This window comes from Tenrec ecaudatus, chromosome 4 (assembly GCF_050624435.1).
Source record: "Tenrec ecaudatus isolate mTenEca1 chromosome 4, mTenEca1.hap1, whole genome shotgun sequence".
Lineage (NCBI taxonomy): Eukaryota > Metazoa > Chordata > Mammalia > Afrosoricida > Tenrecidae > Tenrec > Tenrec ecaudatus.
In genome coordinates, this window is record NC_134533.1 from 52,449,033 (window position 1) to 52,576,964 (window position 127,932).

Consider the following 127,932-nt stretch of genomic DNA (forward strand, 5'->3'; position numbering starts at 1 on the left):
ACTGGTACCTAATATCAGACATACTTCATCCAACAAAGACTGAGGGATACCATTTGTCCTCGTTTCTTGAAGAATATTAATGGAGACCCATGTCGTTCATTCATAGTTGCACTGCACTGCCTTTTCTTTAAAAAAAAAAAAAACTGTGAGTTGAGTGGAGGTTTTGCTGTTCATTAGAAATAACTAACAGCAAATCAAGTCATCTACTCACATAGAAACGTCCCCTGGCTTGCATGTGGAATGGTAAGGTCTGCCTTTCTGGGCATACGAGGTCGTTCAGTGAAGGGGTTTTCCTCATGTTCAGCTTTTACGTCAGTGCTCACATCTCACAAAATTTTGTTCCCCTAACACATCAGTCTTTTAAGCCCTCCCACCACCATGCAGACCCTTCTATTGAAACCAGTTTCCTTTCTATTCAGCAAACTCCTATTCAACCATAAAGGCTTATCCATAGCAATGTCTCCAGTGACTTCTGCTCTAGTTCCAGAAAACCGTCTTTCTTTCTCAACCACTAAATACAACATTCACTATTTTGCTTGTATCTGCCTTTCCCAGAGAATACACTCATCTACTGCACCCTTCTTTCTGCTCCACTGTGGTGGTGATGACAAGGTCCTGGAGAGCGTTTTGTGGAACTGGAATGTGACATGCAAATGGAGCGAGCATACCATCCGCCTCTGCTATGATGGGGGAAGCAGGAAGACTGGCAGCAGGCATGGAGGTTGACTCTGTACTTTTACTACAAGGCCAGCGCAGGGTTGGGAAGTGTTGTCGCCATTATGAATGATATTGAATTGCTAGTAACGACTTTGAAAATGGACAAGGAATCCACCCCAGTAAACATCACCCATAATGAGAAACCACAAGATGTCAAGCGTTAGAAAGAGTATCTAGAAAAGTTTTACTTTTTTGTGTAGTTTTTAATATAAGACATCTAGTCTTAGATAAAAGTTAGGCTGATATTAAGAACAAAATATGGCACAGAAAATATAACATCTTTTTTGCTGTTGGTTTTCGCATTTAAGCTTTTCAGTCACTATGCACTGATTATCGATTCGCCAAAGATAGCTAGCAGTCAGAGACTGGAGGAAACGGGATACGAGAACCATCTTTTATTTCTTCTAAAGGTGAAAATAAGTAAGCTTTCTTATATTTCTCACTCATAAGATTTTTAAACTCTTAAAAAATGCATTTTCCTCTTTTCAAAGCGCGTGCCATCTTAAAAAACAAAACAAGACAACAAACCTTTTAGCGATGTACATTTGCACTCACAGAAAAGCATGCAGTGCAATTGCCTTCGGACAAAATTCTGCATAAAAAAAATCTCACTCAATTTTCAGCAAGTATGTTCCCTCTGTATCCGGTAGGGACCCCAAACCACAAGCATTCAGTGCAATGTTGATTGTTTATTTCCGTAGGAAACACAGGACCAATGATGTCTTCTGACTACGACCGTTTCCAGAGGGCCGAGCACCAGTCTCCCTCTGCTTTCAAGTAGCCTCGCTCATTTGTAAGGGAAGTGACTAATAGAATTCAGTACACTGAAGATGGAGGAGAAATTCTGAATAGATGTACCCTGTGCCATAAACTTAGAAAAACACTTACACAGAAAAACAAAAACAAAACAAAAAAACCTCAGATTTTATCAATGCACCCTTTAAGAAACATTTTTGTTGTTTTTAAATGTCTGAAAGCAGCTTAATGTGAATCAAAAGCAGTTCCTGAGTAACTGCAGTAAACAGTGTCTTTTTAAATATATATATTTATATATATTTGCAACTTAGCTCATTTTGGTTCTGCCTTAATTTACCTCCCCCACTTTTAGTTCAATCACAGTCCCTTTCTTCCTCTCCCTCCACAATGTGCAAGGTACAATAGGCATCGGCTCGAAAGTCCACACAGTGCAGGTGTGTCTTGTCACGTCTGTGAGATGATCAGCACGTCTGTCAGGTCAGGTGTCCGGAGTTACTGCAGACCACAGTGGGCTCCATCTCACCCAACCGCGGAGCCGCAAGCACTCACGTCTTCTTCATCGTGCGCCGGGACTGCCACGCGTGGAGCTTGTTGTAGGCTGTCTGGAGCATCTCTTCTATGTGACTGACCAACTGAAAACACAGCGAGAGTGAAGCAGTAACTGGGTGGAAGGCTGGAGAAGCCAGTACTTCTGCCCCAAATCTGGCACAGTTGTCTCTAAACTCGTTTGTTTCCTCAGTCAAGCAGGCAATGTGCAAGCAGTCTGCAAGGGCCCCACGGGCCCCATCTTTACAGGAAGGGAGAGGTGGCTGGTGTTTAAGAGGCTGAAAACCTGCCTGCTCAGTCTGGGTTGTGAAGTCCGTCTATTGCCTCCCCCGTCAGCTACAGGACGGGAGGAAAGTCCTAACTGTGCTTTGGCCAGTCTGGCCTCTAGTCAGTCTTAGGCAATGAACTGGATTGGTGATTTCTAGACTTATAGGAGTCTGTTAATTATGGCTGGGATGGGACATCAACCTTTTTTTCTTTGCATCAACATTATTTTATAGATTATTTGGAAAATGCTTCACTCCCTTGAAGCGTTGCACGCAGCAGATCTGGGATGAGACCCAGGAATCTCCAATTTGCAGAAGTTTGATTCTGCTGCATAGCCAACTTTAAGAAGTTAACAACTTTTCTCTTCTCTAGGACTTCTTCCAGCTCCACTATTTCAGGACTTCAAAGTAATGTAGTAAATTACAGAAAATTGAAACTTCCAATGTTACACATAAATACCAGGCTACATCTTAAGTCTGAACTATAAGTTATGGCGGGAAAAAAAAGACCTCTAAGTTATGAACATTCAAGAAGTTTGCCTTAATTATGGAAGTCAACAGAGTCAAACTTAATCCGAGTGGATTTAAGAGAGTGTTTCTATGGTGACAAAGGAGGTATATTCTACAAGTCAATTATGGGAGGGCAGAAAAGGAGACCAGCAAAAATTCTAAATATAGTCTTTGAGGATATCAATGACTCGGGTCTAATCCAAGGCACAGCATTATAAAAGCAAACTTCCTGATTTACATGTTTTTATTATCTCAAGGTTATGTTAATTTAACCCTCTCTAGAAATGATTAAATTTGTTTTGCAGAGGTTCTGTCCTACCACTTTATAGAGACTAGATCTGATCCTCCTGTAAGGCTATTCATGGGCTCAGAATCCTTTTCACCACAGTGCTCCAGGCACTAAGAACCAACCGAGAGGGTCTGTGAGCTAAAGCCGACCTGCCATTCTTGCTCTGGTGCACGTCACTACAGGCCACTGTTCTGATGATACTAAGCACACCTTGGAAAACTCATGCCACCCACCCAGTTTTGAGTGCTAGCAACCTCACAGAACAGAGCACAACTGTCATGTGAGTTCCGCAGGCTGCCCGTCATTAAAGGAGCAGAAAGCCTCTTCTTTCTCCCACAGAGGTGGTTTTCAACTGCAAACCTTGTAACTAGCAGCTCCATCTCTAACCCACTTTGCCATCAGCACTTTTTTTTCTTGATAAACAACATTAATTTACATTTTGAGAAAACCCACTTAGAACTCTTAGGAATAAGTACTTAAAAATAAAATTCTTTAAAAAAAAATAAAATTCTTACTGAAGAAAAAAGTCAGCTTTTAACTGTGAAACTCCCATGTTTTCAATCCTAGAAATTAAAAACTTGATGAGACGATACTATCCATGTTTCTACTCATCATCTGTGATATGATTTGCCAATTACCCTGTCTAGTCCCGCCAGCTTTGATTCAGAAGCAACGTGCAGAGCAATGCCTGCTACATACGAGCTTGTCCTCTGACTCTGCTGTTAACCGGTCAGAGTAGCTGAAGCCAGATAATTATATTCCAGAGAGTGTGCTGCTTACTGTAACGAGCAGCATTCCCGCCCTTTCCTTATACTGCTTAGGTTTGTGGGCACTACTCAGTTGCTCAGAATGAAGAATGTACTATTTCGGAAAACACAACTGCAGATCTAGAAAAAAAAGTGTGGAGACCATCAAAACAAATGTCTGCTTAGTTATTAGCTATGCAAGCTTGGAGGGAGGGCTATGCAATTGGACAGAAGTACTTAGGGAATAAGTATCTGTGGGCACTGGTACGGTTTTATTTCTTATCCTGATCAGTGCCATTAAAAATTACTTCAAACATATATACCAATTTCATACACATTTCTGAATGTATGACACATCTCACAATTAAAAAATAACCTGAGCAAGAGAAACAAGAAGAAAACAAAACACAGACTGCCTACACATTTACACAAAAGCAAAGATAATTTCATCTTTTAAGGATCCAGAGAAAGAAAATTAGGTCAAAATCAAGAGAATGACTTACATTTGTGCTTAAATACTGTCGCCGAATTTTTTCTTGGAATGGGCAGAGCTTTGTAACCTGGAATCGTTCCAAATTACTTTTCATTTTCACTACCTGAAAAAGATGAGTAATATGGTTTATAGAGAAATTGCAAACTCTTTTTATTACATTCTCTGTTAGAAGGTTACTTTCTTTTTGAAAACAAAACAAAAAATGCTAACATGTTCATTGCTTTTACCAGGTGAAGTAAACATCTAGAGCAGCGGCTCTCAACCTTCCTAACGCTGCTACCCTTTAGTACAGTTTTTCATGTGGTGATGACCCCCAACCATAACATTATTTTTTGTTTTTTATTAATAAATCTTTTTATTGGGGCTCATAAAGCTCTTATCACAATACATACATACAAAAATTATTTTTGTTGCTACTTCATAACTGTAATTTTGCCATTGTTATGAATCGGGCGACCCCTGTGAAAGGGTCGTTTGACCCCCAAAGTGATCGCTACCCAGGATGAGAACTGCTGACCTAGTAGAATCAAAGCTTTCCCCCTTTTTCTTAAAACAAAACAACAACAACAACAACAAAAACAAACCCCCAGACACAAAGCAATACTACAGGGTTGCTGTAGAAAAAAAATAAAAAACTTGTCAAAGAAAATAAAAATACCTCTCAAAAAAAAAAAAAAAAAAAAAAGAAAAATAGATCCCCTACCAAAATAGCTAGTGTGTATCCTACCCCTTAAGAATTCACACTGTTAACACGAAAGCTCATAAACCATATTCTCATTCTCTTGTGTATGTCAGAAAAAATGTATACAATAGAAAATTATTGTTATCTTAAAATTTCACTTAATAAATATTATCTATATTCCAATGCATGTATATAGCAAACACGTCTCAACCAATCTGCTTCTGATAAGAACTTGGGTAATTTCTCAACTTTCTTTTATCCAAGACATCTCAATGGCTAAATATTTACAGACATTCATATTCAATATTTCTTTAGGGGAAATACAGAAATGCTGCATTTCTAGGCCAAAGCACCTGAAGGAAAGATGGTGCCAGTAATGTAAGCAAAAGTTCTTAGCGACTCAGGAAACACCATCCATCAATGCTTCTCATTCATTTGCCCATTAGGGAAAAATGCTTTCTCGTCACACCTTTCAATAGTTTATTTGACTAGTAGGATCCTGAACATTACCTTTGACTTACATTCTTTAAGGAACTGCCTGTTAAGCTGTTTAGTGTGTACTATTATTATTTGCCATTCCAAAAGTATCATACCCTATCCCCTTGCTAACAGGTTTTTTTGGACATATGATCCATGTACCATACAGTTTTTGATGGTTTAAATATGTTAGAGTTGTGTAGTCATCACCACAGCTAATTTTGGATCATTTTCTTCATTCTCTGCTCATTAGTTTACACATTTAACTGATTATTAGTTCCCCATTACCTCCCAATCTCCCCTGCAATAATCGCAAAGAACTATTAATCAAAATACTGGCTCTATGGATTTCCCTAGTCTGGATTTCATATAAAGAAAACCATACAAAAACCCCAATAAGGACCAACAAAACTAAACCACATAACTGTATCTGCAGCAGCCCACTTCCTAATGCATGCGGTCTCGTCAGTGGTCTGAAGGAGCTCACCAGAGGCTATATCCGAGCAGGACTTTGCAAACGGACTTTGGGCTTTCACTGTCATCCATAGCTTTCTGCAAAGTGGGTGCTCAGAAATTAAGCTGATTGTTTTAAGGGGTATTTATCTTTCATTGGCTAGAAGGGTTAAACAGCTAGTGCTATATTTATGGTCAGTCCTATTTTTAAATTTCACAAGCCTTTTAAAAACTGATGCATACAAGTCACTATCAGACGCATGCTACTGTGTTTTGGGTGCTCCATTGCTCCCTGGAGAATGAGAGGTAGATTCAAGTCTCAAGCCATGGGACCCTATTGTGGGATGGGTCTGGACTATGGCTTTCCTCAGACATAAAATGGAAAATAATCAATGACTGCTCAAGGATGCTGCTAAGTTTAAAGGAAATGCAAAGTACATGCTTCAATTAAAAAAAAAAAAATCAAGCTTCAAAGGAGACCTAACCAATTTACAAAAAATAACCACAGCGGCACCAGGTAAAGGTGGCTGCTGATTCCAAAGCTCTGGAGCTACCCCCAAGGGGCAACACCATCGAGACGGCAGTGGGGAACCCTGAGCCTGCCCTCTCAGGGTCACAGTGAGTGGTACTGCCTGGATGGCCCGCAGACCCATCCCCCCACACCCCCCACAGGCAGCCTGCCCGGAACGGAGGCCGACCTTTTCCTCTAGGAATGGGGTGTTAACAGGAAAACAGGACCAGAAGTGCCGCAGAAGTTCTCCAACAGCCACGTACAGATGCTTCAATTCAGACTGGATGTCATTTGGCACCATCTCTGTAATGCAAGAGGCCCACAAGACGAAAGCTAGTCTCACAGGAGCATGCTTTCTGAAAAATGACTGCTCAAAGAGGCTAAGTCTAGAACCACTACCCTTGACATATGACAAACTTTGATGTAAGTCACTGATTCTGTGGCTGAGATCACAGAATTTGAAGTCCGTTGGGATTTTCCTGGGGGGTTATGGTATTTAATTTTACTTTCTATTGCTGTGATAACTAATGCTAATAACACCCCACCCCCACTTCCCCTCAAACAATTTTATTAGGACCTAATCCAGACACCAGACCATTCTATAGTCTGGTCATACGCTTGGGACTGTCTGCGGAACTTTCAGGTTCCTTGATCTGTTCTACCAGGTGTGGGAGAACAGAGCCGCAATACGATATTGCTAGGATCAACTAGAACTATCAAGGAGACACAGTTCGTCATCATAAAACGTTTCTGAAAACTGCTTTTATCTTGATATATTTCAGTGTCCAGATAGGTAAAAACAAATCTCTCCCTCTATAGAGCCCAGAAATACTCCAAAGGGGAGAACAATACCACCCCCAATACCCCACCTGCCCGCCAACCACCTCAAAATAAATACCCCTCTGAACTTGCTCCTAGAGCTGCCAGCACAAGTGGCTGCACGTACGGTTTATGGCTTGCTGTGTCCCTCCCTGCATAAGGGCTCCTCCAGGCGACAGGGCTGTGATGGTACTACTAGCAGCACTGCTTGAGAGAACCTGAAAGACATCAAAACATAGAAACGGTTCTCTCTGTTTCACTTTTGGCATCTTATTCAACATTTTAAAACACACAATTCTCGTTGCACATCATTTATAGCAACCAGAGTGAACTGCTTTGCATTAGGCTACAATCTGTCTAGAAATAAAGTAACCACAAGTCTTCCAGCACCTGTCAAATCCACATACACTGCTAGTGTTGCTTCTGACTCAGTGACTGTGGACCGAGTAGAACTACCCTACCGGGTCGCCAAAGCTGTGTTTTCCACAGAAGTAGACCATTACATCTTTATCCCATGGAGCCCCTGGTGTGCTCAGATTCTTAAAGCTCACGGTAAAGGGAGTTAACATACTTTAACATGTACCTTTGATCGCAGTTAGGAAACTGGGGGGGGAGGAAGGAAAAAGAAAAACCCAAATTGCATAAACATGTTGGAAACAATACTGAATATCAACATTTCGGGACATAACCAAATGACTAATTTAATGGAGAACTACTAAGTGCCAGGAACTTTAGCTACTCGAGAAAATCATTTGTAGAACAGTTGGAGCACAAAGCTCACACATCTAAGATGTTCCAATGAGTGTTTTGTGAGCACACATCCTGTGTGTGAGGGAGCTGGACCAAGGAAAATAAGTTAGCACCAGGGAGATGGCACACACCATCACAAATCAAGATCATGTGGCAGCTCACTGTTTTGTATCCCTGTTCCCCTTCCACTGGTGGCTGAGCTTATCCCGGAGCCACCTCACTGCTACCAGGCACCAGTAACAAGACAGATAACTTACTGAAAATAACTTTTTTTCCCCCTGTGAGTAAAGAAAGGTAAAGTACTTAAAATCGACCCTAATTAGAGTTAAAATGTTCTATTTTGGCGTAAGGGTAAGAAGGAAAGAAGTGGTGAAATAACTCCGTTAATTGTGTAAGCCCATGTGCGCGCGCGCACGCACACACATACACACACACGCTGTGTCTGCTAAGGAGGCACTCATGGTTCTGCAGATTAAAGCTCTTGGCTGCTTGAACCCACAAGCTGCTGTGTGGACAGAAGAGGCGGCTATCTGGTTCCATTGGCTTTACAGTCCTGAGAGAGTGTCATGAGTCAAACGGACTTGAGGGCAGTGGGTTTGGTTTTAAAACCGACAGTGTTATTTATTTAGCACCAATATGTGTTTAAGTCCAATTAAACGATCAGTTGTATAATTTAATCTGGTTTTGCTTATAAACTGAAGAAGGAACTATGGAAATTCTGGTCTCCAAAGAGTACCTGTTACCTACCTGAGTTAGTTTGGGTGTGTAAGCTTCCATTTCTTGTCTAATACTTTGGAAAGAATTAATAATGTCCTGACTTGTTGCATACTGTAGTGACTGGATTGGAGTTGGACCATGATAATACCTGAAGGTCAACACAGAAGAAAGAAATGACCAATCACATAAAATAAAGGTATAGAACATCTGCCTTCAAACACAGCGATCACTAACAAGTTTCCTAAAACAAAACACTATAACAAGAATTAAATAATTTTATGAAGTAATAACATAATGATCTAAATTTTATCGTCTTGACTTTCATCATTTAGGATCCTTGCTTGAGGTGCACAATGACAAAGCGATTAAAACACAAAACACTCAACTTTCAGAATATATTCTGCACAGAGTTGTTAACATATACATGATGGGGTACCCCAATGAAAAACCCGGACTTTCCAAAGCTATCTATTTATATATTTTAAAAAATAAAACTACCATTATCACCTTCAAAGTACTCTATGTTACACTTAATACATTTGTCAAATCTGCGATTCCATTCTTGCCTAGTGGGAAAAATGTGTACTATGTAAGCTTTGGCCAGCAGAGCTTTATGCTGTTGTTGTTTTTTTAGGGGGGGTACCCCCTTGTATTCTGCTCCATATTAATCTAAACTTACCTATCTGACTTCTTGAGGTTTAGTGCAATTGTTTTTATGGAATTATTTTTTCCCAAGTCTTCATATTCAATGGCCTCTTGCAACTTCGCCTAAAATTAACAAAACACCTTTTGTCAGTGACTGTACCTGACACAAATAATTAACATGACAGGGGAAAAAAACCACACATAAAGCTACAGAAGGGTATAAAACAAAGTCTTCTCACCTGAGCCCAACTGTCTCGAGATGAAAACAGAATAAAACCAATTAATAGACTCATGTACTTATGAAGAGTACCTGTTTTCCCACACTTCCACCACACTAATTATTACTGACCTTCTGGTAATTGAAGCTTTAATCTTACTGCTTGCTTTACCTCCAATTAACAATCTAGTCACACTGTCAGCAATTTTCTATTGGATGTACCTGTTTTAGGGGTGGCTGGGAAGGGTTGGGTTATAGAAATTCTGTAATTATTAAGGAACTTATTTCTTTATTATGTTACAAATTATTTTTTCTTCCGGACAGTTTTAAAATTTTAAATATAAAAAGTTATGCCCTTTTTAAAAAAAATTTTAACTTATTTTTTGCTAAAAGTTTGGATCCACCTGAAATTATTTTGGAATAAGGATAAGGTAAGTAAGCTGAGTTTCTTTTCCTTGCACGATGAACCAGTCATTCTAACATCATTTGTGGAATAGTGTCATTCCCACTAATTCCGAAATGCTATGTTTATCAACAATTCTTCTCGGTGTCTGTCTGGTTTTACTAATTTGTCTTCTCCTGTGTTAGTAAATAAATTGCTTAGATATATATAGCTTTTTAATAAAAACAATAATTTTAGCAGACACTTCAAGACAATCTATACAAATAAGCTACGTATTTAGTACAAAACCACCATAACCCCCTCAATGTCCTCTCCATTACACTTAATAAACTTGTCAAATCTGCTATTCCATCTTGGAGACATGTTTTAAACTCATCTGTTTGGATGGCTGACAGCACCTCCCTCACTTTTTACTTCATCTCTTCTACTTCCTCAAATCACTGTGCTTTCATGTCCCTCTTCATTCGGGAAAACATAGACGCAATGAGCAAGGTCAGGTGTATGGGTTAAGAGAAGCATGCTGTTTATTGCCAAAACCTGGTGCACAGAGATAGCTATGTGAGCAGGTGCATTGTTGTGGTGGCAAAACCAGTCCCCTATACGCCACAAATCAGGCCATTTTTGCCACACAGTTATGCAGTCTTTTCAGAACCTCTAATTAGAAAGCATGATTAACAGTCTGACCTAGTGGAACGAACTCTAAATGCTCTACAACGCACTACGAGTTGACATTTTCATCAGTTTGGGAAGCTGACAGACATCCAGAATGCGGTTTGTCATCAACTGGCATTTCACCTTTTTTGGTATGAAAAAAACAAACAAACCACTCATACACTTGACTTTTCCCCATACCACTGTCCGTGTAAGCCCTGTTCAACGTCACAACAGTTTCTGCGGCATTTTTCTCTGGCAGGAAACAAAATTTCACAGCCACTTGTTGTTCCCTTAAGGTGGCCATCACAAAAAAGGAGGCTTGAGTGAAACTGCTTTTATAAAAAATTCAGGGTGACCAGAGAGAACATTTCCCTTCCCAGGCGATGCCACTGGGCACACTAACTCAGGAAGTTACTTGATGCTTGCCTAGCGGGAAAAATGCGTACCATAACAACACCACTCCACTCAGTGCAATTCAGTGATTCTGGTACCCCTGATCTATCTTTCACACGACTATGAAATTCTTTGGGTCAATTTTCATTTGTACCCATCAAAGCCAAGATAAAAACATGTAAGTTACTAAATGCACCTCAAAAAGATCAATGTGAAAACTTACTATTTTGAATTGCCCAAAGTTTATGTCCAAATAGTTCCTGTGTAGTATAGGAACAAATCTAGATCTTCAGCCCGGCAGTCAAAGGCTAACACACCAATCAACCCTACGCTACCTAGATTGAGTCATACATATACTCTTTCAACTCAATACATGCCACCCAACTCCAAAGCATGCCACGTCTTCACCGCCTTTCCCACGCATCACTCTCACTTCTAGCCTGACCACTCAGCTGCCGTAATCATCCAAATCCAAAACCTCGACTTCTGTCAAGACTAGCCAGGTTATGCCACACTAAGTCACAAGTTCCGTAAGCACATGGACCTTTTCACTAAGACTTCTGAACAGTGTTCTTTGTAATCCTTTGTAATTAATTATTGATTTGAAAGATTATTTAAGGCTAGCATCTTATTATGAAAATTCAGAGAAAAGATTGAAAAATTTTTCATAACCAAAAGTCGAGTACTTTAATACAATATTACTGAAAAAGCATCACTTGTGAGATTGCTTCATTTTTAATAACATTTAAAAAATACTAATGACATTAAACTACTGAAATGTATTAAGCAAAATTTTTTATTTAAGCAGAAAATTTAAAAGTTCTGATAATCTCTTTACCAAAATATAATCGTTTAGCATGTTATTTTGAAAGCCCGTTAAAATTTCTAATACTTCCCTCCCCTCCATCTACCATGATCCCAATTCTACCTTGCAAACCTGGCTAGACCAGAGAATGAACAGCAGTACAGTTGGGATCTGGAAACAGAGAGAATCTAGGACAGATGAACCCCTCAAGTGGCGATACCGGGAGGGAATGGGGGTACAAAGGGGGAACCGATTTCGGGTATCTACATATAACCTCCTCTCTGGGGGATGGGCAACAGAAAAGTTGGTGAAGGGAGATGCCAGGCAGTGTAAGATAAGATAAAATAATAATTTATAAATTATTAAGGGTTCATGAAGGAAGGGGGGGGAACGGGGAGGGAGGGGGAGGAAAAAAAGGAAAATGAGCTGATTCTAGGAACCCACGCAGAAGGCAAATTTTGAGAATGATGAGGGCAGCGAATGTATAAGGGTGCTTTACTCAATTGATGTATGTATGGATTGTGATAAGAGTTGTATGAGCCCCAATAAAATGATTTAAAAAAATTCTAATACTTAAAAAAATGTAGAATTACATTATATAACATTTTGTGTACTTTTACTTAATTTAACATTAATCCTGCAGGTCATTAGGGGCATCAAATTTCACAAAAATAGATGTAGCTTGAATCATACACATGCACCTTGGATATTATTTCTAATACTGCAAGAAGATTTATATTTATATCTCTGTACATCTTTAAATGTCCACAAGTAGAAAGCTGCGAGATAAAAAGGCATATACATTTAATATTTTGATATATAATACTAGAAAGTATTAAATACTAAGCAGCATTTTAGCTATTTTAATAGCTATTACTTTTAGCTATATTTTTAAGCATAATGGCTTTCTAAGCACATTTTACTATAATCTGATTTTGAAATAGGATAAAGGTCAAAACTTGAAGAAATGCCCAAGTAGATACCTCTCTCTGTCCATACTCCCCCCCCCATTCTATATGAATTCCTCAAAATTTAATGTGAAGATATTTCTAGCTCTGAAGTAATAGGTGTTAACATTAGGGACAAGATTACTTAAAAATCATACACATAACTAAGGTTTTCTTTTTGTTATACTGTCATTTTTAAATAATTCTCTCCAAAAAACAAAATCATTCTGTCAATTTTAGTGTTTGTACACATGATGGGAAAAACAACAAACAAAACCCAACTCCTATAAAATGGCTGACAGCCTCCGTCTCTGGAAAGCTGGGTGAGAGTTCCACTAAGGAGTCCTCTTCATTTATTTAAAAAAATCATTTTATTGGGGGCTCGTACAACTCTTATCACAATCCATCCAGTGTCAAGCACATTTGTTGCCCTCATCATTCTCAAATCATTCGCCTTCTACTTGAGCCCTTGCTATCAGCTCCTCATTTCTTTCGAGGAGTCCTCTTTAGAAGGCTCCAGTTTAATCTGAATACTGAGTAGCTAGGTCAGAAGAATGAAGTTACATGCAACAATGATGAGTTAGCATAAAGTACTGGTGCTTATATAAGGCAGTGGAGAAATATGTGTCCTAACTGGTCCAGACTTTTGCCCTTAACTTACCCTTTTGACTGCTGGCTGAAAACAGTCTGCATCTTGTGAATTCCCATCCACGCCGCTGGGCTCACCGTTTTGTTCATTTTGTGCTTCTCTTAAAACAAAGAGGGATGGGAGAGGGGGAATAAATGTTAAAAAGCCACAAGCAGAACAAAATTCCATTTGGATATCTGGAGAAGTCCAGCTATTGTGCCTTTATATGTGTACTTAACTGTTTCCGGAGACCTGCCGCTAAGACCATGGCACTGTGATGGTTAAATCGCTTGATAATGGCAGCATTACTATTCTCCTTAATGGATTTAGAATTGGAAGTAGATGGTACAGAAGAAATGCCATAGCCCTATGAGAAACAATGTAGTAGATTAGAAATCAAAGTAATATTGTGATTTGTCTATTGCAAAAGATGCTTAGCATTCCCAGATCCTGAATTAGATGCAAAGAATTGCCAGGATGAAAAGACTAATGCCAGATACACTCGAGTATAAGCTGACCCAAGGACCAGTTGAGGCACCTAATTCTACCACAAAACTGCATTAAAAATGTGCCCAAAACCTCCGCTTATATATGAGTATATACAGTAATTTTCATAAGCACTGCTAAATACTTGTAGGCAACAATTAAAAAATAACTAATATTCTGCATATGAGAATTATAAAGCATTACTAGTCCTCTTAGCATCACAAGGAAAAATAATCTTAAACTCTGCATGTTTTCCCAAGAAATTATTGATCTTATGAAGAGATAGGTCACAGTGAAGAAAGACCAAAACCCAACTTGACCTTACACTCTGCAAAGCTAGAACTTAAATTTTGGTTTTTATCATTTTTTCTAAAGTAGGAGGCCTGCTACTTTTAACCTATGGTGACCTTCTATGTTACAGAGTGGAACTACCAAGGTGCCCTGGTTGTAATAGTAACAGAAATAGACCACCAGGCATTGGGTTCAAGCCATTTGGCCATGTAGAGACCTTAATATAAATCTAGCAAGTTAATTAACCCGCTTAAGTGCTGTACAACAGACAATGAGGATGAACTGAAATTTTACAAAATTGGTAACACCCTAGCCCTAACAGTGCACAGCTGTTGCAAATTTAGGCTCAGCTCGGCCCTCCTAGACAGAATAGCTCCCACAGGGTTTCTGAGGCTGTGCTTTTTACAGACCACACAGTCTCATATTTCTTGCAAGGGGCAGCCTCATGGGTTTGAACTGCTGACCTTACTGTTAGTCTTCACTGCTTACCCAAAAATCCCACCTGGGCCCTACGATCTGCCATGTGCTAGAGATATGTCTGCCTCACAGAGCTTACATTGTTTTGAGGGATTACTGAAATTATCGATCAAAACAAGTTCTACAAAGAACTTATGGAACTGAGAGGCCATTGGGGTCTGGTTTATGCTAAGAGAAGATGGCCCCAACTTGAGGTAGCAGTAGGCAAGGGCCCAGTGAAGCAGAGCGTTGTATAAGTTTGGGTTATATTCTAACTTCGATTAGAAGCCACCAAAAAAAAAAAAAAAAACCCAACTAAAAAAGAAAGAAGCCACCAAAGAGTATTACTAAAAACATTAAAATCCAATTTGTAACTTACTGCTAGAGAATGAGCAATAAAAAAACGAAAGGAGGAGGAAGGTTGGTTAGGAGGCTGACACACACAGCCAAACCAAGGATAGTGGAAACAGGAAGGTGAAAGGCTTGTCTGTAAACCTTCAGAAACGCAGACAGATCAAAGATGGATTGTAGAAAATTGGTTGATAAACTGGATGTTGGAGGAGAAAACTGGGGAGAATCATAGACTTCTGTGTTTTTGACTTAACCAGCCAAATCCATGGTAGTGCTTTTACTGTGATAGCTAAGACCTGGGGAAAAGCAGGTTTATGACCATAGGAATTAAAAGTTCCATTCTGGACATGGTAAGGTGTGAGGTCTGAATAAACATTTAAGTGGAAATACCAAGCATACAGCTAGAGATAGGATTTTGGGACTGCCAAGAGCTGCTGATTAATTTTTTTCTGGAAAGGGGTGGTAGGTTAAATAAGTTTGGAAACGCAGGTGACAAATACTTTCATGTTTCTTACCTCATCTAACGGCTTATCTTCCAAAGCTGTTAAATCCAGGAGCGGGTTTTTCACTCCTAATGAAACCATTGTTTTTAATCCTAGAACATCAACAAAATAAAATGTTGATCCAAGCCTTAACTTTCCCAGAAAGAAAACCAACCAACCACTGGCTCAAATGATGAGAGACCACAGTGCAAGTGTGTGTCAGAGAGAAAAAAATTACCTTTTTCATCTATTTTGGCACATTCTGCGAACAAGTCTTTTGACCCTGAATTCAGTCGATCCCGGTGAAAATAATGGGACTGGAAGAAACGTGTCCAGAATTCCTTTTCTGTCATGTTGTGGGGGACATTTTCTGCATATTTCATTTTTACTAGAGGAATAAAAAACACCACCAAACAAACAAAAAAATCAGTCATTTATGGAGTTTGCATTTTTCAAAAACTCAAATTAGCCAATGAAAATATAGACTAGTGGCAAAACTGCATTATGAATCCTCTCATTTCCTAATCAAACGATAAATATGAACTACCATTTGAGAGATTAGGTAATAAATCTTGAAAAATCATAAACTGCACCAGGAGAGTTAGTGTTTAGCCACCACACCAAGTACATAAGGTGTCAAGAAGTATGTCTGGTGTCAGAGAGACCTGAGTTGGCTTGCTTGCTCATTTACACCTGTGTCCTGTTCTTGGTCACTGCTGTTAGGTACTGGACTGTAGATGCACGTAGTTCTTCAGAGGTTTGTTGACTGGGCACAGGTTCAAAGCAGTTTCTTGAGCTCCAAATTCTAGCTCAGTCACTGTCTGTGTAAAATGATTCTCTCTACATCTTGATTTTACTCATCTATAGAACGGGGGTAGTAATAACACCTACCTCACAGAATTATTATGAAGATAAAATGAATAAATAAGACAAAGGTCTTTCTGCAGCGTCTGGCAAGTATATTGTATTATGCTGTCGTGTGTCAAGCCAGTTCTTAGTCATAATCCTAAAGGGCACAGTAGAAACGCCCACAGGGTGCTGAAGCTCTCCTCTTTCTAGCAGCATATCAACATGCCTTTTCTCCTGTGGAATCACTGGGTTGATTCAAACTGCCCATCTCTGGGTTAGCAGTCAAGTGGTTACCTTCTGAGCCACCAGGGCTCATTAGTCACTGTACAATTATGGTATTATCAGGGCAATATGGAAATAGCAACAATACAGTGATCACTGTTGCGGCAAACACCAGGCACCAGCTGTGTGAGGAAGTCCGGCTTTTGCAGGGTGGTAATGAAGTGAGGCTTGAGCTGCGACTTTAGGGATAGAGGTTTCCTAATGACTAAAATGTGGACACGTGACGAGGGACAGCATAGAGTGGAGGAATGCTTTGCAGAGTTGGAAGGAGACTGAAGTAGGGTTGGCCACGTTGCATAAAGCCCTAGGGCTGGGATCAAGAAATTTATCCCTTTAGGGTGGTTTTGGCACAGGAAACAATTTATGGGTTAGATAGTTCACACTCTGGAGGAAGTCTGAAGGATGATAAACATTAGTGCCACCCACTGATTCAAGTTTTATGAATGCCTCTGGACACATTCTCTCGGGTATGCTGAGGGCTTAAGTTTAGGAATCATTCATGGAAAGGCTGGCAATCACATCAGTGAATTGATAAGACATCCTTTATATAGTTTCAACCATTTATCACGTAAAGGTACTTTACAAAGAGTCTTGCACTTAACCAGGAACAAACATAAAGCCTTTCCTTTTTCCCATCGATATATTACAGAACTAATCAAAAACATCTGAATTACACAGAAGAAATGATTCTTCTTACCTGCCGGATAGGTCCTAAATATGGACTCAATGATATCGGTGGTTAAATTGTATCTCAGACCATTACAGCCATCTGTTTGAGGCCGGACATCAGCCTACAATAAAGACCACACATTACTCAGGATGCTGGGGGAAGACATCTAGATTCCCCAATCTTCCTGAGCAACCTGCAGGGACTGTGTCTCCATCACCGTTACTCTGACACAGCCTTAGGGACCTGTCCAATCAGTTTCTCAGAATCCAATAGTCAAATGGGTCTCAGTGTAGTCCAACATAAAGACAGTGGAGTTTTAACCTTAGCTTGGGTAGTTAACAAAACTACCACCAACCCTGGTTACTGAGGAATTACATTGACATTATCTGGTTTTAGAAAGTTACCAAACACAAAATTAGCATTCAAATTTAGTTGAGTGAGTAACATGCTACTCTGGATACAAGGGAAAAATCCTATGTTCTAAGAATAAATTCAATCCCAAAGTAAGGGGTTGGTTCCCAAGTTTTCATTATAGACATTTTCTAAAACTTGCATTTTCTATAGTGTAATGGTCAGAAAACACACACACACACACACACACACACACACACACACACACACACACACACACACACAGGAAAATATACTGCACACACCTAAAATATACTTTAGAAAATAATGGATACAGGATTTTCCACTGAGTTAAGGAAATGTTGAAACTTTACAGAATGGGTCTTGCTAACATCTACATATGTATAGCAGAGTTTTCCACACAATCTGTCCCTCCTCAGAAATCCAGAAGTTCCATACCAGAAACGCTGCGGAAATGCCAACGTCCTGCTTCTGATTCGATGGGGAAGAACTGCCTGCTGTATTCACATGTAAGCGACTGGCCCAGAAATCCTCCGCACTGATCACTTGGCTCACAACAAGGTCTTTATAAAGCTGAAACAAAACAGGGTCTTCTTGCAGCATTCTGGTGAGAGAATATAATGAACATATTCAACCTCTGGAATAAAACACTACTCAAGTTGTAGTTGAAAAAGATTCTAATGATATGAAACCACTCACTGAACACAGTTTTGTTTTATGATGGAACAGCAAAAGCCAGCTTAGTTAGTTTTTATCCCCCTTAGTGCATTCTTTAGTAATCAAAGACCTTTTATTGGGGGGGGGGTGAAACCAAAAAAGTGAAAGTAAATGGAGAAGTCTAAAGAATCAAAGGTTAATAAACTCGTCGAGGGTAAAAACATTTAGTTTTACTCCTATCTGCAGCTCAGTGACACAAAGGTCGCCGTGCCTCTATTGTACCGTTTAGTGTACTCTTTTACACCTAAGGTGAATGAAAATTAGAGGCAGTGTGCCTGACATGTCCCGCAACCAACTTTTGATGGTTATGTGCACTTGGAATTACAAGCACCAATGGCTGGAACAGTATTAATGGAATAATTCATCTCATCAGACATTCTCATTATTTTACATGGTGTCTCACTTTTTCACAGTATCTTATTATCAAATACCTGTTCCTTCAAAGGCAACAAATGGTTTCTTCTAATGGCTTACTATCTTCTAGCAGTTTAATAGCTTCTCAGTGACAGACAACAGGGAAAAGGGCTAAAAGGACATCAGCATTGCTAGTCACAGGTTCCAATCTCAGTCCTGATTCAAATGAAATGTTAGTGCTAAGGCAGTTAGGTCCTGAGTTTGTGTATTCTCATACATGTAATGTAAAATAACAATACCCCCATCTCCCCTTACATACTAAAATAAACTGTATCTGAAACACCTTGAGAAGCTGTTATAAAATTGAAGACAGAAACAAACGCTTCCCCTCTTGGAGCCAAATATTTTACATACATTTCTAATTTTCAAAACACTGATGAGGTTGCCATCAAGGTAGCTGTGTGGTAGGTTGCTACCTACGAGGAAGCCGAGGCTCAAAGTGATGACACAATTTTCCCATAGCTGCACCACTAATGAGATGCTAAAGTGAAGACCCAAACAGAGGTAATGATGCTCCAGTCAGCATTTTCCTACATTACACTACTACAGTAGCACAGGGGTGTGACCTAGTAACAGTTTATTACTACTACATGGCCTTGCCTTCTTTTCACTGCTATTGAGTTGTTGATTCATAGCGACCCTAAGACCCTCTAGGACAGGCTAGAACCGCCCCTGTGAGCCTCTAAACCAGTGGCTCTCAACCTGTGGGTTATGACCCCTTTGGGAGTCAAACGATTCTTCCACAGGGGTCGTCAGATTCCTAACAGTAGCAAAATCAGTTATGAAGTAGCTAACAAAAGTAATTTTATGGTTGGGGGGGGGTCACCACAACAGAAGGAACTGTATTAAAGAGTCGCGGCATTAGGAAGGCTGAGAACCACTGTTCTAGACTGTAACTTCTTCATGGGAGTAGAAAGCCTCATATTTCTCTGATGATCGGATGGTGTTTTAAAACTGCTGACCTTGCATATCATAACCCAACACACAACCAACATCCCACCAGGGCTCCTATTATATAAGAGGCCTATTATCTCTGTAAAAGACATTTGAAGAAAAAAAAAGACATTTCAGGCCCTCTGTTACCTGTTTTTCTCTTCGAGTTCTTTATTTGCTTTCCTCTTGAATTTGGGAAGCAACTGCTGGAGAAGGTCTTTGACAGCATCTCGTTCTTTCACTGCTGTGCTTTCATTGGAAAAATGGAAGTTTGTTGTGTCCCCTGCATGCAGGACCAGCTGAAGCTGAATTTTAGCTTTTCCTTCTGGACTGATTTTCTGGCCTAAAAAGCAGCACATGAATTAGATCAGGGCACACCACAGAAATTGTAATGGAATAGGTTGCCTATCCTCTCAGTAAGATGTGTTTTCCTCTGGGCTTCAGCTGACTTGTTCCAATCTTGATGTAGTTGTAGAAATAAATGGGTCAGAATCCTATATAATTAGAGCAAGGTTAAACAAAGTCACTGCAAACACCCTGCTGCTATCTCCAGGCACTAATGGGTTTTTGCTTCCATTCAGTGGGGGTAGATCTTTTTAAGGCTTTTTATAACACAACTAGGAGCCTTGAACGCATCGTGGACAGAATGCTTCCAATATCACCATGACTAAAAGTGAGTTTTCATTAATTACAAAAGGGAACTATAATGTTGGTGACTCCTTTAACTAAATGATCAAACAGCCTCATTTAAAGTGGTATAACCTGACATATGCTTTTTGAGGTGATGAAGTAAGAGGTAAGTAACCACTGATGATGTAGTCTTGTCTAGGTTTAACTGGAATATAATCAAGTGTTTGAATCTTTGTAAGAAATATATATGTAGAGGAACAATTAAGCAAAATTAAGCAAAACCTTGAGGAGACAACCAGGCATACTCGGAATGTGTGATATTCTAAAAACGTATAGTTTTTTGTTATAAAAACGTATAGTTTTAAGGAAATAAAATATATAACCGCATATATTCATCGAGATTGGATGATGATTTCAAAACAAAACACTTTACAGCTATTAAAGACATTACAGGAATGTCCAGAGTAATGTAACAATGGCCTGGATACTATTAAAATTTCAATGATATAATTTCATAGGCAACAAAAGGCATACAGAAACATATATAGAGAAAGCACACACAATACAGCAATTATGGCAAAATGTTAAGAGCTGAAATATCTTAAATAACTTAAGTAAGCTAGCATGCCCCACTGTTTCAGTCTTCCAAATCAGACTACCACACCTTTCTCTGTACTTTTTCTTAGTTACTGGTTGTATCTTTGCTCTATCTTTTTAAAAATTATTATTTATTTTTATTAAAACTTTTTTTTTCTTTCTTTGCTCTATCTTACATCTCATCCCTGAGGGGGCTCCTTCTGAAACTTTCTAACTAGTTAACTTCAGCAATGGTAAGAAACAATGCCAATTTCTATTTTAGTCAACATTCAGTGACTTCCTTCAGAAAACAGGCTTTCTTTTACACATCAAAACTGAAGTTAGACAGATTTGGATATACTGTTCCCTACCCACTGAGATTTTCTGAGAGATAAGAACATTCGGTGTAATTGCATTACAAAGTTATAAGGCTATCTTCTGATCTAAGAGAAAGGCCATAAAAAAAGGGGGCGAGCAAGGCAAATACAGGCAGTTCCTAATTTATGAGATGACAGTCTTGCAAATGTCTGTTCTTACAACTCTTATCAAGAACCTGTAATACATTTTTCCACGGACAGGTTTTAAGGTGGTACTGTTGGGAAGGGTACAGCTAGAATGCTCCTGACCAGTGAGCACTGTGTTTCACATGTTCTGCACACGTTACCAGAAGGGACCAGTCCCCAGAGAAGGACAGCATCCTTGGTGGAGTCAGGGAAAAGGAGAAGGCTGATTAAATGGACACAATGGCTGCAACAAGGGGCTCAAACGCAGCACCAGTTGTGAGCATGGCACAGGCACATGCAGGCTTTCATTCGCTGAGCTGGAACTGACTGGAAGGGACAATGTCAGCATGAAAGACCAATTAGTTTAGGCAGTAGAGAACTGTGATTTTTTTCCCATTCTCTTTCTTTTTCTCATGTCTATCCATATAGGATAGGTAGAATAACCAAACACAAGACAAAAATGGGGCCATCAGCTCTGGGGTGACACGGGAGAGGAGGTGGCAGAGAAAGGGAGGAGGGAGCCAACAAACTCAGGGACAAGGGAACAATAAGAGATCTAAAATCGATAGCGAGGAGGCCGTAGAGTGCCTAATGAGGTTGGATCAAGTGCAGTGTAGTAAGAGAAAGTACTGAGAGTCTAAAGAAGGTTGAACATGATAATAGGACAGGAGAAAAGTAAAAAGAAATAGAGGAAAGAAGTAGGAGGCAAAAGACATTTATAGAGGCATAAATTTAGGAAAGCATATATGTAAATATATTAACATAAAACGACAGGGATAAAAAAACCCCAAACAAAAAAAAAATCCAATAGAAATATAGGTCTATGTACATATATTTAAATGTTAAGCAGTATGGTAGCAGATGGGCACTGGGCCTATTTCAGGACTTCCTCAATGCAAGAATACTTGTTTTAATGGCCTGGCATTCTGTGATGCTCACCTTCCAAAATGATCGCTGAAGACAAAATGGGTGTATAAGCAAATGTGGTGAAGAAAGCTGATGGTGCCTGGCTAGTAAAAGATAGAGAGTCTGGGGTCTTAAAGGCTTGAAGCTAAACAGGCATCCATTTAGCAAGGAAGCAATAAAGCTCAAATGGAAGAAACACACCCACCTGTGTGATCACAAGGTGTTGACAGGATAAGGTATCAGGCATCAGAAGAACCCAAACAAATATATCAATACAAATGATGGGGGTACGAGTGGAGACTCAAGAATGAGATAACCAGAGTGCAGCACAGCACCGGTGGAACAGACAATATTCCGCTAGCTCTTTAATGCTTCCTCCCCCATACTATTATGACCCAGTTCTACTTTTAAAATCCGGCTAGACCGGAGCACGTACACTGGTTCAGATATGAGCTCTTGACACATAGAATCCAGGGCAGATAAACCCCTCAGGAACAGCAGTGGGAGTGGTGATACCATGAGGGGAGGGTGGAGGGGGGGGAGGAGAAATGGGGAACTGACTAGACGACAACGACATACAACCACACACATACCCAACTCCCAGGAACAACAGTAACATGGGAAGGAGACAGTAGGAGGTGTAAGATATGAAAATAATTTATAATTCAACAGTGGTCTATTAGGATGGGAGGAGAGAAAAAAAGAGGAGCTGATACCAAGGGCTTAAACAGAAAGAAAATATTTTGAAATTGATGGCAGTATATGTATAAATGTGCTTGACATAATTGATGTATAAATTGTTATGAGCTGTAAGAGCCCCCAATAAAATGATTTATCAGACAAACAAACAAAAAAAAACTATGGTGAATTTTAAGCTGTATTTCTTTGTAGCTAACCTGATTTGAGAATGGACAATGGATATCTATATTGGTCATTTCCAGCACATCCCCGGGCCTAGGGCAGCTGCTCATACATATGAGACATTTGTAAATTGAACTAAACACTTGGTAAGTTGAGGTTGATCTGCTTTTGGAGGTGTCATGTTGTTTGAAACCTGAACAGTATTTCATTTAGGAGAAAAAGTTTCTTTGTAGGAATAAGAAATGAATCCATAGTTGGTTGGTTAAGATAACCCAATTTGTAAAGGGCTTAATTGACTGGTCTATCCTCAGCGTCCTCTATCCAAGGGGGAGTGGGATGAAAGGCAAAAATTCCTTTAAGAGGAATTTCATAGTAAAGGTTCTAAATCTTAGTACTCACCAGGTATTTCTAAACCTAATTATTATTGGGCTCTGGCAGTTTCATAATATACTGTCAACTTGAGTGAAGGGGTGGAGTCTAGCCTGTCATTCAGGTCATAGTCAATGAGGTCTCTGTGTGGGTGTGGACTTCTGTGGATTCTGGGAAATCCTGTCTTCATCCCTGGAGGCAGGACACACAGACTCTCTCTGCTGGACAGTCCTGTTGCCAAGCTGCATGGAGCTGTGCTGATTGCCGCCAGAGGCCTGGAGCTGGAGGAGCCAAACGGAGACCAATGGCAGTGCTGAGATGCTTCCACTGCCACTGGATCCACAAGACTTTCCACCACTGGCCTGTGATCGTCCTGCATTCTACAGCATTGCATGTTTTCCAAGAGTCTGTAGAAGAATTTATGGACTAGTAGCAGATATATGGGCTGATATCTGACTTAGGGGTTAATATCAAACTTACAGACTTGATCTGGACTGGGCCGGGATGTTTTCTTAATATGCGACTGCTCATTTATATACAGCTCTTTCTTATACATGAGCATCTCCGGATTTGTTTCTCTAGTCAACCCAGACTAACACATGGGTCATAAAGTATCATGTCCTCAGGTAATCAGTTCAAAGTTCACCTTGCAAATTTGAAAAGAGGATTTTGATCCTAACCTCACATTAGAAAAAAATTAGAACTAAATTATATATGTTACATTTACATTCAGTATATTTCAATAAAGGATAGTCATATAACCAGAGATTAATCAGAAGTTAAATGGTACATTAAAAAAAATAGGGCAATTGGTATTTGTTGACATTTTAAAGGCATGAACCATTTGAACCAGTGTGCTGAAGGGATGCATCCCATCTACACAAGTTCAGAAAGGTATTAAGTATACAGATCTAAGCTGCATCACTCTTTGCGGCAACAAAATCTGGAAATTTCCTAAATGTTCTTCAACAGTTGACTATTTAAATATAAGATTGCACATCCATTCTGTGGAGTGTTACGCAATTCATAAAATAAGGCATGTGTAATCTTTATGCAATATATATATATATGAAACTGTAAAGCTGTTATTATTTGAAAAGTAAAAAGAACAGCGTACATGCTGTGCTTCCATTTTGTAATTATTTGTTTGGTTTGATTTTTGTTGGCATAATTTAAAGAAACCACTTACACAATCAATAGCAAATATGATATACATTAGATATTCATATATAGCTGACTTACATTTGATATCCGCATACATATGGCTGATTGTAAACCTATCTTTGCCTTCAGGTGCCCACGCAATTCTTTCTGCCATGAGGTATAGTGCTCCATCTTGCTTCTTTTGGCGCACTTTCTTTACAATCAGTAAAACTTCTTCAGATGAAGTTGCCATGACAGCTAGAAGGTAACAACAGTCGGGAGGAAAATGAGGGAAAAAACCCACTTCCTTTAAATCTGCTGTCAATTAAGCTATTCAAGTTCATATAGAGAGATGTAAAGGTTGGAAGGTATTAGAGAGTATCATCAATACTATGGAAAGAAGTCACTCTTGGGAATAGTTAGATTTTTCTGAATAGCCCTTCAAAATTTAAAATCCAAACAGTAGGCAATTACGGGGGGGGGGGGGAGAGGGAGGGACAGTCTCTTTGCTCAAAGTTGAAGGCAAAACTTATATGGTATTATTCCTTTAAAACCAAACTTCACTTTACTTCCATCATATGTGTAAATTTATTTAATACTTACACTTACTGATGAAGCGCAAAGATAACAGTCTTTAGTATGAGTTACACCTCAATATAAAGAAAATAACAATTCTCACAAGTGGATTAATATAAGGGAAAAAAACATTGAAGTTGCCAAGTATTTCACTTTATGTGGATCCCGCAATGAACACCCATGGGAGCAGCAAGCAGTAATCTGCAGCTCTACTGCAAAAATCTCTTTAAAGTGTTAAAAAGCAAAGAAGTCACCTGGGCGACTCAAGTACTTTTAATTTCCTTACACGCATATGAAACCTGGATGAGTAAGGAAGACCAAAGACAATGACAACAAGGCCTTCCATGAAGAAAACAAAATCTCTCAGAAATGCACAGTAGGACACACCTTTGTCTCATGTACTTTGGGCAAGTGAGGGGTCAATCCTTGGGAGACACTTGACAGAGTAGGCCCGTTAGCAAAAAAGAGTAAGGCCTGCAACGAGCCAGACCAGCACAATGGCTTTAACAGAGGAGAGATTTTGAGGAGGATACAGTACTGGCAGCATGTCACTCTCAGATATAAGGTTGCTGTGTCAAAACCAATTAGATGACACCCAACAATGGGTCATCAGACTGCAGATGATTTGAATGCTTTCTTAATTGTCTTACATTTATTTTACATTGAGAAAAGTAGTTATGAAAAAGGTCTTTCAAAGGGTTTATTCCCTATAAAGCTAAATGTTTTTAAGGTAACAAGGTAGTCTGGTTTAGGGGCATTATGGGTAAAACTTAAAATGGTATTTCCTATTTTCACTTTTTGCCTTAAATTTTTATACTATGTATGGTATGTATCATTTATTTTTAAAAGTTTAATTTATAAAATTTTAAGTAACCATTAAATACATTATGATTAAAATTTATTATAATAAATATTTTTAAAAAGCCAACAGGAAAGCTAGACTTACATGTATTTTGGGAAACATGAATTACAATGTAGGCAAGATAGGAGGTGTGATTTGTTGAGGATTAAAGTGATGATGTACGTCATAGTTGGAAGAGCAGCAGTAAGTCCAGCTGAGAGAGCAGGTTTCCCACCAACCTTTTAAAGAGTTGGTGCATGTGTGGGGGGGTGGTAGGAGCAGGGGGAGGGTGTTTTTCATTCTTTCTGAATTTGGAAGGCAAGGAAGAAACGAAGAAGACAGCAGAAGCTGGAGGACAAGTTAAGACTGTAGAGCTAATTATTAAAATCATCTACTTTAAATCCATTTTGGGGAAAAAACCCAATTTCCTTGCCATATGTAACATGTAAAACCATTCATATTAATATCCATTTTAACAAACATTAATCAAACAAATCATTGGAAGTTACAATATCAGTCATTATTATTTGTTTCACAGTTCATTTGCTTGGTAAATCCTTCCACTCAATTCCCAGGGCAGATTGTTTTGGGGGCAAGTGTTCAGTAGAAGCGGTGAGGCTGTCCCTTCCTGGGAGACATCCAGTTTTTTGAAGTAGCCTCCTTGAGTACCAAACACTTTCTAATAGAACTCTTATGAAACACAGAATTTTTCAATAATGAAAAGATGGGTATATGCACATTTAAATAAACCAGCTAGGTGAAAACCTACCTTTATCTAAAGGATTTTCTACTTTATGAATTAGTCTGCCAAGAGACTTCTTTAAATGGCAAGATCCTCCAGTAATAGCATTAAATATCTACCGTTAACCAATTCATCTGCAAACAGAGAATACCCTTTCCCTTTCCCATCAATTGACATTTATTCATTTTCTTCTGTTTACTATAAGCTCCAAATGTACTCGGTAACTTATCGTAACTATAATTCATTTATGCAATTCTCTTTAGTGTGTGTCTCCCCAGAAAGTCTAGTTTTCTGTGTTATGAATGGACAATGCTTCTCACTGCCATCAAGTCCATTCTGACTCATAGTAACCCTATAGCACAGGGTACATCAGGTCCCTGTGGGTTTCCGAGACGGAAACTCTTTCTGGGAGTAGAAAGCATCATCTTTCTCCTAGCAAGGGCAGGTGTTCAAACTGCTAACATTGCCGTTAGCAGCTCCCTGCACCCATCGGGCTCCATTCTAGGAGAACTCTTACTCTTCCTTAAAGTTATGTCACTTCCCCCCTCATTTTGAAACAAATGAGCCAACCTCTACTATCAACAAACTCTTCCTCACAATTATCTTCTGGACAGGAAGCTTTTAAATCACTGAAAATTCTTTGAGCTATTTCTAGGACTAAAATAAGGCAGTAAATAAAACTGTTCACACCAACTCTAGCTACCTACAAATTCAACAAACTTGGGAATAGAACTCATTTGTATGCTACAGACTGCCTATACAAAACCTTAAGCTTTGTGAGGCAGGGCGTGGGCTGCTCACTAATAAAGCACTCAGCTGTGTCTGGCCCATAGGAAGGGTCCAAAAACATATCCGTTAATTTAAGATCATTGCTGTTATTCGGGGTAAGACAAGGTCAAGACACATGAAAGAGCTTTGCTCCTATCTCCTCTGCAAAATTCCAGAAAGCACGATAGATCTGAATTCATCTAGCAGTATACTGTTTTTCACACATACCAATAATTGGCTCCTGCCTTTATAGGGAAACTTAGTAAGAAATTGAAACTGTTGAGCAGAAATCTGTGTTACTGCCATCTCTGCATTTCTATTATCTACATTCCTTTCTCAAATGTGTAGATATAAATGGGAAATGAGGCAAATGTACCATAAAATTCTTAAAACCATATACAGAGAGGTATATTACTGGAATAAGAGTTATTTCCTCTGGCAAAACACACAGAAAGGAAATTCTCAATTCTGCTAGTCACTGGCAATCCCAAAATGTTTTAACCTTTGTTAGTAAGTACAGTACTAGCAGGAGTAAGAGCTGAGAAATATGTAAAGAATGATCACAATGTACTGTTTAAAGGCCAGTTACACAAACAACTCAGGGTGATGTGGCAATCATGTACCTTTTCTCTTTACAGCAGTGAAGGCAAGGCAGGAGGAAAATGCAAGGTAAAGGAGGTATGCGCCTATAACCACTAATAAACACTTCGTGTTAACAGTATGTTATAATAGCAAGAGATGAGCAGTCAGCTGGTAACCAAAGTGGAGAACGGAGGGCCTATCAGACTGGGACCTGCACTACTGCACTGAGGGCACACTGAATTTTGACTTGGGGAAGGCTCTGAAAGCAGGAAGTGAGAGCAGGAAGTGTAGAAAGACATTCCCTATCTCCACATAAAAGCAACAGAGTCCAAAAAATGCTAGGAAAACTCAGGATACACAAGACAACATCTTGATGGTAGGAAAAAACAATGGGACAGAGAAATTAGCTTTAGGGTGGAACCACATACCAGATAGAAGACACAGACCGTAAGGGTTGCACTAATCATTCTAATATTTCTAAAGAGCGTGCTCCCTACCTGCTTACATGAAAAATAAACAAAAACCCATTTCTATTGTTAATTGTACCTCATATCATCTAGGAGAGACTTAAATTTCAGCTGCTGCACTGCTAAGGGTCAGCTGAGTGAAGGAAACAAACCAAGTTTCTTAATGGTTCCATTCTACCGTTTGTCCTTTAAGGAAGGGCTGTGGCAGTCGGCTTCTGTAAAGATGATGGCTGGAAAGTCTAATGGGCTAGTTCTACTCTGTCTTACAGGGTTAGTGAGTCAGAACTGACTGGATGGTAACTAGTTTTTTGGTTTTGTTTTAAATAAGCACACACCTCTAGCCAGAATCGAGTCTACTGTTAGCTATAAGCCTGTTACGAAAGGTTACTGTCCAGTCTATTGGTAACTCTCCTTTTAATGGCTCTTTGGCTTTTCAAAATCCATCTTAAGGGCTGGCAACTTTGGCTTAATTATCAAAATGCAGACCAGTTTTCGAACTGTATTCCAACAAGATGAATTTAGGCTAGAAGGTGGCTGAGTAGGACAGTCATGCTACTGTCCCCACTCTCCAACGCAAACGCACTTCCACCCACACAGACAACTTAACCCACTGGGATTCCAGATAAGGCTTCTTGGGAGAAATGGTTCCACTTCTTTAAAATGTTTGAAACTCAAAAGCCTGGGTAATGAGAATATTGGCTTGTGTGGAATCAATGCTAACTGTGAGGCCTACTTCGAATCACACAGCTTCTGCATGTTTGAAAATTAGGTCTCCTACTGGACAAAAGAGATGTATTTATATTCCTCATTTTACAATGGGTATTTAAGAGAGTATCAATTCGACCTCTGAGAACACCGAGGGAATATACATCAATTATGCTTCCATGTGGAGATTTTTCATTGGCAACCCAACTGGGAAGGGGCCAGATTGGGGGACGGCTGGGAGACTGGCGCACGTCTTAAGAGTGCTAAGCTTTAAAAAGCCGTAGGATTGACAGCAAACGGTGTGTAGGCAGGAAGGTGTTTCTCTCCTACAGAAACCAAGAGATCCAATAGCACATGTCCTAACGGGAAGGGCTTCTCTGGCCAGGAGAGGCCTTCACTCCTTTTATTCCGAGGAGTCAAGTTTGTTTGATCCGGCTTCGGCTGAGCGAGCCTTCGAATCCCTTGCACCTAACAGATGAACACGATTCACATAGGCAAGGCAATTCGGGGTCTTTTTGCCGTTTGGGGATAAGAAAGGGCAGGCGGGACACAGTCTTGGGAGTTGGGGCGATAGCGACAGCGGCGCGGGGAACTGTTGGGGTCCGCGCAGCGCAGCGGAGCCCCTGGGCCTGTCAGATTCTCCGCCGCCCGCCCACCCTCATCCCGCGGTATAAACTTACCAGGTGGGAGCCTCGGCTCTGGGTAGAGCTAGTAATTGGGCTGAGTCGAGTCGCGTTCCACTGCGCTTAGAGCCGCCGCCCGCAAGAGGCTGAAGCCCAGCAGCCGTCGCCGCCACCCGCGCCTCTGTTACTAGGGGGTCTCGCCTCCATCGCTGGCGGCGAGAACTCCCAGGGCACGTGACCGGAAGTGCGAAGGCGGGCTTGTGGGACACGTGACGCGAGAGCGCGGCCGCCATGACACCTTCCGCTAACCTCCTCCCGATCCCGCCGCTTCCCGCCTACTTCGTTTCCCCTCACTGGCCTCGAGTGGCGAGGGGTCTCGGGGTCCTGGCTGAGCCACCCCTTTGGCCCAGCGCTCCTCCAGCCGCGGTCGGCGCTGCATTTTCGGCCGTCCGCGGATCGCCGCCCGCAGGCCGCAGAGAGCGTCATTGCGACGGCGGTCTGTGGGGGAGGGACCACGCGCAACGAGGGGCGTGGCCGTCACGTGACGAGGAAGTGCCGTTAACAGCGTTGTCCCCGCGTCCCCGGCGCTCGTGGATGACGTAAGACAGGGCGGGGCGGGTGGCTGGCGCGATGGAAGCCCAGGTGTGGGGTGAGTGTCTCGGCGCCGACCTTGAATGGAGTGTCCGATGGGATAAGTCTAGAGGCGGTGGGGTGGACCTGGGGTCTCTAGACTGCTGGTCTGTGAGCCTGACCAGGGCCCTTTCCTCGTGAGGAAAACAGTAGTGAAGTTATTGTTGCTGAAGAGGTACTATTAGTTCTGCTAGACCAGGGATTACTCGGGGGCGCGAACTCCTATAATAAGCATTCAGTGAAGCTGGAAGGAATGCCTCAGTGAAATGAGGCGAAGTTTTTGTCGGAGAGCAGAGTTGTCATGACTTTTCGAATGGAAAGATGCCCGGTAATAGAAAAAGGGAGAAATGTTTTGGAAATACTGGTAGCAACATATGTAACAAATGTGCTTGATACAATTGATGTATGGATTGTTATAAGAGCTCTAAGAGCCCCCAAATGAAACAATTTATTAAAAATTTAAAAACTGAATGCAATGCCATTCCTCTTGAGTCTCACAAAGAAAAAGGGAAGAAAAGAAAAGGGGAATCACTGCACCTTATTTCTTCTACATTTGCGTCCTCCCTACCCTTTCCTTTCTAAGGACCTGTGTGGGAAAGAGCGCAGTGCTTTACTTTTGATCTACGAGTGGCAAACACTGTGGGTAATCTGTACGATGCAATGAGAAAAAAAGGTTTTCTTGGCCATACCACTTAAATTACCATTGAATTAGGCAGGGCAGTGGAAAAATCATTAGATCTCGATTCAGGAGACATAAATGTGAATCGAATTTAGACTCCGGACTTGGGCAAACCAACCTCTCAAAAACTGGTTTCTTTCACTTTGGTAAGCAATGGTGGTGTAGTGAATTACTCATTTGGGCTGCAAATTATATGGTTAACTGTTCAAGCCCACTAGCCTGCCCTTAGACAAACGAGACTTTCTACGCCTGTAAAGAGTTACAGCCTATAGGGTTGCTGCGAGCCGGAATCAAATCGATGGCAGTGAGTTTAGTTTTCTAGTTGCTCAGTTGTTTTGCTTTGCTGGACCTGTTACTTCACATAAGTGACATTTAAACACAACTTTGAAGATAGTTTTCTCAGGTGAATGGTTTAAGAAACAGCCTGTATGAAACATCAGACGCACAGGAAGTTCATAGATTGAAAGGGGAACAATGACAACCCAGTGTAGCTGGAGAGTAAAAAGGGGGTGTGATGGAAAGAGGAAGTAGAGATGAGATCATGAGTGGCATTTAGATTATCTTGGAGGAAGGGGAATTATTGGACTGAATATTATAGTCCTTAAGTAGTTGGATGAGCATAGAAATACCAACATATTTGAACTAGACACTGAATGTCTATATTCACCCTAAAGTGGCATTAGCCGAGTTTTCTAAGAGGACATGCTACACTGTGAGTTCATATAGAACAAAGATCTAAAGCCCAAAGAAGTTTTTCACACAAAATCAAAATATATGTAAAATGAATGTACCTAGATAACAGGGTAAAGGAAAAATACCAGGTATAATTGAGCCAAATTAAAAATTGCTATTAATCAAATGTGACAATGGAGAAGCAAAATGCTGATAATTAAAATTAGGCAATATGTACATGTAATCTTGTGATTGTTTTACCAAGGTGTGTTTTTCCTAAGTTTTAAGTTCTCACAAGAATGATGTATTCTGATATAATCAACCAATCAAAAACTTTTGTTCAAAGTTGCTGATAGTATTTTATGTAACCAGACTCAAGCCCACTGCTGTAGTGTTGCTTCAACTGTTGTTGAATGACAGCAACATTTTAGTTGGATGTGATATTCATGATAGACACAGAAATCACTGCCATTGAGTCGATGCTCACGCACAGAGACGCTGGAGAATGAGGTAGAACTGCCCCCCTGAGTTTCTGAGACTTTATAACTGCATACTGGAGTGGAAAACTCCTCTTTCTCCTGGGGAGCCGCTGACGGTTTCAACCTCCTAACCATGCAGTTTGCTGCTGAGATTCCCAATATTAGTGGTGCTGTTTGATAATTTATGCAGTCTTCTGGGCCATCTTTATTTGGAATGGGTACAAAAATGGATCTTTTCCAGTCGATTAGCCAGGTCTTCCAGATTTCTTGCCATAGATGAGTGAGTGCTTCATCAGCCTGTTGAAACATTCCATTTGGTATTTTGTCAATTCCTGGAGCCTTGTTTATAACTGATGCTTTCAATGCAGTTTGGACTTCTTCCTTCAGTGTCAGTGATTCTTGATCATTTGCTAACCTCTTGAATGGTGTATGTCAGCCAGTTCTTTTTGGTACCGTTACTGTGTGTTCCTTATGCTTCCTGCACCGTTAACACACCAACGTGTAACTCACTTCGCCCCCAGGACACTTTACTATAAGTACACGGTACTCTTTCCTTCTCAGGACTTCTGAGACCTTTACAGAAGATGGCATTATCATGAAAGACTCCCAAAGACAGAAAAAACTCTACAAGTCAAAGAAATGTAGCAGAGTGCCGAGGGGGTTAGCCAAGTTCCCCTCAAATTTTAACCATTTCCAACCACCTATGCACACTATTAGAGGAATAGAATATGATAGAATTATGTAGGTCTTGCAAATATGGTTTTAATTTCCTGGGAGTTTATAGGTCAGGGAATGGTCATTCTATGTAATGCCAACAGACTGTTGCATATACTGTTACCTAAATATGTTGACTTTCCAGCTAGATGTTAGGCACCCCCAGAGAAGGGATTGTCTGTCCCCTCTCACATTTCCTCATGTGTAGAACCTAGTCACTAAATATAAGCTGAATTAATGGTGAACTTTAAATTTTATTTCTACAGGTTTCCTTCAGGTGGGAAATACTGTCTGTCAGGAGACATAGTTTCAACTCCTTGGCCCCATGGCTCTTGTGCCGGTGATCCCAGATGCCCACAGCCATGTGCTTGCTGAGTTTGAGTGTCTGGATCCCTTACTGTCCGCCCTGAGGCTTGACTCCAGTCGTCTGAAGGTGAGCTTCGTGGTCCTTATTTTCATGTTTATATTTCAGGGTGCTGTTACACGGATGTCCTTCCTGTAGCTCCTATGTTTCACGGAAACATGGGTGTTTCCGCCTACCCTAGTAATAACCTTGCACTGAGGTAGCTTGCGCAGAGCTCTTTCCTGGTTGAGGTTTTGAACTGTCATTTGAATCCTTCCTAACCATGGTCATCCTTTCATTTTTCTCCCTCCCTCATCTTGCTGCAGGAGCCCCTGGGGTGCAGTGGGTAAGCACTTGGCCACAGAAAGGTCTGTGGCTGCAGCCCCCCCCGGTGGCTCTGTGGGAGCAAGCTGTAGCAGTCTGCTTCCAGGGAGGTTACAGCCTGGAAGCTTGTGGCCAGTTCTAGTCTGTCCTTTCGGGTGGCCATGAGTTGGATGGAACTGACTTGATGGCAACAGGTTTTTTTTTTTTTAATTTCTTAAATCTTGTTGTCTTCTCTCAGAAAGTAATGTTTGGTTAAAAGTAAAATAAAATAATTAACATGAGTATGCCGTATTGCATTTCAACCAACAGAAGCCATTGAAATGATATTAATTCCGCAACACAGATTTCGATGTAGTCTTCATTTCAGGGACTAGAGCCCAAGTGAGTTGGCTCTCTGGGGAGAAGTGTGTTGCTTCTCTCAAATCCTGGGTTCTCTGTATTAAGCCTAGGAGGGATGTGGCAAGGGACAACATGCCAGAACGACATTCCTAGGTAATTTCTTTCACAGACTTTGGCTACCACCCCAAAGCACCTTTCTAGCATCTGACTAGGAAGTATTAGGCAAAATGATAGGGCAACAAGTATGAGGTCATATCAGAAATGATTTCAGCTGCATGGCAGAGACTCCCTTACTACTAGTGACTTAAGTAGTAAAGGCATTTGTAACCTCATTGGAGGGCAATGTTCTGGGTGTAGTGCAGTGGCCCAATGGTAGCCCTGACAACCCAGACTGATTCTCCTCTACCATCCTCCAGGTGTTGGCTTTCAGTCACAGCTGCATGATAACTGATATTCCAATTAGCATCACAAGCAAGAAAGAAGGGGTTGAGGGAAAAAATTCCCCCTTCAAATCCTGCCCTTTTTTTCTGGGTAGGTGAAACTTCCCAAGAAGTCCCTGGCAGGCTGCCTCTTACTAGCTGGTGTTGAGTCACATGGTTACCCCCACTTGCAAGAGAAACTGGGCAAGTGAACAGATTGGCTTTCCAGTCCCTGTAGTGGAAAGCAGCACGGTTGGAGAAGGCTGGGCTGTCTGCTAGCCAGCGAGTACTTCCTGCCACGTGGTATTGGGCACAGCATGGCTGCTGCGCTCTGGTGGGCAAGTCAAGGATTCAGAGGCGGTGGGGAGACTGCAGTGCAGTGGCCCAAGTCTGTGCCCTCTGGGCAGTCTCACATGCCCTAGGAGCCGAGGCTATTTGAGCTGATTACGCAGACAAGAGCTGATTTAAGTCAGTAAAGAATGAAGAAGTTAAAAAAAAAAGAAGTAGTAAATTATTAGCTTGGTTACTTTATCCTCGGAGGCGTACTTGGTCTTGCACAGTTGAAGTCAGCATTGGAATGACCTAGTCAAATTACACAAAATATAGTCTAATAATTAACCCTTGTCAGGAGACAAAAGACTGATCTACACAAAATGGCCCATTCAGCCATTTTGAAGTTCAATTAAAACATTTAAAGGCACAAATGTTCTCCTATAGTTTTCACTGTGTTAGAAATTGAGAGTGAGTGACATTATGTGGTGGTCATTTGGGTGATGGTTGGGGCCAGGGGGAGAAAGCTGGAGCACAAATCTTGCGCATTCTTTTCAGTGGATCGTGCATTCGGTTGTGATTATCCCCTCCTTGTGTTCACATCTTCAGTGCACAAGCCTCGCTGTCTCTCGGAAGTGGCTGGCACTGGGCAGCTCCGGAGGAGTCCTCAATCTCATCCAGAGGGACGGCTGGAAGCACAGGCTTTTCCTTTCCCACAGGGTAAGGTTAAGGGTGCCCTGCCCTAGATTCTCACGAAGATGGCTTCTCCATTATGCTCATTATGAATATGAACAAAATGCAAACACTTAAAGTTTAGAAATCACAACCCCCTCAAAGAAGGCACACACACATTTTTGAGAAGCTGCCTAACGTTTTTCCTTTTTGTGCTCTAGGAAGGTGCAATTTCTCAGGTTGCCTGTTGTTTACATGACGATGATTATGTTGCTGCCGCTACCAGGTGAGGCACTGATCTTTTCCAAATGTATTTTAAATTGTGTGTGTGTGTGTGTGTGAGAGAGAGAGAGAGAGAGCTAGCGAGCAAGCAACCATCCTACTTAGTCTGTGGCTGTGCCAGTGGGGTTTAGCTCTGCAAGTCCTGTGTCCCTGGAAACCCTGTGGTCCAGCTGTTTTCATCCTGTGGGTTGCAATCCCTTTGGGGGTTGAACGACCCTTTCATAGGGGCCACCCGATTCATAACAGTAGCAAAATGACAGTGACGAAGTAGCAACGAAAATAATGTTGTGGTTGGGGGGGTCACCACAACCTGAGGAACTGTATGAAAGGGTCGTGGCATTAGGAAGGTTGAGAACCACTGCTTTAGTCTGTGGCAATTCAAGACAATTGGCTACCTAGTGTTTGTGGAGAGTGCTTATTTGTGATCACAGCATTCCAAAGCTTTAAAAGAGAAAGAGAACAGAGACAGTTTAGCACAGTTAAGTTCTCCTATTCTGTCTGTGACTAAAACAAGGAAATTAATACTTTAGTGTTTTACTTCCTCCTTTTGAAGAACAACACATGTTTGCATATATATATGTTTGATATCCTTGATAAGCCAAACCTGTGGACATTGAGTTGATTCCGACTCATGGCGCCTTACATGTGATCGAGTGGGACTGCTCCATATGGTCTTCTTGCCTGGAAGAAGATTGCATGGTCGTTCTTCCATGCACCGTGTGGGGGTTCAGACTTTCAGCCTGTAACCTAGGAGTCGTGTGCTAACAGTGTGCCACCACCCAAGAATATTCTTGATTCAATTAAACTGATGTGATTAACTTTGACCTATTTCACCCTTACCAAAAGTTGGTGTCTGTGACCTATTCTTCCAGTCAAGGTTTCGTAGTAGTTTGGGAATTAAATCAAGAGCGTCGTGGGAAACCGGAACGCATTTATGTGTCTTCAGAACACAAAGGTCGAAGGGTTACAGCTCTCTGCTGGGACACAGCTGTTCTCAGAGTCTTTGTAGGCGATCACGTGGGGAAAGTGTCTGTCATCAAACTCAACACTTCTAAACAAGCAAAGGTGAGAACTATTCCTGTTCCTTACGTGTGTGAGTCAGACCCAACAGTGCTTTCTGAGAGAATTTCGATTCAGGGAGGTGATTGTGTTGACTCTTTCTCAGGGGACTTATTCAGAACCCAAACTACTCATTTTGTGGAGGTTTGTTAATATATAGCACATATGATCACTTGTTTTAGCTTAATGCTATTCTCTTATGCCTTCTGTGAGCATTAACTTTAAAATGTTGCTTATTGTCTGTTGTAGTCCTCGCTAACCCTCATGTATAGTTCATGTGCATAAAGCATTCTTGAATGCCAGATTTTTAAGAAAGAAAAGATGCCTATTTATTAGTAGTGTGAACCAAGTGGCAGGGAGAAATGGTACCCATTGTCCAAGCTTGTGTTCTTCTGGTAAAGGAGGCTCGGGTTCTAGGTATATTTTTTCTTAGGAGGGATGCAACTTGTGAATGGGATCGTAAAGGCTCCCCATGGACTGTGCTCGGCTATGCATGGCCCTAGGTGGGACTCGGCCCCAGTAATTGACGGGCCTGAAGGGCTGGCTCCCAGCTTCCTCTGACAGCGCGCTTGAGTCTGTGCGTCAGCCAGAGCAGGTCAGCGTGTCACAATTGCTCTGTGCTTATGCCACCGCGATGACTCATCTCCCATTTGCTCATTACCACCTGGCATCCTGGTAGGAAAGAAATGCCCGAACTACTCTTGATTAAATTGCCTTATTGTAATTAGTACAGCAGAATTTTTTTTTTTTTTTGATTTGGAAATGATGACCAGTCAAATTTGCCATTTGCTTCCTTGAATGTTTTTGAGCCAAAACATTTACCTTCCCCCACAAATATCCTTAACTTACCCTTTTTTTTTGTCCAAAGCAACTCTGGTAATCTATCAGAGACAATTCTTGATTCATCACTTTCATTCCAACCTAAGATGAAATAATCACAAACAGACTTCATAATTTTCTTCTGTAGTAATGCCTCCAAGTGTTTCACACTACTGTTAAATGAGTGAAACTTGGATATTTAGATTTTATTTTGATCTAAAAGATGAAGAGCATATATTACGATGAAATGAGTTTCATTTCCCCTCATGTTCCTTTCAGGGAGCTGCTACGTTTGTGATGTTTCCTGTTCAGACGATCACGACAGTCGACTCTTCCATTGTCCAGTTAGACTATTTGGATGGGAGACTACTTATATCTTCACTTACTCGATCTTTCTTATGTGACACTGAAAGGTATGTTGACCAACCATGAGTCATCAGCAACTGTAGAATTTTAAGCCTGAGTGGGACCTAGAAATCATATAGCCAAGCTCCTCAATTCTATTACATAGATACTAATGAGGAACCTGGGCTATTCAAGGTGATGTTAGAATTGAGAGGATATATAGAGGAGCTCAGGTTACCCTGACAGAATTCATAAGACAAGTATTCCATTAAGACAGCGCTTCTCAACCTGTGGTCGCAACCCCTTTGGGGGTCGAACGACCCTTTCACAGGGGTCGCCTGATTCTTAACAGTAACAAAATTACAGTTATGAAGTAGCAACGAAAATAATTTTATGGTTTGGGGAGTGGTCACCACAACATGAGCAACTGTATTACAGGGTCGCAGCATTAGGAAGGTTGAGAACCATTGAATTCAGTTAAGTATTCAATTAAATTTACTATGAGGCAAGATCTATATGTGGTGAGAGAATGCCAGGCCTTCCAAGATGGTTTTGTTCTTTAAATTTGTTGTGTACTTAATAGGATTTTTTCTAATGAATGATAGCATAGGATGAAGAATAAAGCTAATATTTTAACAGAGTCTTAAAGACCAGAGGTACAGTGTCAAAGAGTGTTTTAGAGATGTGATGAACAGAACGGAATAGGAGACTGCAATCAGCGCCGTGGAGGTGGACATGTCTCGCGTCCTCTGGCCTCCGTATTGTCCTGTCATTGGAGTCAGACGAGCCTCCTTGGACCATTCTTCTTTCCCTCTGCTGACACCAACCACTGCTCCCGCACCGCTCTCCCTGTGGGCTGCAATGGCCACACAGACTCAGATAATGCTCACTGGTACGGGGTTATTAGGGACGTTAGTAGTCTACCACAGTCTGGAGCAGAAAGCCGTAAGGTGACAGTCATCGTCTCACCTCAGCCAGCAACCTAGTTTCTCTCCAGTTGTGAGTCTCTCAGTCCCTTGCCCTTTGCCTCCATGGGTCAAGAAGCCAGCTGACCCATAGTTCCATCACCTCAGAGCAGGCGGAGGAGAAGATACCCCATAGTCTGTGCACAGTCTGATGCATTTGGTCTGGCCGGCTCCACCCCTTCACACAGCTCTGGACCGTGCTCGTCCAAGGCCACCTCTGCCGCTTCACACATGCTCATCCTTACGGCGGGTAGGTGGAGTGTGGAATAGAGGGGTGAGGACAGGGTGGCAACAAAAACTGACCAATCTTCTCTTTCAGTGTCGCGCCTGCCATATTGGCATAGCCCCACTCAGTCATTTGGTAGGAGTTATAGAGACTTGTGTAGAAGAGCCACATTAAGAAAGTTTACTCCACCACAGGAACAACTTGAAGTGAACATTATATATCACTTTGCTGAAGTTCCTTAGCCATCCTCTTTTCAAGGAAATCCTCACTGACCAGTGAGGATCTGTGTTGGCCTTGGCCAGTTACCATATTCCTCAGCGTCTTCTCCAGGCCAACTCATAAAACTTGACTGTGTCTTGCCCTGAATACTCTCTAAATTTGAACTGAAACCACTTAAAGGCATTCACTTTTCAGCTAAGTAACAAATTGACGCATACAATAAACAGTATCATCTGTGAGCACTAGGCTTCTTCACAGAAACATCTTCTATGAGTGGGCTTCAAAAAGATCATGGACAAATCGAAGGGAAAGGTAATAGAAAGTAGCCGGGAACTCTTTGGAGCCACTTTGTAGAAGAGGCCAAGTGGTCAGTAGTTACTCTAAAGGAAAGATGTGCCGGGAAGGGGAGCAGGAAACGTAGAACAGAAATGGAACTTCCAGAATGGAAACAATATGAAGGTTGGCACAGTGTGATAATTTAACCCACATGTGAAAACAGACCGGCTGGGGTGTCGTGCCTCGTTAACTTCGTGAGTCAGAAAGAAAACGAAAAACAACCCAAGGCTGATGCCTAGCAGGCAGAATTCAGACGTACCCTCTCTCTGCAACTTTTGCTAATTCTGGCACCAGCTGTCTCTCCCTGATCAATTTCTGCTGGATTTGCTAATTAAGTGTAGAGGCTGCACAGAATTCCCAGGCAATGCTTAGGATTATGGGGTTTACTAGGGAGAAGCTGTGTTTGTAGGCAGCCTCTCTGGCTTTAAGTCGCTCTGCCTTGCCCTTCATGTTATCTCAGAGTTACCTTTGATACACGCCGTTGGCCATTATTAACTCCACCTTGAGGATTTGGTAAAGTATTTGTCAGCCCCATGGAGTTTAATTATTCTTCAATGATAGATTATCGTTTCAAGTTAATCAAATGGAATGATTTCAAAATTTGAGTGAAGTTTTGATGATAACTATTGAGGTGGTTTTAAGGATCTAGTAAAATGGTATATAAGGGACCTCATCAACTAACTCACTGCCATCAAGTCGATTCCGACCCATTCAACCTCGTAGGACAAAGTAGATCAGCCTCTGTAGCTTCTGAGACTCAGTATTGACAGCAGTGGGAAGCTTCATCTTTCTCCTATAGTGGAATGGCTGGTGACTTTGAACTGCTGACTTTATAATTAGAAACCCAATGCATAACCCACTACACCAAGTGTTTTTAAATTAAGGAACGTGGAGGTTTATCTTTCCCTAAGTGCAGTAGAGTTGCTGATCTTCTCATTTCAGAAGGTACCGTGTAGCTAGAGTTGATTATAACAGTAACATAGAAACTGTTCCCAAAATAACTTGTTTTAGAAATTCCCACTTTATGTGAGCTAGAATTCAGTTTGGGGAACATGGATGGTATAATAATGAAATATTTATGCTTTATATTTTGTTTTATTTAAACCTATATTTCCTCTCAATGAATAGCAAATATTTTCATTTTTAACCTGGAGCTTAGACGTGTAGTGGTTACGAGATGGGATGCTAAACCTGCTAACCATCAGTTCAAAACCACCAGTCGCTCCAAGGGGGAAAGTTGAGACTTTCTCCACCCATAATGAGTTCAACTCTGGGAAACTTAGGGTTGTTGTTATACCTTGTCCTACAGGGTCCCTGTGAGTTGGAATCCAGTCAATGGGCAGTGAAGTTTTGTTTGTTTTTAAATCCCCTAATGACTAATCACAGTGATAGATATGAATTTGTTCCTGTTGTCATCCACTGTCTGTTTTCTGTCAATAGTGCTAATGAGCAGGGTGGATCCCAGGAGGAAATATAACAATAGAAATCAAGAGCAATGGAATAGGGAAAAGACTTCGGGTGTGAAGTGAAGCAGTCTGATTCTAAACCCTAGTTCCAGCACTTTTTAAACGCTCTGGCATGTCTGTTGCTCTCTTCAGAACAGTGTAGCTATCATGGTTGTATTAAGGATTAAACAAGTTAATGCATATAGAACTACAATACGCTTGTCATTGTTGTTTGTCTGAAAATGCAGAACGCAGTTAATGAGCATACACTGAAAATGAGTTGACTTGCATTTGTTCATTAGCTAGTATTTATTCCATTCCTTGGGCTTTTTAGGGCCGTGTTAGGTACAGAAGATACAAAATAAGCAGAAGATATTTTTATTTCCCAAATAAGGAACATAAATAAAAAACTAACTTTTTACATTAGTTTATAAATTTCAAATTATTTTTGCATCTGTGTTCTTGTAGTATGAACCAAATAAATAACATGGATCTTCATTAAATTATCTGAGATCACATAGTAAATTTGAGCTAGGGAGCAATTTAGGTCATTGTCTACTAAAAAGATTGATTTATAGAACACATTAATGTAGTGAATGAGTGAATATTACCCATGAACTAGAAATGGTTCTGTACACTGGGAAGAAGAAAAAGATGGCCTTATCCTGAAGAAACTCACAATCTTTTTCAAATAGACATAGTTGCCATGTATAATTTGGTTAAGTGCTGTGAAACACAGCACAGGAAACATGTATGTACTTATGGGAGTACCTAAGATATAGGGAGTCAAGGACGTTTCTCAGAGTAAAAATGTTGGTGCTAAATCATGTAGAATAAATAGCAGGTAGGCAAAGGACTTGAATAAATATTTCACCACAGAGGATAATCAAATAGCTCTCAAACACATAAGAAGATGTTCTGTTAGCCATCAGAGATGCAAATCAAAACCGCAATGAGATTCCATTTCACTCCATTTCACTCCATTTCACTCCCACCAGGATGGCTAAGATAAAAGAAACACACATATGCACACAGAGGAAATAGCAAATGTTGGCGATGCAAGGAAACTGGACTCTTATCTATTGCTGATGGGACAGCCGAGTAGTATAGCTGTCATGGAAACAGCTTGGCTGTCCCTCATGAAAACTAAAGATAGGGCGACCACGAACCAAATGAAAAGACCAAAACGTATGTCAAAAGAGACTCTGAAACTTACTCTGCTCTTAAGCATTGGCATTGCTTAGAAGAAAAGTATTGAATATTAAAATTTAAAGGGTAGCTCTTGAAGTCAGATTAAAGCATTATTGTGAAATGGCAAAGACTGTGGTTAGAAAGCCAAGAGGGAAGAGCATACTCAGCATTATCTCCAGTTGGAAGGACTGAAGATAATATTCAAGCAATATTTAAGGATTCTGTGGACAAAATATTAAATAAGCTTCAAAAGAAGGTGGAAGGAATTCACAGTCACCAAAAGAAGACAAAAGTAGTTGACATGTAACTGTTTAACCATAGCTGTACCCCATGATGAAGAACCAGTGGTTTTGAAGGAAGAAGTTCAAACTGCACGCAAGGCCTTACTGAAGAAAGACAAAGGCTCCAGAAATGGACGGAATTCCAGTTGAAATGTCTCAAAAACGGATGCAGCACTGGAAGCACTCACGTGTCTATGCCAAGAAATGTGGAAGACAGCTACTTGGCCAACCTACTGGAAGGGATCCATATTGGTGCCCATTCCAAAGAAAGGGAATCGAACAGAATGGGGAAACTTGAACAATGGCATTAATTTCAGATGTGAGTAAAATTTTACTGAAGACAGTTCAAAAACGGATGCAGCAGTGTATTCACGTAGAGCTACCAGGAATCAAACTGAATTCGGAAGAGGATGTGGCATGAGGGATATCATTGCTGACATCCAAAAAGCTTTAGCTGAAAGCAGAGAATCACATAAAGATATTTCCTAGTATTTCATTGCTATATAAAAACTTTCAACTGTCTGGACCGTAACAAACAAAATGGGGAAAATAGGAAACTCCAGAACACTCCATTGCCTTCTTGTTGATCGTGTACATAGAGCAAGAAGCCACCAGTCCAGCAGTACAAGAGGATATCGTGTGCCTTAAAATTAGGGAAGGGGCGTATATCAGGATCTTCTTTTTTCACTGTGCTTACACTCTGTGTTGAACAAATAATCCAGGAAGATGGGGTGCATGACGAAGAACCTGACATCAGGACTGGAGGAAGACTCAGTAAGAACTTGTGATATGCAGATAACACAACTTTGCTTGCTGAAAGCAAACATAATTTGAAGCACTTAACTGATGAACAAAAACTGCAAACCCTCAGCATGGGTTATAACTCAATGTAAAGAAACCAGAAATCCTTACAAACGGTTCAGTAGACAGTTTCATGATAAACAGAGAAAAGATTGAAGTTGTCAAGGATTTTATTTTACTTAGATCCACAGTCAACACTCATGGAAACAGCAGTCACATTAAAGGACAATACTGCATTGGACAAATATGCAGCACACACAAGACCTTTTTAGAGTGTTACAGAGCAAAGCTAATCCTTTGAGAACAAAGACCGCCTGACCTGGGCCTTCTGCCTTCAGTCATCTCATATGCCTGTGAAGTCTGGACAGTGATTAAGGGAGAGTGTAGAAGACTTGGAGACAAGGTTGGAGAGGTAAAGCAACGGCTTCTATGGAGTGTTCGATGAACATTGTACAATGTGACTTGGCAAACAGTTGGATTTTAAGGATGTATGGCTTGGTGGGATTCATTTTTCATATTCAAAATGAACTTTCATATTAATGATTAACCCTCGGTTTGTGGATTCCTCCACCAGTCGTCTGCCCAGGCCCAGGTAGTGCTTCATTCTGTTGCATGGAGGGTGGCTCTGCACTGTAGCCGGCTTACCGGCACCCAGACTACAGCAAGCAGCTGATGACTAGTCGTGAAGTGGTTTCCTTCAGTGTCCTGAGATAATTGATGCGAAAGCAAAGCTAGCCACTATTTCAGCCTTCCCATTCTGTTGTTCTTGTCAGGGTACTGCTAATATGAATAAAACGACATTGGGGGTGGGGGGAGGTTTATTGTGGCCAGGCTGATTGTAGTGCCATTGTTTTGTTTGTTTTACTTTTTAGGTAAAATAACTGCTTTTATTCCTTTTTGGGGTATTAGAGAGAAGTTTTGGAAAATTGGCAACAAGGAAAGAGATGGAGAGTATGGAGCTTGTTTCTTCCCAGGGAGATGTTCTGGGGGCCAGCAGCCCCTGATCTATTGTGCTCGCCCTGGCTCCAGGATGTGGGAAGTGAACTTTGATGGGGACGTTATAAGTACACACCAGTTCAAGAAACTCCTCTCCTCACCACCTCTCCCTGTGATTAATCTAAGGTACTGATCTGGTTGGGGTATTTGAGGAGCTTACTGAAGAGGTTGGGTCGAAATCACAGGCATTCTATTTAGTAAAAGTTTTATTAGGCTTTGTAAGAATGAAACAGAGTTTTTATCACACATTTCAGGTAATCAATTAACCTTCTTATGGTTAGAGTGACTTGAATTAGTTAGGCTGGTAAGTTTTTTGGAAGGCATTTTTTATTGGGGGCAAAGATATTTTAAGTTGTGCTTAAATCATTCACAGAGGTATTTCATTCCTAGGTCTGAACCTCAGTACAATCCGACGGTTGGATCCTCCCAGTCTCTGTCCTTCCCCAAACTCTTGCATCTTAGGTAAGCTTCTCCCTGTGGTCTTGAAAAACAGAGAGGAGGAAGAAGAAAGACACAGTTAGGGCAGTTCCGCGTGCAAATAATGTGTCATCTTATGCTAGAACTTATTTACCTGTTTTCTTCATTTCTATGTGTTATGTTTGAGCACATTCAGAACCAGACTCACTGCCAGCAAGTATCGGACAGAGTAGAACTGCCCCTGTGGTACTTCGAGGTTGTCAATCTGCATGGGAGCAGAAAGCCTCATCCATGCAGTCAGCAGCCCGACTCAAAATGCACCGCACCCCCAAGGCTACCTGTGACCCCGCAAAGCTGAAGACATTTCTCTCTTTTTGTGTGTGTAGAAGCACTTAGCTTTTCATTTTTGTTTTGCACTGAATTATTATTTTTATTTACAAAATTATTTTTAGAAAGTTAAAAATGTTACCTAGAGTGTTCTGCATAGAAGAGGAATCAAATGAGAGATCCTGGGAATATACTTCCTGTTTTGAACTGACCTTAGCTTATTGAGAAGTGTAAAATTGTCAGAAAGCTTTTGGCAATTGGAGGTAGGAGTTACTGGATTCTTTCCCTCACAACCATCCTAATATGGTGGCATGATATAATGAGAGCTGATCTTAGATTCAGTATCTTTATTAGAAGGAGGCACATAATTCGCTGTGCTAGTCATTCTTTTTTTCATAAGAAGATTGTTCTTTTCATGGGTCATATGTTTTGTTTTGTTTTGAAATCATTTTATTAGGGGCTCATACAACTTCTACCACAATCCATACAATTGTGATATATCACTTGTATAAAGCACATTTGTACATTCATTGCCCTTATCATTCTCAAAACATTTGCTCTCCACTTAGACCCTCGCATCAGCTCCTCATTTTCCCCCCTCCCTCCTTGCTCCCCCTCCCTCATGAACCCTTGATAATTTATAAATTATTATTTTGTCATATCTTACACTGTCCGACATCTCCCTTCCCCCACTTTTCTGTTGTCTGTCCCCCAGGGAGGAGGTCACATGTAGATCCTTGTAATCAGTTCTTCCTTTCCACCCCACCCTTCCTCCACCCTCTCAATATCGCCACTCTCACACTGGTCCTGAGGGATCTTCCGCCCTGATTCCCTGTGTTTCCAGTTCCTATCCGTACTAGTGTACATCCTCTGGTCTAGCTGGATTTGCAAGGTAGAATTGGGATCATGAGAGTGGGTAGTGAGGAAGCATTTAAAAACTAGAGGAAAGTTGTATGTTGCATCGTTGCTATACTGTACCCTTACTGACTCGTCTACTCTCTGTGACCCTTCTGTAAGGGGATGTCCAATTACCTTTGGGTCTCTAGTCTGCACTCCCCCGCATTAACAATAATATGATTTTTTGTTCTTTGATGCCTGATACCTGATCCCTTCAACACCTCGTGATCACGCAGGCTGGTGTGCTTCTTCCGTGTGGGCTTTGTTGCTTCTCAGCTAGATGGCTGCTTGTTTACACTAAGGCTTTTAAGACCTTAGAAGCTATATCTTTTGATAGCCGGGCACCATCAGCTTTCTTCACCACATTTGCTCATGCACCTGCTTTGTCTTCAGCGACCTTATCGGGGAGGTGGCGCTTGTCATTCTTGTAAGCTGGTAAAGTTTCTGCTCTCTGTCCTTTAGGTACACTACATGAAAGACCCACTCAAGGTGGAAGGTTACGGGAACCTTCTTTTTGGAATCGGTGCCAGAATGTGGGTGTGAAGTGCTAGGGCAGAGAGAGACCGTCCCGTCCTTGGTTAGTCAGTAATGAACATTTTGTTCTCAAGGGTGGGGTTGCATATTTTTGTTCTTTACTCAAGTCTGTGTATCTATTATTTTATTGAAGTTTGGAAATTTTATAGAGCAATAGTTTAAACATGTTTTGTGATGACATTACTTTGCAACTCTCTCAGCGTAAGAGTACTCCTTATACCTCAGTGCTAGAGTTCTCCTCCTACTTCCTCCCTGGCTTGCCCATTTCTATTCCTTCACCTCGCCTGCCTTCTGAGCTCTGTGTTTTGGGCAAATCCTGCCCTTTGGGTCTCCTACCATGAGAGCAGTGTGTTTTTCACGAGTGTTTTTGTTCTCTTTATAGGCTTGTCTCTTATTTCATTGATAGATGCTGGATCCCAAAGGGTGAATTCAGCTCCAGGTTTGAAGGAAGTCTAAGGGTCATGATGTAGAATATTCTACCAGTCTCTTATCAGACCAGTAAGGCTGGTCTTTTTTATGACTTTGAATTTTGTTTAACATTTTTCTCCCTCTCTGCTGAGGACTTCTATTGTGATTCTGATCAGAATGGTTGGCAGGGGTAAAATTTATTTAGCTTGAGACTTACTGAAAAATTACTTCTATTATCCATTAGGCTAGTTTAGGCATTCTTGTAGGATACCTTAAGGGCATGTGAAGTTTCAAAAACACTTGAAATATTAACTCATTGCCCTTAAGGGTAAGTATTAAGATTAATTTACATATGTATCATAGTATATATGCTGAAGTATGCAAATGGTAGACAGTATGACATAAATGCATAATTCATCAGCATCAGTGGAGAAGGGCAGCTATTTATTTGCCTATAATTTGACAAGGAATATTACTGTGAAAACATGTCCCTCCCTTATTGTTAATGCTGTTCGGTGCCATTGCGTTGGTTCCGATCCATAGCAGCCTGTGTACAGCAGAGCGAAACACTGCCCAGCCCTGCAGCAGCCTCACAGTTGTGCTTATGGTTGAGCCCATCATTGCAGCCACTATGTCTGTCCACCTCCCTGAGGATCCTCCTCTCTTGCTGCCCCTGTGCTTTACCAAGCTTCAACTCCTTCTCCAGGGACTGGTCTCTCCTGACAGCATGTCCAAATGTGTAAGACGAAATCTTGCCGTACTTGCCTCCAAAGAGCATACTTTTGCCAGACTTCTTCCAAGACACATTTGCTTATCTATTTAGCAGTTCATGGTACTTTCAATAGTCTCTTCTAGCACAACACTTCAAATGCATCAAGTCTGCTTTGATCTTACTCAGTGGCCAACTGTCACATGCATATGAGGCCATTGAAAATGCAACGGCTTCAATCCTCAAAGTAACATCCTTGCTTTTCAAACTGAAAAGAGGTCTTGTGCAGCAGATTTACTCAGTGCAATGTGTCTTTTGCTTTCTTGAGTACGGCTTCCCTGAGCCTTTAGTGTGGATCCAAGCAAGACAAAGTCCTTGACAACTTCAACTTTTTCTACATTTATTATGATGTTACTTATTGGTCCAGTTATGAGGATTTTGTCTTCTTTACACTAAGTTGTAATCTATACTGAAGGCTGTACTCCTTCGTGTTCATCAGCAAGTGCTTTTAAGTCCTCACTTGCAGCAGGCAAGGTTGTGTCTTCTGCCTATCTCAGGTTGTTCATAAACCTTCCTCCATTCCTGATGCCACATTCTTCTTCATATAACTACTTTAGTGGTCCTTAGCACCATTTATAAGAATTGATTCATATACTGTTAATACCTGTTTAACCCGTGGACAAAATGGATAGAAGTCACGTCTGTTTTGTTCACTGTTGTATTCTCAGTGCTGAGCATATGTCCAGTATGTGATGAACTCATACTATTTATTGACTGTGCTGTCATTTATGGGGCACAGAAAAGTCCCTTGCCTCAGGGTGTGCTTTCTAATGGGAAGACTATGATCCTCTGGTTCTCCTGGGTGTAGCTGTTTCAAGCTCCGGTTACATTCTGTGCTGGAACACACAGCCCTTCATGCTTTGACTCTGCCTGTTCCTCTGCTTAAACACCAATAAATGCCCCTTTGAAGTCTTCGCTGACTCCTCCCACAGACTTGGACCAGGTACTTGTTTCCCTGTCCTATTGCTGTACCTTGTTCATTCCTCCAGCGTCATCGCTGTCTCTCTCCTTGAACACCTGGCACAATACCAGGATGTAAACTCCTTTGTTACAGGTACAGTGCCAGGCACAGCGTGGAGTGCTCTTAAATATTAGCGCAAGTAAAGAATTCAACACAGGTTTTTTTTAATGTAAGTAGTAGTGTTTCTTGATACTGCTGAGTCACTTTTATTCTGTGATAACTTTTGCTGTCACTGCCCCAGATTCTACAGGGCTCTCTTATCTACTTTGTTTCCTTTGGGAACACTGACATCATTTTTCCTCTTTGACTTTTTAAACCGGGCCATTAGGCTTGTGTTCCAGTCTGTTTCTTATCCGCAAGGGACAACTGGATTGAGGATGACAGCTCTTAGCTCAGCCCCCCTCCCTAATCCTCTTTAATGTAGTTTTATATTCCTAAGGAATTTTCCTGAGCTCACTGTGAACTCTAGTTGCGAAGTCCTGATCCTGTATGTCTTTACTCAGAGAGCCTCTGACAGCCTGTGTTGCCCTGCTCAGGTTCCCATAGGCAGCCTTTCTGAATCATTGATTTTGGGCCAGTCTTCTGACCCGTTCTTCCTCTCTTGTAGAGACGGTGATCTGTTCAATCATTTCGACAGAATGCTCAGTGTTTCCGCAATGTCCCATTTCTGCTAGGTAGCTCTCTTACTCTTTATTAGCACTCTTGAGGGCATAACGGGGAAAACCAAAACCCATGATCCATTCTTAAGATTTTGATTTTGTTAGGGAGAAATAGTCCATATTCCTACAAAAAATTAACCACAAAAGAGCTGTGACATTGTGGAGCATAATTGTCAACGGGTCCCCAGAAACTGGCATAGTGCTGGAAGAGGAGAGCTGTTATGGACTGTGGGGAGCGTTTCAGGGGAGACTAGAACCTCTGCGTACCCCTGATAGATAGCCAGAATGAGGGTATTGCAGGTGGGAGGATGCCCTGTGGAATATTTACACAACAAACTACAGTTTTTTAAACAGACTCAAGCGAGCCCGTCTGGTCACCAAACAGAAGGGTGACAAGAGGCAGGGCGCTGCTAGTTGACAGTAGCTTTTTGAGAAGGCATTGTAGTGGAACGATGAGGACTCCAGGTAAAAGTGAGGACAGATGAGTAAGGACGTGCGCTCTGTGGGATATAGAGGGAAAGTCCAGGTTTTAGAGCTGACTCTTACATTCATGTCCAATGGAGTTTTCCATCTTTTGTTAACTACACATAACTGAGGGAGTGAAGATTATTAAAAGCTCACAGAGGTTGGCTCTGGTGATAGAGTTAATATTGCTGTTTGAAATCACCAGCAGCACGCTAGGGAGAAAGACAGGATTTCTACTCAGGTAGCAGTTACAGTCTCAGAAACTTACAGGGCAGTTCTACCTTGTCCTATAGGGTCGCTATGAGTTGGCAAAAACTCTTAACCATAGTCCTGCTTCCAGTGAGCTGGTTGTAAGATGTTATTTAGTATTTTATCTTTGTGTTGTTTGCTTTTTAAATGTACCCTTGTCTCAAATATGGGGAGTGTATCTGCTTTAACAACAGATAAGTCAACCCTAATAAGACTTTCCAGATAATAACTTTGTTTAAAAAGAAGATATTTAGTAGGTGTCTGATTTTTCACAATTTAGAATCATTTTAGGCTTTTTTTTTTTAAGTGCATTGTTACAGCCTGAAAAGTCATGTTGCTGCTCAGTTCCCTGGATCACAGTGTTTCGTTTGTTTGCTTTCCTTTTCAGCGAGCACTGTGTGCTGACTTGGACAGAGAGAGGGATTTACGTTTTCATTCCTCAGCATGTTCAAGTTCTCCTTTGGAGTGAAGTCCAAGGTGAGTGTAGGTCTTCTTTAATTGGTGAAGCTCACGCTTGTGAAGGACCCAGTTATTACTGGAAGGCGCTCTACTGGGGCAGAGGCAGAACTGTAGAATGGGGTGGTTTTCCTTGAAGGACCAGATGTTTCTCATTGTCAAGTACTGCCCAAGCAAACGTCATTTGTAAATTTTTATTCCCTATTTTCTTTACTCCCGTGAAGAATTACAATTACAGAAAGTCACAGGGAGCAGTTCTTCTCTGCTCTACAGGATTGCTATGAGTCAGAATGGACTCAATGGCAGTGACTATTTTGCTCCTCTGTTAAAATAAAAGTATTTATTGTGCTCTCAGTGAAAGTTTACACAGTAAACTGAGTCCCCTGTAACAGTCGCTGCGCAGTCTGCTGTGTGGCCCAGGCGACATTTTCCCAGTGTTCTTCCCACTACTCTAGTTTTCCCCTCTCCTTCTCATCTTTGTTTCTGAGTAAATGTTTCCCATTTGTTCTGACATAAATGATTAAAATCATTTTCATTTTATGAGGCAATCTGTTATTTAGTTAAAAGATGACCCCATGTATAGAGTATTAATTTTCAACTGTGTTTTTTTTCATGGATAGTTTGAACTGTGAGGGGGCTTCAAAAAGTTTGTATTGGAAAAAGCCCATGATCTTTTAATTCCGTTGTTGTAGCCTCCTCATATTTCATTTTTATTAACTATTAATCATTGTTAGGGATTGAATGGGTTATTCTACTTCCCCCTCCTCTTACTCTGATTCGAAGTCTTGCTTAACCTTATTTTATGTCTTAGTAGTTTGAGGTTTAAAAAGTGTTGTTTCCTTGTGAAAACAGCAGCCATTGTATGTGTCTGGGACAGAGAAAATCACTGTATGTGATTTTTTTTGGTTAAAACCAGAAATGGAGCTTTTTGTTGTTCCTGCTCAGTAGATAGCTTATTTTTACTTTTTTGTCCTTGTCTCCTTTGTAAAAAGAAACCACTACTTATTAGTCTGATCAACACTGGTCCTTATGGATCAAGTTCCCTAAAAAAATGTCCCTTAAAATTTTTTTTTAAAGTTCTTTCCAAATACTCTGACAGTTACTATTTCATGAATGACTGATTGCTTTTCATGCAGTGTTTAAATCAGTTCTTCATTGAATATCGCATTGTTGATGCTCAGAAATATTGGTTTCTGGTCTCTGATGTAAAATTCCCTTTCTTTATGCTTCATTGTTTTAAATTTTATTTATTTTTTTATACTTTATTTTCATAGGAAATAACATTTTAAACATTGGATTTCAAATCAGAGATATATCACTCCTTTATTCTTGCTTTTTTTAGCATTGTAAATGTCTAGGGCATTTCTTTGCTGAAATACAAATATAAAAACAGAGATGAGGTTCAGCCACACACAGCCTACGTAAGAAATGGATGTGCCAGGCTAACTGTAGCCCTTGGGAAAGCGGCAAAGGATGCTTGGGTCGACATCCTGCACGTTCCCCTGTGGTTTCTGTAGATATTCAGGACGTGGCTGTCTGCAAGAATGAACTGTTCTGTCTGCACCGCAATGGGAAAGTGTCGCATCTCTCCTTGTTGTCCGTGGAACGCTGTGTGGAGCGCCTGCTCAGGAGAGGCCTGTGGAACCTGGCTGCTCGGACCTGCTGCCTTTTCCAGAACTCTGTCATTGTCAGTAGAGTAAGTCGGACATGTTTCATTTGAGTTAGTCACACCATCCTACCTTGCGAGACGGTGTTATAAGCGTGTCTTGGTGAGTTGTTTTCTACATGCCGGTGTGACGCACAGATACGGTAGCAGCACGTCCTCCAAAGAAGCAGGATGGAAGGATTTCTTGGGGTGCATAAGAAGGAGGGCTTGCTTTCCATTGTTGTTACAAATATCCAATAGGCCCACAAATTCATTTGAATTTGGGCCTTCTTTTAAGCAGGACGAGTACCCATATGTCTCTAGTTGCTTTTAATTAAATTCTTAGTTTTCAGTTCTCGGTAGCTCTTTCACTAGCCTATTCGACTTTTCCAAGTACTTGTGTGGTTTTATTTTCTATATTAGATCTTTCAGTAGATTGGCCATTGGAGATAGATTCAGTGACAATTCCATTGTTGACAGCACTGATGAATGCCAACTTGTCCTTTTATTAGGCAAGGAAAACTTTGACTGCAGAGAAATTGGAGCATTTGAAATGTCAGCTGGACCTGTCTAGCTGCAGTGAGCTGATTTCTCAACTAGAAGAATTGATCATAAAATGTGAACCTTTGGACTCCGCTTGCAGCAGTAGAAGAAGTTCCATTTCATCACATGTAGGTGTCTTCTGCTTTTGAACATGGCTTTGCTGATTTTCCCACTCTGGGTTGTACTCACCACCTGAAACCCCAAACCAGCCCCACTGCTGTCGAGTTGGTGCTGACTCAGAGGCACTGGAGGATAGAGTATTGGCCCACAGGGCTTCTAAGGCTGTAAATCTTTACGGAAGCTCACTGCACCATCTTTCTCTCACAGAGCGTCTGGTGAGTTCAAACCACCGGCCTTTGGGTGCAGCCAAGTGCTTTACCCAGTGCACTACCAGGACTCATTTTCTGGCATTAAGAAAACCAAACCCACTGCCATTGAGCCGACTTTGACTCATCGTGAGCCTACAGGACAGGGTAGAAGCGCTCCTGTGTATTTACAGGAGCAGCCCCCTCCTCTTTCTCTTGAAGGGCCTGTGGTTGGCAGCCCGGCTCATAACCCTCTCTGCCACCAGGGCTAACCTGTCCCACCTGTGCCAACTTGTCTACAAATTTGACTGAAAGAGACACTTGGGAACGGATCTCATCTGTAACCCAAGACTGCCCACCAAGGAGCATGTTGACTCTTTGGAACTTTTTTTACTTTTAGGAAAGCTTCAGCATCTTGGACTCTGGTATTTATCGTATCATTAGTAGTAGAAGAGGCAGCCAGTCCGATGAGGACTCGTGTTCCCTTCACAGTCAGACCCTCTCAGAAGATGAGCGGCTCACAGAGCTCACCTGCCAGCAGGACGAGGAACGGTCGGAGCAGTGCCATGGCTCGCATGGACGTGAAGGTGATGAGCACGCCCTCCCTGGGTTCTGATGCCCAGCAGTCCCTTCCGTTGACTCTCATTGTTAGTGTCAGCCTGCGCACAGGGAGTCCTACAAGCTGTCGGAACTTGTAGCAGTTGGGTCGACTCTCCATCCTGACCCTGTAGCTTTGCCATCTGCTCAACAGGAGAAGAGTACATTTCATTTGTAGCTGTTTTTCCTTGCTGCTATTTAGGACAACATTGGGAATGTACTGCTTAATTTCAGTCCAGCAGCGAAGTGCTTGAAAGGGTAAGAGAGGCGGTCTTAACCAAAAAGAGTGGAAAGATTTTGATTCTGATTAACCAAGTCATTTCCCATCAGGAATGAAAAATTACCACAGTTTTGGGGGCCATTGCCTTCATTTTTCGATGTTCGAGCTCTCCTGTGACCGAACTGTTAAGAAGAGATGAATGGAGCCTACTCTAAACTTCCTTTTTGACTTCCGGGGCTTCCGGGGTAGTGGGGAAACGAAGGTACTTGCCTCAGTGTTTCTCTGTGGGCCAGCTCGTGTAGCTTGTAAACCTGTGTCCTGCTCATTTGTATTTGGGTCCGTTGTGATTTTGGTATCCTTCATTGCTTTTACGTTGTTCATTTCAGAATGCTGTGAAAAATTAAAAGCTCCCGTGGGATTAGGTGTGGTTTCTTTTCCCCTTGGTTTCATTCATTAGAAATGTTTCTCATGTTTCAGTGGCGTGTGATGTTGATAAGAATGAAACTTTCCTCCCCTTCGGCATCCCATTGTCATTTCGTTCTCCATCTCCTCTCGTGTCTCTTCAAGCTGTCAAGAAAAGGTAAACCAATTGGTCTGAGCATTTAGCCCGTGTCTGACATGACTTCATTTTGTCTCATTGGGTTGTCTGTGCCGACACCAGAAAGACATTTTAAATGAGCAAAAGAAATTCTCTGCATCATTTCACTTCCAAGAGCGATTAGCTTTTCATTTTTACCACGGGGTATATATTATTTTCCTCCTTTGTTTGATTAACTGGACATTTGAGTTGTTGCTATGTATGTGTCTTCCCCCAGACAGAGGTCAAGTTTATTTAAAAATGCCTGTTTTCCTCATCTTTGATGGAAACAGTCTCCTTATGCATTAGTCATTCCTTGAGCCTTTCTCGGGCAGGACTCAGCATTGGAGACTGCTTGGACCTCTCTAACTACTGCGTGGGACCAGCAGTGGCATTTCAGTTTGAAAGAGAAGACGTTGTTGCTACCACTTAACTGACTGTCTGCTTCAGAGTTTGCTTAGTAAGAAGGGTATATTGTGACTAGTGAGCCATGGAGTTTCTATGAAAAAATTCTTTGTTATTCTCTGGCCAGGATAGAGCAGATAATCACATGACTTGCTTGGTTTTAATTGAAAGAAATATTGCCAACACAACTGTTGTTAATGACCTTTTCTATAACACCGGGTCTTTTCATTTTTCGGAGCAGATCGGTAGATGAAGTGAATCACTGTGAATGTTACTTGGGCTTGATGTGAATATGTGCCTGGGGGAGTTGCGACGGACAGAATCTGTCTTTTTTTGTAAAGGCGAAGTTGCCTTCTTGGAACCAATAGGACCATAGGATTCTCAGGTGTGAGTTTACCATCTTGCCAGAACCGAGGTATTTTATCTTTGTTTTTGGTATTTGACTTCTAGTGTTTCCAGTTTTGTGCGTAAAACTACTGAGAAGATCGGCACCCTTCACACAAACCCTGATCTGGAAGTGAGGCCGGAAGCCAGTGGAGCTGAGCAGTCCTGTGAAGAGCATATGCGTCCAGTCAGCTGCCCAAAGGAGGACACCACTGAGTAAGCTCTGGCCGAAATCTGTGCGAATTCCGGAGGAGCCAGCTCCTAGTTTAAAGAAATCTGTAGATTATGTCCTGTGGGAGAAGGAAAGTGCATGTATGATCCTACTCTTTGTAGGGTTTTTGCACGGACCATAAAAACTGTAAGTCCCAAAAAAAAAAACTAAAAAAAAAAAACTGTAAGTCCCACCAAATGTTGGGAAATGACTTCAACCCACAGCAAATATATTGAGAGAGTTTTAATCCCCTATCCGTCCCATTTTTTTTGCCCTGCACAATCCCTCCTGCCCCTACTCGTTAAGCTTATGGCTGTCGGAGAAGGGTATACAGTAGATTAAGAGCAGGAGGACCGAAGACCTGTGGCTTGTGCGGCTCTGCTTCTGAGCAGCAGGTGACTTTGGGTAAGTCACTGGGGCTCTCTGGCTCCGAGAGCAGTAGCACCGATGTTAGCCACGTTCTTTGATGTGACATGCTGGGGGCTGCTTCGGCAGGAGAGCTGTCGCAGAGCCCATGGGCTGGCACAGTGTGAAGGGTCATGTCCACCTGGCCTGTTCCTTAGCTGAACTCAGGGAATGTGTGCTGGAGAGGCAAGCGATCTCAACACTCATGCAGCGATTGGGAAGAGCCCACAGAGCCCGAGTATTCAGGCAGGCCTGTGAAATGAAAAATGTGTTATCCTCAAAATAGCACATAGACCATGTTTCTAGCAAGAAAAAATTTACAAGTTGATTATCATGGCGTTTCAGGCCACGTTAGTCTGCCCTTCATCTTGTCTTTCCAGTCTCATTTCCAAGCCTGTCCTCCTCAGTACTCTCACTTCCAGGCCTGTCCTGAGACCACTCACTATTTTCCTTCCTTGTCTTCCTTTCGTCAGAGGTGTTCTTTCCCCGTTGTTTCCTAACACAAACATTCCGCCTCCAGAGTGTGTCAGAATTGCTCTCTCCGCTTAGCTTCTTATAGCACAATGCTTGGGCTGCTCGTTAGCATTTATTGTATTCTCTTGTAGCTGTTCGCATGCCTCTTCCACCCCACCCCTCCTTTTTTCCTGCCTGTGCTTGCCGCCATGGACTGTGTTTTCTACTTAGGTTTGTCTCATGTGATGTGAGGCACAGCTCCTGCCACTTAGTAAGTGCTTAGAAATACTTGTCTAAGGAAGTGCTGATCTCGTCTAAGTCTTTTGTGAGTATTACTCTTCTTTGTCATTCTTTTCTAGGAGGGAGAAAGAGATAACTAGTCAGCCTCCAGAGGAAGACTGGCTCCAGGAACTCAAAGTGGCAACGGCAGAAACAATGTGAGTATGCATCCTGGGCAAAGGTCATCTCCATGGAAATCCAGGAAGTCATGACATACTACAAAATTAATGTTCTCTATATCTTCATCTACTGCCATCATTGTTACATAGAGTTGAAAAGTAAGGTGTGTTCCAGATAAGTATATTGTATGAGTTAGTTAGGTTTTCTTTAAAGATCATTTTATTGGTGACTCTTACAACTCTTCTTACAATACATACATCAATTGCATTGGGCATGTTTGTACATATGTTGCCTTCATTATTTTCTAGACATTTACTTCCTATTGAGCCTTTAGTATGAACTCCTTCTCCCCCCCCACGCCCCCTTGATAGATTATAAATTATTAGTATTTTCATATCTTACACCAATCACTGTCTCCCTTCCCCTGTGTTTTATGTTGTTCTTCCCCCTTGGAGAGGGGTGTATGGTTATATGTTGATCGTTGCAATCAGTTCCTCCTTTCTCTCTTCCTCACTTAACCCCCTCTCCTTACCCTTCTGGTATCACTATTCCCACTCCTATATCTGGATTCCATGTGTCATGAGCCCCCAGCTCGCTTTTTGTTGAAAAAATTTATTGGAGGCTCGTACAGCTTTTATCACAACATACATCCATTGTGTCAAGCACATTTGTAGCCATCATCATTCTCAAGAGCCCCATCTCTTGTCTATACCTGTGTACATGCTCTGGTTTAGTCTGAATTGAGAAGCAGCACTGGGGTCATGGCAGTGGGTGAGGTGTGGGGGTGGGGGTGAGGAAACCTCAAGGAACCAGAGGAATAGTGTGTGTTTCATCCATACTTTACTGCACTCTGGTTGACTGATACCTTCCCTGTGGACCCTCTGTGGGGAGATTGACACATTGTCTACAGATGGGCTTTGGGTCTCTTCTCTACCCCCTCCCCTTCTCAACAATATGTGTTTGTTTGTTTGTTTGTTATGTGTCTTCTGCTGCCTATTACCCAGTCCTGATGACTCCTCATGATTGTACCAGCGGTGTGTTTCTTCCATGTGGGCTTGTCGCTACTCTGCTGAATGGTGGTTTGTGTAACTTCAAGCCTTTAAGACCCCTGATGCTATATCTTTTTATAGCCAGCACCATCTGCCTTCACCACATTTGCTTATGCACCTGTTTTGTCTTCAGCATTTGTGTTGGGAGGGCGAATGTTTTAGACTGCCAAATGTTTTAGAACAAAGTGTTCTTGTATTGAGGGAGTGTATGAGCAGAGCCCAGAAGTCCGTCTCTCAGTGTATTGCCGTATTAATATATGTACATAGGCCAATACCTCTTTTTTTGCGGATTAATGCATTTATATCTGAGCACACCTATGTTTATATCTCTATCCATTGCATTGCTTCCTAGGTCTTTCCTCTGTTTCATTTTACCTTCCTCCTGCCCCACCATCACTTTCCCCCTATTTCTACCTCTTAGTACTTCCTCTTAGCTAGTTTGCTGTTGCTCTGACACCCCCAGGATCTGTCTCCTCCTTGTTGACTCTCCCTAGTTGTTCCCCTGTCTCTGGGGCTGCCTGTTCATTGCACCCTTCCCTTGCTGCCCTCACCCCCAAGACCCCCCGGGACTGTGGTCTCACTGATTTCTCTTTGGGGTTGCTTCCTGTCTTGTATAAATAGGCACACCGACTATGACATAGACCAAACAAAAGAAAACAAAAGATCAGAGGGGGAAAAAACGAGAAAGTTTATACATAATTCCAGGTCTGTTCACTGAGTTCATGACTGTCTCCCAGTGATCGTGGGGGGGTCTCTGGGAGCTGTCCCTTCCAGCCTGAGGTCCATTTTGGGGCTCTTTAGGGACTTCGTAGCTTTGCTTTGCTCCACTTGCTGATCTGTTATGATCCCTTCTTGCTTTGCCCCGCTGTGGGGGCTCAGACTGTACTACCTCCCCGCTGTGTGACCCCAAAATTGTCCTCTGTCACAGTCTGCTCCAGTGAGGGGCCAACATGACACGAGCTGTTGTCGGCCCCACAGTTCTCTGTGTCCCAGTCACTCCCCGCAAGAACGTCATCTCCGGGCCTGCTGTGCCAGCATGGGGCCAGACCAGCTGTCCCTTTCCCTTCCTTCCTCGTCTGCTTTCATGTGGGTGTGGCATGCTGGGCCCTCTTCCCAACCTGCAGAATTAGTGTTGTTCTCTGTCACATAGATTTCTTGGGAGGGGGTCAGATTGACTCTGGTTGGGCTAGCCCTGTAGCCCTCTCTTTTCCTGCATTCATTCACGCGGCCACATTGCCTTTGTGGTGTGGTGCACCGTGGTAGGATCTGCATGCCCCACTCCCAGTTCCCTGGAGACAAAACCAAAACTCTTCCCCTCGGTGGGTTTGTGCCCTACTCCCACCTGGCTTAGGTTTAATTAGCGTGAAATAACGTAAGAAAAACACACAGAACATAAATTCCCCTTTTTTTTGTCTTGCACAGGACCAAGCTACAGGACCCACTGGTTTTATTTGAACCCAGGTCTCTGAGACTGGTTTTACAAGAGTGGCTTTTGCAGTTAGAGACCACCTTTGCTGTGGAGGACTTTCCGGGCCTCTCAGAGCCCAGGCACTCGTGGGTGACATCTGACCAGGACATGCTAATCACCGATGAGTCAAAAAAGGCACTGTTAGATGAAGGTGGTGACAGAGAAAAAAGGGATGCTGTAGACAAGGAAGTAATTGTTGATCCAACAGCTTGCGAATCTGTACGTAGTCTGAGGGAGCCCCCAGCTCACCTGTATCGAATAGATTCTCCGTGCCGCATAGCAAACGGCCTTCAGAAGGACCTGGCCGAACTCACAACCCTGTGCTTGGAGTTGCGTGTTCTGAGTCCTAAGGTGGAATGTACAAGAGGACACATGGACCACACTTTGCAACAGTGCTCTCCGGAAACTCTGGCTTGTCACTTCCTGAAGAAATACTTTTTCCTCCTGGACTTGAAAAGAGCAAAGGAAAGTATCAAGCTTAGTTACGCCAAAAGCCCTTGTGTTTGGGATACGTTTATTCAAGGATTGAAAGGTAATTATCAAGCTGCTTTATCAAGGACAAAGAAATATTCTTGGCTGGGACAACCAAAGGTAGCTCTGTTCCCTGAACTGCTTCCAGGAGCTGGTCTGTACTCATTAATGCGGTGGAAGTTAGAAGGTGCAACCTCTAAGTCAGTGCTGTTTGCAGCAAACACCGGTCCTTTGTGATTCTTCCTGCTGTGGGTTCCCTCGCTGTCCTTTGTCTAGCCTTCTTTGCACTGTGCTCCGCAGTGGCAGGGTTCAGAGCTTTTATCATCATCTCTAAGAGAGAATGCTTTACCTTTCTTTACCTGAGATAAACAAGGATGCTTGTCAATAGACAATTGCTGAAGTAGTAATGGACCTTTGTAGTTTTGCAAAGGTTTCCAGGTAGTTTTCGAGTCTGGCCTTCCCTTCCTTTTTATAAGATAATATTCCATGCCTTCCCCGCGCCTCTGCCCCAGCCACTGCTCTGTTGTAACACTTTCATTCAAACTGGACAGCTGAGCTGTGGATGATGCCCTGTCCCTCCTCTAGTCTGTGGGATTCTGGAACCCAATTTAATTGTTAATCGTTTTTTTTTAACTGGTTTAATTTGTAACTATATTGTAAGCATGTTTTGTTCCTCTCAGCCATTGTCAGAAGATGATACAGCAATGTTGTAATGTCGTAGATATAGTAGACGCTTATTTCTTGTTCATGTTGCGATTCAGGACAAGTGTTCCAGGCCAACAGAGACTCATTTCAGCGTGGTGATTCAGCCTTCAGGCGCCTTCTGTTTGTTAAATGTCACCGTCCCTCTGAGCTTGTTGTTGAGGTTGGGTTCCCATGTCCAGGGGAAAGAGCACAGAAGGGACATTGTGCTCTGTCAGAGATCTGGCCTCGTAGTAGCACCCATCTCTTCTGTTGACAAGCCTTTGGTGAGAATTCCACCACATGGTCATACCTAACTGCAGAGGAAGCTGGGAAATGTATCTTGTCCAGGAAGAAAATAGATAGGGGTGAAGAGCTCCACATGTTTCTTTCCCCAGAGAATGTGGGTAATCAGCTATCTCTACCTCACACTTGATAGGAAACCAGCTCTCGTATTCCAAAGATCAGGCTTGCCCTTCTTCTCCAAAGCCCCATATTTTGAGGAGATGAATTTTGTTAACTCAGTGTCCTGTTGGTAAATGATTCAGACTTGTAAAATACTTGTTATTTATGACCAAAGTGAATAGATTAGGATACATTTTTATATTATCTGATTTAAAGATTAAGTTTTATAGAAACATGGATATACAGTCATTTATGTTTCTATTTGCACAAATATATTTGCAGTTCTGAAGGCTTTGTGATGTTGTGAGATAAGCATTGGCCTGTTAACCTCAAGGTTGGCGGTTCAAACCCACCAGCTGCTCCTTGAGTGAGTGACGAAGCAGTCTATTCCCATAAAGATAAAGATTTACAGTTGTGGAAATCCAGTATAAGTGATGTGAGTCAGACTCAACTCAAAGGCATTGCGGTTGTTGTTGTTTTTTTCTTTTTGTCTTTATGGTTCTGTTTCAAGTCACATTTGAGTAATTAGAAGCATAGAGAATGCTTTCATTTTCTTTTTCAGAATTGAATAGGTAGACTCTTTGATGTGAAGTAAGAAACACATTATTTCTCTTCAAGTAGGTTCAAATGTTCACCATGAGTATTCATTGTGAATTCACTATGTCTCTACTATATGCTCCCTCCGAACTGTAATCATGGGAGGCAGGTGAGACAAGTTCCCATCAGCCAGGTGATCGTGGTAAATGTACATGATGGCCATCTGGAGACGATGTGACTGCTTGTTGGCATGTAGGCGACGGTATGTTTTAGTTCCCGCCGAGCCCCACCCAATCGGAAAGTCTCCCTTCATTTCCAGTTCTCAGCGGCGGCTCCTCTTCTGGCTTTTATGGTTATTGCCTGACACAGATGGGAGCCAGTCAGAGAGAAGGACATGCCAGAAATGGAAGGTTAGCGTTTTAAAAACGGTCTGTGAACCAGCCTGCACATCTGCCAGTGTCGTCACTGTGGACCGCACTGTGGAGGCCTGCCTTTGGTCTGTCTTCAGAGCCAAAGGAGAACTTCATGAAAAAATTTGTTACTTTTAAGAGCTTTTTTTCCCTTTTTTTTTTTACTACAAATAATTTTAACTAGATCTTCACTCACTTCACTTACCAGATTTTTAAGTATTTTAAAAACAATTTTTAAATATTACTTCAGAAGGTGAAGATTTGCCATAATTGATATTTTTAAAAATGGGTTATTTAATAGCCACATTTGTTGGCTTGTTCTCTTGCCTCTCTTACAATCTTTAATAGACTCGAGGCCTTGCCCTCCCCCATTGCCTGACTAGTGATTGTGAATGACTGGGCTCATGAGAATGTCCATTCCAGCTAGGAGATGTGGGGAAAGAACGCGCTTTGTCTTTCAGAAATGGCAAGTTGCAATCCTACATTCAAGGCCATGGCAGAAGGAGACCTACCGACAAGATTAAAGTTCCTGGAAGACTCAGACCTTTTTGATAGTCCTCTGCTCATTGCTTATGCTACCCGGTAAGTTGGCTGGTATGTTGTTGATATCAACTAAAGCCCATGCACTTTTTCCCCCCTTCAATGTTAGTCTATTTTTTTTTCTCATTTGTATGATGGGCAGCTTTTTGTTTCCTTGTTTGTATATTTTTGTTTCTAAAAAGTACTTAGTGTGAACAAGTTCTCTCATCTCACTGCCATAGGAAACTAAAGTGTCTTTGTTTTTAACTGCAGGTTGTATGAGAAGTTTGGGGAATCTGCCCTTCGGTCCTTAGTCAGGTTTTACCCATCCATTTTGCCTTCGGATATCATGCAGCTTTGTCGTCATCATCGCGCTCAGTTTTTGGCCTACTTAGACAGCCTGGTGAAATCACGGCCTGAAGATCAAAGGTGAGAAGAGAGCATATTTACAGGCTCTTCTCTCTCTCTCTTAAGAAGCCCTGGTGCTGTCGTGGGCTAGCGTTGAGCTGCTTCACCTCATGGTCAGTGATTCCAACTCGCCAGCTGAGGGCGAAAAGCACGGCTGCCTGTCCCCATGAAGAGTTACAGCCTGGGAACACTCAGGGGCATTCTACTCTGTTCTAGAGAGTCACTGTGAGTCAGAATGGACTGGAAGGCAGTTAGGTGTTTGGGGTTTTTTGGGGTCCCTTTCTTTGAATAGGATGCTACTTTTCTTTTATTCGCAGTTGTAACCTTCTGCACGGTTAGCTGCTACAGGCTTGAGGCATTCTCCTGCAGTCTCTGCACATGCTATAACCATGCAGACACCACCCTCCCCTTCTCTTCAGGTCCTCTCAGGCCATCAGGGAAAATTAACCTGCTTCACACTGGTGGCTACCGGAATCTCCGACTCGATGCTGACTCAGGGACTCTGTAGGATGGGGAGAACTGCCTCTGTGGGTTTCCTTGTCTGTAAATCTTTATGGGAATGGAAAGCCTCGACTTTCTCATGAAGAGCAGCTGGTGTATTTGAACCACTCAATTTCTGGTTAACAGCCCAAAGTGCAACCCACAACGCCACCAAGCTCCTTAGAACCCTGCGGGCGAGTGGAGTTTTACTTCTGTCTTTTTATTCTTGACATTCCAGCTTTTTATCAGTGGACCTCAGTTCGTACTCTTTGCCTTTTTTAGGCTGATGTCTCATTTCTGGGCTCCTTGTGGCTGTGAACACCTGTGCACCTTGGTTATTGAGCCCAACAACTCCCCGCTGTCTCGTTCTTTCTCTAATGCTTCCTGCTTGCTCTGCTGCCTCTCATTCCTCTGCCCTTTAAAATGTAGCCCTTTGCCATTTTCTTTATTATCGTGGGACACAATATGCATTTACGTAGCTCATATTTTCACCAGTGTTTCTAGACAGTGTTCTAGTTCATTTTTCCATTCTATTGTTTCCGTGGTCATTAGAGGATGGTTGATGTTTCCTCTCATTTTTTCTTGAGGCCATGTTTCCTTGAGTCCCTTCTACAACCAGAGTCTGTAAGAATGGATTGGCTGCATTTGGCAGTGTCACACGAGGCTCCGCCACGCACAAGCACTGTGGATGATGAAGGATGTCCCAGGTAAGGAAGCGTCTGGTTTTTAACCCCCCCAAAGTTGAGGGGAATGGAAATGGTTAATTCCCAGCTCTGTTCCGGGCTTACCTTCCAAGAAGTGACAGACCGTGGTCCTGGAAGTCATGAGATTAAGTTTTCTTCCCAGCTGTTTGTGTCACAGGTCTTTTGAGAATCTGATGATTCTTCACAGAAAAATGCACATGGGTGGGAATCTAGCTCATGACAGGTTGAGGTTATTCCTGGACCCACAGTCAGAGCCCCTGCTGCGCAGACTGGGTGTGGAGGGGAAATAGCGCACGATTGCACATCTGAGTTTCCTTCCTAGACATTTTGCCAAGAGATCTGTTAGTACAACCCTTGGATCAGGACTTTTTCTTCTTTTTTAAATGGAGCTCACAAAAAAATGCACATCGGTACTTAAGAATATACCAGAATGTTCCTGTGTTTTCCATAAGCAGCTTTTATCAAGCCAGCGTGCCGGTCTTAAATTACCGAAATTGGGTGACAGCAAACTTTAGAGATGGGAGAGCCAATCTTGTCCCTCTCACCACAATTTAAAATTAATAGAAAACCATAACTATATTTTTACAAATAAACGAAATCACTATTATCTAAATAATATCCTTTAAATGTATTCAGTGTTCCTTCAGAGCCACATGCATGTCCCGAAAGAGACGCACGCATATGGCTCCTGAGCCACAGTTTGCTGTCCCCTGGGCTAGATCAATGGCCTGGCAGAACAGGCAGTGTCTATCTGTGATTTTGAATACTTAAAAACCTCTATTTTTAAAAATGAACAGGTGTTTGTTATAGGACAATAAACATGAACGTTTTTTAAAAGCCAAGTCCAAATATTTAAAAAGATGTAATAATATGACCCATTAAAAAATCCACTGACATCAGCCAATTCTGACTGAAAGTGACCTAAAGGACAAAGTAAAACTTCTTCCTAGAGCAGCGGTTCTCAACCTGTGGGTCGCAACCTCTTTGGGGGTCGATCGACCCTTTCACAGCGGTCTCCTGATTCATAACAATAGCAAAATTATAGTTATGAAGTAGCAACAAAAATAATTTTAAGTTTGGGGGGCACCACAACATGAGGAACTATATTAAAGGGTCTTGGCATTAGGAAGGTTGAGAACCACTGCCTTAGGGCTTCTTTACACGAGAAGGCAGCCTCATCTTTCTCCCACAGAGGAGCTGGTGGATTTGAACTGCCAACCTTGTGGTTAGCAGTCCAATATTTAACTCATCATGCCACCAGGGGTCCTCCATAATGAAATATGTACCATTAAACTATTTGTGCCTATTGGCAGACTTGGGATCTCATTTTGGCTCACGTCCCATATCCTCGACTGGTATTTCTCACGTCCCATGTCCTCGGCTGGTATTTCTCGCGTCCCATGTCATATACTGGTACTTCTCCTTTAACAGGCCGTATTCACACTTACTCTCTTGGGGCTACGCTCAGCTGATTCTTCACCTAATTAAACTTCCCGCAGATTTCGCAACCAAAGAGGAAATGACTGACATCTGTAGGTCTGCTGGGTAAGTGAGCATTTTCTTAGGAGCAGAGGGCAAGTATAGAATCATTTCAGCTATTAACTCTTTAGCCAAGGCCATGAATTAATAAGTTTTATCATTTTGGAATTCTCATTGCTACCTGAAAGTAAACGTACCTTTTTGTTTCAAGTAATAGTAAACACTTGTTTTCTTTTAAATTTTGTGCACAGTTTTTCTTTGTGTAGCAGAGCTTGGCTCCGGCTCACCCCTGCTTGCTCTCTGGCCCAGTGGCTAACTGGGTTTCCAGGCATGTAGCTGGTGGTCGGCTAAGCTCCAGCTATGATCTCCGTTAAAATTGCAGAGAAAGTAATGGGTTGGACAGAACCACAGTTGAGCACCTTGGGGATGAGGAGACCTCGTGGAAGTAAGCCAGAAGGCCAGGTGGGATTTGGATTTGTGAAGGAGTCAAGAGGGAGAGCAGGCTAGGTGAGAGCCGCAGCAAGAGGCAGGACATGAGAAACTGATCTTGTTTGTTGCCTGTATCATGTATTAGTCAGTGAGGACTTTGTCTTGTACCTTTTTGTTGTGATTTAAGTGAAGGCTTACAGAGCGGATCATCAGCTGGACGCTCAACAGTGTAGATACACATTTTGTGTCCCTGCTTCCGTTTCAGTCCTCTCAGTGTACTGTAACCTTGACTTCACGTCCACCTTGTGTTCTGTGGGTAGTCAGTCATTTATTTCTTGGTGATGTGATTTTTATCACTTTACTTGGATTTTAGCCTTTTGGAGATGGGGACCTGTGTCTTCCCTCTCTTTCATAGGGTCTAGTTTGTGCTGGTTAAAAAAAAACCCAACTTGCTGCCCTCAAGTCAATGCTGACTCGGCCCCCTTTTGGAGAGCGTAGAACAGTCCCCACAGGTCTCCGTGATGCTCTGTGAGTAGAAAGCTCGTCTTTCTCGTGAGGAACTCTTGGTGGTTTCACGCTGAAGCCCTGTTGGCTCATAGTCCACCTCGTAGCCACGACACCAAGGCTCTCTCTTGTGCAGAGGTAGGTGCCTGAGGTGCTTCATCTTGATTCCGAAGGTGAAGAGTTAAAAGGTCAAGCAGGACCTTGAGAAACAGGAATTTAGCTGTGGAGACCTTTTATCCGTGAGTGGAGTGGTTTGTGTGCTTGGCTGCTAGCCTAGAGGTTGGCAATTTGAGTCCACTTGGAGGTTACCCTGGTAGCATAGTGGTGGCTCATTGAGCTGCTAACCAGGTCAGCAGTTCAAAACAACCAGCTGCACCTTGGGAGACAAATGAGACTTGCTACTCCTATAGAGTTGCAGTCTCTGAAACCCAGAGGGACCGTTCTGCCCTGTCCTGTAGGGTCACTAGGAATCAGAACCAACTTGATGGCAGTGAGTTTTGTTTTTGGAGAGGTAATTCAGATAAAAGCTTAACAGTCTACTTCTGAAAAACAAAGCAATAAACAGCTATTGAAAACCTATGGGGCCTCAACGAGTCAGAATTGACTTAACATCTGGTCTCGTCCAAGAGCCTGGGAGGTGAGCACATGGCATGACCACAGTGGCGTTTGATCTGGAGTGCATTTCTGGTGTCACACAGGAAGGAACAAAGGCCAGCTGGGCGGCTGTTGCTTTTTTTAGGAGTGAGTGAGCTGCTGATTCGGATGATGGCAGAAGGAGCAGCGTGGAGCAGCATTTCAGAGAGATGCAGTGGGAACTTGTTGATACTGGATATCACAAATGAAATTAGAGAGGATAGTCCAGCACAATTTCCAAGGTTTGCATAAAATTTTGAGAAGTAATACACAGATTTGATATTGAGTCTTAAATTGTTATAAATATGATTGATGTTTAGCCACAGATCCCTGTATTTGTCCATCACTTGTGTTTTTTCATAAACATTGTTAGATGCTAGCTGTCCACTGGGACCTTCATGATAATGAGAATATTCTACTGTGCTATCCAGTATGTTAGCCGGAAGTCACATATAGTCTTTAAGTACCTGAACTATGGCTAGATAGTTGAACTGAAGAGTTAACTTTAAGATTTTATTTCATTTTAATAAATTTACATTCAAATGGCCTCTTTTTGGAGAGTACAGCTCTAGAGGAATTCGCCGCCTTTTATACTTTCTTCACCTTGGTCTCTTTCAAGGTTCTGGCCTGGATACCTAACTCTCTGTTTGGAGCTGGAGAAAAGAAGAGAGGCCCTCACTAGCATTGTGCACCTCCAGGACATGAGGCTGATGGAAGGTAGGTGTATCTCAGTTGGTTACTGGCAGGTGTAGTATGGTAGAAACCACTGCAGATTTTTTAAGAAGCAAGGTGAAATTTAAGGATGGCGTATGTAATTTTGGCGGCTGTCAAACTGTGGAGTTTGTTACTGTTGTCACTGTTGCTGCTGTTCGTTGTTGAGTCGACTGACTCATGGTGACCCCTCCTATGTAGAGTGGAACTGCTCTATTTGCTTGTAACAAGGTCTGTAACACTTGCTGGATTGTGGAAGCAATTAGGAATAAAACTACAGGCAACTTTTCTCTGGAGTGAGGCCATATACCAGACACTTTCCGTCTGCTGTTTTAATGAGATGATAAATTCTTGGAATATGAAACAAGCAGACAGATGAAGGAGCCCTGGTGAGGCTGTCAGGTAAGCAGTGGGCTGCTAACAACCACAGGTCAGTGGTTCAAACCCAGCAGTTCTCCATGGGAGAAAGATGGAGCTGTCTGCTCCCGTAAAGAAACCTGACAGAGGAGCACTGTGCTTTCCTGTTGTGCAGCTGGCATAATGAAGACCCAGAAGGACAGTGAACCTGCCTCCAGACAGACAGGGAGTGAGTGCTGGAGCCGATGTTCCAGCTTCGTTTCCCTCCATCCTCCTGTTGTCTTTTCCTAGAGAATCGACTGTAAAGAGATAGTTAGGATTATTTTAAATGGAGGAGTGAAGCTCCCTCACCTTCATGGTGATTGAGAACACTTTGTTTCCCTCTTTAAATCAGCCCATCGCAGAGAAGAGCACGGGTGTGAGTGGCCTTGCTGTCATGCGGAGCACCTTGGAGTGGGTTGTTGCAGATGCAGTCAGTTCACATTCAGTACCTCGTCCTTGATATGCCCTTTCCCTCAACTCTGTCAGGTTTTCAATGTTCTTCGCTGCCTTTTTGACTGAGGTTTCCCTCTGTTTTACCTTGTTATTGTTGTTAGTGGTGTTTTGTATGTTTTTCTGTATGTGAAATCCAGGGTAGGTAAATCTGTGAGACAGTAACTGCATTCATGGTTCCTTAGGGGTATGGCAGGAGGGGTTGGGGGCAATGGGGAACTAATAACCATGAGTACAAGAAGAAGAAAATGTTTTAAACTTGATTGTGGTGTTCAACTCTTTAATACGATTGAATTCTTGAATAACATAAGTGGGTTATAGGTAAATGAAAGGAAAAGATGGCGGTCAGAAGACCAGGACTGGGCCACACCGACGTCAAAGAGTATGGGAGTCTGACCTGCATTCAGCTGGGGGTCTTGGACTCTGGTTCTTCTCAGGACAGTGACACCAACAGCTGACAGCAGCAGTGTGGCCCACTGCCTTTTGCTGGGCCAGGGAGAGGGAAAGTCTGAGGCAGAACACGGAAACCATCTGACCTTTATGGATTGACTTCATCTATCACAGCTGTAGCAATCGTGCTGAAATCATCCTTGTGTCCTAAATAAAGCGAGAAGAGGGGCACGTGGTTTTGTAGGACTAGAATGATAGATAATGTGTCCATTTCTGGGAACCTTAAGATAGAAATGGTTCACATTCTTAAGCTTACACTATAATATGTTCTCTGTGTGTGTTGATGTTGTGTTGTCAGTGTTCTGTTTTAAGCAGTGCTGGCATGTAATTCACATACCATACAATTCGGTGGGTTAAAGTGTTAAAAAGAGTTAAGGCAGCCATCGCCACTATCAATGTGAGAACATTGTCTTCATTGGCCGTTCAGACCTGCCAGCTGCTTTGAAGAGGTGGGACTCTACTTCTGGCTGGCCAGACTGCAGTTCGGGGAACCTTGTAGACTGGGTTTCTCTGTCCTTCAGGGTCACGGTGCGTCAGAATCGACTCCATGGCACACAGTACTCGCAACAAAGAGTGCCCAAGCTGCTGATGTGGCTTCCCGTTACCGTGAACTAGTTATTCAGTGTGCTCAGGAGTCACCTTGGTGTTAGGGTCTGCTCTGGACTATGTTTCTCACTTTACATTCGACAGGCGCACAAATAGCTCTGATCGCCTCCTGTAGTCCAGCAGTTTACTAAGTACGGACAGTCAGAGCCAACACTGTGTCTCTTTGTGTGTGTAGGTTGGATTCCAGCGACCTTGGGAGAATGGAAGTTTCTCTTACAGCTCGTACAGAACAAGAGCACAAGGCCAGTCTCCCAGGAGTCACCAAATGGGCACCTCGGAGACGGGCCATCCCCCATCAATGTGGAGAATGTGGCCCTCCTGTTAGCTAAGGCAATGGGCCCAGATCAGGCCTGGTCTCTGCTACAGGATTGTGGTTTGACCCTTGAATTGTCAGAGAGGTTTACGAGAACCTGCGATATCCTGAGGATTGCCGAGAAAAGGCAGAGGTAATGCCTGTCAGTAATGCCCTCTCCTTAGGTGTTTGGAGACCCTAACACCTCACAGGCTGTCAAGAGTGGATGGGACCGTGGAGAGAGTCCATTTCCCATCCCTCACTGACAGAGAAGGGGACTGAGACCTGTCTGTTAAGGGAAACGATTGGTATTTCATTACAACCATGGACAAAAAACACAAATTTGGGCTTGTTGGGACCAAATACCTACTTATCTCAGTCAATTTTGAATCCTGGAATTCTCTGAGCTTTATTTAAGTTTTCTATGAAAAATGAACAATGACTACTAATTTTGTGTTCTCTTTGGTTTGGCATTTCAGAGCCTTGATACAAAGCATGCTTGAAAAATGTGACCGGTTTCTCTGGTCCCACCAGGAATAGTGGAAGATGGAGCACTGCATCGTGGTGTTTTGAAAAATGGAACGAACTCTCCGAATGTATTTGTTATTTTAGGAGAAGCACTCTTGGAAAGCCTCCTCCTTTATGTGGGGGGGGGGGGGGGATTCTGTCATTGTCTGCACCTCCAGCGTCTGGGGCTCCGCCTTGGACCCAGGGTCTCTCAACCTATGTCAGCTTTTCACAGGCTTCAGCCGTTTCCTGAAATGAAATGCTCGGGGAGCAGAACGTGCATGCCCCCAGTGTGCACTCCTTATTCTGAGCTGTAGTGCGGCTGGCTCCTTGCCTCTAGTCTGGGGATTTGTTTTTCTACTCTGGCTTCTGGGCAGGGAGCAGAAATTTCGAGTCCTGGTCATATGAAAGCAGTTCTTATTGTTAACCAGGATGGAATTCTTTTTTGTGTCTTGTCTGGCACTGTCTTAATGGCTGGACTAGCACAGTCCAGTTCCATTGAATTAGCACATAAAATACATACTGACGATTTAAATCAAGAGGTTTAAAACAATGTAGCATCATACCTACATTTTTCTCATTTTAAAATATCATTTCCCCCTTGTGGGTTTGACATTTTTCTGACATGGACCCATATTATAAAAACCAAATTCAATTGGCTGTCAAGTCGATTCAGATTCAATGACCCAGTAGAATCGAGTAGAACTGTCCCTGCATTTCTGAGGCTGTCAATCTTCCTGAAAGCAGAAAGCCTCACCTTTCTCCCTCAGAGCAGCTGGTGGGTTCAAACTGCTGACCTTACAGTTAGCATCCCAGTGTGAAATCCACTATGCTATCAGGGCTCTTAAAGCTATGTACAACTGACTGATTTATTACTGGGAATGTTTTGCCTCTAATCTCCCTGAAATTTACTATGCACTTTTAAGATATTTTTATAAGCCATAATAAAAGCTGAGTACTAATAAAGACTTCAGCAAGTGTTTCTATCATTTAATTCTGGAACTTGGTAAATGTAAAGTTTAATTAAACTTTTCATTTGAACAGAATTTAGACTTGAGAAGATTTATTTTGAGCAACTTGAAGGAAGGCATGGGTTGACTCAGAGTGGAGTAAGCTAAGTCCTAGATACTTTGAAGTATACAGAGACCTAGAGACCAAAACCGCTACCACACGCACACACGATGCCTGAATAGGATGTGAAGAGCACGGGGGAAGGAGAGGCCACAAAACACTGCATGAAATGACCGTGCCGCGTCCTGTTGCTCCGCTCGCCCTGTTGACGGATGCTTAGGTAGTTCCTGCCTTTTGGCTGTTGTGCATAATGCTGTCGTGTCTGTCTGTGTGCCTCTCTTGGTTCTTTGGGGTGGATACCTAGCAGTGGGAGGGGAGGATGGTATGGCAAGTGGATTTTCAGCTTTTCGAAGAAGTATCAAATAGCTTTTCCTTGGTGGCTGTGCCATTTTACATTGCTGCCAGCGATGGAAGGGAGCACTGGTGACACAGGGACTAAGCGCTCCACTGAAAACCAAAGTCAATGGTGTGAAGCCACCAGTTGCTCCATGGAAGAGACGCAGCAACGTGGGTCTGTAACGACTGCAGCCTTGGAAACCCACCAGTGCAGTTTGACTGTGCAGAATTGACTGACTTAGCGGGCAATGGGTTTGGTTTTGGTGCCATCAAAGCCTGAGGGTTGCAGTTGCTCCACACTGTGCCTAACATGCTGTTTCCAGGTTTTAATCCCCACCCTTGTTGTTGTTAGGAGCTCTGGGGTCGTCTCTAACTCACCATCCTCATAACTGGTGCTATGTCTGGGAGTGAAGGTGCCTCGGTGTGGTTTTGACGAACATTTCCCTAACGACTAATATCCTCAAGTGGAAACCACACTCTGGAAAAGTTTAATTAAGAGATTGATTGGAAGTCCAGAGACAAACTGGCCTGGGAAAACTTCCAAGTTCACAGTGAAGCTGGTCACTCCAGTGGACAGTGGGACAGACATCCTCGTTTAAGCACGAGCTAACCGTTCACAGAATCATAACTGACAATCGGGAGGCTTCGGCAGATCAAGTGGAGATTCGGAAGGAGCCAGCACATTGTGTAAGTGGGATCACATGATTGGTTAAGGTCTGCACTCTTCAGTTTATTACAAGATGACTGCAGGACAAATTGGGTCAGATAAATCTTTCTGGTAACCAGCTATTAAAATGGACTTCTCAGTCATGTCTGTTTCTGGGGTCCAGTGTAATGATTTATCAAAAATTCTGTGCATCAAGACCCTGCGGACACAGGCAATCCCATCTCACATTTGCTTGAGCATAGCGGAAAGACCGGCAACGGGTTGCGTTGTCCTGCACCTGCACCAGACCTCCGAGAAAAAAAAGATGTCTCCTTGGGGTATAGGGTGTGGTCCACATCGAGGCTGGAGGGACCGCTGTTAGAAAAGGCAACTTTAAAGTTCATCATGGGAAAGGGTCCTGGGTGTGGCTGCAGAAGGAGTCACGTGTGTCACCAGGGGAACCTGTTGGCTTCAGGTGGCCACATTTCGTCGTGTTTACTTATTTGACATCTTCCTTCTGGGAAGTCGTGCTTTCAACACTGGTTGCAGATGGTCTTAGAAGACAAGCGGGTTGTGAAAGTTACCGTGATGGTCATTGGCTTTCTGACCATCTCCCCAGTACAGGGTTTGGTGAATAGTGTCTTTGACGCCCAGGTAGCAGCTGCCCTTCAGGTTTCTTTGGAAATGGGGCATGCTTCCAAATTACATCAGGGCATTGTAGGAGAGTGTCATCAGACACCTTAAAGTAGCCCCTAAACATGTCTCTGTTCTAGAAGAGAGGCAAAACTGACTCAGGAAAATCTAGAAGTGTGTTTTACACGACCTCCTTCACCTACTCTGCTGAAGATTTTGGCCCTGGAAGCAACCTACCTGCTACCACTTCTCTTGGTACTCCTAGATGAAATGATGTCTGATCTCACCACTTTGGTGGATGGGTATTCAACGGCTCTCCAGAAAGGTCTGCGGGCAGATTTGGAGGCACGGAGCCTGCACGTATGGAGCTGCTGGAGAAGCAGCCCAGGGGAGCGCTGCAGAAGAGCACAGTGAGTGCACAGACTTCTAATGAGGACAGTGCTGCAAGCAGAGAAACCCGTGACAAACGCAGTAGGCAGTGAGGAAAAACAAGTGGTTCTTTGCAAACATTTGAGGGTGGAGAAACCCGTGACAAATGCAGTAGGCAGTGAGGAAAAACAAGCGTTTCTTACTTTGCAAACATTTGAGGGTGGACAAAGCTGCTGAAATCTCATGAGGATGTGGATTTGTTGAAACAAGAATCTAAGAATAAACAACTGAAACAAGGCTGCAACCTTTACCTCCCCTAAAGGAGGCAGCAGCCCAGGAGGCCTCCAGCCACAAGTCCAACAGGTAGAAGGGCCAGAAAATAGCTAAAAAGAGAAACACACACAACTGTAATTGATGGTAGAAGACAAAGATTTTTTTTTTAATCATTTAAAAAAATTTTATTAGGGTCTCATACAACTCATCACAATCCATACATATATCCATTGTGTCAAGCACGTTTGTAGATTTGTTGCCACCATCATTCTCAAAACATTTGCTTTCTACTTGGGCCCTTGGTACCAGCTCCTCAATTTTTCTCCCCGCTCCCCTCCCCCATGGACCCTTGATAATTTATAAATTATTATTTTGTCATGTCTTACATCGTCTGACATCTCCCTTTACCCACTTTTCTGTTGTCTGTCCCCCAGGGAGGGGTTTGTATGTAGATACTTGTTATTGGTTCCCCCTTTCTATCCCACCTTCCCTCCACTCTCCCAGTGTCACCACTCTCACCACTGGTCTTGAGGGTTTCATCTGTCCTGGATTCCCTGTGTTTCCAAATCTTCTGGTCTAGCCGGATTTGTAACGTAGATTTGGGATCATGATAGTTGGCTGGGAGAAAGCATTTAGGCACTAGAGGAAAGTTGTATGTTTCATCGTTGCTACACTGCACCCTGTCTGGCTCATCTCCTCCCTGTGCCCTTCTGTAAGGGGATGTCCAGTTGCCTACACATGGGCTTTGGGTCCACACTCCCCCTCATTCACAATGATATGATTTTTTGTTCTTTGATGCCTGATCCCATCAACACTTCATGACCACACAGGCTGGTGTACTTCCATGTGGGCTTTGTTGCTTCAAAGCTAGATGGTAGCTTGTTTATTTTCAAGCCTTTAAGACCCCAGATACTATCTTGATAGCCAGGCACCATCAGCTTTCTTCACCACATTTGCTTATGTACTCTCTGTCTTCAACGGATTGTGTCAGGAAGGTGAGCATCATGGAATGCCAGTTTAATTTTGCATGTTCTTCATTGAAGGAGTACTTGAGTGGAGGCCTAATGTCCATCTGCTACCTTAATACTAAATCTATAAATGTATGCACATAGATCTATTTCCCCATCCTCATATATAAATATATTTACATATGTACATGCTTTTATTTAGACCTCTAGAAATGCTTTTTGCCTCCTAGCTCTTTCCTCTATTTCCTTTTACTTTCCTTTTGTCCCACTGTCATGCTCAGCCTTCATTTGGGTTTCAGTAATTCCTCTTGGTTACATTGCCCTTGATCAAACCTTACCAGGCCTCCTACACCCTCATCGCCACTGATTTTTGGATCACTGTTCCTTTATCCCTAGGTTTGTTAACACCACTTCCTTTCCCCCACTTCCTCTCCCATGCCTCCCCGCAACAATCAGTCCCATTTTTTTTCTTCTCCAGATGGATTATCCCACCTATGTTATCTAGAGAGACCTACAGAGATAATCATATGCACAAAAACATGACAGAACAAAACAAAGCAACAAAAGAAAATGCAACAACAATGACAAAATAGGAAAAGTCTGTAAATAGTTGTCTGTTGACCTTTAGGAGTGTTTTCTGGTTGAGTCTGATGGGGAGGCACACCCTGACCCCAAAGTCTATTTTTCTTATTCCCTTGGGACTTCCTTGCTCTGTTCCCTTGCTGTTCTGTTGCACACCCTTAGTGTTTTTGCTTCAGTGTGGTGGGGTCAGATCAGGCACAATTCCCACACTCTGTCTTCAGTGTTGTCCCCTGTGGGGCTAAATGTCAGTGAGGGATGTTGTGGAAGACAAAGATTTAACATGCTCAAAACGACATTTCATTCTCTCCAAGTGACTCCCTTGAGCCTTTAAGAAAAACTGCATTCCACACTTCCTCTTTGTCCGGTCTTGGAGGAGACTGATTCCTGGATATGCCCTCCTGTAATTCTGCATGAGTGGAGCAATTTGCCCTTCAGGCCATACAAGGGGCTCATTTCCACTGCCGTCAGGGTGTTATTTGGAGCTGACAGCTCAGGACAAAGTTTCCCATTTAAAGTTGGTCATGCCTCAGCCAGGGGTTAGCCTCCTGCCTCCCTCCTATATTCCTAATATTTTGGTTAGAATGGGAATGCATAGTTAAATAATAGAAGAAGCGAAGTTTCTGATTATGTCACTATGCAGAGATGTTCCCTTAGAGCATCATTTCTTTATTTTTTAAGAGCATCATTGAAAGAACGGAAAAAATCTTGGTTTTAGTGTCAGAAGGAAGTGACACTTTCCATTTTATTTTTTGAGTTCTTTTACATTTTAATTTTAGGTTGGTTTAAAGGGCTCTTAAGAACCTTGCCTTAAGTCTGAAAAAGTCGATGCAGAACAGCTTTAGCATTCATTTTCTCCTTCAAAAAGTGCTAACTTTATTTTTGAGTTGATTAACCACGGCACTCTTATGTCATAGATGAGCAGTAATGTTACTATCGGCATCAGTAACTCAGTCTGCATTTTTTTTTCTCTCTCATTTACTTTTCAAAGATTCGGTCTCTTCCTAATAAAGCAGAAGCTCTGGGGTTCTTTACCATCTATAAGGTCACTATGGGTTGGAACCGCCTGGACAAACTAACAACAGAAGCATGGTGTCCACTTGCAGTTTGATTCCATTCTCTTGGCTGTAGTTGAGAGACTGTTTTAGGATGAAAGAACATCAGCTGGTACCGAGCTGTGCTAATTTCAATATGTGCAAGTTACCTTGTGGACAATGACCAATAAACTTGTTGATCGTTAAAAAATAAGTAAAGTCCATGATGGATCCTATACCCTTGGAGAGATTTAATGCTTGGGTTTGGAAGGCTGGTGGTATAGTTTGCATCATAGGAACCCACATCACACCAGGATGTCAAACTGATGGGCAAAGGTGGTGGTTGCTCTTTTCCTGGGAGGATTGAGGACCCCTGGGAAGCCCCTGGGTTGAGCATTGAGCTGCTAGCAGCAGGGTGGGCAGTTGACGCCCAGCACTATTGGAGAAAGAAGAAGACTGTGTTGTAATAAAGACGGACACTCTTGGACCCTAGGAAAAAGATAGCTGTACTCAGTCCTATGCGGTCACTAGGAGTAAAAATCAGAAGGTGTACTGTACGGACACACCAATTAGAAGGACAAAAGAAAGTGCCCTAAGAACTGTTAGGAAACCCGTGCAATTGGTGACCTCCAAGGTCCTTTTCGAGAAAAGAAGAGGGGTCTGTCCTGCCAGGCTCAAGCTTGCAGAGAACTTTGGAGGTGCTAACCCACAGGGCAACTCCTCATTAGCACTCTGCTACAACCCTTACACCACACAGGTGGTCCTGACCATGAAGAGACACACATTCTTCAATGGCTTCCATTTCTTTAGCATTTATTGGGCACTTGCGATGTGGCAGATACTAGGGAACCTAGCTTCTGGGGAAATAGACCCTTATAATGCTGTGTTCCTGCTGCCAGGTCTCACAGCCTGAAGCAATGCAGCAGGAAGCTCAGTATTTGTCAGGCAGGCCAGCAGGTCGGAAATGGTTGGGGTCATTCCCGCTTCGCCCCCATACATTGGCAGCCTGGTCGGCATCCGAGTCTTCCTTTCCATGGCCACTGGCTCCATTCACCAACTCTCTGGCATCGCTGGAGCCCAAGAAGCAAAACAGCAGCTTGATCACCAGACAGGTGAGCACAGGCCACCCTCCCCACCCTCCTGCATTTCCCAGGATGACGGTAAGAGTCCACAGGAAAGAGGGGCTGTAATGTTGGCCTTTCTGCCCAGTCCTGCTCAGCCAACGCTGGTCACGCTTAGGCAGGAAGAACACTGTCCTGGGACCCAACGGGGGATTGGGAATGACTCAGCCCACCACGTGCTCTGCTCTGCTGGCCACTCCAATTCCAGCCAGGCCAAGGAGGAGGAAAGGGACAAGGGGCCAAAGACCCCACAGGACCCTGTTCCAGGATGTGTCCCTTTCTGACTGCCCAGGGAGACCGCATTCACCCTGTCCAACCCTGCAATCAGGGTTACCTGATCACTTTTGCAGCCCAGGCTCCCCCAGGCCCCCTTTTTGCTGCATCGTAGTTCCCTCGAGCATGGAAGTATTTGTCTGCACCAATGTAATTGGCTTCTCTCATGTCCCGGTAGGCTCTCAACATGTCCCAAGCCCCTGGAGGAACGGAGAATGGCAAAAGAGACAGCATATGAACACAGACATTGTGACAGCACCTTACACAGGACTCGAGGTAAAGGAGTGGAAGGCACTGTCACACGGATCACAATTAGCCACAACGATCACGTACACTACATGCTGGGCAAGGCTGCCTAGAGCAGACAAGGAAGTTCAGGGACAACTCTGGCCTCTATGCAGTAGATGGCAGTAGCACATGCCCAATAAGCTGTGAGCACTGGAAAGGAGTGGCGACTTTGCTCAATGTCCCAGGGGACAAGTGAAAGCCACTTGCACTCAGCAAGGCCACGCAGGATCAGGTGCAGGGACTGTGAGAGCAGAGCGCGCTGCTGATACTGGGAGCAGGATGGGACACGGGCCGCAGAGCAGCCCTACGGCACTTTGTCCCGCTGCTGAAGACACTAGCAGTCTTGCAGACACAGGCTGACTTGGGCCCTGACTGCTCAGGACATGAGTGGTCATCACCCTGACGGCTCTCATCAAGGATGGGAGTCAGGATGCGGGTTCCTCTGGGCAGCGCAAGAGCAGGTGCTCCGCTTAGGTGGCACTGTGGTGGGTATCGATGCCCTGGATGCGGGCCACCTCTCGGGTGGTGCTTTGAGTCTTTCTAAGGCTCTCCAGGTGACTGCAGGAGGAAGCTGAGCTTGAGAAGTACTGTGCTTCAGCAACAGGCATTCCTGGGCATCGCAGGGCAGAACGTCTGCATCCTGCACAGGTGGTCCAAGTTCTCTCTTTGTCATCAAAGGATTAACGGAAAGGTACTGCACAACCCACTCAGCTGCTCCAAGGATGGCAAAGATGCCTGTCCCCCAGGGGATTATGAAGTTCAGGTAGAGTGTGACCAACTACCCAAGTTAAGGGAAAATCTTCAGACGTGACCCAGCGGATGGTGAAACCCACCGCCATCAAAGCCATTCTGACTCTCTCCACCCAGTGTACGGTTTCTGAGTCTGCATGTGTCCAGAGAAACACGTGATCTCTGTTTTACCCCGCAGAGCATCTGGGGCATTTGCACTCCCCACTTTGCAGTTAGCAGCCCAACACCTGAGCCACATTCAAGTTCTCAGGTAATCCAGGAGGCTTGATGAATGGTGGTCCCCCTGGCTGCCAGTTAAAAGGCTGCAAAGGGTTGGAAGCAGCCCAAACCAAGAAGAGAGTCATTGTCCATAGGAAGCAGCAAGAAGAGTCTGGTCTAAGTTTCCTGCCAATCATCCAAGCAGGAAACTAAAGGCAGGGGTGAGTCAGGGCAGGAGGAGAAAAACAGAGGGGGGAAGAGGGAAAGTGTAAGGGATAGCTGTCATTTCAGTTCATGCGATTTGAGTGGAGGGAAAAGTCATACCAATTTCCAGCCTCACTTTGTGGCTTCCAACCCAAAGTAGGGCACCTTCCAGGCAGGAATGATGGCAGCCCTTTCCCGAGTCCCCGAGAGAAACCTAGGACTGCACTCTGTAAGAAGAGCCCCCCCAACGTTCTTCCCCACAGGGCAGCACAGCCTTCTCGGGGCTCCAGGCGAGTCCTGGAGGCAGGCAGGTGCCCACTGCTTCCTCCTGCAGCTGTCTTACCTTGAGCAGCCTCGGGGATGAAGGTGAGCCAGCCCTCACTGCTGACTCCGAGGACCAGAGAGCAGACCAGGAGGCCTGTGAGAAGCTTCATGGTGCTGCAATGAGGGGGAGGGGCAGGAGAGAGTTCAGCACTGATGACCCCGCTCTGGCATCTGTGTGTCCCAGATAGCCTGGCTGTTGGCCTCCCCTTCCTCCAGTAGCAGCCCAGTGTGAATAGAGGGAGCAGGGCACACACTGGCCCTCATTCAGGGCCACTCGGCTCTCAGTCCTGGCCCTTTAGCCCTGAACCCCAGACTACAGGATAAAGCCAAGGTGGCCTCAGGGAATGGGGAGGGGAGTGATGACCAAATTGCCACTCTCTCTGGTAGCCTATAACTTATCCAAAGCACAGCTGTCCCCTGGAGAACATAGAACAAAGAAATATCCACAGTAGGAAATGGTCATCTCTTGGGAGCAAGACAACAGACAGATTAAGCTTTGAACCATCCCCATTGGGTCGTCCCTTACCTGATTTCAGGCTGAGCAGACCTGCTTGTCCTGCGGCCCAGAGAGAGGCAGCTGGAATTTATACTGAGCCTTCCCTCCTGGGACAGGGGGTACTGAGGGAAGTTGGATGGAGCTAGACAGGGTACTGGGAAACCCCTCCCAGTTCTCACCCTTCCCAGAAAACACACTGCCCACCTGGGCTTTCCCCTGCACAGGGCACTCTTCCACGTTGTGCAATCTGTGGATCAAGACAGGTTGCCTGTACGCTGGCAGCCACGAGTCAGAGGTCAGTCGGTTCACGCTGGAGACGCTGAGGCAGGAGTGAGTTTGGGCAGAAGGAGAAGGGCATGCAGAGTGTGGAGTCCGAGAAGGGATCTCACCAGGCCCTGGTTTTAAGGGCCCTCCTGTTGGTGCACCCCACGGCTTGACGCCTGGATCTCAAAACTTACAGGCCTGGCACCATCCAGTTTTCCTGAGGATTCTGTGAGACTCCCTTACGAGGGACGGAAGCACACTCAGACAGACTGTCTTCACTCTTCCACCGACAGGAAATCAGAGGAGTAGCCCTCGTGGCCTGAGAATCAGGCCTAGAACTGTCCTGCCGTGGCAGCTTCTTGGAGGAGAGGACACCCAGGGAATCCAGTGGAGCGAAGGAGCACAGAGGGTGCCGGCCACCCCGGACCTCCTCTGGGTCCATTGGAAGCATGGGTTCCCCCCACCGGCCCCAAGACTGATGTGACAGGGCAGCGGTCAGGCAGGCCTGCACCCTCCATCCTGCTTCTATCCTCTTATGACTCCAACCTTTCCCCGGGGCACTGGCTGCCCTTCCTCTCCTGTTCCGCTGGGTTCAGAACCCATGCAGTGGCCAGCCAGAAATCACGACACTCTGATTGTGGGCGGTCATAGACTAGAAGAGTTGAACACAGCCAGGAGCTACAGACATTAAGGACATGACCTTGGTCCACAGCCGCACTTCTCAGCCAGCAGCAAAAGCTCTGTGGTGCACTTCTGCTGGGAGCGGCCCCCAAGGGAATCCATTAGAGCAAGTGAGAGCAGAGAGCGGGCCTGACAGGGCTCTATGCATGCAGGCTGCAGAGCCACAACCCAGTCCCAGTCCCATGGCTGTCCAGTGAATTCTGGGTCATGGCGACCCCCACGACAGCTGCTCCCGATGACAGCTGCTCCACTGGGTTTTCTTGGTTCTCACCTTGATGGAACCTGATATTCTGCCTGTTCTTCTTGGTGCCACTGGATGGATGCAAACCGTGTACCTTTGGCATCATGGGCTGCACTACCTATAAGGTTTATTTGGATGGGAAAACAGAATCAAAGACCCAATATACGAAGGTTTTGAAGCAGGCTTTATTGAGAAGCTTGCGGGAGGGTTCAGAAACTTGGTATTGAGCTATTGAAACCAGGCCGGGAAAAAAAAACCCTGGCAGCGTTTCTATGCCCACTGCTGGCAGGCACAGCTGGGGAGGATCTGCGCACACAGGTGCTTCAGAAGGGAAAATGTCGTTGATCTTATCTATATGTCAGGGACGGGTGAAGTGACCATATCTTCAGAAAACATTCTGGCTTTGGGATGAGCTGGTTCCGTGAATTTGGGGTTGAGCAGGGGAGGGGAGGTCGGTTAGGAGTCAGTCTTGAGAGCTAGGATGGAGGTGCAGGACTCAAAATGGAGTCTGTTGTGCCAAGACAGGACACTACCCTCCTCCGTATTTGCCTCTGGAACATGGGTGTCACAGCAAGATTCCTGTGATCCTGTCACAGACTGGGGAGCCCGGAGGATCTCGGGTAGGGTCTCCAGAGGAGGCCACAGGGAGAGAGAGCCACACCACTGAAGACCCCGCCTGCCTAAGCCCAAATGGCAGAAGCAGAAGAAAGTATTCCAGGTCCAACTGTTGGCACGATGTTTGGTGATGGATATGCAAGTGAAGAGAGTGAGTGGGTGCCTCATCTTGCCCATCCCACTGAGCATTTGAACTTGATGTTGGCCTGCACCTGGGAAGGCATGGCGATGCCCCGTGACAGAGGGTGCCTCGCGCGCATTGTACCTGTGCCAGGACAAGCCATGAAACCAGTGCCCCAGAGGGACAGGCGGTGGCGTGAACTAGAGGGCTCATTTGGAGGATTGCGTGTACTTATCCCAGGATGAATGCAGGCAGATTAGAGAAGACGTAGGGAATGCTGCTTGCCAGGTGGCCATTGGGAAATGTAGAACACAAGTCAACAAACAAACTCAGCGTCGTGTCAAATCTGAGGCACGGCGGTCCCACCAGCCAGGGTAGAACTGTCCCTGTGTGTTTCCCAGACTGTCGCTCTTTCCTGGCATGGAGCGCCTCTTCTTTCTCTCACGCAGAGGGATGTACAAGCGCAGACACAGGAAGCACTTGCCTTGGTGGACAGTGGATAAACGCTTGGCTGTCTGGAGAAAGACCGGTCGGTGCCTGAAACCACCGGCAACTCCGTGGAAACAAGAAGTGGTAGTCAGGGTCTGCAGAGGTCCACGTGGTGTGACTGTGAGTCTATTGTGACTCCCAGCGAGCCCACGTGATAGAGAGAACTGCCCCATAGGTGGGTCCTGGCTGTCAACCTTATGGGAGCAGATCTCTGGTTGCGCTCTTGCTGTAGAGCTTGTGGTACTTACATAATTTCATGGCAACTTGATAAAGTGTCAGGGTGGGGTCTAGCCTGTCAATCAGGTGCCAGCCTGACAATGCCTCCTTGTGGGCATGGGCTTCTCATAAGGAGGGTCCTGGTAAGCTATCCCCCCACCCTCTCTGCCTTCACACTGCTGTGACGAGCTGAGGCCTGCGTGAGCCCTGTGAGTCGGCCACTGCCAGTGGATCCACAAAACTCTGCACCCACTGGCCTGTGAGTGCATTCGGCATCCTTGCATGAGGCTGTGTGAGTCCGAAGAGGGGCTTATGGACTAACATCGGACTTATGGACTTAGGGACTTGAGTTGGACTGGGCTGAGACTCCTTATTGATCCATGATTACTTCTTGATATAAAGCTATTTCTTACCCATCTATAAATGTCACTGGATTTATTGCTCTAGTAAACCTGCCTAACACCGCCGCCCTTGCTGCTAGCTGTGGAGCTTAATCACCGCACTAACCAGGCCTTGGAAAGCCCGGGGGGCAGTTCCACTCTGTCCTGTGCTGTCATTTTGAATTGGAATCAAGACAAAGGCAATGGGATTGCACCTAATTGCCCAAGCGCTTAGAGGTACGTGTCTAGGAAGAGCGTACTAGATTCTCTTTATTATTTTACAAAAGAGGATCTTTATTAAGTCGTAAATGGGAAAAGATGTAGAAACCTGCACAGGTTTGGGGAAAGAGACTGTCTTGCCAAGGCCCTAATTGGTGTCCCAGGAGCACTAGTTTCCTGCCCACCTGCAGGCTGCTGAGGTGTGGATTCTGAGAGGAGCATTGTAGGCCGCAGAGGGTGGGGGTGGAGAGGAGCGTTAAGGGAAGCAGGCAAGAGCCTCCTGTACCCTGGCTCATTTAACAACCACAGGATGCTGGAGCACCTGAAAGGGTGCCTCAGAAGGATTCTTGTTGTTTCACATATTTTAAGCAGAAACAAGGGGATTGCAGCCTGCTAACCACCAGAAAAACAAAAACTAAACTAAACATCGCCACCACCACACAGGATCAATGGGTGGAGAAGCATCCCCTCTTCAGTCCTGTTCTAGCCTTGGGTGGTTAGAAAGGAGTCCTAGTCGAGAGACCAGGTGAGGTAGCCGCCTTACATGCAAGAGACCGAAACCCTGCCCAGTGCTGTGCAGCGAGGTTTGCGTCCATGCATGCAGCCATTGGGTCGGTCCATCCTGTTGAAGGCCCTCTCTCACTGGCCCACTACTTAACCAAGCCTGATGTACTTCTCCGGGGACTGGTCTCTTCTGATAATGTGTCAGAAGCACATGGGACCAAGCCTTACCTGCTTGCCTTAAGTAGCATTCTGGCTCTCTAGGAGGGGCGTCAAAAACCCCAAGGAAGGAGAATTGCCCTGGGAGGAGCAGCGTTTTTGTAGTATGAGTTTTTCCCACTAGGTGAACATCAACCAACTCTATGTGAGTTATTGCACCCAGTGGCATCACCTGGAAAGGTTGTCTCTGGTCACAGTAAATTTTATTGTAAAAGCTGTTTTGCTAACTTGTTTTTTAGGATGGCCGATTTATGAGAGCAGCCTGCAGCTGTGAAATTTTGTTTCCTTCTCAGGAAAAATGCCATAGAAGCTGTTGTGATGTTGAATACAGCTTACAGGGACAGCTCTATGGGGAAAACTCAAATGTATGAGAGGTTTTCTCATTTCAAAACAGTTGAAATGTCGATTGATGAGAAACCTTGTTCTGGATGTCTGTCAACTTACCAAATGGATGAAATATCAACTTGTAGTGCCTTTGGAATTCATTCCACGAGATCACACTCTTAATCAATCTTTCTAGTTAGAGGTTCTGCAAGGGTTGTGTGCAACAAAAAAAGGTCTCATGTGTGGCAGACAGTGGACTGGTTTTGGCACCACGACAACATACCTGCTCACACAATCATCTCAGTATGCCATTTCTTGGCAAAAAAAACCCCAAAAAACGAGCATGCCTCTCTTACCCTTCTGTACCTTCCTCACCTGACCTCACTAAGCATGACTTCTTTCTGTTTCCTTGAATGAACAGGGACCTGAAAGGAAAGTGATTTGTCGAAGTAGAGGGAGGGAAGGAAAAAGGAGGGAGGTGCTCTCAGCCATCCAAACAGATGAGTTTGAAAAAGGTTTCCAAGGATGGATTCGCAGATATGACCAATATATTTAGTGGAATGGTGTAATTTGAAGGCGAATAACATTATCTTTTTTGAAAAAAATTTAAATACATTTTCGGAAACAAAAAGCCCATCTCTTTCCCTCAGAGACACTGGTGAGTTTGAATGGCTCACCCTGTGGGTACAGCCACAGGGCAGTTCATGGTACCTTCAGTATTCTTCATTCAAAGCACATTGGTTTTTCTATGGCCTTTTTTAATGTCAAACTTAAAAAAATCATTTTATTGAGGGCTCATACAACTCTTATCGCAATCCATATATACATACATTGTGTAAAGCACATTTGTATGTTCATTTCCATTATCATTCTCAAAACATTTGCTCTCCACCTAAGCCCTTGGCATCAGCTCCTCATTTTCCCCCTCCCTCCCTGCTCTCTTTTTCCTCGTGAACCCTTAATAATTTATAAATTATTATTTTGTCATATCTTACGCTGCCCAATGTCTCCCTTCACTCACTTTTCTCTTGTCTTTCCCCCAGGGAGGAGGTTATATGTAGATCCCTGTAATTGGTTCCCCCTTTCCACTCCATCCTCCCTCCACCTGCCCGGTATTGCCACTCTCACCACTGGTCCTGAAGGGATCATTCGTCCTGGATTCCCTGTGTTTCTAGTTCCTATCCCTTCTAGTGCACATCACCTGATCTAGCCAGATTTGTAAGGTAGAATTGGGATCATGATAGTGTGTGTGGAGAGGGAAGGGAAGCATTTAGGAACTAGAGGAAAGTTGTATGTTTCATCGTTGTTAACACTGCACCCTGACTGGCTCATCTCCTCCCTGGGACCCTTCTGGTAAGGGAATGTCCAGTTGCCTACAGATGGGCTTTGGGTCCCCACTTGACACTCCCCCCCATTCACAATGATATGCTTTTTTGTTCTTTATCTTTTGATAGCAGGGAACCATCAGATTTCTTCCCCACATTTGCTTATGCACCCATTTATCTTCAGCGATCATGTCGGGAAGGTATCATGGGATGTCAGTTTAATAGAACAAAGTATTCTTGCATTGAGGGAGTACTTGAGTGGAGGCCCAATGTTCATCTGCTACCTTAATATTAAACCTATAAATATTTGCACATAGATCTATTTCCCCATCCTCATATATAAATATATTTACATATGTACATACCCCCATTTAGACCTCTATAAATGTCAGTTTTGCCTCCTAGCTCTTTCCTCTATTTACTTTCCTCTTATCCCACTATCATGTTCAGTCTTCATTTGGATTTCAGTAATTCTTCTTGGTTACATTACCCTTGATCACACCCTACCAGACCTCCTACACCCTCCTCACCACCGGTTTGGACACTTGTTGTTCCCTTGTCCCTTGGTTTATTAACACCACTTCCTTTCCCCCCACTTCCCCGTCTCCCATGTCCCCCTGAAACTGTCAGTCCCATTGCTTTCTCATCTAGATTGTTCATCCAGCCTGTCTTATTTAGACAGACCTGCGGAGATAATAACATGCACAAAAACAAGACAGAGCAAAACCAAGCAACAATATACAACAAAACAACAACCCCCACAAACCAATGACAAAACAACAACAACAACAAAAATAAAAGCTTGTATTTAGTTGAAGGACTATTGGCCTTTAGGAGTGTTTTCTGGTGGATTCTGATTGGTTGCCAAGCCCTAGCACCAAAGTCTATTTTCGGTATTCCCTGGGGACTTCGTTGCTCTGTTCCCCTTGCTGTTCTGTTCCACACCCTTAGGGTTTTGCCTTGGTGTGGTGGGATCAGATCGGGCAAAATTCCCACACTGTGCCTTCAGTGTTGTCCCCTGTAGGGATGTCGTGTCTCATAGTGGGGCCGGCCATATGGTCTTCTCTGTGTTTTTTTAATGCCAAATTTTTACATGCAGATGAGGACATTGAAAATACCATGATTTCAATATGGTGAAGAAACCAGATGGTGTCTGTTTATCAGGACAAAACAAACAGATTTTGGTGTCTAAAAAAGCTTATCTTAAAACAAGCAGCCATCTAAATGAGTTATCAACTAAGTCCACATGGAAGAAACACAACAACCTGTGAGATCCAAGGATTGTAAACCATATAATCCAAATCTAGGGGAAGGATTGGCATCAGAGCTGAAATTGTGAACATCTGGCTTGCAGAAGACTCTGGAAGACAGTGAAAACCCAACATCCGTTTGGAGGGTCCGCACGGATTAAGACTCCTCCCATCATAGTTGAAGGACGTGAATAGCCCTGGTATCAGACAGAGAGGAGAGTCAGGTCAATTACGGCAGGTGTAGTAAGGTCAAAACGTAATAACTTATCATTTGATCTCTCCTTTGATGCCGTCTTAAAACTATTTCAGGGTTTTGGTTTTGTTTTTTAAGTAAAAGGCAAACACACATAGATTAAGCTCTGGGTGGGTTCTCTCTGACCATGCACCAAGGATGGGAGCCACCTTGCTAACATGCAGAATGCATTGGAAAGTGGATTGTTGCTAGGAAGTTAAAATTTAGCAACCTATCATTCGATCTCCCCTATGATCCATTAAAATTTTTTCTAGTTTTTAATATTTTCTGCTTTCTTTTTGAGCGAGGTTTTTCCTTGTGTTACTTGTTATTTTTGTTACTTTGTTTTTTGGTTTTGCTTTTAATGTTTTTCTTCATATGAAATCCAGGATACTAATAAAATGATTTTTTTAAAAAGGAAGAAAGAAATCCAGAATAGATAAATTGACAGAGACAGTAACTGGGTTAATGCTTCCTTTGGGGCATGGCATGGGTTTAGGGCAATGGGGAGTTAATAACAGTGAGGACAAGAAGGAAGAAAATGTTCTACACCTGATTGCGGTGACAATTGCACAACGGTCCTCCCTGTGTTTGAACTTGTGGACTGTGCGACGCGTGAACCATTGCCAATAAAACAGGTGGCAAAAAGATGAAAACAGAGTGGGCTCATGATTTGCTTATGGCTTTTGGAGACCACTCTGCAGAGCACAGAGGTAGGTGACCACATGTTCTATTTGGCACAGGACAGGTCGACATGTGCCTGCTGTCCTGAGTGGTCCCTGGACTCATGGCAAGCTCAGGTTTGAGAGGACAGGATACTCAGGCTGTGGCATCTCTGTGATGGCACCTTTGCTTGAGTCTGTTGTTGTGTCTATTGTGTAATGTCTGCCAATTCAGGGGGCTCACCGCCAGCACTCTGTCCAACAACATCCCATTGTGGTTCCTAAGGGGTTCATTGACTCCGTTTTGGAAGTAAACTGAAAAGACCTTTCTTCCTAGTCTGCCTTGGTCTCCAAGCTCCTCTGAAACCTCTAGACCATGCTCGACCCTGCAGCTGTTTGCAATGCTGGTGCATCGTAGCATCCCCGAGCCACACCAGTAAGCTCAAACTGAGAGGCAAGAGCGCATGTTTGTGTTACCTTAGCATGACCGAGTACTCTTTTGTGGCTCATGGGCTAAGCATTTGGAAAATGCAAGCCCAGCACCTCTGCAGAAAGATGAGCCATTCTGTTGCAACGCAGAATTGCATTCTTGGGAACCTCACAAACAGATCTACTAAGTGCTGTAAGGTCGCTGTGAGTGGAGATCAACTTGATAACACAGGTTTTCTTTCTTTCTCTATCTGTCCTTAAACTTTCAAAGGAATGGAAATCAGAAAGTGTACTCTCCAGAGACACCAAAAGGAAGGACAAAAGAAAGTGTCCTGAGAACTGTTGGGAATCTAGGGCGGCTGGTGTCCTCCAAGGTCACAGTCCTTTTTGAGAAAAGAAGGGTCTGGCCTGCCAGGCTCAAGCCTGTGGAGAACGTTGGAGGTGCTAACCCACAGGGCAAATCCTCCTTCTCATTAGCACTCTGCTACAACCCTTAGACCACACAGGTGGTCCTGACCATAAAGAGACACACATTCTTCAATGGCTTCCATTTCTTCAGCATTTATTAGGCACCTGCCATGTGGCCTTTATTAGCTTCTGGGGTCATAGACCCTGATAATGCTGTACCCTGCTCCCAGGTTTCCCAGCCTGAAGCAATGCAGGAGAAAGCTCAGTATTTGTCAGGCAGGCCAGCAGGTCGGTGATAGTTGGGGTGTATGCCATCCTGCCCATCTTTATCAGCAGCCCTGTCGGCTTCCACGTCCTCTCGTTCTCGGCCAAGGAGTTCTTTCATCTTCTCTCTGGCATCGCTGGAGCCCAGGAAGGAAAACAGCAGCTTGATCACCAGACAGGTGAGCACAGGCCACCCTCCCGCATATCCCAGGATGACGATGAGAGTCCACAGGAAAGAGGGGCTGTAATTTTGGCCTTTCTGCTCAGTCCTGCTCGGCCAACGCTGGTCACGCTTAGGCAGGAGGAAGAGTGTCCTGGGACCCAACAGAGGGGTTTGGGGGTGACTCAGCCCACTACCTGCTCTGCTCTGCTGGCCACTCCAACTCCAGTCTGACCAAGGAGGAGGAGAAGGGACAAGGGGCCAGAGACCCCACAGGACCCTGATCCAGGGTGTGCCCCTTTCTGACTGTCCAGGGAGACCGCATTCATCCCGTCCAACGCTGCAATCTGAGTTACCTGATCACTTTTGCAGCCCAGGCTCCCCCAGGTCCCCTTTGTGTGGCATCGTAGTTCCCTCGAGCGTGGAAGTATTTGTCTGCACCAATGTAATTGGCTTCTCTCATGTCCCGGTAGGCTCTCAACATGTCCCAAGTCCCTGGAGGAACGGAGAATGGCAAGAGAGACAGCATATGAACACTGGATAGCACCTTACACAGGACTCGAGGAACAAAAACTCTTCCCCTGACTCAGATTTCAACCTGGGCTCATCGCCTCCTGGCACACAGGGTCTGAGCACCCCACCCCCACCCCCACCACCATGCATCCCTGATTGGCTTCTGCAGGGAAAGGTGCTCAGGAGCAGAAAGGCGGGCACCCGCAATTGAGCTTGGTTGGCTGAGCAGTGTGCAGTGGTCCATCTGGATTCTGGTTCCCTGTGACGTGGTAAAGGAGTGGAAGGCACTGTCACACGGATCACAAGGAGTCACAACGATCACGTACACTACATGCTGGGCAAGGCTGCCTAGAGCAGGCTAGGAAGTTCAGGGACAACTCTGGCCTCTATGCAGTAGATGGCAGTAGCACGTCCCTATAAGTTGTGAGCACTGGAAAGGAGTGGCGACTTTGCTCAGTGTCCCAGAGGACAAGTGAAAGCCACTTGCACTCAGCAAGGCCACGCGGGATCAGGTGCAGGGACTGTGAGAGCAGAGCGCGCGGCTGATGCTGGGAGCAGGATGGGACACAGGCCGCAGAGCAGCCCTACGGCACTTTGTCCCGCTGCTGAAGACACTAGTGGTCTTGCAGACACAGGCTGACTTGGGCCCTGACTGCTCGGGACATGAGTGGTCATCACCCTGACGGCTCTCATCAAGGATGGGAGTCAGGATGCGGGTTCCTCTGGGCAGCGCAAGAGCAGGTGCTCCGCTTAGGTGGCACTGTGGTGGGTATCGATGCCCTGGATGCGGGCCACCTCTCGGGTGGTGCTTTGAGTCTTTCTAAGGCTCTCCAGGTGACTGCAGGAGGAAGCTGAGCTTGAGAAGTACTGTGCTTCAGCAACAGGCATTCCTGGGCATCGCTGGGCAGAACGTCTGCATCCTGCACAGGTGGTCCAAGTTCTCTCTTTGTCATCAAAGGATTAACGGAAAGGTACTGGACAACACACTCAGCTGCTCCAAGGCCCAGGTTCCTGACCTTTAAAATGGCAAAGATGCCTGCCCCCGAGGGGATTCTGAAGTTCAGGTAGAGTGTGACCAACTACCCAAGTTAAGGGAAAGTCTTCAGACATGACCCAGCGGATTTTCAAACCCACCGCCATCAAAGCCATTCTGACTCTCTCCACCCAGTGTACGGTTTCTGAGTCTGCATGTGTCCAGAGGAACACGTGGTCTCTGTTTTACCCCGCAGATCATCTGGGGCATTTGCACTCCCCACTTTGCAGTTAGTAGCCCAACACCTGAGCCACATTCAAGTTCTCAGGTAATCCAGGAGGCTTGATGTATGGTGGTCCCCCTGGCTGCCAGTTAAAAGGCTGCAAAGGGTTGGAAGCAGCCCAAACCAAGAAGAGAGTCATTGTCCATAGGAAGCAGTAAGAAGAGTCTGGTCTAAGTTTCCTGCCAATCATCCAAGCAGGAAACTAAAGGCAGGGGTGAGTCAGGGCAGGAAGAGAAAAACAGAGGGGGGAAGAGGGAAAGTGTAAGGGATAGCTGTTATTTCAGTTCATGCGATTTGAGTGGAGGGAAAAGTCATACCAATTTCCAGCCTCACTTTGTGGTTTTCAACCCAAAGTAGGGCACCTTCCAGGCAGGAATAATGGCAGCCCTTTCCCGAGTCCCCGAGAGAAACCTAGGACTGCACTCTGTAAGAAGAGCCCCCCCAACGTTCTTCCCCACAGGACAGCACAGCCTAGGAGACAGCTCCCACCCTTCTTGGGGCTCCAGGCGAGTCCCGGAGGCAGGCAGGTGCCCACTGCTTCCTCCTGCAGCTGTCTTACCTTGAGCAGCCTCGGGGATGAAGGTGAGCCAGCCCTCACTGCTGACTCCGAGGACCAGAGAGCAGACCAGGAGGCCTGTGAGAAGCTTCATGGTGCTGCAATGAGGGGGAGGGGCAGGAGAGAGTTCAGCACTGATGACCCTGCTCTGGCATCTGTGTGTCCCAGATAGCCTGGCTGTTGGCCACCCCTTCCTCCAGTAGCAGCCCAGTGTGAATAGAGGGAGCAGGGCACACACTGGCCCTCATTCAGGGCCACTCGGCTCTCAGTCCTGGCCCTTCAGCCCTGAACCCCAGACAGTACAGGATGAAGCCAAGGTGGCCTCAGGGATGGGGAGGGGAGTGATGACCAAATTGCCACTCTCTCTGGTAGCCTATAACTTATCCAAAGCACAGCTGTCCCCTGGAGAAAATAGAAGACCAAAGAAACGTCCACAGTAGGAAATGGTCATCTCTTGGGACCAAGACAACAGACAGATTAAGCTTTGAACCATCCCCATTGGGTCGTCCCTTACCTGATTTCAGGCTGAGCAGAGCTGCTTGTCCTGCGGGCTGGGGAGAGGCAGCTGGAATTTATACTGAGCCTTCCCTCCTGGGATGGAGGGTGGGAGACAGGCTGGGGGGTGGGGGGTAGGCGGAGGAGAAGAAGTGTAGTGAAACTAACAGGGTGTTGGGACCCCCTCCCCAGGCCTCACCCTTTCCAGAAAACACACTGGGATTTTCCCTCCTCAGGGCACTTTTCCATGTTTTGCAATCTATGTGTCAGGGCAAGCTGGCTGTGTGCTAGCAGCCATGAGTCAAGGGGTCAGTCTGTCAGTGCTGGAGGCGCTGAGGCAGGAGTGGTCCTGGCCATGCTCAAAATCCCTTCATGTATCTATGATGTATATATATGCCTGTTTCAATTTAAAGATAAATATAATTATTTTATTAAAGGCCATTATAAATTTCCCCCAAGAGGCATATAGTAGTTCTATTGACAAAAACAAACATTAAACTCACTGCTCTTGAGTAAATGCTGACTCATAGCTACCTGCTGTGTGTTTGCAAGCCTGTAACTTTTCATGGGAGAAGAAGATGGGTCCAAACACTCATGAGTGCCCTTTCCCAGTGGCACAGAGAGTCATTTCAGCCTTAGGCACTGAGTTTTCCACTTTAATCTGCTACTGGTGTGTTCAAGATAGAATTCAGTTCATTTAGCGGGAGTTCCAAATTGAATCCTTTTGGTGTGGTCCAAGAGGGATGTTGTGCACCTCGGAAGGACAGCATCTAAAATCTCATTTGTCTTGGGTCACCAGGGACTGCATAAAACTAAGTCAAAAGTGTCCGATTACGTACCTCATCCTGAGCCTATTCTTCATTGGTGTCTGTGTACTTAAATGTTGTGCGTTTTCCCCAATGGCACACTGCCCTGCCAGCTTTAACCATCAGTGGGAGCGTAGTTGTCTTGTCTGGGATAGGCAGATGCTCCACCCCAGGTCTTGACTTGGGTTTCCCGTAAGATTCACTAATCACCCTCTATTCTCATCCGTGAATTTGGGATGACCATAGAGTAAAGTTATATGGCTCATTAGTCTTTTCCGTTTTCCCCAGATTGGGAAACAGACCCAGCTGAGGTGCTGCCTCCCCTATCAGGGTGGTTTTTTTTAAGATGTACAATAAACAGTGTTATATGGTTCATGAGCTCCAGGCAGACATATGAAGGAGTACCCTCAAAAAGCCCGACATATTTTTCAAAGCTATGTATTTAATTTTTTTAACAAAACAACCTTACCACCTTCAAAGTTCTCTCCATGACAATGAATACATTTGTCAAATAAAACACAAGTAAACTATCAGGCTGATGGTGGGGAGTTCTTTGGCCTTGACTTTTTCCAGCTTGAGAAGAGACAATATGACAATGAAGATACGAGTCTCCATTTAGGCAGAGAACCCACTTTGGTGAGATCAAACTAGAAGGCAATCGCTTGGACCACAAAGCAGTTGTTTATTCAATCATGGTATTGTAAATCAGCTCTCTCCACAAGCGAGAGAAGCCAGGCAGTTCCAGGATGTTTACCACACAATGAACTCCATGAGAACGCTTTATCTATAGACCCATTAAATTGCGGTGAACTTCCCAGTAAGAGAAAAAAACACTTCGCCTTGGCACCGTACTCTGTGGTAACTCTCCCCGGTTGGGTTTTCCTGCCAATGACTGCCAAGACAGTCTCCGACGGACATAACATTTCATTGTTCATTGAAAATGAAATGCTTGATATTTTTCCAAACTGTGAAAGTTGGTCTATTTTGAGATCCAAACAACCTCCCTGCTGCAGAAGGCAAAGAATCGCTCACAATGTGCTGTGTTCTCCATGGATTTTGCGTTGGCCGCTGACTCATGGAGACCCCTAACCCCATGTCTTCCACAGTTGGTGGCTCTCTAGGGTCTCTCGGTGGTTATCTCTAGAGAAGCAAATGGCCAAAACTTTTTGTTTTGGCTGACGAGGAGCCATTGCGTGGATTCTGACAGTCAGTCTGTGAGTTTGTAGCCATCAAAACCTTCTTGGGCTACCCAAGTTCATTTCATAAATTAATATTAATCACTCCCAATTTAAACAGTCAATATAAAGAAGAAAATGGGCCTAAAGGGAAATCAAATGATAAAGTACTGCATTTTAACCCAACTACATCTGCCATAAATCGCTTTACAATGTTTTGTCTGATAGCAAGGTTATTAATATTCTTTAGCTATGGTTAGAGGGGACTCACATGAGGCTTATCCATGCAGGGACCCTGCACATGGACTTGGGGCTGCACTGTCCTCCATAGCATTCTGCAAACTGGGTGTTCACAATTTAAGCTCTCACACCATTCCCTCTTTCAGATTTGGATTTTGTTATTTACATTCCTTGGATCACACAAGCTGGTGTGCTTCTTCCATGTGGACTTGGTTGATACCTCATTCAGATGACTGTTGGTTTTCAGACAGGCCTTTAAGACCCCAACGGCTGTTTTTTTTTTCTTTCTGATTGCTGGGCACCATCTTGTTCCTTCACCACATTTAAGTCATGGTATTTTCAATGGCATATAAAAATTGGACATTAAATGCGGAAGATCAAAGAAACATCCATGTATTTTGAATGAGGGTGTGGCTGATGAATACGGAAAGTACCATGAACTGCCCTGGTGGAGCAACGGTTATACGTGGGCTGCGACCCACAGGGGGAGCCGTTCAAAACCACGGGGCATTTTACACCCCCAGCCAGCCTCAGAAGCTCACCAGGGCAGTTCTCCCCTGGACTATAGGGTTGCTTTGAATCAGTATGAACTCAGTAGCAGCATGTTTGTTTTTTGTTTATGGACTGCTAAAAGAACAAACACATATGTTTTGGAAGATGTATGACAGGTACCCAAAGAAGCCCAGATGTTTTTCTCCCAAAGATATGTTTAAATTATTGTTGTTGTTTTTCCCTTTTTTTTAAACAATTTATTAGGGGCTCATACAACTCTTTTTTTTAACAATTTATTAGGGGCTCATACAACTCTTATCACAGTTCATACATATACATACATCAATTGTATAAAGCACATCTGTACATTCTTTGCCCTAATCATTTTTTTTCTCCTCTTTTCTTTTTTTACATTCTACTAGGGACTCATACAACTCCTATCACAATCCATACATATACATACATCAATTGTATAAAGCACATCCATACATTCCCTGCCCCAATCATTCTCAAAGCATTTGCTCTCCACTTAAGCCCTTTGCATCAGGTCCTCTTTTTTTTTCCCCTCCCTCCCCTCTCCCCCCTCCCTCATGTGCCCTTGGTAATTTATACATTGTTATTTTGTCATATCTTGCCCTATCCGGAGTCTCCCTTCCCCCCCTTCTCTGCTGTCCCTCTCCCAGGGAAGAGATCACATGTGGATCCTTGTAATCAGTTCCCCCTTTCCAACCCACTCACCCTCCACTCTCCCAGCATCGCCCCTCACACCCTTGGTCCTGAAGGTATCATGCACCCTGGGTTCCCTGTGCCTCCAGCCCTCATATGCACCAGTGTACAGCCTCTGCCCTATCCAGCCCTGCAAGGTAGAATTCGGATCATGGTAGTTGGGGGGGGAGGGGGAGGAAGCATCCAGGATCTGGGGGAAAGCTGTGTTCTTCATCGGTACTACCTCGCACCCTAATGTTGTTTTTGTTTTTACAAAACAACTTTATCACCTTAAACGTACTCTCCATTCCACTGAATACATTTGTCAAATCTGTGATTCCATTCTTGGAAACCTTTTTCAAACTCATCTGTTTGGGGGGCTGACAGCACCTCATTTTTTTTCTTCACCTGTTATAAGTCGTCAAGTCACTGTCCTTTCATGTCCCTCTGCCTTCGTAGAAACAAGGAAAAGTTCCATGGAGTGAAGCCAGGTGAGTCAAATGTGGGAGGCAAGAGAGACATGCTGTTTGCCAAAAACTGGAGCACTGAGATGGCTGTGCGAGCAGGTGCATTATCATGGTGGCAAAACCAATCAGTCCTCCGTCTGCCACAAATTGGGCCTTTTTTGTTGCACACTCTTACACTATTTTTTCAGAACTTCTAGATATAAAGCTTGATTAACAGTCTGACCTGGTGGAATGAACTCCAAATGCAATAGGAGTGGACATTTTCATTCATTGGGGAAGATGACAGACATCCAGAAGGAGGTTTGTCATCATTTTTTTGCAATGATAAAACCAATCATACACTTGAGTTTTTCCAATAGCACTGTCCTTGTAGGCTGTGTTCAACATCACATCAGTGCCTGTAACATTTTTCCTGAGCAGGAAACAAAATTTCACAGTCACATGCTGTTCTGTTAAATCGGCCATTAAAAAAAAAAAAGAGGTTTGAGTGAAACTGCTTTTATGAAAAAATTCACTGTAACCAGAGAGCACTTTCCCAGCTGACGTCACTGAGTGCGCTAACTCAGAGAAAGTTGCTTGATGCGGGAAAGATGTATACCACAAAAGCTCTACTCTGCCCAGGACAATTCCAGTTTTGGGGGGTACCCCCTCCTCCTACTTCTTATGGGAAGCTAGACTAGAGTATTCATTGACTTTAGAGCAGGAGTTTGCCTTTGTCTCATGTTTATTTGTATAGTACTGGTCTCCTACAATCTTTGCCCTTTTATGCTTGACTCATTTCACACAAAGGATTCCAGGTCCTTCCATGTCATGAGGCATTTTGCAATTTCATCAGTGTTTTTGAGGGACGTGTAGTATTCCATTCTGTGAATGTACCAGCGTTTCTTTATCCATTCTTCTACTGGTGGTTATGTGGGTTGTTTCCGGCTTCTTGCTGTTGTGAACTGTGCTGCAGAACCACAGGAGAGCATGCATATGTTAGTGTTCTGTCTCTTACTTCTTTGGGGTAGGTGCCCGCTAGTGATATTGTTGGATCATATGGAATTTCCATTCCCAGTTGCTCTAGGTCATACCGCAGAGTTTACAAGCCCATCAGGAGTGTTTAGTGTTCTAATTTTTCCATATACTTTCCACAGTCTTTCCAGCATTTTTATTATTTTTCTATTTTATTATGGTATCTTTTTAATTATTTGTAGCCTTATAACAATCCATATAGCCATTGTGTCCAGCACATTTGCACATATGTTCCCATCATCATTTTCAAAACATTTTCTTTCGACTGGAGCCCTTGGTGTCACCTCCTCTTATTCCCTCCCTCCCTCCCTCCCCCTTTTATTTTTATTATTTTATTTTTTTAGCAAAGGGAAGAAATTTATTGGAGCCCATATGGAAAACCCTAGTGGGGCCCAGCATACACTACTGTGTAGGTATGCCCAGCCAAGGGTCACACCATTCACTGTACCCCCATACCCCAGAGGGACTCCCCTTGAGCCGAGCCCCAAAGACTAAGTCCCAGGACTGGCTGAGGGTTTGTTTTTATTTTTAATTGGCCTATCATTGTGGGTGTAAGATGCTATCTTATCATAGTTGCAATTTGCCTCTCCTAGATTGACAGTGACACTACACATTTTCTCATGTGTTTGCGATCCACTTGAGTGTCATTTTTGGTAAACTGCCTGTTCGTGTATTTTGCCCACTCTTTAACTGGGTCATTTGCTATTCTCTTTGCAAGGTTTTTTAGAGCTCTATAGATTTTGGTAATCAGACCTTTGTCTGTTGTGTCATTCTAAACTTTTTTTCCCCAGTTGTAGTCTCTCATTTTACTATTTTGATGAAAGTGCGATTGGAAACTGATCAATGAAATGAATGGCCATGTCCTTAGAATGCCTTGGAAAGTAGATTACTGCAGAGATAGTCAGGTTAAAAGATATCACCTTACCTTTTGTTTTCCCTTTTCGACACATTTTTGACATGTTTTAGATTGGATTATTTATGGCTTTCTTTTGAATTGAGCTTTCCTGCATTTTATTTTGTTGTTTTTGGTATTTTTTCAGTGTGATTTTCTTTATATAAAAATCAGGATAGGTAAATCAATAACCAAATTAATAGTTTTTTTTCTGGGAATTTTATAGTCCTAGAAACGATGAGATTCATGGTAATTCCAGTTGGATAATTTGCTTGGGAGAATGCCATGGGGCATGGAAACCTTGGCTTGTCACACTTGGAACTTGGACTTTGTCCATGACACTTTGCCATGCTTACCTCTAACAGAAGTTGTATTACGAAACCAGCAGAACACCTTTCCAGTAGAGGTTGTGGCCCTGAGTTCCCAACAGAAATCTCCCACCCAAGTCACCTGGCCTTGGAAGCAACATGACATAAAGGTTGGTATGAGTTTAGCTCTGACATATACTGATCATATGGAAGAACAATCAATGACCTGGTGGCGTGTGGATCATGTCTTCAGGGGAAGCAGTAAATGGGACAGGACACATTTGTATTCAAACACATGTTCCCTCAGTGATCTCTACGGGAAGTTGCACTTGCCTTGTCTTTCTGTTATTCTAGGCTTGCAGATATGCCCATTTATTCAAATGACTGAGAGCCTTCTGAGACATCGCCTGTATAAGACATGTTGGAATACATGGGGTGAGGAGGGAGTAAGTGAATCCAGGCTTTGTCTTCATGGAATGAGCCTGGACATTTGGGGTGGGGTGTTATCTATACATATAAATCTCAGACTCATTTTATACTAAAATCATTAGGATTTGTCTTTTAAACCAACGGGAAAGAGTATGTGTTGAGACAGTGTACGGGGGGGGAAAGAGAAGAAAGTGCACTAATCATTTTAAGTTCACTGCAAGGTCACTATCTCCCCCAGGGGACAACCATTCTGAGGTATTAATACCATGGCTCATTCCCAACCAGTCCCCCGAAAAAGAAACTCATCAGAAATGGATCAACTGTCACCAGTTCTGAGACCCCTTTGCTTCCTGCCTTCCCCATCCAGCAGGGTTATCAGTCGCTATAGTTGAGAGGATGGGGAGGGGAGTGGGCAATCCCGCTGGTTTATTCTACTTGACCATTTAGTCATCAGCAATGTAAAAGGACCACCTATTTAATCAAAGGATAAACCACCGGCACTGAGTCACATCCAACTCAGCATTGATATATAGGGATTCGTTTATGGGACCAGACAGCACCATCTTCCTACTGCAGAGTAACTAGTGAGTTTGAACCACTGACCTTCTGGTTCATAGTCCAAAGCTTACCCAACAGTGCCACTGAAGCCCCTATGGAACCTTGATTCTGTCTGGCGAATGCTCCTTCTTACACCGACTCTACGCCCTCATTTAGAGTGAGCACTGGCTTCGTAGCGTGGAGCTTCCCATTTGCACGCTTTCAAAAATCCAGAAACGTAGACATAATACGAATGGAGTCCAGGCTGCCGCGTAGAAACCCTGTGGACAGGGCAGAGGTGCTCCTGGAGGTTTCTGAGGCGGTTACTGTTTACGGAGTAGAAAGCCCCGAGGAGCAGCCGGGCAGTTTCAAACCGTTAGCAGTGTGGCTAGCAGGACAATATGTAGCCACTATGCACTTTTTACGCACCTGGGAACCCTCAATGCAAACCTGTGTGCTCTGAGTTCTGATTTTTCATCAGAAAGAGTTGTCGGGGGCTTCCTGCCTCTCTGAAGGCTCCTACCCTCAAGGCCACAGAGTGCATCGGTATAAAGGACGTGGACAGGGAGTGTGATGAGCTTCAGTCACCTGCTCACGGCCAGCAGCAGCAAGGGCCACGCTCCGAGTCTGAAACTGGGCTCGTGGAAGTACAGACCCACGCTGTGCTGGGTTCCCTGTCGGTTCTGTGTCAAAGGTTTACAGGGCTCCTCGTTTTCTTGGCTGTAATCTCCGACGGACACACATCACAGGCCTTTCTCCTTCACGCTCACTGGGCGGGTTCCAATGGCCAGCCTGGAGGACACCCCCCCCCCCCCCCAGCCTTCTCTGTGTTACCACCAGGGCTCCTTGCGTGGAGATTGGTTTAAAAAAATAATGGACTTGTCCAAGGGAGTGGATAATGATCGAGGTCTCCAAATCTCTCAGAACATCCTAAGGGGGTGATAAAACAGATCCCCCTTGCGAAGAAAAACATGTGAGTCCCAAGAACTTTTAAAAATGCTGTTTAACTTTGGAATAATACATATTAAGTACAACTCCAGAAAGGAACTTGGGTGGCCCAAGAAGGTTTTGATGGCTACTAACCCAGAGGCTGACTCTCAGAACCCACTCAATTGCTCCTCCTCAGCAAACACCACACACACACACACACACACACACACACACACACACACACACACACACACACAGGCGCTCTGCTGCTATAAAACAGCTCCCAAGAAGGCCCTAAAGAGCCATCTGCTGTGAAAGACATGGGGTCTGGGGGTCTCCATAGCCATGGGCCAAAGCAACACCCAGTAAGAACACAACCTAGCATGAGCCATCCTGAGCCTTCTGCACAGGGAGGTCATTTGACTATCAAAACACATCAACTTTCCACAATTGCGAAAAGTAGCAAAGTCTTTATTTTTTACAACCATTTTCTTACGTCTGCCTGAGACTATCTTGGCAGACATTGGCAGGAAAATCCAACCTGGTAGATCACCACAGAGGACTGAGCCAAGGGGAAGTTCTTGCTCTTACCGGAAAGTTCACTTCAATCTGATGAGTCCACAGAGTAACGCCTTATTGCGTTCTCTGTGTGCTAAACATTCTGGAACAACCTGACCCTCTCGCTTGTCCAGAGACATGATTTACAACATTGTGACTGAATAAACAACTGCTTTGCTTGGGGTCCAAGCAATTGCCTTCTAGTTTCCTCGTGCTAAAGTGGATTTTCTGCCTAAATCAGAGGTTCTTAACCTGTGGGTCGCAACCCCTTTGGGGGTTGAACGACACTTTCACAGGGGTCGCCTAAGACCATCAGAAAACACATATTTCCAATGGTCTTAGGAACCAAGATGCCGCTCTTCTATCCGTCTCCAGGCTGGTCCACCCTCATGCAGATACACCCAATTACGAGTACCCGGCGTGAAGACGGTTACCCATGCTACACCATGCTTCAAGACAACATTTCATTTATTTGTAATTAGAAATAAATATTTCATAATATATATTTATATACTGTTTCTGCGATTAATCACTATGCTTTAATTATGTTCAATTTGTAACAATGAAAATATATCCCACAGAGCAGATATTTACATGACTACTCATAACAGTAGCAAAATGACGGTGATGACGGTGATGAAGTAGCCATGAAAATAATGTTATGGTTGGGGTCACCATAACATGAGGAACTGTCTGAAAGGGTCGCAGCATTAGGAAAGTTGAGAACCACTGGCCTAAATAGAGACTCTTATCTCTCTTGTCATATTGTCTCTTCCCATCATCCGTCTAGTGTATCCTCTCTGCCCACCTCTGCTTGGTGGAGAGAGTTTCCAGAAGAAGGACTCCCTGCCTCCCCCCCCCCTTCAGGAGCCCTAGGCTCCCACACTTCTCCCAGGATAGGAACTCACACCAAGGATACGTGACCCCATCAGGGAAGCAGGACTGTTGGTGCCATCCACGGACAACAATGACGTGAGCACTTGCTTCTGGGATTTACACATGTTCACCTTCAGACCCACCACCTGGGGAGAAAGGTCTAGAAATCCTGGGCATTCAGAAAAGTGAGACTATTTCAGGGTCAAGGAAGAATCGAACCTGTAGCTACCTGTGCTTTCCCTGGATTCAGCATGTCCCAAATCTATTGCCAAATTTACATTTTAGAATGTACTCTCATGTTCTCAAGATCAGATCATTGTAATTAATAATATTGTTCCTTTTGATGTTCTAACCAGGATATTAGTATTTTTATTTTATTAACCAGATTGTTATAATCAATGCTGTGCCCTGTCACGCTCACTCATTATAAAGAATAGTAACATAATTTTGCTTTCTGGTTCCGTCCATGATTGCTTAAGTTGTAGACAAATGATAAATGAGGTTTTTTTGGGTCTTTATAGATGGACTGAAATGTCCACTCAGGACTGCAATCAAAGAGTCACTTTTAGATTCTAGCAGTCCGATTATAACAGAATACAGACTCTTCTAAATTAACAAGACATTCTAGTGCTGTCATTCATTTGAACCTGCAACATCTGGTGCATTGGCTGGGAACTCGCTGAGTCTTTAGGCCAGCACCTAGCAGCTGCTCCTGGAAGTGTGGGACCTTAGGGAAGGTGCCCCCTGGTTTCACCAGGGCCCCAGATGATTCTTACCTTCCCAGTTGAGTGGCTGCCTGGGGACACTGGAATTTTGGAATTCAAACTGAGTCTCCTGTTCCTCTGGAGGTACGTTTAACTGTGGGACCTGTCCTTTGGTTTGAGGGGGAAGGGGACTAGATGTGGTATGAACTCTTCCCAGTAGCTTCTCACCAGGATGCTGGGTGAGAAGTTTGGTGGCTTGTTGAGCTGGCGGCTTGTCTGATCAGACTGTCACTTAACAAGGTTGGTCCCTTGGTTTGATTAACCATGGCTATCTGTCTTTTGTGTACCATGGCCAGTCAGATAATTTTTGTGTGTGTGTGTGTGTGTCCTTGTGGTTCCCACGACTCTTCTGTCATTCTATTTTTCTTCCTCCCCTCCATCCCGGTGACTGGGTTGCTGGCTATTAACCTGCCAGTCACAGATCTGACTAACCAGACATCTGGACAAATAAATGACAAACTTCTTTTGGTTGTTATTTGTGTGCTTTCTATCAGCAGGTTTAAATTGTTGGCTAAAAGTAAATGAATTTTAATCAGGACAGAACCTTTTTGTTTTATAAACAAAACCTTTGTGTAGTATTTTTTAAGACCATCGAGTGGTTTTATTCACAAACCTGGGATTTGGTCAGACTGAATGAATATTAATCTAACCTTCCAGGCGCTTGACAAAAGTTTAAACCTTGGGAGGTAGATTTCTTTGTGTTGTGCTTTTGTTTTACTGTAAAAATAGACAACAATTTTAAACAGCTTATACAGAAAAGGTTTGGTTTTCAGTTTTCCTGGTTTAATTTTTTTGTACTGTCCTCTTCATGTTGCCTCTAACGATTTTTGCCTTTTTGAAATTTTGTTCTTCTGTTTTGCAGTATTGTTTAAGATAGATGACCTGCTGAGCTCTGTGTTTTTGTTGCAGGACTTTGAGTAGTTTCACCTAGGTTTGGGAACCAGATTGTGTTTTTAAATGGGTAATTACTCTTGTCTTCTAAGAAACACTTTGTAGATTTATCCTGTGAAAGGAGTTTTTCTTTATTTTTCTTCTGGTAACTGTCTATATTTTATCTTTTTTGGAAAGGAATGAATGTATATATGTGTGTGTGTGTGTGTGTGTGTGTGCGTGCATCTAATTAAAGCTCGAACCTGCAGGTCAAGTGAGCCCCTGAATGTTTTCACTTTAAGTAGACCTTTCTTCCTATTTATCTGCAGCTTCCTGAGAGGGTTAAACACCAGCTCAAATAATCACCCTTTCAAGCAGTGGTTCTCAACCTTCATAATGCCATGGCCATTTAATACAGTTCCTCATGGGATGGTGATCACCACCCCCCAACCATAAAATTATTTCTGTTGCTACTTCATAGCTGTAGTTTTGCTACTGTGATGAATCAAGCGACCCCTGGGGAAGGAGCCACGACCCACAGGTTGAGAACCGCTGCTTTAAAGTGTCTGTCTCCTCCTTCCCTGTGCAATGCAGTTTCATTCGATTCTCTTGTTGTTTTTTGGGTGACACTTTTTGGCTGCTCAGCGTCTCTGACTTTCTGTATAAGCGCTTTCTGCCACTGCGGAGTGTGCTCTTTCTGCACTTAGCAGCTCAGGATGGTCTCTGCAGCGCCCCCACCCCCACCCCCGGCTCCACCTGTCCTCCAGAATCTCTTTGTAAAATGAAAAATTCTCTGTGGTGGCTCCAAGTCCTGCCCGTCTCCTGCAGCTTCTTGGGTGAAGCAGCCCCCTGCCCCCCTCCACCACTCCCCCTCTCCTCCTTGCCTGAATCTGTTCACTGTGGCCTGGGTCTCTGCTCCCCCCTTCAGGCAGCAGCCACCCCTTCCCTCGTGCATGAAGAGCAAGAGCAGCTACGCATGCTGACTACCTGCTCTCACCCATAAAGAGCAGAAAGAGTCAGCAGATGCTGGCTCCCTGCTCTGCAGAACTCAGGTAAAGTCCCTGTTTGTTTTTTTTCCCTCCTAAATTTATCACCCTACTTGAAATGACAGCCAGCAAACCATGGTTGCACTTTTTACGTCAGAGGAGCACAGGCCGATTCACCACAAGGCCCAAAATGCTGTGTTGCGCTTCAGCAGGGTGGGACATGAAAGGAAAGACACACAAATTTAATTTTTAAAATCAGAATTAATAGAAATTGCTCAAAGGGTTTACAAGTCTAGGGAGAAACAAGTGAAAGGATTGTAGCTGAACTACGGTAGCGGCCTTAACAGAAGCAGGTCAGACCCCTCAGCCTATAAACAAAGACAGAGTTCAGATTCCGAATAGGCGACCCTTAGGAAGGAACAATGCACATATTATAAAGAATAAAAGCATTCAATAATAATAATTAAATACTGAAATTTTTGCTCAGTCAAGGGAAAAGTTGCATCTGTATTTCAACAGATTAAAAAATATTTAGATCTCTCTCTTTTTAAAAAATTTAATCATTTTATTAGGGGCTCATACAACTCTTTTTTTTTTTTTTTTAGAGACACGTGATTTATTTGATAAGAAGGAGCTCTCGATTCCTCCTCTCGCCTCTGCTGTCGGAGGCGACCGTGGCAGCATACAACTCTTTACGATCCGTACATACATCATTTGTGTCCAGCACATTCGTACATATGTTGCCATCATGATTCTCAAAACACCTGCTTTATACTTGAGCCCTTGATATCAACTCCTCATTTTTCACCTCCCTCCCCACTCCCCCCTTCCTCAGAACCCTTGATAATTTATAATAATTATTATTTTATCATCTCTTATACCATCCGATGTCTTCCTCACCCAGTTCTCCGCTGTCCGTCCTCCAGGGAGGAGGTGACATGTAGACCTTGTCATCTGTTTCCCGTTTCTCCCTCACCCTCCCTCCACCTTCCTGATATCGCCACTCTCACGACTGTTCCCGAGGGGCTCATCTGTCCTGGATTCTCCGTATTTCCAGTTCTTATCTGTTCCAGTGTACATCTTCCAGTCCAGCTGGTTATGTAAGGTAGAATTGGGATCATGACAGTGGCGGGAGGAAGCATTCAAGAACTAGAGGAAAATTTTATATTTCATCGTTGCTACACTACACTCTGACTGGTTCATCACCTCCCCACAGCCCTTCTGCAAGGGGATGTCCAATTTCCCCCAGATGGGCCCTGGGTCCCCACTCTGCACCTCCCCTCTTTCACAATGCAATGATTTTTTTTTGTCTTTGATGCCTGATACCTGATCCCTTCGATGCCTTGTCATCTCACAGGATGGTGTGCATTTTCCATGTGGGCTTTGTTGTTTTTCAGTTAGATGGACCCTTGTTTATTTTCCAGCCTATGGGACCCAGATTCTATATTTGACAACTGGGCACCATCAGCTTTCTTCACTACATTTGCCCTTGCACCCACTTTGTCTTCAGCGTTCGTGTCAGGGTAGGCTGGTGTGCTTCTTCCTTGTGGACTTTGTTGTTTCTTAGCTAGATGGCCGCCTGATTGTCTTCAAGCCTTTAAGACCCCTGATGCTATTTCATTTGATAGCTGGGCACCATCAGCTTTGTTCGTAACTTTTGCTTATGCACCCACTGTGTCCTCAGCAATCGAGTCTGGACAGGCCAGTGTGCTTCTACCATGTGGGGTTTGTTGTCTCTCAGCTAGATGGCTGCTTGTTTATCTTCAGGTCTTTAAGACTTCAGGTGCTATATCTTTTGGTAGCTGGGCACTATCAGCTTTCTTCACCACATTTGCCTGTGCACCCATTGTCATCAGCGATCGTGCCAGGCAGGTGAGCAACCCAGACTGCCAAATTGTTAGAACAAAGTGTTCTTATGTTGAGGGAGTACTTGAGCAGGGGCCCACTGTCCATCTGTTTCCTTAAAACTAAACCTATAAATATATGTACCTAGATTGATTCCTCCCTCGTCATATATAAATATATTTACATCTTTATATGTCTGTATTTAAATCTCTATGACTACCTTTTGCCTCCTAGTTCTTTCCTCTGTTTCTTTGTACTTTCTTCTTGTCCCACTATCATGTTCAGCCTTCATTTGGGTTTTAGGAGTTCCTCTCGGTTACATTGCCCTTGATCCATCCCTGCCAGACCTCCCACACCCTCCTTGACACTGATTTTGGATCCCTTGTTATTCCCTTGTCCCTGGGCTTGTTAACACCCTCTTCCTTTCCCCTGCCACCCCTACCCACATGTCCACCCAGAACTGTCATCCCATTGTTCTCTCTTCTGGCTTGTTTATTTCACCTATCCCTTCCAGGTAGGCATGCAATGTACTATCACAAGACTGAGTACCACAAAGCACCAACAGAAAGCAAAACAATAGCTACAACAACAACAACAGACACACAACACATACACAGATAAGCATATGAATAGTTCAGGGTCTGTTTGTTTTCCTTCACAGGTGCTTTCCAGTCAAGTCTGATGGGGAGTCATTCCCTGGCACCTCCTCTATCCCTGGGGACTTCATTGCTCTGCTTCCCCCGCTGCTCTGCTGCATGCCTCCAGAGTCTGGCTTCGGCGTGCTGAGCTCATGGTGGGCACAATTCCCACTGTGTGTCTCTAGTGTTGTCCCCAATGGTGCTATGGGTCAATGAGGAACACTGTGTCCCATGGTGGGGCCAGTCCTGTGGTCATCTCTGTGCATTGCTTTTCTGAGCAGGAACATTGTCCTCAGGGCTTGGTGAGCCAGGATGTGCGTCACTCTTTTCTTTTTTTCCCCTATGGCCCCTTGTTGGCTCCTGTGTGCTCTGACCAGACCAGTCCCTCTTCCCCTCTTCTTAAGCTGTAGCATCAGTGCTGTCCTCTGAAGTGAATTCTTCTTGAGGGGATGGTGGTGCTGTACACTTAGTTGGTAATGGGGCCAGCCCCTCAGTTTAGATCTTTCTTGATGTGTCTACCTGAAGCAGGTTGTCTCCAGAGATTCCTAAAAGGACAGTCTCAGTCAGAGATCAAATACTTTCTCCTAAGACTCCCAGATGCATGTGTCTGGCCAAGGTGGCAGTGCTGGTTATGTCATCTAAATTAAGTGCTGAGCATTCTTATTGGGCTTACAATAACAAATTGTTAAATAGTATTTGCCAGGACCTGTGGTTTCCACCAATGACCCTCAGTGAACTCCAGGACCGTGGGAAGACGGGGAAGACGTCACTTTCTCAAGAAGAAAGAATGTGCTTTGAACTTGAGTTACTTGGGTTATAACACTTGGGTTAACTTTGGTGTGAAATCTGAAAAAGGTTGTCTTGAAGCTAAAATACAAGTGTAAATGTCTTGGTTATGTCAAACTAATTTTCTCCTTAGCAGGAGTAACTTTAGATTAATATAACAATAATACTGCATAACTTGGCAAACGAAATAATAAGTTTTGTGAAGTTTTCATCTATCATAAAATTGTACAAAAGGAGTGGCATTAATTATGCTGTCAACACATGGGAGCAAATGAAGGGGGAGGAAGAGAGAGTGGAGCACATCCTGGCCCATCAGGCCTGGAGGATGATATCCCCTCTCTGAACAGCCAATGCACAGAGTGGACCATATGGCTGATCCCAGTATGAGACATGACGTCCCTCGCTGACCCATGGCCCTACAGGAGACAACACTGGAGACTCGGTGTCAGGATTGGCCCAGACCGACCTCATGACACCGAGGTAAAACACTAAAGCCTTGCCAGAGCAATGCGGGGGCAGAGCAGGTAGCTCCCAAGGGAGTGCAAAGCATAGACTCTGGGGCCAGAGTATGCACCCCATTGGACTTGATTGGAGGACATGGCTAGAGGTAAAAAAAAAATCACACCTTGATCTACTTACAGGGTTTTCTTTCTTTTTAAATTTAATTTTTTTTCTTTATTTTTAAAAAATTAATTCTTTTATGGGTCATTGGTTTTCTTTTTTGTTGTCATTGTTGTGTTCTCTTTTGTCACTTTGTCTTGCTGTGCCTTGTTTTTTGGTGCATATTATTATCTCTGCAGATCTATCTAGATAAGATAGGCTGGATGAACAGTCTGGAGGGGAAAACAACTGTACCGATGGTTCCAGGGGGACACGGGAGAAGGGGAGGCGGGGGTAAGGAGGTGGTGTTGACCAACCCAGGGACAAGGGAGCAACAAGTGATCCAAAATTAGTGGCAAGGAGGGAGTGAGAGGCCTGGTAGGGATTCATCAAGGGCAATGTAACCGAGAGAAATTACTGAAACTCAAATGAAGGTCGAGCATGATAGTGGGACAGGAGGAAAGTAAAAGGAAATAGAGGAAAGAACTAGGAGACAAAGAGTATTTATACAGGCATGTACATATGTAAATATATTTATATAGGATGGTGGGGAAATAGAACTACGTGCATATATTTAAAGGTTTAGTATTAAGGCAGCAGATGGACATTGGACCTCCATGCAAGTACTTACTCAATGCAAGAACAGTTTGTTCTATTAAATTGGCATTCCATGATGCACACCTTCCTGACACGATCACTGAAGACAAATGTGTGCATAAACAAATGTGGTGAAGAAAGCTGATAGTCTCCAGCTATCAAAATATATAGCACCTGGGATCTTAAAGGCTTGACAATAAACAAGCAGCCACCTAGGTCAGAAGCAACAAAGTCCACATGGACGAAGCACACCAGCCTGTGACCACGAGGTGTCGAAGGGATCAGGTGTCGGGCATCAAAGAACAAAAAATCCTATCATTGTAAATCAGGGTGAATGCAGAGTGGAGACCCAAAGCCCGTCTGTAGGCAACTGGGCACCCCCTTACTGAAGGGTTGCAGGGAGGAGACGAGCCAGTCAGGGTGCAGGGTAGCCCAATCTGGGTTCAGGGTAGCAAAGATGAAACATAAAACTTTCTTCTAGTTATTAAATGCTTCCTTCCCCCACTATTATGATTCAAATTCTACCCTACAAATCTGGCTAGACCAGAGGATGTGCATTGGTACAGATAGGAACTGGAAACACAGAGAATCCAGGACAGATGACACCTTTAAGACCAGTGGTGAGTGCGGCGATACCTGGAGGGTGGAGGGAAGGTTGGGTAGAAAGGGGGAACCAATTACAAGGATCTACATATAACCTCCTCCCTGGGGGGTGGACAACAGAAAAGTGGGTGAATGGAGATGTTGGACAGTGTAAGACATGACAAAATAATAATAATTTATGAATTATGGAGGGTTCATGAGGGAGGAGGAGAGCGTGGAGGGAGGGGGAAAATGAGGAGCTGGTATTAGGGGCTCAAGCAGAAAGCAAATGTTTTGAGAATGATGATGGCAACAAATGTACAGATGTGCTTGACAGAATGGATGCATGTATGGATTGTGATAAGAATTGTACAAGCCCCCAATAAAATGATTTTTTTAAGTTAAAAAGGTATGCTGTCAAAGGCCACCTTAAATATATATATTAGTAATTCTGTCACTACTGTTCATTTGAGTCCTCACAAAAGTTCTGAAGGCATCAATGAAACTACTTGTGATGATGTAACCCATGCTGTTTGGAATTATACAGAACCTTTTTATTGGACTAACACTCCATCTTTTGTTCCCCTGAACAGAGACTCGTAAAAATTGCTGTAGCTACACAGCCAGGGGTCAGAGAAAGGCACGCTGTTCACTCAGTTGTGTTCTGGAAAGCACACAGAACGTTAAAGTTGTTCTGGAAAGAACATGGAAAGTTAAAGTTTTAATTCCTTGTGGTTTTCTTTGGTTAATCCTGTCTAAGACGACAAAATAAATGTACGTTTTAAGCTAAGTGGGCAGAAAGGCCCTTTCAGCCTCTCTTGCAGCAACTTGCTGCCTGATCAAAGTGGTTCACAGAAAGCCCAGGCTGACGCCAGTCAGAAGCCCAAGGCCATATTTCGTGTCAATAAAAGTGTTTGAGTAAAAGTTAAAATAAAATAAACAGAAATTAAATTAAAAAAACGAGTTTAAAATATGGCTTTACTAATTCTATACTGTTTTTACTATTGTTATTAACACAATAATCAAGAATAATGGTCATTGAAAAGTGAAAGAATACAAAGTTTGTAAGCCTACTTGTTTTCAGCCGTCCATGTAAACCTGTAAAAGGGGTTTTGGCCACGCCTGCAAAGAAGGCTCTGGGAAGGTCGGCCTCACCCAGTGCTTTGAGTGCTCGGACAGTTGCAGACACTGGTGAAGACTGACATTGGCAGAAGAAAAACGAACCCTTTTGGCTTTTTTAAACTTTAAACTAGTGGCTTGTGCCTAAGGCTGAAAAAATGTTAAAGCCATAAAGAAACTCCCCTCTGACTAAATGTCAAAAGAAGCCTGTGAGCAGCCTGACATGCTTGCTAGGTGACCACCTGGATCCACTCGTGTGGAAGTAGAAAGAAGGGCAGCAGTTAGGAAACGCGTTCAGTCTGGTCACTAACACCAAGAATCTGCTACAGGAGCTAAAGAAGACGAGAGCGGATTGGCTGAAGCCCATTGCCTAGCCAAGGGGGCTAACGTTGTACCAAAACCTGACCAGATGAAAGAAGATGTTTGAGCTGTAAATTGGTGCATATTGCTGCTGACTTTATGGACGGCCTGTCCTGATTTGACTTTGCTTATGGATGCAGACTCACAGGTTCCAATCGGGAGGAAGATTCTTCACATAAAAGAACATGCTTGCCTCCTCAGAGCACTAGGTTAATATAAGTAGCCTGTATAAAAATTAGATGCCCAAAATTGGGGGGATAAAGGCATACTGCTTACAAACTTTCATAGATAAAAATATAAAATATTTTTGTTTTGCTCACTTATAAAGTATTGTGTTTAAATAAAGCTGGTACATTTCAAACTATATTTTTTTAGTTTTATCTTGTTAAAACTACTGCCCTTGTTTTGAAAATTATATGTGGCTAAAAAGTTGTGTAAAGATGTCATGTTACTCTTGACTGCTCCAAACACACCTGCAGGCAGAGATTCATAACCATAATTTGCTTAAGTCCCTATAAACCTGTCAGATGTCCAGCACCAGCTCCACAAATTCTAGAGGAAGGCAGTACCCCAGCCACCAGCAAGCAGCCAACCTGTGTACCCACTCCAACCTGGTGACTGTGTCCTGATAAAGGGGTTCATGCCCACTGGGCTTACCCCACATTGATAAAGGCCTTTACCATCATGCTCACAGCTCCGACCACGGTCAAGGCAAACGGATGTGTTACCTGAGCTCACCACTAGCATCACAAGGCTGCCCTTCCTGACGCAGAATGAAAGGTCCGTTCTCCCACAAGACCCCTGAAACTAACATTGTCTTGGGTTTCTTAATGTTCTTATCTCAGCCTAGGTTTTCTGCAAATTATTAAACTATTAAAATGTGTCGCAAGGCTTTCCTGGAAATGTGGTTTTCTTGCTGTTTTGGCCTTACCTTGCCTCCTGCTTGTCCACTTGTCTGCTTAACAAGTAGGTGCTGCAGGTGTGCAGCCGCAGCTCTCTGCACTCATCCCCCACCGTCATGGTTTGAAAGGCCTCTCTAGTATAACCAATGCAAATATGATCAGATTAAAAGCGGCCATTTGAAAATTGTCAGGACAGATTAAGTCCTTAGCTGATTAAGTAGCCTTGCAGAATAGACAAGATCTGAATTTGTTATTCCTTAAACTAAGTAAACAATTGTATAAGAAACTTTCACTTTAGTAAAAAATTGTTTAATTGGTCTCCTTGGGTAACTACCTTAATTACTGGACTTGCTGGTCCCTTATTATACTGAAACTTTTCATGCATTATTAATGCAGTAGTAGAGTTCATCCAAAATCATATAGGCAGCTGTTAAGCTTATATAATTTTTTTCAAGTGAGTTGCTCTAATTCCAGATGGCACAGAATCCTGGGCATCACAAAGACTGCAGAGCAGCTCTGGAAGGTTCTGGACTGGATTCACTCTAATCTCACAGCTAACACAGAAATGGCTGAGTCAGAAGACCTAAACATTGTATGATTTTTTTCATTTTTACAAAAGTTCATTCTTAAATGTACAGCAGGCTCCAAGACAACACTTCATTCTTTTTCTTTTTTAAATCATTTTATTGGGGGCTCATACAATTCTTATCACAATCCATACATACATCAGTTGTGTAAATCTCATTTGTACATTCATTGCCCTAATCATTCTCAAAGCATTTATTTGGTCTCCACCCAAGTCCCTGGCATCAGCTCCTCATTTTTTCCCTCTCCCTCCCCCTCCCTCTCCCCTCCACCTCCCTCGTGAATCCTTGATAATTTATAAATTATTCTTTTGTCATATCTTGCACTGTGTGATGGCTCCCTTCACCCACTTTTCTGTTGTCCGTCCCCAGGGAGAAGGTTATATGTAGATCCTTGTAATTGGCTCACCCTTTCCAACCCACTCACCCTCCACCCTCCCAGTATCGCCACTCTCACCACGTCCTGAAGGGATCATCCATCCTGGATTCCCTGTGTTTCCAGTTCCTATCTCTACCAGTGTACATCCTCTGGTCTAGCTAGATGTGTAAGGTAGAATTGGGATCATGATAGTGGGGAAAGAGGAAGCATTTAGGTACTAGAGGAAAATTGTATGTTTCATCGTTACTACATTGCACCTGATTGGCTTGTCTCCTCCCGGAGACCTTTCTGTAAGGGGATGTCCAATTGCCTACAAATGGGCTTTGGGTCTCCACTCCGCATTCCTCCTCATTCACAATGATATGATTTTTGTTCTGATGATGGCTTATACCTGCTCCCTTCGATACCTCGTGATCACACAGGCTGGTGTGCTTCTTCCATGTGGGCTTTGTTGCTTCTGAGCTAGATGGCCGCTTGTTTACCTTCAAGCCTTTAAGACCCCAGATGCTATATCTTTTGATAGCCGGACACCATCAGCTTTCTTCTCCACATTTGCTTATGCACTCATTTGTCTTCAGCGATTGTATCAGGGAGGGGAGCACGCAATGATATGATTTTTTATTCTTTGATGCCTGATAACTGATCCCTTTGGCACCTCGTGATCACGCAGGCTGGTGTGCTTCTTCCATGTGGGCTTTGTGCTTCTGAGCTAGATGGTCACTTGACAACACTTCATTGTAACTATAAGTGGCAACAAATGTTCTAGCAGGGAATCCAGATGTTTACACAGGAACGGAATCAAGGGTCGTCATTGCCTCAGTCACCAAGGACAGCTGACTTTTGACAGATTTCTTAATTCCACCTGTTGTCAGAGGCCCCTTCCCTGCGGCCTTTGATTTTTGCTCCTCGAGTTTCTTTTGTTCTTCTTTCTGTTTCTGTTTGAAAACCTTATCTTCTCATCCATCTCCTTGTTCTGCTTCTTGGGTTGTTTCAAGGGCTACTTCTTGCCACCTTTGTGGCCCGCCATGGTGCCTGCCATCCATTCCCCAGCAAGCTTATAATATTAAAAACTCAATGTACAGCCCTACATTCAGAAAGAGTTGCTGATGAATCAATGATTACATTAGCCACTGTAACACCATCTTACTGACTGCTGAATGACCTGCCTCCTTCCCCCTCACATCTCAGAAAGTCCCACTAGTGATTGATTTTAGGATATACTGTCATGTTCTTGAGATCAAAACATCATAATTCGTATAGTTTCTTTTGATGTTATAACCAGGATATTACTATTTTTATTTCATTAACCAGGTTATACCCTGTAACGCTCACTAACTCTAAAGAATAGTAACATTAATTTTGCTTTCTGGTTCTGTCATGCTTGCATAAGTCATAGACAAATGATAAATGAGTTCTTTGCCTTTAAAGATGGATGGAGGGGGCGGGAAGGAGGCCAGCGGGGGGTGGGGGAGGAGGAAAGATGGATGGAAATATCCACTCGGGACTGCCATCAAAGAATTGCTTTTAGATTCTAGCAGTCCAGTTATAACTGAATAAAGACTCTTCTAAATTATCGACACATTCTAGTGGCTGTCCGTTATTTTAACCCACAACAGGATGACTTCTTCATCACAGATATCTTTTTACAACAACACAAATGGTGACTCTCTGTGTGGACTCTTCCAGTTGTAATACACAGGAACCAAACTGACTACATCTGTGGGAAGAGATGATAGGGAAACTCAATATTAGCAGCTAAACCCAGGCCAAGGGCTGACTATGGAATAGACCATCCATTGCTCATATGTAAGTTCAGCTTAAAGTTGAAAAAAATTAAAACAAGTCCACGAGAACCAAAATATAACCTTGAATCTATCACAACTGAATTTCCAGAACCTCTGAAGAACAGATTTGATGCATTGAACACAATGACAGAAGCCCTCATGGGAGAGCATTAAAACAGCCTACACGAAGAAAGCAAAAGGTCATTAAAAAGACAGGAAAAAAGATCAGGATGAATGTCAGAAGGGACAGAAACTTGCTCTTTAACATGGAGTAGCTAAGGCAAATGAAAGAAATAATGACGTCAAAGAGCTGAACAGAAAATCTGAAAGGGCCACTTGAGATGCCAAATACAAAATATTATAAAGACGATAAAATATTATAATGAAATGTGCAAGACCTAGAGTTAGAAAACCAAAAAGGAAGAAGACGCTCTCTGTATTTAAATTAAAAGAAGCGAGGGGTGCTGGTGGGGGATCAAGCCTCTAGTTGCAATGTTGAAAGATTCTATGAGAAAAATATTGTATAATATGGGATGGGTGAAAAGAAGATGGAAAGAATCTACAGAATCACTGTACTAAAAAGAATTAGTCAACATTCAACCATTTTAAGAGGCAGCATATGAGCAAGAACCAATGGTGCTGAAGGAAGTTCAAGCTGCACTGAAAGAATTAGCCACAAACAAGGCTCCAGGAATTGATGGATTACCAACTGCAATGTTTCAGCAAGCTGATGAAGGATTGGAAACATTCACTCATCTATGCCAGGAAATTTGGAAGACAGCTACTGACTGGAAGAGATCTATATTTGTACTCATTCCAAAGAAAGGTGGCCGAACCATTTGCTCAAATTGTAGAAGAATATCATATGCGAGTAAATCTGGCTGAAAATCATCTAACAATGGTTGTACCAGTGCACTAACTGGGAACTGCTAGTTTCGGGCCAGATTCAGAAGAGGGTGTGAAAGAGGGGATATCATTGCTGATGCCCGACGGGTCTTGGCTGAAAGCAGAGACTACTGGAAAGATGTTTACTTGTGTTTTATTTATTATGCTAAAGCACTTGACTGTGTGGACCATAACAAACTATGGAGAGCTTTGAAAATATGGGAATTCCACACCACTTCATTGTGCTCGTGTGGAATCTATATAGGGGTGAAAAGGCAGTTGTGTGATCAGAACAGATGCATCGTGTATGGTCTAAAATGAAGAAAGGGGTGTGTCGGGGTATCCTGAGAAAATCGTCAGAGAAACTGGCTTATATGAAGAAGAATGTGTGATCAGGTTTGGAGGAAGGCTTATGAAAATCCTGGGATATGCAGATGATACAATCTTGCTTCCTGAAAGAGAGGAGGGATGAAACCGGTTGGTGATGAATCTCAAGGATTGCAGCCTTCAGTATGCACGGCAACTCAATGTAAAGAAGACCCACATCTCCACGACTAGATCATTAGGGAACATGAGAGGATTCGGGGGAAAGATTGAAGTTGTCAAGGATTTCACCTTGTCTGGATCCACAACCAGCGCTTATGAAAATAGCAGTTGACACATCAAAGGATACTGGGTAAATCTGGTGCACAAGACTTCTTTAAAGTGATGCAAAGCAAGGATATTACGTTAAGGACGAAGGTGTACCTCACCCAAGCCATGGTGTTTTCTTTTCAGATGGGATACACTTCACATACATACAGTTTAGTCATTCAACTACATTAAGACAATATGTGTAACCATCACCACAATCAATTTTAGGACATTTTCTCCTGTACTCATTATCGTTAGCACCTCCACCTTGCTTCCTCCCCACCACTATGATGATCCCAGTTCTACCTTACAAAACTGGCTAAACAAGAGCATGTGCACTGGTACAGATAGGAACTGGAAACATGGGGAATCCAGGACAGATGATCCCTTACAGGACCAGTGATGAGAGTGGCGACACAGGGAGGGTGGAGGGAAGGTAGGGTAAAAGGAGAAAACAATGACAAGGATTGACATATAACCTTCTCCCTGGGAGACAGACCACAGAAGAGTGGGTGAAGGGGGACGTCGGAGAGTTTAAGATATAATAAAATAATAATTTATAAATTATCAAGGGTCATGAGGGAGGGGGAAGGAAGGAGGGAGGGGAAAAATGAGGAGCTGATACCAAGGGCTCCAGTAGAAAGCAAATGTTTTGAGACTGATGATGGCAACAAATGTACAAATGTGCTTGACACAATGTATGTAGGTATGGACTGTGATAAGAACTGTACAAGTCCCCAATAAGATGATTAAAAAAAAAGATTAATCCCTTCCTTCAACTTGTGTTCACACTGTCATCCATAGCATTCCGAAACCTGAGTGACGATAATTTAAACTTTGATCCCATTCCCTTTGTCAGAATGGATTTTGTTGTCCTTGGATCACACAGGCTGGTGTGCTTCCTCCATGTGGACTTAATTGATAACTCATTTAGATGGGTGCTGATTTGAAGATAAGCTTTTTAGACACCAAAGGCTGTTTTTTTTTTTTTCCCGGATAGCTGGGCACCATCTGGTTTCTTCACCACACTGAAATCATGGTCTTTTCAATGGTCTCATGTGCATGTGAAAGATGGGCATTAAATAAAGAAGCCCAAAGAAAATTCCATGTATTTTGAATTAAGGTGCTACTGATGAATACTGAAGGTACCGTGAGCTGCCCTGGTGGAGCACATTGGACTGCGACCCACAGGGGGAGCCGTTCAAACTCACCAGCGTCTCTGAGGGAGAGAGGTAGGGTCTTTTCCTCCCGTAAACAGCCACAGTGTCAGAGACCCACAGGAGCAGGTCTTCCCCGACCTATAGTTTTGCTATGAATTGGAATTGACTTGAGAGCAATGGGTTTGGGTTTTTGTTTACGGACTGCCAAAAGAGCAAACACATTTCTTTTGGAGGAGGTATCAGAAGTACCGCCCCCCACCCAAAAAAAAAAAAAAAACACAAGGAATTTTTTTTCCAAGCTATTAAAAATTTTTTAAATAAAACATCATATTGCCTTCAAATTATACCATTCCACTAAATAAATTGGTCATATCTGCTAATCCATTCTTGGAAAACTTTTCCAAACTCATCTGTTTGGATGGCTGACAGCACGTCCCTCATTTTTCTTTCACCTATTCGATTCCACAAAGGGCTGTCCATTCAGGTCCCTCTTCATTCGAGGAAACAAAAAGAAATTGTGCCCAGTGAGGTCAGGTGAGGAAGGTACAGGGGCAAGAGAGGCATGCCAAAAACTGGTATATTGAGATGACTGTGTTAGTAGGTACATTGTCATTGTCGCAAAACCATTCCCGCAGCAGCCACAAATCAGGCCTTTTTTGTCGCACACTATCAAGCAATTTTTTCAGATTCTCTATATAGAAAGCTTGATTAACAGTCTGACAAGGTGCAATGAACTCCAAAGGTACTATGAGCTGACATTTCATCCATTTGGGAAGTTTACAGATGTCCAGAACAAGGTTTGTCGTCATTGACATTACACCTGTCTTGAAATGAGAAAACCTCTCATACCTTTGAGTTTTCCCCATAGAACTGTCCCTGTAAGCTGTGTTCAACATCACAACAGTTTCTATGGCATTTTGCCTGAGCAGGAAATAAAATTTCACAGCTGCAGACTGCTCTCTTAAATCGGCCATTCCAAAAAACAAGTTAGCAAAACAGCTTTTACAATAAAATTTACTGTGACCAGAGACAACCTTTCCAGGTGATGCCACTGGGTGCACTAACTCACATAGAGTTGGTTGATGTTCACCTAGTGGGAAAAACTCATACTACAAAAACGCTGCCCTGCCCAGGGCAATTCTCCTTCCTTGGAGTTTTTGACGCCCCTCCTAGAGAGCCAGAATGCTACTTAAGGCAAGCAGGTAAGGCTTGGTCCCATGTGCTTCTGACACATTATCAGAAGAGACCAGTCCCTGGAGAAGTACATCAGGCTTGGTTAAGTAGTGGGCCAGTGAGAGAGGGCCTTCAACAGGATGGACCGACCCAATGGCTGCATGCATGGACGCAAACCTCGCTGCACAGCACTGGGCAGGGTTTCATTCTGTTGCATGTAAGGCGGCTACCTCACCTGGTCTCTCGACTAGGACTCCTTTGTAACCACCCAAGTCTAGAACAGGACTGAAGAGGGGATGCTTCTCTGCCCACTGATCGTGTGTGGTGGTGGCGAAGTTTAGTTTAGTTTTTGTTTTTCTGATGGTTAGCAGGCTGCAATCCCCTTGTTTCTGCTTAAAATATGTGAAACAACAAGAATCCTTCTGAGGCACCCTTTCAGGTGCTCCAGCATCCTGTGGTTGTTAAATGAGCCAGGGTACAGGAGGCTCTTGCCTGCTTCCCTTAACGCTCCTCTCCACCCCCACCCTCTGCGGCCTACAATGCTCCTCTCAGAATCCACACCTCAGCAGCCTGCAGGTGGGCAGGAAACTAGTGCTCCTGGGACACCAATTATAGCCTTGGCAAGACGGTCCCTTTCCCCAAACCTGTGCAGGTTTCCACATCTTTTCCCATTTAAGACTTAATAAGATCCTCTTTTGTAAAAAAATAAAGAGAATCTAGTGCGCTCTTCCTAGACACGTACCTCTAAGCTCTTGGTCAGTTAGGTGCAATCCCATTGCCTTTGTCTTGATTCCAACTCAAAATGACACCACAGGACAGAGTGGAACTGCCCCCCGGGCTTTCCAAGGCCTGGTTAGTGCGGTGATTAAGCTCCACAGCTAGCAGCAAGGGCGGCGGTGTTAGGCAGGTTTACTAGAGCAATAAATACAGTGACATTTATAGATGGGTAAGAAATAGCTTTATATCAAGAAGTAATCATGGATCAATAAGGAGTCCCAGCCCAGTCCAACTCAAGTCCCTAAGTCCATAAGTCCGATGTTAGTCCATAAGCCCCTCCTCAGACTCACACAGCCTCATGCAATGATGCCGAATCCACTCACAGGCCAGTGGGTGCAGAGTTTTGTGGATCCACTGGCGGTGGCCGACTCACAGGGCTCACGCAGGCCTCAGCTCGTCATAGCAGTGTGAAGGCAGAGAGGGTGGGGGGATAGCTTACTAGGACCCTCCTTATCAGAAGCCCATGCCCACAAGGAGGCATTGTCAGGCTGGCACCTGATTGACAGGCTAGACCCCACCCCGACACTTTATCAAGTTGCCATGAAATTATGTAAGTACCACAAGCTCTACAACAAGAGCACAACCAGAGATCTGCTCCCATAAGGTTGACAGCCAGGACCCACCTATCAGGCAGTTCTCTCTATCACGTGAGCTCGCTGGGAGTCACAATAGACTCACAGTCACACCACGTGGACCTCTGCAGACCCTGACTACCACTTCTTGATTCCACGAGTTGCCAGTGGTTTCAGGCACCGACCAGTCTTTCTCCAGACAGCCAAGCGTTTATCCACTGTCCACTAAGGCAAGTGCTTCCTGTGTCTGCGCTTGTACATCCCTCTGCATGAGAAAAAGAAGAGGCGCTCCATGCCAGGAAAGAGCGACAGTCTGGGAAACACACAGGGACAGTTCTACCCTGGCTGGTGGGGCCGCTGTGCCTCAGATTTGACACGACGCTGAGTTTGTTTGTTGACTTGTGTTCTACATTTCCCAATGGCCACCTGGCAAGCAGCATTCCCTACGTCTTCTCTAATCTGCCTGCATTCATCCTGGGATAAGTACACGCAATCCTCCAAATGAGCCCTCTAGCTCACGCCACCGCCTGTCCCTCTGGGGCACCGGTTTCATGGCTTGTCCTGGCACAGGTACAATGCGCGCGAGGCACCCTCTGTCACGGGGCATCGCCATGCCTTCCCAGGTGCAGGCCAACATCGAGTTCAAATGCTCAGTGGGATGGGCAAGATGAGGCACCCACTCACTCTCTTCACTTGCATATCCATCACCAAACATCGTGCCAACAGTTGGACCTGGAATACTTTCTTCTGCTTCTGCCATTTGGGTTTAGGCAGGTGGGGTCTTCAGTGGTGTGGCTCTCTCTCCCTGTGGCCTCCTCTGGAGACCCTACCCGAGATCATCCGGGCTCCCCAGTCTGTGGCAGGATCACAGGAATCTTGCTGTGACACCCATGTTCCAGAGGCAAATATGGAGGAGGGTAGTGTCCTGTCTTGGCACAACAGACTCCATTTTGAGTCCTGCACCTCCATCTTAGCTCTCAAGACTGACTCCTAACCGACCTCCCCTCCCCTACTCAACCCCAAATTCACGGAACCAGCTCATCCCAAAGCCAGAATGTTTTCTGAAGATATGGTCACTTCACCCGTCCCTGACATATAGATTAGATTAACGACCTTCTCCCTTCTGAAGCATCTTTGTGGACAGATTCTCCCTAGCTTTGATCCTCCCCAGCTGTGCCTGCCAGCAGTGGGCATAAAACGCCGCCAGGATTTTTCCTGGCCGGCTTCAATAGCTCAATACCCTGAGTTGCTGGACCCGCCCACAAGCGTCTCAATGAAGCCTGCTTCTAAAACTCCATTAATTGGGTCTTTGATTCTGTTTTTGCGTCCAAATAAGCCTTATATTTTGGCGCTGAAAACCCGGGATAAGCGTGCGGCTCCCCCCTCCTTTGGGGGTCCCCTGAGAGCCCCCCTATCTCCTTCTCTTGCACTTGGACTTGTTCAAAACCAGTCTACAGCTGCCCTGGTGAGTCTCTCTCTCCTGCACTCCCTCTCTCCCTCTCTCACATTCCCTCTCTGCATCTCCCTCTTACCCCCTCCAGACTTGGTTTTGGCTTTTGAGCTCAGCTGTAGTCTTCCAGCCGGAGACGTGGCAGCGCACTGGGAATTTTCCTTCCTTTGGCCCCAGGGACCTTGGGGAGTGATTGGTCTTGAGACATCTTGACAATTCCTCCCTCACTGTCCTTCACTGCCGTCCCATCTAGGACTCACTTGGGGACGCCTCGGTGCCTCCTACCTGGTCCTGCCCACCAGGAAACCGAAACCTTGTCTCTGCTCACTCCCTCTCCCTCTTTCCATGTGGCCTTTTGCCTAATGAGCTGGCATTCACTTTCTGACGGTCCCACCACTGACGAGACTGTTTGCAATAGGCCTTGTGGCAGCTGCCCTCTCAAAGTGGACTAACTCGCAGATGGTTAGCCTAGGGCAGTTTTACCTGTCTGTGTGTTTCCTATTCACACTTCTGCGGTGTCTGTAAGCTGAATCTCTATCTTCTCCTCCCTCTTACTCTCACTGTGGGGGCTGGACAGTTCAATTGACCCATTGACCCCACTGGGCTGTCTCTTAAATTTTTTTCTCCAGCCTGGGGTATACTCAGACCTCGCGAAAGAAAAAACTTGTTTTTCTCTCCCAAGTTGCCTGGCCCCAGTACCAGCTTAACAACCAGTCACATTGGCATCCGACTGGCACTTTTGATTTCAACGTTCTACAGGACCTGGACAATTTCTGCAGGAAGACTGGTATGAATTCTGAAGTCCCCTATGTACTGGCTTTTTGGGCCTTGTGTTCCCGCCCTGACCTCTGTAGCCATTGTTCCACCCGCCAAATACTGTTAACGCAATCCCCTAAGCAGAAGGAACCTGCCTCTTCCTCCAGGAGGAATGTTTTTATTACATCAATGAGTCAGGAATTGTGGAAACTAAAGTCCAGACCCTCAACAAGCTATACAGTGAGCTGCAAAACACCAGATTCAGAACAGACGGAACCTCTTCCTGGTGGAACTCTTCTCTGTACTCCTTCCTATCCCCCATACTAGGACCCATAATTTTAGTTATATTTTGCTCTTAATTGCTCCTTGCTCATCCAGCTCCTGCAAAGTCGACTCCAGGAAATCTCCCATATAGCAGTTCACCAGATGATGCTACATCAATACCAACCTCTCTACCCTGTGCCAGGCCAGAACTCCCAGTACTCTGCCTGTAAAAGCCCCTCCCTCTGCTCTTCGCCCACTACCTGCAGGAAGAAGATACAGAAATGGACTGAAGTCGTCCCTTTTCCCCTATAGGGTAGAGTCTGAAATGTCCGGCCTTGGCATAAAAGACTCCATTTTGAGTCCTGCACCTCCATCTTAGCTCTCAAGACTGACTCCTAACCGGCCTCTCATCCCCTGCTCAACCCCAAATTCACGGAGCCAGCTCATTCCAAAGCCAGAATGTTTTCTGAAGATATGGTCACTCCACCCGTCCCTGACATATAGATAAGATTAAGGACCTTTTCCCTTCTGAAGCACCTGTGTGCACAGATCCTCCCCAGCGCTGATCCTTCCCAGCTGTGCCTGCCAGCAGTGGGCATAAAACACCGCCAGGATTTTTTCCAGGCGTGGCTTCAGTAGCTCAATACCCTGAGTTGCTGAACCCACTTGCAAGTTTCTCAATAAAGCCTGCTTCTAAAACTCCATTAATTGGGTCTTTGATTCTGGTTTCACGTCCAAATAAACCTTATAGGTAGTGCAGCCTATGAAGATACAGGTACGCGGTTAGAATCCATCCAGTGGCACCAAGAAAAACAGGCAGACCATTGGGTTCCAACAAGGTGACAACCAAGAAAACCCAGTGGAGCAGCTGTCATCAGGAACGCGGGGATCGCCATGACTCAGAATTGACTGGACAGCCATGGGATTGGGACTGGGTTGTGGCTGTGCAGTCTGCATGCATAGAGCCCTGCCAGGTCCTCTCTCTGCTCTCACTTGCTCTAATGGATTCCCTTGGGGGCCCGCTCCCAGCAGAAGAGCGCCACAGAGCCTTTGCTGCTGGCTGAGAGGTGTGGCTGTGGACCAAGGTCATGTCCTTAATGTCTGTAGCTCCTGGCTGTGTTTAACTCTTCTCGTCTATAACCCCCTACACACAGAGATCCATGAATTCTGGACGGCCACTACCACGGATTCTGAACCCCAGCAGAACAGGAGAGTGAAGGGCAGCCAGTGCCCCGGGGAAAGGTTGGAGTCATAAGAGGATAGAAGCAGGATGGAGGGTGCAGGCCTGCCTGACCGCTGCCCTGTCACATCGGCCTTGGGGCGGGTGGGGGGAACCCTTGCTACCAATGGACCCAGAGGAGGTCGGGGTGGCCGGCACCCTCTGTGCTCCTTCACTCTACTGAATTCCCTGGGTGTCCTCTCCTCCCAGCAGAAGCTTCCACGGCAGGACAGTTCCAGGCCCGATTCTCAGGCCACGAGGGCTACTCCTCTGATTTCCTGTCAGTGGAAGAGTGAAGACGGTCTGTCTGAGTGTGCTTCCGTCCCTCGTAAGGGAGTCTCACAGAACCTTCGGGAAATTGGATGGTGCCAGGCCTGTAAGTTTTGAGGTCCAGGCATCAAGCCTGTGGGGTGCACCAATAGGAGGGGACCTTAAAACCAGTGCCTGGTGAGATCCCTCCTCGAACTCCACACTCTGCATGCCCTTCTCCTTCTGCCCGGACTCTCTCCTACCTCAGCGTCTCCAGCGCGAAGCTACTGACCGCTGACTCGTGGCTGCCAGCGCACAGGCAACCTGTCTTGATCCACAGATTGCACAACGTGGAAGAGTGCCCTGTGCAGGGGAAAGCCCAGGTGGGCAGTGTGTTTTCTGAGAAGGCTGAGAACTGGGAGGGGTTTCCCAGCCACCCTGTCTAGCTCCACCCAACTTCCCTCATGCACCCCCTGTCCAAGGAGGGAAGGCTCAGTATAAATTCCAGCTGCCTCTCTCCGGGCCACAGGACTAGCAGCTCTGCTCAACCTGAAATCAGGTAAGGGACGACCCAATGGGGATGGTTCAAAGCTTAATCTGTCTGTTGTCTTGGTCCCAAGAGATGACCATTTCATGCTATGGATGTTTCTTTGGTCTTCTATTTTCCCCAGGGGACAGCTGTGCTTTGGATAAGTTATAGGCTACCAGAGAGAGTGTCAATTTGGTCTTCACTCCCCTCCCCATCCCTGAGGCCACCTTGGCTTCATCCTGTACAGTCTGGAGTTCAGGGCTGAAGGGCCAGGACTGAGAGCCGAGTGGCCCTGAATGAGGGCCAGTGTGTGCCCTGGTTCGTCTATTCATCATTGGGCTGCTACTGGAGGAACTGGAAGCCAACAGCCAGGCTCTCTGGGACACACAGATGCCAGAGCGGGGTCATCAGTGCTGAACTCTCTCCTGCCCCTCCCCCTCATTGCAGCGCCATGAAGCTTCTCACAGGCCTCCTGGTCTGCTCTCTGGTCCTCGGAGTCAGCAGTAACGGCTGGCTCACCTTCATCCCCGATACCGCTCAAGGTAAGACAGCTGCAGGAGGAGCAGTGGGCACCTGCCTGCCTCCAGGACTCACCTGGAACCCCGAGAAGGGTGGGAGGCATCTCCTAGGCTGTGCTGCCCTCTGGGGAGAATGTTGGGGGGGGGGGCTCTTCTTACAGAGTGCAGTCCTAGGTTTCTCTCAGGGACTCGGGAAAGGGCTGCCATCATTCCTGCCTGGAAGGTACCCTACTTTGGGTTGGAAGCCACAAAGTGAGGCTGGAAATTGGTATGACTTTTCCCTCCACTCAAATCGCATGAACTGAAATGACAGCTATCCCTTACACTTTCCCTCTTCCTCCCTCTGTTTTTCTCCTCCTGCCCTGACTCACCCCTGCCTTTAGTTTCCTGCTTGGTTGATTGACAGCTGCTTCCTATGGACAATGACTCTCTTCTTGGTTTGCGCTGCTTCCAACCCTTTGCAGCCTTTTAACTGGTGGCCAGGGGGACCACCATACATCAGGTCTCCTGGATTACCTGAGAACTTGAATGTGGCTCAGGTGTTGGACTACTAACAGCAAAGTGGGGAGTGCAAATCCCCCAGATGCTCTGCGGGGTAAAACTGAGATCACGTGTTTCTCTGGACACATGCAGACTCAGAAACCGTACACAGGGTGGAGAGAGTCAGAATGGCTTTGATGGCAGTGGGTTTGAAAATCCGCTGGGTCACGTCTGAAGACTTTCCCTTAACTTGGGTAGTTGGTCACACTCTACCTGAACTTCAGAATCCCCTCGGGGGCAGGCATCTTTGCCATTTTAAAGGTCAGGAACCTGGGCCTTGGAGCAGCTGAGTGTGTTGTCCAGTACCTTTCCATTAATCCTTTGATGACAAAGAGAGAACTTGGACCACCTGTGCAGGATGCAGACGTTCTGCCCAGCGATGCCCAGGAATGCCTGTTGCTGAAGCACAGTACTTCTCAAGCTCAGCTTCCTCCTGCAGTCACCTGGAGAGCCTTAGAAAGACTCAAAGCACCACCCGAGAGGTGGCCCGCATCCAGGGCATCGATACCCACCACAGTGCCACCTAAGCGGAGCACCTGCTCATGCGCTGCCCAGAGGAACCCGCATCCTGACTCCCATCCTTGATGAGAGCCGTCAGGGTGATGACCACTCATGTCCTGAGCAGTCAGGGCCCAAGTCAGCCTGTGTCTGCAAGACTGCTAGTGTCTTCAGCAGCGGGACAAAGTGCCGTAGAGCTGCTCTGCGGCCCGTGTCCCATCCTGCTCCCAGCATCAGCAGCGCGCTCTGCTCTCACAGTCCCTGCACCTGATCTCGCGTGGCCTTGCTGGTGCAAGTGGCTTTCACTTGTCCCCTGGGACATTGAGCAAAGTCGCCACTCCTTTCCAGTGCTCAAAACTTATAGGGCACGTGCTACTGCCATCTACTGCATAGAGGCCAGAGTTGTCCCTGAACTTCCTAGCCTGCTCTAGACAGTCTTGCCCAGAATGTAGTGTAAGTTATCGTTGTGACTAATTGTGATCCGTGTGACAGTGCCCTCCACTCCTTTACTACGTCACAGGGAACCAGAATCCAGATGGACCACTGCACACTGCTCAGCCAACCAAACTCAATCGCGGGTGCCCGCCTTTCTGCTCCTGAGCACCTTTCCCTGCAGAAGCCAATCAGGGCTGCGTGGTGGTGGTGGTGGTGGGGGGGGGGGGCAGTTCTCAGAGCCTGGTGTGCCAGGAGGCGATGAGCCCAGGTTGAAATCTGAGTCTGGGGTAGAGATTTTTTTCCCTTGAGTCCTGTGTAAGGTGCTGTCACAATGTCTGTGTTCATATGCTGTCTCTCTTGCCATTCTCCGTTCCTCCAGGGACTTGGGACATGTGGAGAGCCTACCGGGACATGAGAGAAGCCAATTACATTGGTGCAGAAAAATACTTCCACACTCGAGGGAACTACGATGCCACACAAAGGGGACCTGGGGGAGCCTGGGCTGCAAAAGTGATCAGGTAACCCTGATTGCAGGGTTGGACGGGGTGAATGCGGTCTCCCTGGACAGTCAGAATGGGGCACACCATTACGGTAACAGAGAGTTTATTCTTTCTCACAATGAGTGGCTGGGAGTGAGGGGGGTGTTAAAGGTGCTTACCTTATGGTTAATAGCTCAACATTTAAAAAATAATTTTATTGGTGCGTATTATAGCTCTTATCACAATCCATGTATCCACCCATTTTGTCAAACATATTTGTACATATGTTGCCAACATCATTCTCAAAATATTTTCTTTCTACTGAGCCCTTGGTATCAACTAATTCCCCCCTCTTCCCCACCCTCCCTCCTTCATGGACCCTTGATAAATGATGAATTATTATATTTTTCATATCTTACACCAATCGCTGTCTTCATTCACCAGCTTTTCTGTTGTTCACCCTCAGGGTGTGTGAGTGGGTGTGCGTGGGGTGGGGATTATATGTCTATTATTGTGATCAGTTTCCCTTTTCTCTCCCCCACCTTTCCCCTATCCTCCTTATATCACTACTCTCATGATTGGTCCTGAGGGGTTTATCTGTCCTGGATTCATTGTGTTGCGAGCTCTTATTTGTACCTGTGTACATGCTCTGGTCTATCCAGATTTGTAAGGTAGAATTGGGGTCCTGATAGTCGGGGGAAGGAAACATTAAAGAACTGGAGGAAAGTTGTATGTTTCATCGGTGCTATACTACACCCTGACTTGCGCATCTCTTCCTTGTGACCCTTGTCTGAGGGAATAGTCAATTGTCTACAGATGGGCTTTGGCTCTCCACTGTGCCTCCCCTTCATTCATATTGACATGATTTTTCATTCTGTGTCTTAGATGCCTGATACCTGATCCCATCGATACCTCATGATCACATAGGCTGGTGTGCTTCTTCCAATGGAGTAGCCCAATACTGCATGAGGTCAACGTTGATAGGAATTCCAAATAATTGGGGCCCTGAGGTGGAACTATCCAGGCCTTTTTAGTTCATAAAGTAAAAATTCACCAGGCTCCAATAGATGCAAGTAACCGCTGTTATCCATAGTCAATGATCTGATTCCTTTCAATCAAGTTACGAATCCCTGGAGAGAGGGACTATGTGGTCCACTGAGGATGACAAATACTAATTAAAAAAAAACTCTATTTGGCCATATTTAACATATCATACAATTCAGTAGTTCAATCACATAGAGAAGCATTATGCAATCATCACCATAATCAACTTTGGAACTTTTTCTTCCCTCTTGTGTCCACTGCTGGTGATTCTCCAGGCCCCCCACCTTCCCCTTCGTGTCGGCAGGCAGCATCAGCCCAGCTACCATCTTCCTTAGTCCATCCATCCCAGTTTCCCTATACAGATACACATACAAAACCCGGGCAAACACCGCCCAAGGACCTTGTGCCAATGGCCATATAAAAACAGGTCAGGAACTCGTTCTAATAGAAAGCAGAGAATATTAAAATTTTAGAATAAAATTGGGCCCATAGGGAGATCAAATTAAAAGGTGTCACATTCCATCCTAACTTCAGACGCTAAAACCCAGTTTACGGTGTTCACCGTCTGATCTTAGGGATACTAACGCTCTTAGCCTAAGTTCACTGGGGATTCACCAGATCCTGGAAGTGGATTGGGGGCTCATACTATCATCCGTCAAACTGCTGACTTATATCGACCCTATGTTTGGATGATAGAATTACCCCTGTAGGTTTTTGAGGCTGTAACCCTTCATGAGAGT

At 44.2% G+C, this 127,932-nt stretch overlaps 5 protein-coding genes across 8 annotated transcripts; 2 read left to right on the plus strand and 3 right to left on the minus strand.

Moving 5' to 3' along the window:
• Positions 1–898: 898 nt before the first annotated feature.
• On the minus strand, positions 899–30,272 carry GTF2H1 (general transcription factor IIH subunit 1). The gene is made up of 15 exons (XM_075545997.1): positions 30,077–30,272; positions 24,815–24,973; positions 19,878–20,070; positions 18,102–18,267; positions 17,319–17,412; positions 15,729–15,878; positions 15,524–15,603; positions 13,664–13,791; positions 13,458–13,545; positions 9,412–9,500; positions 8,763–8,880; positions 7,393–7,483; positions 6,634–6,749; positions 4,334–4,426; positions 899–2,105 (listed from the first exon to the last, which is right to left on the minus strand). The coding sequence occupies exons 2-15, from the start codon at positions 24,966–24,968 to the stop codon at positions 2,019–2,021; spliced, it is 1,647 nt and encodes a 548-aa protein (XP_075402112.1). The 5' UTR covers positions 24,969–24,973; positions 30,077–30,272; the 3' UTR covers positions 899–2,018.
• Positions 30,273–30,322: 50 nt separating this feature from the next.
• HPS5 (HPS5 biogenesis of lysosomal organelles complex 2 subunit 2) lies at positions 30,323–71,369 on the plus strand. Of its 3 annotated transcripts, none has more exons than XM_075545994.1 (23): positions 30,323–30,668; positions 33,460–33,626; positions 35,498–35,608; positions 35,782–35,846; positions 36,715–36,907; positions 38,000–38,133; positions 44,439–44,651; positions 44,916–44,987; positions 50,600–50,688; positions 52,185–52,363; positions 52,825–52,983; positions 53,561–53,747; positions 54,455–54,557; positions 55,410–55,559; positions 56,772–56,849; positions 59,283–59,860; positions 62,294–62,414; positions 62,625–62,780; positions 63,827–63,946; positions 65,375–65,488; positions 67,608–67,705; positions 69,780–70,050; positions 70,376–71,369. In XM_075545994.1, the coding sequence occupies exons 2-23, from the start codon at positions 33,519–33,521 to the stop codon at positions 70,434–70,436; spliced, it is 3,360 nt and encodes a 1,119-aa protein (XP_075402109.1). In that variant the 5' UTR covers positions 30,323–30,668; positions 33,460–33,518; the 3' UTR covers positions 70,437–71,369. The 3 variants fall into 3 exon arrangements, with proteins under 3 accessions (XP_075402109.1, XP_075402110.1, XP_075402111.1); XM_075545995.1 differs by having other exon boundaries at positions 30,323–30,618; XM_075545996.1 differs by lacking the exon at positions 69,780–70,050.
• A 5,874-nt stretch (positions 71,370–77,243) lies between these two features.
• Positions 77,244–79,581, minus strand: LOC142446662 (serum amyloid A-1 protein-like). 2 transcript variants are annotated; one of them, XM_075548414.1, is made up of 3 exons: positions 79,490–79,581; positions 77,768–77,906; positions 77,244–77,295 (listed from the first exon to the last, which is right to left on the minus strand). In XM_075548414.1, the coding sequence occupies exons 1-3, from the start codon at positions 79,578–79,580 to the stop codon at positions 77,244–77,246; spliced, it is 282 nt and encodes a 93-aa protein (XP_075404529.1). In that variant the 5' UTR covers position 79,581. The 2 variants fall into 2 exon arrangements, with proteins under 2 accessions (XP_075404529.1, XP_075404528.1); XM_075548413.1 differs by having other exon boundaries at positions 77,244–77,382.
• Positions 79,582–88,686: 9,105 nt separating this feature from the next.
• Positions 88,687–91,958, minus strand: LOC142446661 (serum amyloid A-1 protein-like). Its single transcript, XM_075548412.1, has 4 exons — positions 91,806–91,958; positions 91,295–91,389; positions 89,323–89,461; positions 88,687–88,943 (listed from the first exon to the last, which is right to left on the minus strand). Exons 2-4 carry the CDS (start codon positions 91,383–91,385, stop codon positions 88,805–88,807), a joined length of 369 nt encoding a protein of 122 aa, XP_075404527.1. The 5' UTR covers positions 91,386–91,389; positions 91,806–91,958; the 3' UTR covers positions 88,687–88,804.
• A 32,171-nt stretch (positions 91,959–124,129) lies between these two features.
• Positions 124,130–126,191, plus strand: LOC142445817 (serum amyloid A-1 protein-like). The gene is made up of 2 exons (XM_075547704.1): positions 124,130–124,220; positions 126,049–126,191. Exons 1-2 carry the CDS (start codon positions 124,130–124,132, stop codon positions 126,189–126,191), a joined length of 234 nt encoding a protein of 77 aa, XP_075403819.1.
• The last annotated feature ends 1,741 nt before the right edge of the window (positions 126,192–127,932 follow it).

What these genes read in the sequence shown, in the direction of transcription:
- GTF2H1 (XM_075545997.1), bottom strand. Translation starts at nt 24,968, where the DNA reads ATGGCAACTTCATCTGAAGAAGTTTTACTGATTGTAAAGAAAGTGCGC. An exon ending in GAACTCGAAGAGAAAAACAG is followed by an intron (nt 18,268 to 19,877) that starts GTAACAGAGGGC and finishes TTCTCTCACCAG; the next exon opens with AATGCTGCAAGAAGACCCTG. An exon ending in CCCCATTCCTAGAGGAAAAG is followed by an intron (nt 4,427 to 6,633) that starts GTCGGCCTCCGT and finishes CATCTTTTTCAG; the next exon opens with GTAGTGAAAATGAAAAGTAA.
- HPS5 (XM_075545994.1), top strand. Translation starts at nt 33,519, where the DNA reads ATGGCTCTTGTGCCGGTGATCCCAGATGCCCACAGCCATGTGCTTGCT. An exon ending in ACACTTCTAAACAAGCAAAG is followed by an intron (nt 36,908 to 37,999) that starts GTGAGAACTATT and finishes TGTTCCTTTCAG; the next exon opens with GGAGCTGCTACGTTTGTGAT. An exon ending in CCAAAGGAGGACACCACTGA is followed by an intron (nt 55,560 to 56,771) that starts GTAAGCTCTGGC and finishes ATTCTTTTCTAG; the next exon opens with GAGGGAGAAAGAGATAACTA.
- LOC142446662 (XM_075548413.1), bottom strand. Translation starts at nt 79,580, where the DNA reads ATGAAGCTTCTCACAGGCCTCCTGGTCTGCTCTCTGGTCCTCGGAGTC. An exon ending in CATCCCCGAGGCTGCTCAAG is followed by an intron (nt 77,907 to 79,489) that starts GTAAGACAGCTG and finishes CCGTTCCTCCAG; the next exon opens with GGGCTTGGGACATGTTGAGA. An exon ending in TGGGCTGCAAAAGTGATCAG is followed by an intron (nt 77,383 to 77,767) that starts GTAACCCTGATT and finishes CTTGGGCTCCAG; the next exon opens with CGATGCCAGAGAGTTGGTGA.
- LOC142446661 (XM_075548412.1), bottom strand. Translation starts at nt 91,385, where the DNA reads ATGAAGCTTCTCACAGGCCTCCTGGTCTGCTCTCTGGTCCTCGGAGTC. An exon ending in CATCCCCGAGGCTGCTCAAG is followed by an intron (nt 89,462 to 91,294) that starts GTAAGACAGCTG and finishes CCGTTCCTCCAG; the next exon opens with GGACTTGGGACATGTTGAGA. An exon ending in TGGGCTGCAAAAGTGATCAG is followed by an intron (nt 88,944 to 89,322) that starts GTAACTCAGATT and finishes CCTGGGCTCCAG; the next exon opens with CGATGCCAGAGAGAAGATGA.
- LOC142445817 (XM_075547704.1), top strand. Translation starts at nt 124,130, where the DNA reads ATGAAGCTTCTCACAGGCCTCCTGGTCTGCTCTCTGGTCCTCGGAGTC. An exon ending in CATCCCCGATACCGCTCAAG is followed by an intron (nt 124,221 to 126,048) that starts GTAAGACAGCTG and finishes CCGTTCCTCCAG; the next exon opens with GGACTTGGGACATGTGGAGA.